General features: G+C 39.5%; 1 protein-coding gene and 1 pseudogene across 1 annotated transcript; one reads left to right on the top strand and one right to left on the bottom strand.

Annotated features, from left to right (window-relative positions):
* Nucleotides 1–25,176: 25,176 nt before the first annotated feature.
* Nucleotides 25,177–25,295, top strand: LOC126164265 (5S ribosomal RNA; annotated as a pseudogene).
* A 15,512-nt stretch (nucleotides 25,296–40,807) lies between these two features.
* Nucleotides 40,808–111,817, bottom strand: LOC126162865 (bystin). Its single transcript, XM_049919642.1, has 7 exons — nucleotides 111,572–111,817; nucleotides 109,181–109,372; nucleotides 71,736–71,877; nucleotides 70,654–70,803; nucleotides 70,326–70,552; nucleotides 49,670–49,878; nucleotides 40,808–41,145 (listed from the first exon to the last, which is right to left on the bottom strand). Exons 1-7 carry the CDS (start codon nucleotides 111,704–111,706, stop codon nucleotides 40,932–40,934), a joined length of 1,269 nt encoding a protein of 422 aa, XP_049775599.1. The 5' UTR covers nucleotides 111,707–111,817; the 3' UTR covers nucleotides 40,808–40,931.
* Between the last annotated feature and the right edge of the window lie 32,362 nt (nucleotides 111,818–144,179).

Below are 144,179 nucleotides of genomic sequence, written 5' to 3'. Positions count from 1 at the left end.
TACAAACATCTATTTGGTTCCGTTTGTACAAAGTGTGTTCAAAATGAAACCAGATTTCCGCTATAACATCTTTATTGCTTATTGCACATTTTAAGGATTGTCCTCATAAAAACAATGCCCTCTACTTGCAATACAACATTCCCATAGTTTCTTCCACTTTTCTAAAGAATCGTGGAATGTATTTTCTGGGATGGCATGCAGGTCCTGAGTCTTCCCTGTTGTTTTAAAAAGACGCCTAGGTCTGGAAAATACAATATATGGGGCACAATGGGAATGTGATTTTTTGCTAGACAGCTGTGCACAAGGAGTGTCTTGTGAGCCAGTGCATTGTCATGATGCAATATCCAAGTCTGGTTTTTGCACAATTCAGGCTGCTTCCTGCACACAGCATCCCTCAAATGTACTAAATTCCCTGAGACAAATCCTTGTTTAAGATCTAAACAGGTGGCATAAGCTTCTGATGGACAATGCTTTTAAGTCAAAAAACACAAAATCGACGAACCAAACATCATCTTGATCTTTGGCCGTCCCGTGACTGTTTTTTTTTTGTTTGGACAGATAGATCATTTGCGCACTCACTACGATGACTGACTGTGCCATAAAAAGTCTCAGTAAATGTTTTGGTATGTTTGTAGCAAAATTTTACAGACACGTTATTCTTTCAAGCTCTTTCATAGTCACTTTGGCATTAATTTGGCGCCTAAGGGTCAGATCGAAATGCTGCAAATGACAGTCTATTATCTAAGCCTGTCATTAAGTGCGCTCAGCAGCAGCAGCATGTGCCCTCCACTCGTTGTCGGGCTGTATCAAAAGATCGGTTTCTTTTTGAACATGCCTCGTATTTAATATTCTGTACCATCTTTTCTGGATAGAGTACACAGGCACACCACATGTTCTAAACAGAAGTTCAATTAGGTATGAAAATTATATACTCTGCATGTCTATGAAATATATCCGATTATTGTATACTGTGTATGTCTATGAAATATACTGGATTACTTTACTATTGCAATTGTATTGGCTGTTTGTATTTTACTATACAACATTTGTATTTACTGTTTTATTAAAGATAGATAATTTCCTCATTACAAAATAATGTAAAATCAATTTATTAAACATTACTTGCAAATACATTCTCTTGACCTGTCCAATATCGTATGTACAACCGTACAATGCTATGATTTGTATTGACTGTTTTGTTTAAGATAGATAATTTTCTCGCTACAAATATGTTAAAATCAATTTGTACAAATTGCTTGTAAATATGCTCTCTTGACCTGTCCAATATCGTATGTACAACTGTACAATACTATGATTGCCTGGATCAATACAATACAATACATTATAAACACACTTACGATAATATAATGATTTTGTTTTGTTTCTTTATAGCGTTTGGTACCATTTCTTGGCCATCACCATAGCCATACAGGTGGTGTTACATTTCTTTAGTACATACAGGTGGAAGACCTCAGATGCAACCAATTGATCTTGCTCATATTTGTAGGCAGCTGAAATGAAGTATTCTGAAATATCTTGGCTCGTGTCCTACCCCTCTAGTTCATGTTGCACAATTGACTCAAAACTCAAGGGATCGATAGATAACTGAAAAATGAGCATTTTTCATCGTAATGGTGTCTGCAAAGGCTTATTTCCCTAGAAATGAAGGAAGAAACTTTTATGACTGCTGCTTATAGACCCGCAAGGTAAACACTATACAATGGAAGCACTGATGGCATAGTGAACAAGGTATATGGCTGGGGACCAGAGGACCTGTCTTCACTTCCCAAATGCATTCTGCAGTTTTTTAAATTTATATACTTTTTTGTATCGAAACTGGTAAGGTATGTAAATCAATAAGGTATAAACACAAGGTAGAATAATAAATTTGTCAAACGATTTGAATCAGTAAAGAATTAAAATTTTAAGTTTTGTACTATGAAAACAGTTCCAAGTAAGGCTACTGTGAATTTGTCACTATGGATCACAGATTGCCGACTGTGCTAGGGTTTGTTTACAATAAGGCATGGGACAGAATGCACTCATGGACCGTTCTGTTATCCTCGTTGCCTATTCGTTGTATCGTATTTTGGTACTATGAAAAGTGATTTCCTCTCGATACAAAGACAATTTTCGTTTTGTCGTGATTTTTGTGGTTGACATCAGTTGTTTGTTGCTTGTTACTTTCGTTATTTACGATAAATTATTTCGTTTCGTTATTTCTTTTGTTAAAATTACTAATTTCGTAATAAATGACGAAAGAGTTAGTGAAGAAATGGGGCAATAGTGTGAACTGCGTGACATGAGGGTACTAAATTATTTGCCCTCTACTACATTTATAAAATTCATTTTCATACATACTGTTACCATGTTTAATATTTTGCAATGAGATGCTTTGCACTGTAGCTGCAACTTGAAGTGAAAAAAATACTTTTGATAGAATCAGATTGATTACTAAGCGGAATTTGTTTGTGGGTTGTCACACATTTGTGATGTTTCATAAAGAACTGGACAGAAACGTCCTGGCAATTAAACAGTGGCCAAACGCCTTTGTTTGTGCAGTATGCATCAACTAATGTATTAGAGTTGTTTATTGAAATATATTTTGTGGCAGGCTAATGTATTGTTTAGTAGCTCTGTGGCCTGTGTTTGAAACAGTTCTGCAAGCATCAGTGGTCAATATTTACGTCGTTTCGCTAGCTAAACCCAGTACAGGTAAGGTACTTGAACAATACGAGATCGAAGTACAAGATCGAAAAGAACCATTCATATCTTGAAGGAAAAGGTATTGTGGGAGATATGACTATTGCACAAAACTCTGTACTCGACTGGGATCTAAACTTAACCCTACACAAACCAGTTTTTCAGGGGATGTGATGACAGCTCATAACATTGTGTTCTTTATAGTAACTCTGGGTGCTATCTGGTGTAAAAAAAAAAAAAAGTCTGATGCTCTCACTTTCTAAAACACTTAAAAAAATTCATATTATCTTCCCCAAGCTCCTTGTATAGTATGTGAAATTCCCCTTCTGTACCACATAATATTTTTTTTACCCAAATTCTTTTTCTGTTATTTTGCACTTCTGTCTTTCTTCTCTAATATACAAGCTATACCTCCAAACCACACTTCACACATAGAAAGAGTTGAAAATCATCTTGTGAATATCGCAATTCTCGAGAAAAAACACTTGAGGATAGCCATAAGAGTTGAGATCACATGATCTGAATTGACTTGACGTTCCTTGACGTGACGGACAGTGTGACTGATTGGTTGATTTATTTTGGCAGGGAAGCTAAAACAGCGTTGGTCTAACCCACCACTGTGTGCACCAAAACCGAGCTTATTGTGCGGTATCTAGTAACGCCAACCAATGCCCTTAAATGGAGCAAGGAGCCCCTTTACCAGTTTTTTGTTGTACACAATTTCTTAGGGTCTAGATGGGGGAAAAAACTCCCTCCATAGGGCCAGAACCTGTCCTGACAATCACCAAGACTATGATCAAACTAGAGCTACGGAACTGGCTTAGAAAACAGCACGTAGAATACTTGACCTAGGCCTATAAACAAAAACATGGTAAGGTAATAATGCCTAAACCATGTTTTAAAAGAAGTTCTGTATTCATGGGATTGAACAGGAAAGAGATTAAACTCATGACTGGACTGATGACCAGCCATGGGAATTTAAAAAAACACCTACATACTATGGGTATAACAGAAGAAGACCCTAAATGAGGGATCTGTGATGAGAGTGAAGAAACTGTATCACACATCATCTTCGAAAGCATGGCATTGAAGAGTAAGAGATACAGAATTCTCGGGACGGACAGTGTGATTACATATCGATGTGACAATGGCGTGATGTGACAGTGCCCTGACAGCGATTGCCAGTTGGCCTTAAGTCTCAACGCAATGTTGCCATGATGGCCAATGTGAATTGGCCTATATTGTTAAAGGAGAGACAAGATACGACAAATGCCAGTCGAAAGTTAAACTGACATATGTTCGATTTGTCGAATCTCGTCCATGTAAGAAGAAGGTGACAACGAGCATGCTCCAGCAGAGGACTCCAGTTGCAGAAGTTCCATGTACATCCAATATGTATTTTATGTGTGCTACATCATTATCTTGGGCAAAAAATTTCAAATTAGGGCGTAAAATTCATCAGTGGCAATCCACGAAATACATCTTACGAAAGGGGGTAGAAATTAATGAAGATATACAGAAACTGGCTGGTAAGAAAGAAGGGACAAGACTAACAGGTCTGCCCATATTCACACTGGACGACCAGATTAAAGATAAGAATAATATAATAAATGTCGGTAGCACTATAAGTGGAAAACACGTAATTTTAAACGAATTTGGAAATGAAAACTTATTTGATGCATTATACTTAAATGAGCACTGGTGTAAAGAAATGAAATATGTTTTCATGTACTAGATGTTTCCACATAGCAAACAGCTTTAGCAGAGAGCAGCATATTCATGGGGGTATATCAATTTACATTAAGAAAGGGTTAATAAATTGTAGTAATGAACTAGATCTAGGATTTCTGTGAAGTGAGATACATTTTGAAGCTACAGGTACCATATGTATCTGGATCATTTAAATATTGGTATTGTATCTCTTTATAGATCACCAGATGGAAGTCCACTAATATTTTTAGAAAAACTTGAGACTTTACTAAATTTCTTTCTTAGTTCTCAATGGAAGAAATGTAGTATACTGATTGATGATGACATCAATGCCGCATTTGATGTAAACAAAGACGTGCACACTGTAAATGAATTTAAAAACCTGTTATGACAATTCAACTTCATTTTTACGAACTGCAAACCCACAAGACAGTCCACTTGTCTCGACAACATACAAATGTCAATAGAGATTTACTGTCTTCATATGTAGCTGTCTTCGATTTCTCAGACAATAGATCAGTTTGGTTAAAAATAGGTACAAATAGGCCTAATATGGACTATAAGGAGTTTAAAGAGCGTAAAATAGTCATCACAAGACCAATCATGCAAGAAAAATTGTCTAATTTCATCGTCTCACTCAGTAATTATGACTGGTCACATATGTTTAACAGTAATGCTCAGGGCTCTGCCAATACATTGTGAGATTTTTTTCGTTGTTACTTAAATATATTCAAGACCAACTGCCCTCAATACAAATGTAAAGTTAGCCCTAAAAGTAACAGTAACAGACATAGGGATAAGAATCCATGGTATACCGCCCAACTAGCCAATATGAAAAGGAGGTGGTTGTTGTATAGCAATTCTAACAGACTTCAGAAAACCGATATGGCTAAACAAAGGTACTCAAGAGCACAAAAGGAATATAAGTATGTTTTAAATGGGGCCTAAAAAACAACATAATCTAGTCAGCACTGAGTCATCAAACAATAAATGCAAAAAAGCATGGACTATAATAAATTCAGCCAAAAGCAAGCAGAAAGCTGAGGTAGAAATTTCAGCAGATGAATTTAATAACTACTGTATAAAATCTGCTAACCAAATTAGGGAAAGCATTGGGAGGCCGCAAGAAACTGTAGCCGATCTCATTATATATCATAATGTAGACTACAACCTGAAAGATAAATTCCTTTTAACAAAGGTCACATCAGATGTTGTTTTAACAATTGTAAATAATTTTGGGCCCTTTGATAGTGAATATATATATGGTACTTCATGTAATATGTTAAAAAAGATAATTGGGCACATAGTATATCCTCTTACTAAATATATAAACAGATCTAATTGAAGGAGTATTCCCAGATGTATTAAAATTATCCAGGGTAGTGCCCATTTACAAGAAAGGAGACAAAAATTGCCCGTCTAGCTATCGCCAAATATCTCTGACACCTCTTTTACCTAAAGTTTTGGAATCCATCATCAACTCCCAGTTGTGTGATTATCTGACACGTAATAACATTATTACTGTGGTACAATTTGGCTTTAGGAAGGGCATATCCACACTCTATGCCATTGCCTCCCTGACTAAAAAAGTGCTTAATGCTTACGAAGGAAAAAATTTTGCTCCGGCTACCTTTAGTGATCTTAGCAAAGCCTTCGATTGTGTGGAGCATATTTCTCTGCTCAACAAACTAGTTTATTACAGAATCACAAACAGTGAAGTTGACAACATTTTGGAATCTTTCTCAGCAACCGCAAACAAATTGTTTGTATTGGTAAACAGAGATCACAGCTAGCTGAAGTTAAGTGCAGTGTGCCACAAGGCTCAGTATTAGGACCTCTGCTATTTATCCTAATGACAAACGATCTACCATCTTACATAAATACTCACTCCATTCTCTATGCAGATGATACGACTTTTTCAGTATCAGCTCAGACATGGATATGCTCCAAACTGTGGCAAATGACATAATATCACAGGCATCAGTCTGGTTTCGAGCTAATGGGTTCCTGCTTAATGAGAGTAAAACGCAAAAGATTGTATTTAGTTTAAGAGATGCGCCAGTAGAAGACTTCTTAGGTATTGTTATAGACTTGGGAGCCACATATTAAATACATTAGTGCAAGGCTGTCTAGAGTGGTGGATTTGTTAAGGAATTTAAAAAACCGTGTACCTGCAGCCTATATAAGGTCAGCCTACTTTGCTTTTTTTCAAAGCATTATATCTTATGGGCTTTTAATATGGGGCAATAGCTCACACCTTCAGGATATTTTGGTACTTCAGAAGAAAGTTATTCGAATTATCACAAACAGTGATGAACTGGCCCACTGCAAACCACTGTTTATCAACTTAAAAATATTAATTGTTATAAACATGTATATTTACACTGCCCTATTGCATATAAAAAGCAACTTATCAGAATACCAGTGTAGAAGAGATGTACACTCTCGTGGAACCAGAAATAGTAGCTTTACTATAGATTATCCAAGTCACTGAACAGCTACAAAGTGGTGGGTATGAATATGTTTAACAAACTGCCACTACAATGGGAAGAAGCTCAATTTGATTTATTTAAAGACAAATTATTCAGTTGGTTAGCTGCAAATCCTTGCTACTCACTTCAGGAATTTCATGACTGTAAAATATCATAGTGGTACTGGTTTGGAGAGTGCAGCATAATTTCTTTAACTGAGTAATTTATGATGCAATGTTTTCATATTATTTCATTTTAAATATTGTATTTTATGGAAAACCAATAGTGACATATTGATGTTCAACCCATGTGTACAGAGTGAGTCGCGTAAGACGTTACACCCCAATTATACCATTGGCGATTGCACGTATTGACAAGCGGTGTTCGGCGAATCATAGCCGACTATGGGGCGCACACTTTGGTACATGCACAATAATCACAACTTTTATATTGACCGAGATAATAAGGCAAGTACATGTTTTTTAAATGGGACGCTATACTTTTTTTTACCATCATTCGAACGCTCTGGAAAAGACGCGTATAGCGATGTAACGCACGTTGCTATTGTGATTCAAACTTTGCTTAAAAGACGCTGGGAAATATTGTACGATTGAAGATCGAGGCGGTCGGAAGCGGCTGCAGACTGTAAACACGCCTCGCGCGACCCGCAGGCAGAGTTGCCGTGCTCTATGCAGCATGCACGACGTACGCTACGTAGGTAAATCCTCATCCGCCCTCTTTTAAGCAAAGTTCGAATCACAATAGCAACATGCATTAGATCACTATCCGCGTCTTTTCCATAGCGTTCGAATGATGGTAAAAAAAGTACAGTGTCCCATGTAAAAAACATGTACTGGCCTCATTATCTCGGTCAATATAAACGTTGTGATTATTGTGCATGTACCAACGTATGTGCACCATAATCCGCTACGATTCGCCGAAAACCGCATGCCGATACGTGCAATCGCCCCCAGAATAAAGGGGGTGTTACGTCTTACGCGACTCACTCTGTATATGCTGTATAACTTGTATATATGTAACTTGACTTTGTCAATTGCTGTAATAGCCAAACGACAGTAAAATTTCATTGAATTCAATTCAGTGACACAACGCTCGTAAATAGGCAAAACTTAAATAGTTTGTCATGTAGAAAGTGCCAGAAACTGGTTGTAAAAGGAATTCCGTGCGTGAAGGGGAACTTCTGGCTGCAGGAGAGGTGTGTGAAAATATCTGTAAAATTTATGACCGACGATATTCACTGGTCATGCCTTGACCGTTTCAGGACGGAAACACAAAACTAACTTCACCAGTGATTTCGCAATAAGAAATTATTAAAATGCTTCATAGCGACACTGACAGTTTAAAAGCAATCATCAGTGCAGGAGCATGAAAATTGTAACCTGAAAGATAGGAAAAAATGTTTTTGCAAAACAGCTGAGGCGAGAGTAGTTTCTGTTTACAGAGTACCAGAGAAAGCTACAAGTGAAACTTTTCCGTTGAAATTTCTTTGCCTGCTTGGAAAGCTCAACAAAGGGAAAAGCTCCAGACTTTTAATATTAAAATCATAGTTGACAGCAATGATGTGTCCAAATTCACTGACTTAATAAAAAAAACTTTGGCTTCAAAGTAACCATGCAACCCAGTAGAGTAAATGCACAGTCACCAATTTGTATTGATAATATTCTAACAAATTATACAGGGTGTTACAAAAAGGAACGGCCAAACTTTCAGGAAACATTCCTCACACACAAATAAAGAAAAGATGTTATGTGGACATGTGTCCGGAAACGCTTAATTTCCATGTTAGAGCTCATTTTAGTTTCGTCAGTATGTACTGTACTTCCTTGATTCACCGCCAGTTGGCCCAATTGAAGGAAGGTAATGTTGACTTCAGTGCTTGTGTTGACATGCGACTCATTGCTCTACAGTACTAGCATCAAACACATCAGTATGTAGCATCAACACGTTAGTGTTCATCACGAACGTGGTTTTGCAGTCAGTGCAATGTTTACAAATGCAGAGTTGGCAGATGCCCATTTGATGTATGGATTAGCACGCGGCAATAGCCGTGGCGCGGTACGTTTGTATCGAGACAGATTTCCAGAACGAAGGTGTCCCGACAGGAAGACGTTCGAAGCAATTGATCGGCGTCTTAGGGAGCACGGAACATTCCAGCCTATGACTCGCGACTTGGGAAAACCTAGAACGACGAGGACACCTGCAATGGACGAGGCAATTCTTCGTGCAGTTGACGATAACCCTAATGTCAGCGTCAGAGAAGTTGCTGCTGTACAAGGTAACGTTGACCATGTCACTGTTTGGAGAGTGCTACGGGAGAACCAATTGTTTCCGTACCACGTATAGCGTGTGCAGGCGCTATCAGCAGCTGATTGGCCTCCATGGGTACACTTCTGCGAATGGTTCATCCAACAGTGTGTCAATCCTCATTTCAGTGCAAATGTTCTCTTTATGGATGAGGCTTCATTCCAACGTGATCAAATTGTAAATTTTCACAATCAACATGTGTGGGCTGACGAGAATCCGCACGCAATTGTGCAATCACGTCATCAACACAGATTTTCTGTGAACGTTTGGGCAGGCATTGTTGGTGATGTCTTGATTTGGCCCCATGTTCTTCCACCTAAGCTCAATGGAGCACGTTATCATGATTTCATACGGGATACTCTACCTGTGCTGCTAGAACATGTGCCTTTACAAGTACGACACAAAATGTGGTTCATGCACGATGGAGCTCCTGCACATTTCAGTCGAAGTGTTCATACGCTTCTAAACAACAGATTTGGTGACCGATGGATTGGTAGAGGCGGACCAATTCCATGGCCTCCACGCTCTTCTGACCTCAACCCTCTTGACTTTCATTTATGGGGGCTTTTGAAGCTCTTGTCTACGCAACCCCGGTACCAAATGTAGGGACTCTTCGTGCTCGTATTGTGGACGGCTGTGATACAATAAGCCATTCTCCAGGGCTGCATCAGCGCATCAGGGATTCCATGTGATGGAGAGTGGATGCATGTATCCTCGCTAATGGAGGACATTTTGAACATTTCCTGTAACAAAGTGTTTGAAGTCACGCTGGTACGTTCTGTTGCTGTGTGTTTCCATTCCATGATTAATGTGATTTGAAGAGAAGTAATAAAATTAGCTCTAACATGGAAAGTAAGCGTTTCCAGACACATGTCCACACAACATATTTTCTTTCTTTGTGTGTGAGGAACGTTTCCTGAAAGTTCGGCCGTACCTTTTTGTAACATCCTGTGTATCTGAAGATGTTTATAAATCTGCATAGATTTAGGAAACTGTGACCACCTTTCATTATTCGTTGAACTATCAAAAATTAACAAAGATATTTCATGTAACTAAAGCCATATGAAAAGGAACTTCAATGAAAAAATTCAATATATTTAGAAATAAGTTAAGTGAGGTTGAATGGCTTTACAATAGCTGCATTTCAAATAATAGTTACTTTAACCATTTTTAAGTAACTTTCTTGAAATGTTTAATGAAACTTTCCCACTTAGAACCACAAGTAATAAAACAACTAATAAACTTAAATGGATAACTCATGGTATAAGAATTTTTAATGCCAGGAAGATGAAAGGCCACATTGAACTGAAATATAATGAAAACAGTATGTTCATCATTATAAAGCTATATTTAAGAAAGTAGTGAAGGCAGCCAAACAACTGGCAAACAATATGTTCATTGTAAAACATAAAAGCAAGACACAAGCATTGTGGTCGTTGTCAAATCAGAGTTAGGTGTTACAGTTAGTACTCATGAATTATCAGGGATTAAACTAGATAATAGCCTTATTGCAAACCCAGCTCAGATATTAGAGTGTTTAAATGAGTTCTTCATAAATGTGGCAAAGTCAGATGTTCACGTAGCAGAGTATCAGAGCATAGTAAATCCCTTTGGACGCCACCAAGAAGCTGAGTATCTTAGGGATTTAAAATAAGTCACAATAAAGGGTGTGGCAAATGTTATATTATCAATAAAAAATAAACACTCCGCTGTATGCGATGGGATACCCATTCAGTAATTAAAAGAGTGTTTAACATAATAGCACCTCCCCTAACTAAAATATTCGACTAGTCTTTTGAACAGGGATGCTTTCCTGATGTGTTGAAGTATGCCAAAGTCAGCCCTCTGTTCAACAAAGGATCAAGCGAAGCCATGGGGAACTATAGTCCTATTTCTATACTTCCAGTCCTGTCAAAAGTGTTAGAGAAAATAGCTGCAAACCAGATCAAAAATTTTATTGTAAAAAAATCGTATTATTATCGGTATCCAATTTGGATTCAACCAGAAAAAAACAGTCTGGATGCTGTGAATAAATTTATCAAGAAGATATGCAAATCACTGAATCAGAGGTGTGAAGTCACAGGTGTCTTCCGTGATCCAGTGTGCGAACTGTGCTTTTACCAGTGGGGGGGATGTCTTAGGGGGTTAGAATAATTATACAGGGTGAGTCACCTAACATTACCGCTGGATATATTTCGAAAACCACATCAAATACTGACAAATCGATTCCACAGACCGAACGTGAGGAGAGGGGCTAGTGTAATTGGTTAATACAAACCATAAAAAAATGCACGGAAGTATGTTTTTTAACACAAACCTACGTTTTTTTAAATGGAACCCCGTTAGTTTTGTTAGCACATCTGATCATATAAACAAATACGTAATCAGTGCCGTTTGTTGCATTGTAAAATGTTAATTACATCCGGAGATATTGTAACCTAAAGTTGACGCTTGAGTACCACTGCTCCGCTGTTCGATCGTGTGTATCGGAGAGCACCGAATTACGTAGCGATCCAAATGGAACGATGATGGACCTTAGGTACAGAAGAGACTGGAACAGCACATTACGTCCACATGCTAACACCTTTTTATTGGTCTTTTTCACTGACGCACATGTGCATTACCATGAGGGGTGAGGTACACGTACACACGTGGTTTCCGTTTCCGTGGAATAGAGTGTGTCCCGACATGTCAGGCCAATAGATGTTCAATGTGGTGGCCATCATTTGCTGCACACAATTGCAATCTCTGGCGTAATGAATGTCGTACACGTCGCAGTACATCTGGTGTAATGTCGCCACAGGCTGCCACAATACGTTGTTTCATATCCTCTGGGGTTGTAGACACATCACGGAACACATTCTCCTTTAACGTACCCCATAGAAAGAAGTCCAGAGATGTAAGATCAGGAGAACGGGCTGGCCAATTTATGCGTCCTCCACGTCCTATGAAACGCCCGTCGAACATCCTGTCAAGGGTCAGCCTAGTGTTAATTGCGGAATGTGCAGGTGCACCATCATGCTCATACCACATACGTCGACGCGTTTCCAGTGGGACATTTTCGAGCAACGTTGGCAGATCATTCTGTAGAAACGCGATGTATGTTGCAGCTGTTTGGGCCCTTGCAATGAAGTGAGGACCAATGAGGTGGTCGCCAATGATTCCGCACCATACATTTACAGTCCACGGTCGCTGTCGCTCTACCTGTCTGAGCCAGCGAGGGTTGTCCACGGACCAGTAATGCATGTTCCGTAGGTTCACTGCCCCGTGGTTTGTGAAACCCGCTTCATCGGTAAACAGGTAGAACTGCAACGCATTCTCTGTTAATGCCCATTGACAGAATTGCACTCAATGATTAAAGTCATCACCATGTAATTGCTGATGTAGCGACACATGAAACGGGTGAAAGCGGTGACGATGCAGTATGCGCATGACACTACTTTGACTCAGTCCACCGGCGCTCGCAATGTCCCGTGTACTCATGTGTGGGTTCATGTTGTTGCATACAGTTGGCGGTAGATGTTTTGCAATGTGCGGCACGTTGGACGCTCTCTGTCCGGGTACCGTTCTGCATACACCCTGCAGGCTTCAGCTGCATTTCGTCGACACTCGCCATAGATGAGTATCATCTCCGCCTTTTCAGAGTTCGAATACACCATGGTCACAGTTCCTACAACACTACACTATCACAGACATCTGGTAACACGGTGTACTACAGTTGGTCTGCGTGCGGAGACGAATGCAGAATAACAATAGCAGCAAGCGCTACATGCGGACACTGCGACAGCTAGACCAAACCACAACAGTGCACTACAGCCACACTCGTAAACACGGTCAAACACGGTCGTCATCGTAAACATGTCCCTGCAGATGATACCCGCCGACCGTGGCCTGTGTTTGTTACAACACGCAACTGAACGTCGGAGGTTTCAAGCGTCAACTTTAGGTTACAATATCTCCGGATGTAATAAACATTTTACAATGCAACAAACGGCACTGATTACGTATTTGTTTATATGCTCAGATGTGCTAACAAAACTAACGTGGTTCCATTTAAAAAAACGTAGGTTTGTGTTAAAAAACATACTTCCGTGCATTTTTGTATGGTTTGTATTAAACAATTACACTAGCCCCTCTCCTCACGTTCGGTCTGTGGAATCGGTTCGTCAGTATTTGATGTGGTTTACGAAATATATCTAGCGGTATCGTTAAGTGACTCACCCTGTATATGTTACTAGCTTGGACCGTGGCGCTACCCATGGTTAAACAGTTATTTATAAATAGATGTTAATGCCGAAACTCACTATTCACGCATATGCACTATCAGAAAAGCCATCCGTTGTTATATCTTTAAAAGTACATTATAGGTAAAGCTTATGTACAAAATCATCTACGTACAGGTATACGAGGGGAATTCAAAAAGTGATAGAAAACTGAAACATGCGATATTTTTCTACGTAATCTCCCTGCAGTTCAGTGGAGTTTTCCCGACGTTTTACGAGTTTTTTTTATTTCATCAGAAAATACGTTTATCGGTTGCATCTGTAGCCAGTTTTGCACCGCAGCAATGACGTCTTCATCAATTTCAAATCTTCTTCCCTGTAGTGCTACCGTTAAGGGTCCAAACATGTGAAAATCGCTTGCAGCCAGATCTGGACTGTATGGTGGATGTTCCAGAACCTTGAATCTCCAACTCCTTTATTGCGTCGGCTGTGCTTACAAGAAACTAATGACAAATTTGGTCTTGGGTTATAGAAGAGGTTAATCATTTAACTCATTAAAAATGTTAGTGTCAGTTGATCCAAATCTGGGAAATTGCCAAAAGCGTTTTTCAAAGCATATGTCGAGAATGTTTTAAAACTGTACATTGCTCATAAAAAGTTTGATGCTGAATTCTTGGAATGGACAAAATAATACCCTCATGTATGTTACCATTTTTATAAATGACAGACACCAACTGACTTGCGTAGTAAAGGTGAATTCACACTTGCCGGAATGTCACCATCATGTTTGTGAATGTCAATGATAAGAGGAATTCATGAGCATTCACAGTACATGACACGTCAATGTCAACAGAATGTCATGATGTTACAGGTACTTTGTAAAATAGTCACCAGAGGCGCTATCTTGTAATTTGTGGTAGATCATCATAAAATGCCGAAATTTAGTTTAAAACAGTTTGAAGTTATTGTTGTTGCATTTGATGATGAGGAACAGAGAGAAAACAGAATCTAGGATAGAAAAATGTTAAAAAATCGAGACTGTGAAGGAGAGTCTCGCACTCTTTACAAGGAGCTGCGAGAGGAGGAGTCATTGTTCTATAAATATTTCAGAATGTCTAAACGAAGGTTTTTCTTACCTATTAAGTAAGATACAAATAAAAATTAGGAAGAGAAATTCAAGGTTTAGGCATCCAGTATCACCTCAACAGAAGCTGATGATTTGCCTATGGTATTTCTTGATGGGCCATTTTAGTGTCGGAGAGGATGGGGAGCTTTAGGACACTTTTTCTTTTAATCTATTTGAGGCAATCCTTTTAACTGTTTTCAAATTTTTTATTTCAAATATTGTTCTTTATTTATTTCTAAACTAAATACGTTTTTTATTTTTGTATGAAACATTATATTAATAGTAAATACACTCCTGGAAATTGAAATAAGAACACCGTGAATTCATTGTCCCAGGAAGGGGAAACTTTATTGACACATTCCTGGGGTCAGATACATCACATGATCACACTGACGGAACCACAGGCACATAGACACAGGCAACAGAGCATGCACAATGTCAGCACTAATACAGTGTATATCCACCTTTCGCAGCAATGCAGGCTGCTATTCACCCATGGAGACGATCGTAGAGATGCTGGATGTAGTCCTGTGGAACGGCTTGCCATGCCATTTCCACCTGGCGCCTCAGTTGGACCAGCGTTCGTGCTGGACGTGCAGACCGCGTGAGACGACGCTTCATCCAGTCCCAAACATGCTCAATGGGGGACAGATCCGGAGATCTTGCTGGCCAGGGTAGTTGACTTACACCTTCTAGAGCACGTTGAGTGGCACGGGATACATGCGGACGTGCATTGTCCTGTTGGAACAGCAAGTTCCCTTGCCGGTCTAGGAATGGTAGAACGATGGGTTCGATGACGGTTTGGATGTACCATGCACTATTCAGTGTCCCATCGACGATCACCAGTGGTGTACGGCCAGTGTAGGAGATCGCTCACCACACCATGATGCCGGGTGTTGGCCCTGTGTGCCTCGGTCGTATGCAGTCCTGATTGTGGCGCTCACCTGCACGGCGCCAAACACGCATACGACCATCATTGGCACCAAGGCAGAAGCGACTCTCATCGCTGAAGACGACACGTCTCCATTCGTCCCTCCATTCACGCCTGTCGCGACACCACTGGAGGCGGGCTGCACGATGTTGGGGCGTGAGCGGAAGACGGCCTAACGGTGTGCGGGACCATAGCCCAGCTTCATGGAGACGGTTGCGAATGGTCCTCGCCGATACCCCAGGAGCAACAGTGTCCCTAATTTGCTGGGAAGTGGCGGTGCGGTCCCCTACGGCACTGCATAGGATCCTACGGTCTTGGCGTGCATCCGTGCGTCGCTGCGGTCCGGTCCCAGGTCGACGGGCACGTGCACCTTCCGCCGACCACTGGTGACAACATCGATGTACTGTGGAGACCTCACGCCCCACGTGTTGAGCAATTCGGCGGTACGTCCACCCGGCCTCCCGCATGCCCACTATACGCCCTCGCTCAAAGTCCGTCAACTGCACATACGGTTCACGTCCACGCTGTCGCGGCATGCTACCAGTGTTAAAGACTGCGATGGAGCTCCGTATGCCACGGCAAACTGGCTGACACTGACGGCGGCGGTGCACAAATGCTGCGCAGCTAGCGCCATTCAACGGCCAACACCGCGGTTCCTGGTGTGTCCGCTGTGCCGTGCGTGTGATCATTGCTTGTACAGCCCTCTCGCAGTGTCCGGAGCAAGTATGGTGGGTCTGACACACCGGTGTCAATGTGATCTTTTTTCCATTTCCAGGAGTGTACAAATAAATTTATGATACCCTGAATTCTGTCTCAAGCCTCCCCTAGAGAGGGAGACTTGGGACAGTGGGATGGAAGGGTTGGGACATGTACAAATGGACATATGAAAATATACAATAATCACTTATATATTAATGAAATAAACTGCATTGATACAAATTACAATGATCATTTTCTGAGTGAGTTCCTATCATCCATTCTGAAATCTATTCAAATTTTTTTCTGGAAAAAAACAGTTGCAGTCCTCTTCTTTCAGATTCTCCTTTTTTTTCAGTGGGTTCTGAAAGACATGAACAATATCTTCCTTGCTGACATTTGAAATGTCATCTACATCATGATACATAAATTCACAACTAGTATGTTTTCTTCTCAAAAATTTAACTTTGTTGTCATCACTGAGAATGTTCATTATGCAACCCACATAATGAATATGATTTAATTTTGTGACACATAGAACAATCACATACTTTCCTTAGATATTTCCTCTTCTTGTTCTGAATCTGAGGACATTTCAAAAGTAGTATCACTGCCGTCATCACGTAATTCATCCAGATCTTTACTATTGCTAGAATAAGTCAGCTTTCTTCTTTTAACATTTTTCTTTGCACATTTATTTGTTTTCCTCTTCAGAAGCTCTCCTTCTATGCTGATTTTTTCTAGGGTGTCTGTCAGTATGCGACTTTTCGCTCCTTTCCAATTTCTTCTCACAATTTTTCTCATTGGAGCTTTTGGAAATGGCCGTATCTGCTCAGGTAATACAAGTTCAGTGTGGTCTGAAGTGTCTGTGTCTCTTAATACTACTTGCTGTTTGCTGCTACTTGAGCTGGGAGATGGAAACTCCACAGCAGTTTCAAATGTTGATATGATGCTAAGTTCTTCATTAGGAGAGGTCAATCTGTTACACTTGAACCAAGAAAGCCTACCTCAGAAAATCTCTCAGAGTCAAAAGGACTGAAGCCACTCTTCCTAAAGCCTGACAATATGTTTCTTGGTGAAAATGCCTGAATGATTGCATTGGTTGATATTGCAGATGTGTCATATACAGAAGTGGTTATCCTGGGTTTCACAGCATCCAAGAGTCACAGCCAGTGTTATAATATTTCTTAAGGGGCTCGAATATAGATACATCTGAAGGCTGCAGTTTATGACTACAGTGAGGAGGTAGTGTGAGAATCACAATGTGGTTGTCTTTGAAAAAACTTAAGGATTCAATTGAAATGTGGCTCAAATACAAGAAGCGTTGGGTTCTCTGCATTGGAGAAGAACATTTCTTGAAATGATGCAAATAGTCTATAAAATTAGTGGCATTTATCCATCCTGAAGGATTTGCAGCACCTCAAGATCCGGGTAGAGAACCACTGAACATATGTTCTTTGAAGTGGATTATAGGAAAAATGTAATGTGGTGGAATGAACAATCTACTGGCTGAAATTGTTGCACAACCCTCCGTCATTTTCAATTGCTTCTATAGCAGATTGTATTGCATCCTTATGCTGTGGCTGTCTGACTGCTCTTTTCTTGAAGACAGGTGGCATATTGAGGATAAGCTCCCAAAATAAACTGTTAACAGTAAAGGAATACCAACTTTTATTAAGGGAGGGTTGGGACACTAGGGCCCAACCCTCCTTTGTTTACAATTTTTTTCTGTTTGATACTAAAATACTAGATTTTGTATATGTAATGACAAAAACTTTTATTACATTCAAAAGATAAACTAATGAGGAATTTATAATAATACATGCATTTCAGTAAATTTAGTTACTTCAATGTGTAGCCCATATTTTTATTTAGATAGTGAAATTCATGGTAACTTACCTGTAGCATCGAAAATCAAGTCAGGTTGTGAAATTTCAAACAGGTGAGAATCAAAGATTATAGACGTGAACTGAGCCAGAAACACCAACCACAAAGTTTTAACAGGAATGTCCCAAACACCCCCCCCCCCCCCCCCCAACCTCCCTGTCCGAACCCTTCCTGTCCTCCCTTACATGAACTATGTTTACAGATATTTCTGCTACCTGCTGTTCATCATCAGTTTATTACGAATCATATTTTAAACTTATGCATGCCACAGCATCTTTACTTCCAGTTTTTCTTTTCGCTATGCCACAGGAAAAATCGTGAGTAAAACACATTGAACGATATATGTACCGTTTATTTTGCAATGCATTCCTTCATGTATAAAATAAAATAGCTTAACATAGTATTGCCTTCCAGTACATATTAAGATCTTTTCGCAGTAGCTGTCAGTGGGGAATACTTTCTTATTAGTTCACACTATGTACTTAGTGTAACAGTTGCTCGGCAAGTAGGCTAACTATGACCCACCAAAAAGTTCTTTCCGAGAAACCTTCATGTGGCGCTGATGTGTCGATCATGTTCCGATGACGGTGTGTGTGAATGCCACCATTTGGACTACAGATGCGAATCTTTTGATGTGACAGATGTGACGCTGACATTCCATCATGTGTGAATCCATCTTAAAAGTAATATCGCCAAACTGCACACCTGGTGTCAGCCGTGGGATGGTTATTTTTATCGCCAAGTCAAAAACTTTATTTCCAGGTTTCAAAATTGCATTGTGCTTCAGGAAATCCAGCATGAATTACTCAGTCATATGGATATAATAATAAATTATAGCATAGAGCTTATCAAACAAGTCTTTGGACTGAAGAACACAACAACAACAACAACAACAACAACAATTCACGATCAACTTGCAGCCCCGACTATTCAGGCGATATTACCGTATGAATGGCATGCGTCATAATTAATTCCCGAAAAAACAATGTTTTTAAATGCACCAGCATACAAAGTCCGTTTTCCGCTGAATCTTCAGAAGGAACGATGTAGTTGGTGCGGAAACTGCATTCATTACCTTATATGCTCTTGGTGCCATATGTATATTTGCTTGAAATATTTAAATGACAAGTACTAACCAAATAGTTTTTAGAAGGAACGTGAGGAGATGTAACAGAGTGAGTGAAAGAGGCACTGTATAGCAACCAGGATTAAAATTTTTAATTATTTACTAATTGAGGTTGTTTGAGAAATTTATTCGCCTGCCCGATTATTAACTCCTCATTGATATATTTATCTTAATAATCCTCTTATTCTTACCAATTTTGATATGGAAAAAAACTTTAGAATGCATTTGGGAATTGAACATAGGTGTTCCCTACCCAGCCAGAAACCGACGTGATCGGTATAGCAAGCAGAAATCCACAGATACCAATATTCGGATGCTGATCCCTGTTTTGACCAGAACCAAGGTAAAATCTTCCTACACCTCGGTTAGGGGCCTGAAGATGGCAAAGTAAATTGCTGAAACTGGTAGCCAAATAAAACACGTCTGGAAGCTAGACAGCTGAAAGGTGTTTGATTTGACATCCTGTGTAGGACAGCCAAGTCCTGGAACCATCTCAGAAAAGATGGACATACAGAGACTCTTGCTACTTGTTCTCCTTGACTCAATTATGAGAAGAGTCACAGGGGCACGAGGTGAGTGATTCAATGGGTGAACATATGGAGGATTTGTATTTTGCAGAGGACATAATTTTATTAGCTTAAGGGCTTACAGGTATGAAAGTTAAATTAAAATCACTGAAAAAAAGGAGGAGAGATAGCTTGGCTCAAGATAAACATAGGTAAAACAAAGGGAATGAGAATAAATTCTGGGAACATGGAAGTGCTCCTGCTTGTAGGGGAGCGGCAAGTGGAGATTGTCAGTTCATTCCTGTATCTGTGTAGTGAGATGACAGGAGATGTTGGAGCTAGAGATGATGTGAAGAACCACATAAAGAAAGCAAATGCTGCCTTCATACAACTGTATCCAATATGAAGAAACACAAACATCACATGCAAAACTAAAATTTCTATTTTTAATATAAATTTGGAGGCTGTAGTTGTGTATGCCAGTGAAAGTTGGAAAGTAGATAAAAAGATAACATCACAAATATAGAATTCATAAACAGCTGTTTCCAGCACATAATGAATATCTGGTGGCCAGAAAAAAAGTATTGAGGATCTCTGGAGAAAAACAAATCAAAAACCTATAGAAGAAAAGATACATGAGAGAAAGTGAAGGTGGCTGGGTCACATATTAAGAAAGCCAGATGGAGCAGTCAAAAATAAGGCACTGAAATGGCTTCATCAAGGAACAAAGAAGACAGGCAGACCAAGAGGTACATAGAAAGGAGTGGAAGGTGAAGCAAGGAGAGCTGGCAAGACCTGGACAGAATTGAGGGAAATGGCCAAAGACAGAGATGAATGGCAAGTTTTCCTGGATGCCCTAAGCCTTCATATGGGCCAAAGGAATTAAGTCAAGTAAGTCAGTTTCCTAAAGAAGAACATCTCACACTCAATTCTACATCTCTCACACAGATGATGTCCTTCTTTATACACTTCACCATTTTGTCAACATGAATGTAGGTCCTCCTCCACGGCACACCTGTACTGTTTTTTCCATACCACATATCTCTCTCTCCCCCCCCCCCCCCCTCTTCATTTATTATTTTGAGACAAACTTATTTCCACTTTAACATAAACATGTACCTATCATCTTATGTTTATCTCATAAGTACACCTTTACACCACCTTAACAAGTAATTGTTATAACTTGTAACTAACTTACTAGTACCTTCTTATTGTTAGCAATTAATACCATTTAATTATTCATTATAGATTTATATTAGATTATCCAAAGTCATGCCAACTTGGATGCACTGGATGCTCATAATAATCTTTTAACGTAACACTGGAGAGTATATTCCAAATCAAATACGTGGCAAATACATTGCAGCAGTGCTGGCCAAACCACAGAAGACTCTGGAGACAGATGCGAACAAGGCCTGTGCTCTGAACAAAGCTTTAAAAGAAACTGAGGTCAGGGCATCATTTGCTCAGTCAGAAGCTGATCAAGAAATGTGATGAACTTGAACAATACTAGAGACACATTAATCTCAAACTGTTGGGGATTCCTGAGAACACAGAGAGAATACAGATTAATTAGTGATCATTCTCATCCGAGAAAAGCTAGGCCTGCGGGTGACACTGAATGCCATAGACAGAAATCATAGGTGTGTGTAAGATGCCAGGATCTTCAAAACCTAGACCCATAGTAGTGAAGTTCGTGTTGTACAGGAAAAGATCTGAAATCTTAAAAGCAAAGAAGAAACTCACGAAGTCAAATCAAACAATATAAAAGGATCTCATCTCCAAAAGTATAAAGATTTTGAACAGTGGCATCTCAAGATTTGAGCTACAAAACATTGGCCAAATGAAGGTAGGATAATGGTGAAGACCAAAAATTGTGGAAGATCAGTCTGAAATGCAGATGAGCTCAAATGCCTGTTCCTTAGGAGCCAAAAACATGCCAACTCTTGCTGCCTCTAGTTTGTGTTTTACTTTTATGTCTTTACTTTGAAAGGAAGCAATTTATTTTGTAATATTTTCTTAAAATAGTTTCCTGTTTAGTTTCCTGTTATTACTATTTGTTGGTTTAGGGGTACTTTTAGTACTAATTAAAATTTTTCTGTTCAATTTCCGTACTTCCAAAATCAATATAGTTCATTATTTAACTGTTACTTCACTAGTCTCGTAGGGCTCTGGTTCAGATGACTAATTTACTGTCTTCCTTCCATATCTGTTTACCGATTTATCATATCACTGTTGCTACTCATCATTAGAACCATTACTAGCACACTCTGTTTTTATTCCATTTATCTTGCTTTCAGTACTGTTCCATACAGATTATTCTACCTCTGTTTAGCTTGCTTTCTGTGACATCAGTCAGTTGTTAAACCTTCCTTCCCCTGAAGCTACCTGCCACTTTCACTTCCAGGAACCTGCACTCCCCTGTCTCAGAGCACTCAACTATGCGTTGTTCTCCCACCCTCACTGGTTCAGAGTCACTGATGTCCAGCAGCAGCAGCATCCCCATGAGCTTTGCATCCCAGTGCTCTAAGCTCCATACTGTACACATAAGTGTCCGGTCTCTGCCAGCTCATATCAACGAGTTCTGTCATATATTTCAAGACATAGATACCCACGTAATATTTCTGTTGGGGACCTGGCTCGAACCAAATATTTCCACAAATTCGATAAATCTAGATCACTACATCTTTTGAAGACATAACAAACTTAACGGAGGAAGGAGTGTTGCAGGGCGTACATATGCTCTGATTTATCTTCTGGTGTGCTACACGCACCCAACAATAATAAAGACAAACAAGTGTAATATATTTTCATACAGATCAAGTCCTTTAACGGAGGTTGCCTGATGTGTGTCCTCTTCAAATCTCCTAAGGTAGGTGTGTTTGCCTGCTTTGAAACTGTTCTTTCAAGTGTCAAACAGACATACAAGCATATAATTGTAGCTGGTGACACTAACATAAATTTTCTGTACAGTACTCCTTCCAGTGTGAAATTTAAGTGGATGCTTTCTTCTTCAAATGTATCGCTACTTCAGCTTGCTCCTACCCATCATACAAACAGTAGTCAATCTCTCATAAATATATCGGCAATGTAATCTGCAAACAAAGTAATTTTTACTTCTTAAATATCTGCACCTGGCATGTCTGCCCATGACATAATTTTCATGACATACTCACTAGAATGTCCCCGAAAGAAACCATAACTGACTGTATACTCAGACTTCAAGCACATTGGTTTTTATGAACTTGTAACTGAGGCATAAGAAATAGTGTGGGGGACGTCTTAGATTCCCTTCTCAGACACAAACAAAAAACTGCATGCATTTACCGATAAAATTACTCAACTACATGATAAATATCGCCCAGCCGAAGTGGCCGTGCGGTTCTAGGCGCTACAGTCTGGAGCCGAGCAACCGCTACGGTCGCAGGTTCGAATCCTGCCTCGGGCATGGATGTGTGTGATGTCCTTAGGTTAGTTAGGTTTAATTAGTTCTAAGTTCTAGGCGACTGATGACCTCAGAAGTTAAGTCACGTAGTGCTCAGAGCCATTTTACCATTTTTGAAAAATATCCTTCCATAAAAGATGGTTAAAATAAGAAGGAAGCCTTCACATTGGCTAACTGAAGAACTAAGACAGGTCATGAACCTCTGAGATGCTGCTCAGAGGGCATACAAACTATGTCCCATAACTGAAAATCATGTTACAAAGAAACAGAAGTGAAACAGACAGAGTCAGTCAAGTTGTGAGAAAAGCAAGACTCAGGCTGACAACAGACATAGACCACCTGTCCTATGGAAAAACATGCATGGTCTGAGTGTAGGCAAAGTAGTAGCTGCAGCTGATCCCATTGTCCCAGGTGAATAACTGAACCAGTACTTCACATTACCTACAAACACATCTGAACCATTACAACCACAACTGTATCATAGATGAAAAAGAGGCCCATTGATTATTCAAGGGGGTAAATGGCTGTAGCAACAAAAATTCTATCTAAAACATGTTACATACCGTAGAAAAAGCCATCATACATACTAGATCAATGTCTACTGGACATGATGGCATCACAATCTAAATGATGAAGTTTATCATTGACCCACTAATGCCCACTATAACAGATATCTTCAACCACTCCTTAACCACAAGTGTTTTCCCTGAGGCCTGGAAAGAGGGACTAGTTGAGCCACTACCTAAAAAGGATGTTGTACCTGCACCCTTCAGATTACCAACCTATTTGCATTGTTCCTGCACTGTACGAGGTCTCAGAACACGTACTACATGACCAGATAACAAACTATCTAACTACAAACACATTTCTTGATGGATACCAATCAGGTTTCTGTAAACATTGCAGCTCAAGATCTGCCTTGATGAAGGTAACATATGACCTGAAGCTTGCATGGATGCACAAGAAGCAACTGTCATGAGCTACTTAGACTTTAGCAAAGTGTTTGACACTGTTGACTTCTATATTTTACTTTCCAAACTTGGCAGCCTACATTTCTCACCAAGGGCACTGCAACCATTTCGCTCATACCTGATGTCTCAACAGCAGTGTATCATGCCTGGCACCATAAGGTTACAGTGGAGGCAGATAGCGTCAGGAATCCCCAGCATTCCGTATTAGGTCCTATACTATTTTCATTGTAAGTAAATGATGCGCCATTCATTTTGTCCTATTTATGCTGATGACCTCCAGTTATATATAAATGCAAAACCAATAAACCTGAAGACAGGTATCAAGAATCTCAATACCAGCTTGTGTGCACTGCAGAATGGGCACAGGATACAGGGTTAAAGTTCAACCCATCCAAAACCCAAGCTGTACTGGTTGGTCATTCTAGGCTCATTAGCCGAAAATATTGGGAATTCCTATGACATTTAATCCTAAATGGGACAAGTATCAATTACTCTTCTTTAGCAAAGGATCTAGGAGTAATAATAGATGAAAATCTAAATTGGACTGAGCATGTAACTGTAGTCTGCAAGAAGGTGTGATCATCTGTCCACGCCCTACAAAAATATAAAAAGCTCATCCCTTTTGACCAGAAAAGGAAACTTGTAAAAACACTTATACTTCCAATGATTGATTACTGCAATGTTATCCTGCAAGGCCTTTCTCAAGAAAGCCAACGGCGCCTGAAACTGGTTATGAAGCTTGTGTTCATTATATCTGTGATGTTCGACTCCTTTATCATATTTTACCATCATACGCACACCTATACTGGCTGCATGCAGACAAGTGCAGAGATTTCCATACCCTCTGTCTTCACTATTTTCTTATCAACATTCACTGTTCCTCATATCTCTACTTATCCTTAAAGCTCTTGTCTGAACAACATGGCAGAAACAACTGTTCCCATCAGAGCAAAATTCTTTTTTTTCCACTCCGTCATCCAGCACTTTCTCAGTAACAGAAACCTGACTCTGGAATAACCTCCTGCATTATATTAGAGAACCAAATAACATCTCTATGCCAATGGTCTAACCATAGTGGTAACATCAGTTCCCGTCAGATCACCGAAGTTAAGCGCTATTGGGCTTGGCTAGCACTTGGATGGGTCACCATCTGGGTCTGTCGAGTGCTGTTGGTAAGCAGGGTGCACTCAGCCCTTGTGAGGCCAATTGAGGAGCTACTTGATTGAGAAGTAGTGGCAGCAGTCACAAAAACTTACAGTAGCTGGGAGAATGGTGTGCTGACCACATGCCCCACTGCATCTGCATCTGGGACGCCTAAGGGCTGAGGATGACACAGCGGATTGTCAGTACCATTGGCACTTCAAGGCCTGTATGAATGGTGGTGGTGTTGTTGAATAACATCTCTTGCTTCAGAAGACAGTGAATGAAATATCTACTAAAATATCTACCATTGCTCCTGTAAGTGCTCGTTACTTTTGTATATCTTACTTTCCAACCAGATCTTCCTCACTTTCCAGTGTTCTTAGCTGGTGCAGTATCCTTAAATTTCTTTTCTCCAGAACTTGCTCTATCAGAAAACATTTTTTTGTACACCTATAAATTCTTTTTATATTTCCACTATCAGTACTATTTTCATCATCGTCATCGTCATCTGGTGGCAGTAGCAGCAGCAGCAGTAGTAGTAGTACTGCCAGTATTAACTTCATAATTTCATAGTCATTATTAATTACTCACATTGTCTCCATAGACACTCAAATAATTTTAATACTATCCTGTCATATTAAAATTGTTATTTCTTAGGTAACTATGATCTAAAAACGATTCTGTATGTGTGAAACCTGGTCTAACGTAAGAGAGGCCCTAATCTGCAGGTTAAATAAATAAATTCCCCAATGGCATAAGGTTAACGATATAACATTCTTTCAAGGCATAAATGGCATCAAGAAACTATTTTTAGAGGTACAAATGAATATTACTGTTCTGACTGACTCTTTTCTATTTCAGTAAGCATTGTGATGTCTGTGGGAGAAAAGGCTATTAATTGCTGTTAAATTTGAAGCAAGGCTGCATTATATTCAATGGAGTGCTGCCACTCATTCTCGAGTAAACATTTCTTTTCATGAGCTTATAATCCTGATACATCTACATGGCTGCTCTGCAATTCAAATTTAAGTGTCTGGCAGAAGGTTCATCAAACCACTTTCACACTATTTCTCGATCATTTCACTCTTCAACAGTGCAAGGGAAAAACAAAAATTTAAATCTTTCTGTGCGAACTGTGATTTATCTTATTTTATTATGATAATTATTTCTCCCTATGTAGGCGTGTGTCAACAAAATACTTTTGCTTTTGGGGGAGGAAGTTGGAAATTAAAATTTCATAAAAAGATCTTGCCTCAATGAAGAATGCCTTTGTTTTAATGATTACCACCCAAACTTGCATATAATATCTATGACATACTAACCCCTATTCTGCGGTAATACAAAACGAGCTCATTTATTTGAATAGACAACCTTTAAATTTGTGGGCTTTATCAGTTTGCACCAAAATTTAATGGATTCCTTTTGTTACTCATGTAGAGGATCTCACACTTTTCAATATTTAGAGTCAATTGTCACTTTTCACACCATACATATATTTTGTGTGATTCACTTCTCCAACAACATATATTTTTAGGAAATAAAACAGATAGAAAAAAGAAAGGTCCAGCTGTGAGTCTATAATTAGGTTGCATTGTCAACAACATAACTGAAATATGAATAACACAATGTACATTCTTTAAAGGGGTATGGATAGTGACTGAGTTCATTCATAAGGGATGAGTATAAACAAGGATACACAAATTTCTTAAAACAGAGTAGCTGTAAATAATGACAATAAATTCTAAAAAACTAAATGAAAGTAATTAAAGACACCCTAACACCCCCCCCCCACCCCAAAAAAAAAAAAAAAAACCCTCTGTCTCACCCAGGTCATTCCGTGTTGAGATGGACGTAATTTAAAAAAGTAATGAAAAAAGAAGAAAAACAACACAACACAACACACACACACACACACACACAAACTCTGCTTTGTTTGCTCCCATCATCCCACATTATCATTCCTCAAACATCTTTCCATACTTTGTGAGTACCACTTTATACATTTACATCTCCTCCGTAAGCCCACTCCTCACAATAGGACTGTCAAAGAAAATTTGATAATAAAGTAGGAGGGGAGGATCAATCCACTGAAAATGAAACTTGAATAAATATAACCATCAACTAATGTCCTTGAAGGTGTCACTCCACAAAATTCACAAAGAATGTGAATCCCTGAGGAAACATGACACACAATTATTACCACCCCATGCCAGTGGCATCAAAAAATGTATTCCATTAGCCATCTCTGCATACCCTGTCAAACCATGTACCTTAGTTTGCTTAATACAGGTGTGAGGCTGCCTAACTTCTACTTCAAATCTTCCTTTCCATTTCTCCATAGATATTTAAAATCCATCAAACTTACTTTGCAAATGAGTGTCACCCTTCCTTTTTCTCTTCATCAAATGTTTGTAATAAGCTGTGATTAAAAGATTATATAAAATTATATGCAAAACATGGAGTATCTACTTCATATGAATCTGTGTTTAGTTCGATACAATATTCATTCACTTCCTTTATAACTCCTGTTCAAGTACATCAGACTGTAGCTCCCACATTATAGTTAAGATAGTGGCTTCTATTTCTAAAAGATTTCTATTTATTTTTGGTTTTTCTTGACATGCGTCAGTAATGAGATGCTCTAATTTCTGAACCTGCTTATCTATTTTCTCATAACTCTTCATTTAAATCAGCACCATATCTTATTATTGGTTGTATGTAGCTTAGCATTCAAGTCAGTACTTGACTGCTTTACTTCACCATTGTTTTGTGCTATTTCAGCTCTCAGATCTGTATTTAACTGTCCTATCTTAGGGTATCTCAGAAATGCTTTGAATATTTCCTCCATCTTTCTGGTTACTACTGGCATACAGTTAAAAAGTAATACATTTATAACAACTTTTTCTGCTATCAATAACTGTCAAAGCGAAGCTAACTTTGTTTAAAAAGAATTAGAAAAACAAAATCATCATAGCTGTATGAATTTCTCACTTTTCTCCTCTGGAACTGGAATACTGCTGGAAGTAAGAGGCTGTAATGCAACAACAATTATTTTGAAATAAATACAATAAGTTTCTTCAGACACATTTTCCATATATTCTTCAACAACAGCACAGTTGATTCTTCCACATAAGAAATTCTTAATGCATGAACACCACAAACTATTCTCTCCAGATCTCACATAAGAATGACATCGATCAAATTTTACAATCTTCTGCTGTTTTTTCATGAATTGTTCTAGCATTCTGACACTGCAGCATTTACTTTCGTCTTACTGCATTATTCTAACCTAGGAGAATGATGCATGAAATGTGCATAAACGGGAACTATAAAATGATGTCATGACACACCACTCTTCCTCAGTGATATGCAACATCACAATCATTGATTTGAGGCAACTGAGTACCTGTATGCAGTGGATCCTCGATGAACAGCAATTGAATATATCAATGCATGTATATGTAACATTATAAATAAGGATAAATAAAGAAACAGTGGCATTAGTACTTGCAATGAATCACAGTACACAACAATTTTTTAAGGTTTGTTAATGATTTTTAGACATCACTTATACAGCCAGCCTCAGAAAGACTTTTAAACATTTAAATACAGAACAGCCTGAACCATTACAAAACAAGTTATTCATTTAATCTGAAAATTCATTGGTAAAGAATGTCCAGATGACATCAGACAATGCATTAGTATCGTAGTGTCTCTATATCTTACGGCGTGACTGAAAAAAATATGGTTAACATATTCCTCACTTCCACATTCAAATGAAGGTATGATCATGTTGAGGAGGTAGAAGAGTTGTCAGACTCTCCCATGACTGAATTGAAGTCATGCCACCGTCACTATAAAGTAGAAATTTTGGTGCCAAGGATATGATGAGAGGTTAGGTATCGTTACAGTACAGTGTTTTTCTTTCATTTCGTAAGACCAATGGAAATCTCCATTCCATCGGGCCGATAGTACTCTTTTTGATCAGGTGGCTCTTTATGGTATTTCAATGAAACAGTGTATGTACACAGCTTCCTTCTTCTACTTCTTCACTTTCCTTTATTCCATTGTGCGCCTTTACCCACAACATGATAGTCATGTTATTTAGGTAGGAAACTCTCGAAATACTTCTATGATGCAGTATACTACATAATTTTTGGTGTTGTTGACAGTGCAGCATTTTAACAGCACAAATGCTGAGTGTGAATCTGTAAATCTTTCTTGAGGATGGCCATGACGTCATATTATCATCTCAAATTTCCTCAGTGTACTGTGGATGAATGTTCAGCTTCACTAAAGTGTTTGCATAGGGTGTGCTGAGGCAGTTCAAATTTGGGGAAGTGGTGGCGTATTCATACAAAGGTCAAGCAATGAAGGAAAAATCTGTTAAGGGCGGTAGTTTCTGGTAAAATTAATATCTGTCTGCCCAGCACTTAGAAGTGAGTTCTCTATCTTTGTTAACAAACTATTGTGTAAGAAGTGGAAACATTTCAACAAGAATCTGGTGGTGTACTTCCTGTGTAGTGACTAACACTTCATTTGCTTTCACCACCATAACATAAATTGGAGTGAATCCGAATGCTCTAATCATGACTTTGAAGGCTTTAGACTGGCTCTTATCTAGTTTCTCTGTGCTATTTTTTTTTTTTTTTTTTTTTTTTTTGTTGCTGAACCTTAGCGTATGTTTCTGTAGTCCATGTAAGGTCTTATTAGAGCACGATATATATTAATGAAGGTCTTGTGTCTGCTTCTCCACAATTCTGTCACAGCATGAAGGACTTTTGTTGCACATTCATATTTTTGAATTACATGCTTAATGTAAACACATTAGCTTATGATGAATATAAAGCTCCAAGTTCTTGAACCACCCTTTTAGCCAAGAATATAAAGTGTCCTAATCTCCTGCTTTTTATTTTCTTAAGCCTATGTCTGGTACACATGCACACAGATGCTTTATAAGGCAATTTGTCGAGGTAATTTTCATTCAGCCATTCGTTAAACATTATCATAGCTGTTTAGGAGCAGATACACCTCAAACAACAAGTTGGAAGTTGTATTCAATTTGTGAAATAACAGATGATCCAGGTTTGAAAGCTGATCTTCACTGTTCAGCATCTTATCTATGCAAGTATATAATGCACAAAGTATTTTTTATAGCAAAATAGAAGATTGCTACTTACCGTAAAGATCATGTTAAGTTGCAGATAGGCACAATTAAAAGACACTTACATATAAACTTTCAGTCACAGCCTTCATCGGAAAAAGAGAAACACACACCATTCATTCACACAAGCAAGCTCACCTCATGCGCACTTGACTGGTCATATGTGTGTGGCCGAAAGTTTAATCCATCTTTTCCTATATTGTTAATATTCCTACCTCAAGTTTCCATTGTTTGACAATATAGTTTGTCTTTATAGTCAACAGTTGTCACTATTAATTCTGTCCGCCCCCAGTAGCTGAATGGTCAGCATGACGGATTGCCAATCCTCTGGGCCCAGGTTCAATTCCCGGCTGGGTCAGGGAGATTTTCTCTGCCTGGGTGTTGTGCTGTCCTCATCATCACCCTATCATCCTCATTGACTGTAGGTTACCGAAGTGGCATCAACTTGAAAGACTGGCACCTGGCGTCGGCCTGCCCGACAGGGGGCCCTAGCCATACGATTAAATAAATAATTACTAATTCTTAAAAACAAAGATGATGTGACTTACCAAATGAAAGTGCTGGCAGGTCGACAGACACACAAACGAACACAAACATACACACAAAATTCAAGCTTTCGCAACAAACTGTTGCCTCATCAGGAAAGAGGGAAGGAGAGGGAAAGACGAAAGGATGTGGGTTTTAAGGGAGAGGGTAAGGAGTCATTCCAGTCCCGGGAGCGGAAAGACTTACCTTATGGGGAAAAAAGGACGGGTATACACTCGCACACACACACATATCCATCCACACATATACAGACACAAGCAGACATATTTAAAGACCATTAAATATGTCTGCTTGTGTCTGTATATGTGTGGATGGATGTGTGTGTGTGTGCGAGTGTATACCCGTCCTTTTTTCCCCATAAGGTAAGTCTTTCCGCTCCCGGGACTGGAATGACTCCTTACCCTCTCCCTTAAAACCCACATCCTTTCGTCTTTCCCTCTTTCCTGATGAGGCAACAGTTTGTTGCGAAAGCTTGAATTTTGTGTGTATGTTTGTGTTCGTTTGTGTGTCTGTCGACCTGCCAGCACTTTCATTTGGTAAGTCACATCATCTATGTTTTTAGGTATATTTTTCCTTCATGGAATGTTTCCTTCTATTATAACCATATCATTAATTACTAATTCTAATTTAAATGATACCTTTTAAGCAAAAATGTAACACTTTACAAAGCATATGGCTGTATACAGAAGTTGTTTCGAGTTTATAATTAAGTTTCTTAGCATTTTGCTACTGCCCCCATTTTTTTTCTTTTACACAGACTTTCTGATGATCCCTACAAAGTTGAAACTGGTTACCATACCATTTATGTGACCTGATGCAGGAAAAATACAATAAAAGTATTCTGTGAATGGTAAAAACGAGAGCCAATTAATGTTAAAGGTTTCTTCATGTACAGCTGTATCACATTCAAAATATCCATCACTGGATGACTAAAACTGATTTTTATTTGAAACTTCCTGGCAGATTAAAACTGTGTGCCCGACCGAGACTCGAACTCGAACGAGTTCGAGTCTCGGTCGGGCACACAGTTTTAATCTGCCAGGTAGTTTCATATCAGCGCACACTCCGCTGCAGAGTGAAAATCTCATTCTGATTTTTATTTATTTAATCGTTTGGCTAGGGCCCCCCGTCAGGCAGACCGTTCGGCGGGTGCTGGTCTTTCAATTTGATGGCACTTAGGCAACCTGCAGTCGATGAGGATAATAGGATGATGATGACAGCACAACACCCAGTCCCTGGGCAGAGAAAATTTCCCGACCCAGCCGGAAATCGAACTCGGGCCCAGAGGATTGACAATCCGTCACGCTGACCATTCAGCTACCGGGGGCGAACACTAAAACTGATGTTTTAGTTATAGTAAAGGTCAACAGTGACAAACATCAGTGGCACTACACATTTTAGGTAAAAGTATGAAATCTTTAGTGTAAGTGATTGAAAGTAGTGTGGAGGCCGGTGCGGGGTATCATGGTAACAACACTGACTGTTGCCTCTGGATCATGGGGTCCCATGTTTCATTCCCAGCAGAGTTGGGGATTTTCTCTGCCCGGGGACAGGGTGTTTATGTTGGTCATCACCACCACCACCACCACCACCACCACCACCACCACCATCCCCCATCATCATCATCATCATCATCATCATCATCATCATCATCATCATCAACACCACCACCACCACCATCATAATCATTTGTAAGAGTGACTAGACTGGATTATGAAAAGAAAATGGACTGTGTAAAAACTGGGACTTTGTATGGGCACTGACGACCGCACAGTGGAGCACCCCACAAACCAATCATAATCATCATTAACACTGACTGTCCGCCATGCTATGTTGACATGTAGGGCATTATAACAGATGCACAAATAAGTTGTGAAGTGAGGATACCTGAGTGCAGCAGTAAACTACCCCACACAGCAAAGAACAAGGTAGTAATTCTAGCCACCTCACTCGAGCAACTCTCTCTGTCATAGGTGATGTTACTAGACACCAGATTTTTGGATAAACAAATGGAGAGTAATGGAGTATGAATGAGGCTAAATTTGAGGACTGGATGTCATTCAGTTTGGGGAGTTAGTTATTCCTGAGTAGCCACATCGTGACACTGGAGCACTACCGGATTGCGAGATGACTGGGCAGCACCAGCAGCAGCCTCCAGTTCGAGACCAGGCTGCATCTGCTGTCCACTGGGTCCTTCATGGGACTTGGTGCCACAGCCCCGCTGTGCCTGCCACTGATGACACTGAGGTCCAGGGAGGGACTTGGAATCACAACACCAGTCATATCCTCTCCGAGGGTGTTGGTTGAGACCCACACACAGCTGCCTCTGCCACTGCAGAGCGAAGAACGGCAGGGCCACTGCTTGGCATGTCATTCTGCCACAAAGTGCCACTATTGCAACTGGTTGTGGCCTTGCCTTTGCCAGAGTCCTGATGCAGCATCACTGGGTGTCATCCTAGCAACTGATGCCACCTGCACAATCCAGAGCTGATGAGGAGAGGTGTGCCTGCATCATGTGGAACTGAAGATATAATAAAGTTATATTGTTAAATTGACCACAGCGTTTTCACTAGTTTCCCACCACCTATGACATCACCACATACGTACCACCCATTACGAAACCAAATGAATCTATAGATTTGTCACAGTTTAGGAGTAATGGTAAAGATGAATGGTTAGTGCCTGCATGATGCACTGAGTGTAATTTACTCAGGCATTATGTAGCTTGTGCTGAATGAGTAGCAGAGCTCCTTTCCTTGTAACCGTTTTGGGGCACGTGGCTAGGCAATGAAGAGTGTCCAGGTGGCTCATGGTTAGAGAGAAGTTACTTAGTACAACACTATGGGACTAACTGCTCTGTGCGTATTGTTTTGTTGTAGTGCTATTTTTATCATGGGTAATGGATGTAGAGAGAAATCAGAAACACGAGGTGTCACCAATAAAGAAACACTGCAGTCATTAATGGATCAGGTGGTTCACTTGAGAGCAGATAATGTGGTTATGTTTAACCACTGCCTTATTATGTCTCCTGGATACTATCCCTAATTGTTCACAAAAAACCATGCACTGTTATGCTTCCTGTATCGTTGTTATGAACTAGCAGGAGAGAATCATGAGATAGAAATGTTGAAGTCGCAAATTCTAGGAGTGGGTCCAACTGTTGTGAAACTTGTTTCTCCTATCTCTGGCAGAGCATCTGAGGATACTTGGCATTTATCAGCCGACATAGGAGGTTTGCTAGATAAACTGTTGTTGCAGATAACAAGGTTATTTTTGTCAGGAGAAGCAAAATTATTCATAAGGTGCACAGAAGCATTATGAAAAACTGAAACTTTAGACCAGTTGAGACAGGGGATGGAACAACAATACAGGAAGCATAACAGGGCACGGTGTTTTTGGGGACAATTAGGGACAGTATCCAGAATACATAATGAGGCAGTAGAAGACTTTGAGGATAGAATTAAGAAAATGAACGTTAACATGTATGAGCTCCCATTGAATGAGGTGGTAATAAACCGGGCTGAAAGAGGCTGAGCAACGAACACTCAATGTTTTCTTAAGGGGCCTGACACCAGAAATGCCTAGGAGAGTGCGCACAGGGGCATCAAACGATCTTCATAAAGGGGTTAGATTAGCTTTGGAATACGTAGAAATCAATAGGTCGACAGGGGTAAGATAGTGGAAACAGGTATTGACATTGCATATTAAGTGTTTTAACTGCAGTCAAACAGAACATTTATGAAGACAGCTGGTGTGACAAGGGATGCCAACAGTTTGGTGGAAATGGTCGAGGGAATTAGTGGGCAGGATGCAGTGGAACCCTTCACGATGTGATTTACGGGGTTTAGAGGATAATGTTATACAACCATTGGGGGTCAGTAGTGATGAACAGTGATGTTGGGACAGCCATGTTTGGACAGTGTGTGGAAGTGGTGTCTCACATAAATGAGGGTATAGCATGGTCCTAGGGTTAGATTTTCTGAATCAACGCCATGCCATAATTGACCTTTGATAATGTGTAGTGGAACTGAGTGTAAAGTCATTCCGACTAGGGGAAACTGTTGTCAATGTTAATCTGCTGTGAGGGGTGTCTAATATACAAGACGGTCCAGTTAAACTGAGAGCAATAGCATTGAGGCTTGACTTCCATGATTGTGTGTTGAAAGGTACCACAAAATCGCTATGGGTGATGTGGAACTGAACTTACCAGTAGGAGCGATATGTTTAATAGAACAGTTGGAAGGTAGTGAAGTATCAGACACAGCAGGTAGTTTGGTGAAAAAAAGTATTGTACGTGTACAGGAAAGGGCTGGAGGAAAAATGGTACCTGTCAGTGTGGAAAGTTGTTGAAGTGAATGTTATTAGCTACACTAGAGATTCCAAATGAGGAAGATTGCTACACGGAAGGTGTGAGCTATAAGGGGGCACAGGACACTGCTAGGACTGCATTTCATGAGAAGGTGAAGCATCTGAAAAGAGCAAAAGCAGCAAAGTTGGAGGAACTGGTGCTAGAATTCGAGGATCTGATTTTTCCAAGAGGGCCATTGCCTGCTATGGCAGTAATGCAAACAGGATTCCAACTGAAAATGAAGCACCGGTATACCGAAGATCATTTGGAATGCCATGGTTGTTGCAACCAGTTTTACAAGATTACTGCCTATTGGCTTCTGTCTCGGGTTGATGATGATGATGATGATGATGACTGGTTTGTGGGGCACTCAACTGAGCAGTTGTCAGCACAAGTACAAATTCCCAACCTATGCTCAGTCCAACCTCACCGCTTTCATGAATGATGATGAAATGATGAGGACAACACAAACACCCAGTCATCTCGAGGTAGGTGAAAATCTCGGGAAGCGAGAACGTGACCACGAGCTGCGGACCCTGTCTCGGCTTCTTTGGCCAATGTTAGTCTGGTGATTTTACTGACATTTCGCCAGCATGAGTGGCGAGTTCACTACCAGCAATGGAGGGAAAAGCTTTGACAATGCCAGCCACTCGTGCTGGCGAAATGTCAGTAAAATCGTCAGATGAACGTTGGCCGAAGAACCTGAGATAGAAACCAGTAGGCAGTTTGTCAACAAGTGGTCATGAAAGCCTTAACAATTTTGTAGTTTTGGAACAATTCATAGATCAACAGTTAGCTGATGCAATAATAGAAGAAAGTAATAGTGCATGGGGGCAGGACTTATAATTGTACCTAAGAAGTCTGTGGATGGTTCACTGAAGTGTCTGTTTTGTTGCTATTATCACTACTTGAATAGCAAGACTAAAACAGATGCAATACCCTTTCCCGAATGTCACGGAGACACAGATAACCTAGGCAAAAGCAAGTATTTCTCAACATTGGACTGAAAGAGCGGATGTCATCAATTAGAACTGGCCCCTGAAGATAGATCAAAATCAGCTTTTACAGAAAATGGGGGACACTACCAATATACCAGGATGCCTTTTGGGTTGAAAAATGCGCCAGTGAAATTCCGACAGGTGTTGGATGGAGTACCGAGAGGACTGAAATCACGCCAGTGCTTAGTATATCTTGATCGTATAATCATCCTTTTAAGGAATATGCAGGAACATAGACAATGCCTAAAAGAAATATTCAGCAGACTACGGGCAGCACGCCTCACACCCAACAATGAAAAATATCACTTTGCACTGGAGGAAGTTAACTATTTGGGCCACATCATAAGTAAGGGTGGTGTAACAAACAGATCCGAGGCTGGTGCATACAGTGCAAGACTTTTCAGTACAAGCTACTATGGAGTTACAATCTTTCCTTGGTCTTGCGAATTACTATAGGAGGTGTGTGAAGGGATTTGCAGATATTGCAACACTGTTTACGCAATTTTTGAAGAAAGTGGTTAACTTTGTGTGGTGGAAGGAGTGTCATGGAGCATTTGATGAGTCAAAGAAGGTGTTGACATCCAGTCCAGTTTTGGTGTTTTCTGACTTTCAGAAAGAATTTATATTGACATGTGGTGTGTCAAACTATGCTCTTGGCTGCATTTTGAGCCTGGAGGTCGATTGGCAAGAACATCCTGTTGCCTTTGCATCAAGACAATTGAATGAAACAGGAAAAAATTACTCTACAATGGAGAGAGAGAGAGAGAGAGAGAGAGAGAGATGCTTAGTCTGGCATACGGAATAACGTATTTTCGATGTTAATTGTACGGGAGGAAAGTTAAGCTTTAAAGTGGTTACTATGCTTGAGGGAACCGTCTAGTAGATTAATGCGATGGGCATTGAAACTCAGTGAATTTGGGTAATCCACAAGCCAGGAATGAAACACAGAAATGCAGATGGGCCAAGCAGAAAGACAGCTGTAATACAAGCACTGGGTCACGATCTTGCGGAATGGTGACCAGTACAGAACACTGACAAGGAATGTAGGCAGTATAAGAAACAGCAGCAGTTTGGTATGGATGACGGATTATTGTGCAGATAGACAAAATTAGGACTGTGAGTGGCAGTTTCTGTCCTGTTAAAATTGGAAGCGTTATGTGAGATGAGTGATCACATTTTGTCAGGCCATGGTCGATGCAGGGTGATGAACAGAAGGGTGCCAGAGAAGTATTGGTGAAAAGGAAGGAAGGATGGTGTGGATTGATACATCAAGAATTGTGTGGATGGTGCATAGAGGGCCAATTTGAGTTGGAAGCAGATACTGCTATAAAGATTGCCAGAAGCAGTTGAACCTTTTAGTTTCATTGGATTGGATGTGTTAGGACCATTCAACTGAACACCAGTGGGTAATGCCTTTGTGCTGACCACAAGACATCATTTTTCCTGTTATGTCAAGATGGTGCCAATGCTGGACTAACAGGCAATCACAGTCACACAGGTGTTAGTTAATAGGTGGACACTGAAGTTCGAAGTGCCACAGACAATAATTATGTACCAGGGGACGAACTTCATGTCAGAGCTGATTAAAGACTTGTGAAGAAATTGAGAACTAGCCCACTACATCTGCAAGCTAATGGAAGGACAGAGGGAGCTGATAGAACAATTGGGAAAATGCTTTGTTACTAAATAGATTCAAATCATTGAAACAGTGATATTTGTCGTAAATGCACATTTCTCTAAAGTACATACTAGCAGTGGGTTATCACCATTCGAGGTAGTGTATGGCAAAAAGATGCCATAACCTTTCGACACAATTGACCAGAAGAGTGGAAAAAAGAGATGCAGTCCATGATTTTTGAAGAAAAGTGAAGGTGGTGTGGAACAGGGTACAAAGAGAAAATATGAAGGTTTGGAGAAAAGGGAAGAGGCAGTGAGGCCTGTGGGGCATTTAATGCAGCACAAGGTGGGCCAATGGGTGACTTTGTCGAGTCCATATACGGCGAAGGTACAGTGTTTTTAACACGGTACCAGGGCCTGTACCAAACAGTTGAAACTACATCAACGGTGAATGTGAAGCTGCAGTCACCAACAAGGATGACAATTGTGTATGTGGGACGTCTGTGACCATTCAAGGGCACGCTAGAGGTGTGCTAGAGAAATGCAAATAAAGCAAGGAAGGATATTAAGAGGAAAAAGCAAAATGATGAGCGCAAGAGATGGAAGTCTGGATGCCTCAATCTCGTTAATGTCAAGAGAGTAGTTATGCGCATCAATTTTGTGCAGTTTATTTGTATGTATAATGTAGGACATAATGTGGATAGTAGTACGTGTAGACCTATACATTTATTTGTGGTAGTCTTATCAGTAGAACAATACGATGATCACTGTTCAGAGACATCAGGCTTCTTGGGGGAGGGGAGGGGGGGGGGAGGAGGAGTTGATATGGATCTCTGTCCTCAGGTTGCCAGATGGAGGAGAAGAACAACAATAGTTTTGGCAGTACCGTACCTCCTTGGCAGGGGCTCAAGAATGGAACTGCAACTGCATCACCTAGACAGTGAAGTGTGTTTTCCAGACAGCCAGATGTGTCACTTTCTAGCCATAAATGGTCTTTAAGTTTAGTATTTAATTAAGGGAGTTACACTATTTAATGTGGCACAGCCAAAGCTGTAGTGGCCAGCCGAACAACTTGAGATCTTATGCAAACAGAATCTTACCTTTCCGAACGAAACTTGTGAGCCATGTCTAGACCACTCCTTAAGCGAAATGATGGCAGCCCAAGAAGGGCAGATAAGTGTGGCACAAACACTATATTGTGTAGGGCAGTATTGGAACAGGAAATGTCAAGTAATAGTAACATTACGTGTCACAATTCCTAGCACCATGGTTATTCTCATTTTGATCCACATAGGATTTTTAAATTTGAGGCAATGTGGTATGAGGAAACCCAATCCATTATATTGGATTTCCACAGCAAGAGATGACAGATAGATTGACTTATTTGATATAGTACTTATGTAATAGTTAGGAACAGACAATCTGGGGTAATTGTACAGATAAAAAGTTTAGTGGTAATCAAAGTATAGCAAATGGTTGGAATAAGACCCAAAGGACCGGGTCATGGAGGGAGGCAGTGTAGTGGCACTACCCAGAATTTTAGATAAAAATTTTACATATTTAATGTAAGTGTCGGAAAGTAGCACGGAGATCACTGTGGAGTACTGCAATAACAGTGCTGGCTGTCAGCCACACTACGTCAACATGTAGGACACAAACAGAAGTGAAAGTGAGTTGCCAAATGAGGATAGCTAAGCGCAGTGGTAAACTGCCCCGCACAGCAAAGAAAGATGTAGTAAGCGGTTGACTGCCAACACACTCGAGCAAGTCTCTTTGTTATCGGTGACATGACTAGACACCAGGTTTTAGAGAAAGGAATGGGCAGTAACAGAATGTAAAAGAGGCTGAAATTGAAGACAGAATGCCATTTGATTCAGGGACTTAGTCATTGCTGAGCAGCTGCACTACGAGATGAGAGCACTGTCAGACCTTGAGATGACTGGGCAACACCAGCAGCAGCCTTCAGTTTGAGACCGGCTGTGTCTGCTGCTGCACTGGGTCCTTCACGGGACTTGGTTCCATAGTGCCACCAGCTTGCTGTCAGTGCTTGCTGCCGCTGATGCTGAGGCCCTGGGGGGAACTTGGCGTCATAATGCCAGCTGCCGTCCGCCGCCTGTCTGAGGGACGAGGGTTGAGACCCACCCACAGCCGCCTCCGCCACTGTGAAGTGAAAAGCAGTGGAGGCGCCGCCTGGCGTGTTGCTCCGCCGGGAAGTGCCGCTTTCACAACCAGCCGTGGCCTTGCCTTTGCTGCCGGGCCAAAGTCCTGACACAGCATCGCCGGGTGCTGTCCTAACAGCAGACGCCAGCTGTACCGTCCAGAGCTCACAAGGAGGTGTGTGCTGTCTCATGTAGAATTGATGATATAATAAACTTGTATCGTTAAGTTATCCACAGTGTTTCCATTTGTTACCCACCACCTACAGCATCACCACACACACACATTACCCCTTACAGAGGTCGCCACTACAGGGTGGTCCATACAGTGTCATCCATTGACAGTTATTTTATAACATGACAGAATTCTACATCAAGAAAACTTTTATACTAAAAGAACTTGGTTTACAAGATAGTTACTGTGCTGGCATTTGGCAGTATGCCTAATCTATGTAAAACTGTTTGTAGCAGTTTACACAAAAAATCTTCAAGATTTCAACCTGGGACACACTGCATTTGTTCAACCTTATAATTCTTAAAGAAAAAATGTTACACTAAGCAGCTACATGTACATACAGATTATGCATCAACTTTTTGCAATAAAACTGTTTTTCTCTTTTAATTCCAGTACTGTGTCTAATTCTTGTATTTTTAGAATTAAGAAACTTGATCGTTTGGTGACTACAGACAAAAATATTAATAAATAACAAAAATATTTCACTGATTTGGCATTTTGGAAAAAATGCCCCATTTAATGAGAAAACTTATGTACAATGTATACAGTTGTATTATAATTCCGTAACTTATACAGCAAACAACCGTAGTTGTGAAGTCCAGTTCTACATCATAGGTTCTGCCACCTCTTCATCACGGCAGCGGGCAGCTTGAAGTTCCCGCCGCACTTCAGGAGTGATACTCTGATGACTTTGATGTCGTAGCAGCCCAAGAAGAGCTGCTTTTTGTTCTGAGCTTATGTCTCCTTTATAGCGCTGAACAAAGGTTAGCAGAGCTTGATGCCATAGGACTGGCAGCTCACGGCGATCACGTTCAAACCTAAAAAAGCGGAAAGGAAGGAATTTTTTGATGAGAAGTACCAGTTGTTTGGAACCCATGACATACAAGAAACAAATTTTATGCTAAACAGCGCCCCATAACAGTCAAGGGTCTGGGGATACAAGTGTCAAGAGGGCAAGGGTCAATAACAGTCTAAAATGGGAAATGAAAGACAACTCAGACTGGAAGAAAATATATTGAACAGAACTGCCAAACATTTTGTAACCAGTGGGTTTACACACTGCGATTTGTGTTGGCCTTGCAGTGGAGGTGTGTATGCTCTTATTTACAGACAGCTGTGAAACTGTCAATCTGCAAGGCCTCATCTGTTACTTGAGACATCTTGATGATTCAGGAAAACCAAATTAACAGATGATTAGGTTCTTAGTATGGAACAATCTCTAGATGTCCAGAAAAAATCAAAATGGTATTTGGCATGAGTAGCTAATCTTGACTGTTTTGTGTATATATCAATAAATGGATTCGGAAAACGATATTGAACTGTGTAGTGATACTGAATGCACAAGTCATCATCGATTAAGTTGTAGATCCCAACAGTTGAAACCATAATGGTAACAAAAATAGTTGAGTAATATCCAATTTGAAGATATGTTTCTGTTGCACAAATCTGAATACAAGTATAATGTCTGCAGCAAATGAAAATTTAAAAATAATATGACAGAAGTTAATAGGAAACACATAATGCAAACAAATCTTTTATATCCATTTGGAACAAAACAGAGTTTCAAAAGTATTTAAAAAATTTCTGCATAAATTTCCAAATGAGGTCTCAATGAAGAAATAAAATAAATCATGTCTGAGCAAATGTCTAAGTAACGCCGGACAGTGTTAAGAATCTTAATTACTATTTTTATTGTAAAATTTTGGTTAAACTAAATAGATGACACTTGAGTACCAGCAATGCAGTATTTTATTTACATGTTCACATGAGATTAATTCTTCCACAAACAAAAACTCCTCTACAATGCAGCTGCATTCTAGCAGAACAGGCATATAACTGAATGCATAAACATAACACCTCTGCTCAGATTTAACCTTATAATAATACAGATTATATGGAATAACAGCAGAAAAAAAGATTGATATATCTGGCACTGGTACATAACATGATAACAAAATCATTCTTGAAGTATGCCATGGAAAAGAAACTAAAAAGTTAAAACCAAGAGGTTAAAAAAGATCATAACACAAACAAGAGGAGGCAGCGAGTGTAAATACTTTTACCACAAATGTGTTAAAACAAAGAGATATGAAGTGATTAAAAGTCAATATAACCGCAGTCTGGTTTCAGTACAAGGTTTGAATAACATGTACAAATGGTAAATAACCTTTGGCTCCCTGTATTTGTCTGACCAGGAGTTAACTTCAACCTAAGCATTTCCCTCTGTAAGTTCTCTAACTTCCCTAACCAATTAAGTGATTTAACATTCCACGCTTTGGCCTGGGAAATGCCAGTTTTGTTTTTTCTGATGACAACATCCTCCTGAGTAGTTCCCACCCAGATATTGAAATGGGAGACTTTCTGCCTATGGAATATTTTACCCAAGAGGATGCCATCATAATTAAACCATACAGTAGAGCTGCATATCCTAATAGTGAACAAAAAATTAATGGCATCTTTCATCATTGCTTTCTGCTGTTCACAGTTGCAACAAAGCAATGCCAATTTGTTTAACTTTACAACAAGGCCAGATCAGTCAATCATCCAGACTGTTGTCCCTGCAACTAGTGAAAAGGCTGCTGCCCCTCTTCAGGAATAGTAGGTTTGTCACGCCTCTCCACTTATACCTTTCCTGTGTTGTGCAACTATACTACGGCTATCTATCTCACTGAGGCACATAAGCCACCCAAACTCAGAAAGGTTCACGATGTGTCGTGAATTTACTTGACATAAAAAATTAAGAATTGCACCTAGATTGAAACAGCTAAATTAAGTAGAGTTTGTGTATGAATCAAGTATAGGTTGTGTATGAGAAATTTTAGGCACTCAGCTGTTATGACTGCAAGGATAGTAGAAGAAAAACTGCAAAAGTGAATGAGTGACAGTGATTTTACTTTACATGGCATAAGCAAAAGGAATCTGAGGTGGATTTAAAACGATTTTGTGAATGGATAGACAGGTTTGGTTCAATCCAAAGGCCTGAAGACCAACTGTTCTTTCAGCACCTCTGGCTCAATGTTTCATACCTAACAGGGATTTCCTAATGTTTATCTTTGACAATTTTGTAATTTGAAGTTTTACTACTCATCTTCATGTAGAAGTCATAAATATGAATATCCACACAGGGACATTTGGACTAGAAGCTATACTTATGCCTGAGTGGATATTTGTATCTGATACAAAAACCATAATTCTGCCATTTGGAGGCACTTTCTGGTGATGATGACACTAACATGATTATGTAACTAATCAGTTACAAACTATTAACTGATAACTGGCAAGTGAATGATTTTTTGTGCAAAATCTAGAGATTTAACTTTTTTGACAAAAGTAATGTTTCCCATGACAAGACTTTCAGCTTATCACTGACCCACAAAATAAAAACACAAAACTTCCAATTACAATGCATGTTACTGTTTTGTGCGGTACTATATCAAACAGCAACATAGCATCAATTTTAATAAATTGCCCAAGAAAAGTATAGCACAACCTGCATACCTGTGAATATATGTGGGCTTAGACAAGAGGCAAGCAGGAAATGAAGGAGAAGCCTAACGGGGGAAAAATACTGTGAAACAAAAACAAAATAAAAGGCAGTCTATGGGAAAGTGGACATCTTTGCATATTTGTGAAACTAAAATATGCTGCTGGGTAATGTTCAATAACATGTTGGTCCACCCCACACAATGTAATGTGCTCATATCCTCCTTGGCACACTATTTACACGGTGTTTAAGCCTTTTCCACTCTCTGGTAGCAGCTCTGTGGTCATTCCGGGCACAGTAAAGTTCCTGTAATGATACACCCATAGTCTAGGAGTAGCGTCTTCCATTGCTAATCAAAACGTCCTCGGTCACAGGTTCAAAACCTGCCACTGCTTAAATTTTGATTAATAATCAGTAAGACTTCCAGCATAAGAAGTCAACCTCATTCTGCTAACAGCCTTGTCAAAGATGGCGGAGGAGTGGACAGAGGTTCATGGCACTCTCTTGTACTTGGGGTGGGAAACTGCTCCTAAAAACAGAAGAATCATCAATGATAAATGGCATGAGGATGCAGAAGGCAAACAGAAACTACTACATTAAAGACACACAACTTGTATCCACAAGACATGTGGCCTGTAATGTAAAAAGTATCATGATGACCTCTACATTGGCAAAAGATTCCAGAACAGTCCTCCATTTGGATCTCTGCAAGTGGACTGCCACAAGGGAGGTGACCATTAGAGAAAGCATGAGTAACCAACGAAAGGATAATGTTCTACGAGTCAGAGCGTGGAACATCAGAACCTTGAATGTGGACTGGGAAGCTACAAAATTTGAAAAGTGAAATCCAAAGGTCACTCTAGATATAGTAGTGGTCAGTGAAGTGAAATGGAAGAAGACAAGGATTTCTGGTCAGATGAGTATAGGGTAATATCAAGAGCAGTGGAAAATGGTATAACGGAAGTAGGATTTGCAATGAGTAGGAAGATAGGGCAGAGTGTGTTAATATTAACAGTTCAGTGATATAGTTAATCTTACCTGAATCAACAGCAAACCAACAGCGACAAAGATAGTTCAGGTACACTAGCTGACGTCGCAAGCTGACGATGAGGAGACAGAGAGAGTTTACAAGGATATTAAAAGAGTAATACAATATATGAAGGGAGATGAAAATCTAATAGTCATGGGGAACTGGGATGCAGTTGTACGGGAAGCAGTAGAAGAAAAGGTTGCAGGATAATAAGGGATTGGGACAAGGAATGAGAGAGGAGAAAGACTAATGGAGTTCTGTAATAAAAAAAATTCCAGCTAGTAATAGCAACTACTCTGTTCAAGAATCACAAGAGGAGGAGTTATACTTGGAAGAGACTGGCTGATACCAGAAGATTTCAGTCAGATTACATCATGGTCAGGCAGAGATTCTGAAATCTGATACTTGATTATAAGGCATTCCCAGAAGCAGATACAGACTCGGATCACAATGTAGTAGTGATGAAGAGTAGGCTGAAGTTTAAGAGATTGGTTGGGAAGAATCAACGGGCAAAGAAGTGGGATACAGAAGTACTAAGTGGTGAGGAGATTTGCTTGAGGTTCTCAAAGGCCATAGATACAGCAATAAGGAATAGCCCAGTAGACAGTACAGTTGAAGAGGAATGGATGTCTCTAAAAAGGGCAGTCACAAAAATTGGAAAGAAAACATAGGTACAAAGAAATTAACTGTGAAGAGGCCATGGGTAACAGAAGAAGTACTTCACTTGATCGATGAAAGAAGGAAGTACAAAAATGTTCAGGGAACTTCAGGAATACAGAAATACAAGTTGCAGAGGAACAAAATAAATAAGAAGTGCAGGTAAGCTAAGACAAAATGGCTGCATGAAAAATGTGAAGAAATCGAAAAAGAAATGATTGTCGGAAGGCCTGACTTCTTGACTAAGCGTATAGGAAAATCAAAACAATCTTTGATGAAATTAAAAGCAAGAGTGCAATGCGTATTCCACTTGAGAAGGCAGGGGAGAGGGCGGATGGGTGGAAAGGGTATATTGAAGGCCTCCAAGAGGAGGAAAATTTGTCTGATGTGATAGAAGAAGAAACAGGAGGCAATTTAGAAGAGAGAGAGGATCCAGAGAATCAAAATTTACAAGAGCTTTGAAGGACTTAGGTTCAAATAAGGCAGAAGGGATAGATAACATTCCATCAGAATTTCTAAAATCATAGGAGGGAGTGGCAACAAAACAACTATTCAAGTTGTTGTATAGAATTTATGAGTCTGGCGACATACCATCTGACTTTTGGAAAAATATCCACACGATTCTGAAGACCGCAAGAGCTGACAAGTGCGAGAATTATCGCATAGGCAACTTAACAGCTCGTGCATCCAAGTTGCTGACAAGAATAATATACTAAAGAGTGGAAACGAAAACTGAGGATGTGTTAGATGATAATCAATTTGGCTTTAAGAAAAGGTAAAGGCACCAGAGAAGCAATTCTGACATTGCAATTGATAAGGGAAGCAAAACTAAAGAAAAATCAAGACACGTTCATAGGATTTGTTGACCTGGAAAAAGTGTTCGACAATGTAAAACGGTGTAAGATGTTCAAAATTCTGAGAAAAATAGGGGTAAGCTATAGGGAGAGATAGGTAAAATACAATATGTACAAGAGCCAAGAGGGAATAATAAGACTGGATGACCAAGAATGAAGTGCTAGGATTAAAAAGGTTGTAAGACAGGGATGTAGTCTTTTGGCCTCTACTGTTTAATCTGTACATTGAAGATGCAATGATGGAAATAAGTCTTTCGCCCCCACTGTTCAATCTGTACATTGAAGGTGCAATTATGGAAATAAAAGAAAGATTCAGGAGAGGAATTAAAATTCAACGTGAAAGGATATCCCAATGATACGATTCGCTGATGACATTGCTATCCTGAGTGAAAGTGAAGAAGAATTACAGGAATTGCTGAACGGAATGAAAAGTCTAATGAGTACAGAATATGAATTGCCAATAAATCGAAGAAAGATGAAAATAATGAGAAGTAGCGAAAATGAGAACAGCAAGAAACTTAACATCAGGATTGATGGTCATGAAGTAGATGAAGTTATGGAAATCTGCTACTAGGCAGCAACATAACCAATGACGGACAGAGCAAGGAGGAGATCAATAGCAGACTAGCATTAGCAAAAATGGCATTTCTGGCCAAGAAGTCTACTAGTATCAAACATAGGCCTTAATTTGAGGAAGAAATTTCTGAGAATGTACAACTGAAGCACAGCATTGTATGGTAGTGAAACATGGACTGTGAGAAAATCTGAACAGAAAAGAATCGAAACTTTTGAGATGTGGTGCTATAGACAAATGTTGAAAATTAGGTGGACTGATAAGGTGACGGATGAGGAGGTTCTGCGCAGAATCAGAGAGGAAAGGAATAGATGGAAAACACTGACGAGGAGAAGGGACAGGATGACAGGACATCTGTTGACACATCAGGGAATGGCTTCCTTGGTACTGGAGAGTACGGTAGAAGGAAGAAACTGTAGAGGAAGACAGAGATTGGAATACATCCAGCAAAGAATTGAGGACATGAGTTGCAAGTGCTACTCTGGGATGAAGAGGTTGGCACAAGAGAGGAATTCGTGGTGGGCCACTCAAAAACGCTCAGAAGACTGATGATAAAAAAAAGACACACTACAGTCTCAACTGGTCCCAACCACACTCAGCTGAGTTTACATCAGCAAGTACCTCTGGCTGTTGCATTTGGTTGAGTCCTGCATCCTGGAGAAAGATGTCCATAAGGGGGTCACAGGATGCTCGTGTATTATCATTACAAGAGATAAAACCATCATATAAATGTTGACTGCAGGCCTTGACAACAGATTATATTATCATGAAAGGATATGCTAATGTCTCAAAATTACCATCAATAGTGATGAGGGGTGTCTGAGATCTGCACGATACCAATCCAAAGCATGACGGGACCAAATCCCTTGTGAATCCATTGGACTGTGTACCTGAGAAGGACACTGGGCCCTCTAATACTTGGTGAAGAGAAGCTGATGTCAGGTTAACCCAGGCTTCATTCTAGGTGTTCCCTTACCCACTTCCTTTATGTATGACAATGCTGGGGGATGTGTACCAATACTTGTAACAGACATCTGACACCCAAACCGAACAAGACGAGACTGTTGCATACTGTTTGGGTCATCACAGCCCTCCCTACAGCCTCCTAGTGGGCAGTGGACAGTTCTGTTGCAGTTTCCTCAGAGTACCTAACAACTATAATTTGCAGGTTGTGGTAACACACTGTTGTGATTATCTGCAGGTAACCATTATCAGACATGCATTTTGTCTCTTATGAAGAGGTTTAATGTCTTACAGGTTTAATGTTCAAATGCCATTGCTGACAGTCAAATAGGGCATAAAGTAACAACGCACACACAATGTAAGCATCAGATGATTCTTAAAGACACATTGATGAACTGAACAGTGAACACAAGCTGTAATGTACTGCTCACAATTGGATACACAGTGCTCTATAATGAAATGCATTAAAACACACGTTTGCATTTACAGCCATTACAAAGGTTGCTGTACACAGCGAATGTCTGTAGTCATATCCTCTCAGACAAAATAATACATTTTACAGCAGTTCAAACTGGAGATAAGATAATATTAAAGCAATCCTTAGCAAAATGATTACCAAATGTGCCTGATATAATTTTACGTCCTCATGTCCATTCAAGATCTACAACTTCACTGTATTGACATCACTCACATATGCCACATGCAGCAGACTTTTCAGCCATATACCTTAATTGTCAAAAGATTGAGATCCCAACAACACCATAAATAGTATTTCCAAACATGGTACATAACAAAATAAGTAAAGAAACCATAGGATTCACACACTGCTGAAGTAGCTCTCCAGTTGTTAGTTACAGTATGGGCTGTTTCACAATGTTTCTATGATTTCAAATCTGAACAATGTGCACTAAAAACCAGATGCACTGACGGAGGCACCGTCAAGTTTCATCCTGTATACAGGTCAGTAGTCATGTTGTACTGGTCAAAGCAACAGCGGGCGTTTGTGGTGGAATGCTATTTATGGCGCTTGTTACAAAAATGTTCCAACAAGATGGCACAAACATGCTGCACACACAACAAGACCTTGCAAAGCTGTCCATGAAGCGTTTCGTGACCACATGATTTCCAAATGTGCTTGTATCAAATGACCGTCTTGCTCACCTGAGTTAAACATGCCAAACTTAATATGGGGTTATCTGATGGAAAGAGAGTACTCTGATCAGCTGAGAAGCTTACAATACTGAAAAGATCAAATTCACTATGAATCCAGACTTCCTCCAGCAGTTATGAAAGATGTGTTCAAAAATTGGGTTAAAAGCCTGAAGTGTAGTGTAGCTGCTAATGGTTATCTTTTGGCCAATGTAATGTTTTATAAGCAAACTCAAATAAATGTTGTGCCCTGTGTAAAACATTCAACTTTTTTCGTGATTAGTTTGTTTGTTATCGAAATATGAATTCGTCAAAACATTTTGAAACACCCTGTGCAAGCATTTGTATACTAAATACATAGTTATCTAGAAATTACTTCAGTTATAGCTTTAGATGTTCTTAATGGCATATATTTACAACTGGTGACTAACTGGAATCATAAAAATTACAAAAGTCTCATAGCATCAATATGAACATGCTCATTTTCACTGATTTAATAAATGTGTTTAAACACTACAAACGATTTCTCAATAATAATGCAAAAAAATCATTATCTGGATGCTTTACAGTGCATACCGTTACTGTGCAAAGACAGATTTGGAGAGCATATTAATAAACTAAGAATACATACCTTAGGAAGTGAAATACAACAGCATCAACAACTCTATATGGTAGAGCGTACTTTTTATCCAAAAATATTCTTAAAAATATGGAATTGGCACCATTGTAATCCATTTCTGCAATCTTAAGAATAGCTGCTGAAGAATGCAGTATAGGTATCGAATTACGAGCTATGACAGAGCCAAATATTATAGCTTCCCTCAAGGTGCACGTTCCACTCTGCAATATAGAAAACTCGTGTTAAAATTTCTTTTTTAAAACATGGAAATAAAGTGATACAAATCAATAACAAAGAACTATACTGCCAATGTTGAGTAGCATTTTAGGTACAAGCCAAGCAGAATAGACCAGTATTTATTATAATCCATAGTGTATTTATTCACAGCCAGGTACATATAAATGCAACCATAGTCAAGCTACGATAAAGGCTACTGCTCTTTAACACAATCAACAAAACAATTACTTAATATCTCACTCTGTTGTGAAAAACATTCTACGCTAACAGAACGAGAGGTTGAAAAGAAAGTTAATCACGAGCAGCAGGCACTGTATTTGGATGTTTATTACGTTTTTATATAATCTAAAATAGCAGTAAGATAGTAAGCCCATTTTCTACAATATGTGTAGTTTACAAAGGTAGCTATATACAGCGGAGATTATAAACTTCCATGTCACTGGCTATTACAGTGTACGTCTGAAAGCTATGAATGAAATGCAGTACGTCAGTTTTTCAGTCTATGTTGGGGACACATGAAAAATTATGCAGCACACCTAGGCATATACAAAAAAGACAAATCAACTTCCCTGCAAATACAATGACATCTTACTATTAACACATATAGCGAACAGTGACGAAAATGAAACCATTTATTGATGGAGTCTAAAGCTAAATGTCATCATCAAGAAAAACAAAACTGGCACTATATGTGTAGCAGCATGGAATGGTAAATCCTTTCATCAGGTAGATACGTTAGAGAGTTTAAGAAAGGTGGTAATGGAAAGTTCTGGTAGAATTTAGGAGTAAAGGAACAGTACAAGTGTTGACCCTTCCCCAACACGCAAATAAACAAGCCAAATCCTTTTTTGTGCTAGAGTATATATAAATACAGACGCAAACATGATCAGTGTGTTCAGTGCATGATGACATGGATGAATGAATTAGGAGGAATTAGGATGGAACAGAGGAAAGAGAGACCATGGGAAGCGGATGTGGTTGCAGAATGAGTGTAGTTAAGGTCCAAGGACAGTGGACAGTGTGGAGATGGGTACAGGGCAGAAGGCTAGTTGAAGCTGAAAGGATAACTCCTATCTTTGTAGTTTAGAGAAGCAGGTGTTTGGGAAAGGGGGGGGGCAGGGGAGGGGGAGGGGCAATCGAAGTGGCATGTGTTGTGAAGCAGAAACTAAGTTCAAGCATGTTGTGCTTAGCAGTGTATTCTGCCATTGGGAAGTCAACTCTGCCATTTGGCCACAGTTTGGTGGTGACTGTTCATTAAGGTGAACACGTTGAAGTAAAATGATGTGCAGAAATTGCAGAGAGCTCACGTACGACTGCTTTCACAGATAGCCAGTGAAGGGACATGAGTAGGATGTGCTGGTTGGGGGTATTGGACAGGTCTTGCACCTGGGACTACCACAGGGATATGATCTGTGGGGCAAGGGGACAGGAGTGCATGTGGCATAAGGATAGGCTACAATTTTGCACAGATTAGATGGGTGATGGAGTACGACTCTGGGAGGAGTGGGAATGATTGTGGGTAGGATGTTCGTAATTTCTGGGCACAATGATAAATAGTCGAAGCCCTGGTGAAGGTCAGTTCTGTTGTTCTACTGCGGGATGATACTAGGTGATAAGGGGGAAAGTACTCCTTTGCAGGTAGTTCTTGGGAAGGTGGTGGCAGGATTAGGGTTCAAATGGCTCTGAGCACTATGGGACTCAACATCTTAGGTCATAAGTCCCCTAGAACTTAGAACTACTTAAACCTAACTAACCTAAGGACATCACACACACCCATGCCCGAGGCAGGATTCGAACCTGCGACCGTAGCAGTCCCGCGGTTCCGGACTGCAGCGCCAGAACCGCTAGACCACCGCGGCCGGCGGCAGGATTAGGGGTGTGTGATGATATGGTAAAAGAAATCTGTCTGTGGACTAGGTTTGGGGGGAGGGAGGGGGGTAGTTCCTACCTGTACATGAGAATTGAATTATTGGCAGTGTAAATTTGCTGTCCATGTGTGGCTAGACTATATGGGAGAGATTTTCTGGTGCTGATGAAAAGTAAGCTATCGAAATGCAGCCTCCGTTGTTAGTTAGTTGTCTTGAAATGGACAAAGGTATGGATGGAGCCATCAGAGAGGTGGAGGTTAACATCCATGAAGATGACATGAACTAGGCAATGGGTTTGGTGCTCTGAGTGGCTAGGAGGGTTTCCTCTAGGTGGCTCACAAACAGGTTGACATAGGAGGTTGCCCCGTACATGCCCATCACTGCACAGTGGATTTGTTGTATATCTTTCCCTCAAAGTAGAAATTGCTACATGTAATGACATAATCAGTCGAATGATAAGGAATGAGCAGGTAGGTTTCACCTGCAAAGCACACTTACAAACTGGTGCTTTCCTTACCAAATGTGGATCCAGTACAAATATATGGACCACAATGTATCCTCTTCAAACCCAAATACATCTGAACACCATCCTGCATTGGTCTTATGATTGATAATGTGGACCTGGATCTCTTCCTGTGGATTTTGAATGCTTCGTAGTATTGATCTACAAATTGATGCTATCCAGTACACTCGCATTATAATTTTTGTGAGGAATTAATCTATTTCTGCAAGACCATTCTCCATTGCACATACAAGCAATGATGCAGAGCATATTTTGCAGAACTCTTATGCACCATGTAGTCATGTGACTCTCCAGTGCTGATGTAAATCATCACAGTGAACTGGTGTGTATTTCCCCATTGGTTGAATGAATCAGTGCACCAAGATGGGTCAATGTGGAGATACGGCAGAAATAAGCTATTGTGTTTGGAAGTGCCCATGATTGCTTCATAAATGAAGTCATTCCATTTGCTGATGTATCAATGCAGATGGTCCAACGGATATACAAGGAATGACATACTTGCAGCCATCTAACATGATGCAACAACAGTGCTCGTAAAAGAATCTAATTGAGAGATATCGAGGAGGCCCTGCCAGCAGCTATCACGTGCACTGGGTGCAACCGGCTGCGAGTAGCTGCACATGTTGACACGAATATGCCTGCCGCATGGGTTCTGAGGCCATCCTTGGCTCCTTTTTGGTGGATGGCTGATTTGGTGAGGGCAACTAGCACTGCACGTGGGATGCAAGCTAAGCTCACTATCTGTTGTATCATATTCATGGTTGATCGTGGTACTCTGCTTTGGAGCAGAGTGAAAGGTGTATACCAGAGGCTCAGATGACGCCACGATGGTATCCGAAGCGAATTTCTCACCCTCCACTATTGGTGCAGTATCGTAGGGTTCTAATTTATATGTCAAGTGTGAATTTTCTGTAGGAAGTGCTTACTATGGTAGCGGAGTCATTGTGGCATGCACATGGACATTTTTTACATTAGAGAAACCTCCCTTGGGATCAAACACGAATTGCCTGCCGAAATAAAATCCTCATCCTCACAGACTGGATGTAGATAAGGTTAACATGATATTTGTAAACTGCAGGAACATCCAAGAGAAGGTTCCAGAATTAGTATTGCTTACTGTAGCCCATATACAAGGTGCTATCCAAAATTTTTGGGATTGGTCCTGCCATCTGTTGAAAACCTTACCTTTGGACTAATGGTCACCATCACCCTCGAAGTAGTTCTCATCCGTATGTACACACTCGTCCAGTGCATCTGCCACTGGTCAAACGTTTTCTGGAAGTCCTGTTCTTTGAAGGTGTTTATCATCACCAGCAATGCTTCTTGAATCCTCTCTAGAGTGTCAAACCGACGGCCTATGAACTTGAGTTTTAGTTTTGGGAATAGCATGAAGTAGCAAGGTGCCAAATCTGGCAAGTACGGTGGATGTTGTACAATCACCATGTTGTTTTTTTGCCAAAAACGTCCTGGTGAGCAAGGACGTGTGACAGGGCATGTTGTCGTGATGCCAAAGTTCTGGCCGTCGTCGCTGCACGTTTTCACGGAGCTGTCGCAAAATGTCACAGTGGTACGTGGAATTCACTGTTTGGTTGGGTAGGATGAATTCTTTGCGCACAATTCCCTTGGTATCAAAGAAAACAATGATCATGCTCTTCAACTGTCTTGCTTTTTTGGGTTCTGGAAAGCCACTCAAATACACGCGTACAGCTCATGCTCTGTCACCCAAACACTTGTTGAATAATTGCAAGGGACTCTTTAGCAATTTTCCCGAGATTCGCGCAGAATTTGATACAGACATGCTGTTCTGTTCGCAGATCCATCGTAAAATCACCACACACCAAACACACAGTATTATGGAAATCACTGTGGACACACAACCTGTCCTCCCAGCTGAATGCCACTCTGCGCACTGACTCACCAGATATGCAGCTCTTGCCACTTAGCAGTGCAAATATCTACTATTCCTACATTCCAGATGGCAGCACCAGTCCCAGAAATTTTAGATCCCACCTCGTAGTACTAGGAACAGAAAGTTGATTTAAACTGGAAGTGAATAGCAACAATATGCTAACTTCAGACTGGAATATTTATTGTAAGGATAGGTTAATTGCCAATAGTGGTAGCATATTTTCTGCAGTTTTTTTATTTTTTTAGTCATCAGTCATCTGATTTGCTTGATGTTGCCCACCACAAATTCTTCACCTGTGCCAACTGCTTCAGCTCAGAGTAGCACTCGCAACCTATGCCATCAATTATTTGCTGGATGTATTCCATTTTCTATCTTCCTCTATTGTTTTTGCCCTCTACAGTACCATTTAGTACCACGGAAGACATTCCCTGATGTCTTAACAGAAGTCCTCTCATTAAGTCCCCTCTCGTTGTCAAGGATTTTCACATATCCCTTTCCTCTCCAATTCTGCACAGAACCTCCTCATTCCTCACCACCCAATTTTCAACAATTGTCTGTAGCACCACATCGCAAATGCTTTGATTCTCTTCTGTTCTGGTTTTTCCACAGTCCATGTTCAATTACCATACAATGCTGTGCTTCAAACATACACTTTCAGTAATTTCTTTCTCAGATTAAGGCCTATGTTTGACACTAGTAGACTTCTCTTGGCCAGGAATGCCCTTTTTGCCAGTGCCAGTCTGCTTTTGATGTCGCTCCATCCATCACTGATTATTTTGCTGCCTAGGTAGCAGAATTCCTACCTGACGTTAAGTTTCTCACTGTTCTTATTTCTGTTACTTCTCATTACTTTTGTCTTTCATTGGTTTACTCTCAATCCATATTCCATACTCATCAGATTGTTCATTCCATTCAGCAGGTCATATAACTATTCTTCACTTTCACTCAGGATATCAATATCATCAGCGAATCGTATCATTCAGCAGGTCATATAACTATTCTTCACTTTCACTCAGGATATCAATATCATCAGCGAATCGTATCATTGGGATATCCTTTCACCTTCAATTTTAATTCCATCTTTCACCTTCAATTTTAATTCCACGCATGAATCTTTCTTTTATTCCCATCATTGCTTCTTCAATGAACAGTACGGGTGAAAGACTACATCCCTGTCTTACAATCTTTTTAATCCTAGCATTTCATTCTTGGTCATCCACTCTTATTATTTTTCCCTCTTGGCTCTTGTACACATTGCATATTACCCGTCTCTCCCTACAGGTTACCCCTATTTTTCTCAGAATTTTGAACATCTGGCACCATTTTACATTGTTGAATGCTTTTTCCAGGTCAACAAATCTATGAACATGTCTTGATTTTTCTTTAGTTATGCATCCCTTATCAACTGCAATGTCAGAATTGCCTCTCTGGCGTCTTTACCTTTCCTAAAGCCAAATTGATCATCATCTAACACACCCTCAATTTTTGTTGCCACTCTTTTGTACATTATCCTTGTCAGCAACTTGGATGCATGAGCTGTTAAAATGCCTGTGCGATAATCCTTGCACTTGTCAGCTCTTGTGGTCTTCAGAATTGTGTGGATGATATTTTCCCGAAAGGCATATGGTATGTCTCCAGACTCATACATTCTACACAACAACGTGAATTGTAGTTTTGCTGCCACTTCCCCAATGATTTTAGAAATTCTGATTGAATGTTATCCATCCCTTCAGCCTTATTTGAAATTAAGTCCTCCAAAGCTCTCGTAAATTATGATCCTAATACTGGATCCCCTGTCTCTTCTAAATTTACTCGTGTTTCTTCTTCTATAATATAAGACAAATCTTCCCCCTCATAGAGGCCTTCAATATACTCTTTCCACCCATCTGCCCTTTCCTCTGCATTCAACTCTGGAATTCCCATTGCACTCTTAATGTTACCACCCTTGCTATTAATTTCACTGAAAGTTGTTTTAACTTTCCTGTATGCTAAGTCAAGAAGTCAGTCCTTCCAACAATTATTTCTTTTTCAACTTCTTCACATTTTCCATGCAGCCATTTTTATCTTAGCTTACCTGCACTTCTTATTTATTTTGTTCCTCAGCGACTTGTATTTCTGCATTCCTGAATTTCCCTGAACATTTTTGTACTTCCTCCTTTCATTGATCAAGTGAAGTATTTCTTCTGTTACCCATGGTTTCTTCACAGTTACCTTCTTTGTACCTGTTTTCTTTCCAACTTCTGTGAAACTGGACTGTCTACTGAGCTATTCCTTATTGCTGTATCTATAGCCTTAGAGAACTTCTCCTCACTCCTTAGTACTTCCGTATTCCACTTCTTTGCCCACTGATTCTTCCCAACTAATCTCTTAAACTTCAGTTTACCCTTCATCACAACTACATTGTGGTTCAAATGACAACTATATTGTGGTTCAAATGGCTCTGAGCACTATGGGACTTAACATCTGAGGTCATCAGTCCCCTAGAACTTAGAACTACTTAAACCTAACTAACCTAAGTACATCACACACATCCATGCCCGAGGCAGGATTCGAACCTGCAACTGTAGCAGTCTCGCGGTTCCGGACTGAAGCGCCTAGAACCGCACGGCCACCGCAGCCGGCACTACATTGTGATCTGAGTCTGTATCTGCTCCTGGGTACACCTTACAATCAAGTATCTGATTTCAGAATCTCTGCCTGACCAAGATGTAATCTAACTGAAATCTTCTCGTATCCTCCAGTCTTTTCCACATATACTTCTTCCTCTTGTGATTCTTGAATAGTCTTTTCCTCTCTCATTCCTTGTCCCAATCCCTTATTATCCTGCAACCTTTTCTTCTACTCCTTCCTCTACAACTGCATTCTAGTCCCCCTGGACTATTACACTTTCATCTCTCTTTACATACTGTATTACCCTTTCAATATCCTCATATACTTTCTCTATCTCCTCATTGTCAGCTTGCAATGTCAACTAGTATACCTGAACTATCACTGTCACTGTTGGTTTCCTGTTGATTCTGGTAAGAACAACTCTATTGCTGAACTATTCAAAGTAACACACTCTCTCTGCCCTACCTTCCTATTCACAATGAATCCTACTCTCATTATACCATTTTCTGTTCTTTTTGATATTACTCTACACTCATCTCATCAGAAATCCTAGTCTTCTTTCCATTTCACGTCACTGACCCCTACTAGATTTAGAACGCAGGGTAAAGAACTCAATAATATCTTCGAGATTGTCACGGATTCTGAATGTGAAATTAATCTGTGTGAAGGTAAGCTCCGTAGGTTGATCAAATATGGTAATCGGATGCTTTTATAGAAAGCGCAGGTCAGAAGTTGTAGTGTAAAGCACTTCACACAGAATTTGCAGAATGCTGTTAATAATTCTTCCAGTCACGGTGTGGTATTGGGCGTGACTTCAACTAGCCAGCTATAGATTGGGGAAGTCATGGCACCAAAACTGGTGCCAGAGACAAGGAATTAAAGTAATATCACGGAACTCCTAGCAACAAACAGACCTGAATTATCAAATCACTTAATACACAGGAAAGTATCAGTGATCATAAGGCTGTAATACCAACAATGACTAAGGGTTTTATGAGGAATGTTAAGTTGGAGGGTAGGAAGATATTTTTGCTTAGCAAGAGTGAAAGGATACAGACTGCAGAGTATTTGAGATGTCATCATCAAATTTCAAAGACGATGATGAAGACGTGGAGTACAAACTCAAAACCATTGTTCAATATGCCTTAGACAGGTATGTGCCAACCAAGATCTTAAGGGACATGGAAGACCCACTGTGGTTTAATAGGTTTGTTAGAAAACTGCTATGTAAACAAACAGAGATTCACCTCAGATTCCAAAGAAGTCAAAATCTTGCTGACAAACAAAAGCTGATTGTAAGGAGAGCAATGAAAAAAGTGTTTTGAAACTAAAATGCTGTCAACCAATCTGAGAAAAAACCAAGTCTTATGTAAAATTAGTAAGCAATTCAAAACCCTCCATTCATTCACTCAGTGATAGTTCTGGTACCAAAATGGAAGGTAACAGAGAGGAGTCTGAAATAGGTCTTCTGAAATTGTTTCATCGCATAAAATTGTAACATGGCCCCTCCTTTCAATCATCGTACAATGTCGAAATGACAGATACTGAGAGAGCCAATCGTGGAATAGAAAAGCAACTACAATTGTCTGATATTGAAAAGGCATCAGGACCAGATGAGATACCTAAAAGATTCTATGAAGATTATGCAAAAGAACTTGCTCCCCTACTAGCAGCAGTTTATCATAGAACATTGGAGCAATGAAGGTTACCTAGTCACTGCAAAAACAGTGCAGATCATTTTCAAGAAGGGCTGTAGGAAAGATGCACATAATTATAGACTTATATGTTGATGTCAATCTGTTGTACAATTATGGAACATGTTTTATGCTACAGAATTAGGACTTTTTGGAGAATGAAATTCTCCTCTATAAAAATCAACATGGATTCTGCAAACAGAGATCTTGTGAAACTTAACTTGCTCTTTGCCTCTATGAGGCCCTCAGAACTGGGGACAAGGTGCTCAGGTCGATGATCCTTGACTTTAGGAACACATTTGACACCGCCCTGCACTGCAAATTAGGGGGGAAAAAAGTAAGAGATTATCAAGTATCACTCCAAATTAGCATCTGGATTCAAGACTTCCTTGCAGACAGGACTCAACACATCTCCCTTAAGGGGACACAGTCGAAAAAAAAAAAAACACACGTGTTTTTTTTCTTTTTTTTAAGTCTTAATCTATTCTCCAATTATTTGGCTACAAAATGCCGTTTGTTTCATACAAACCTGATTATTACATTCGGAGTTATTAATTTGTTCGTGAAGCATGGTAACTAGTGCCACGTCCATTTTTGCTGTGTCTTGCACAGTAGTCAGCACTGACTATAGTACAACAATCATTTATGTTCCAAATACTATTTATTTGGGTTGCAATAGAGAATTGTTATTCTGATGTTTGCCAGCCTGTCTGAATTGTCGACTATCGTTTGTCAGTTTCTTCATCCTAGTTGTTTACGTTTTGGTGATACAAATGTAATGACTTTGTGAAATGTTATAACACAATGGGTAGAATAAGGAAGTTTGGATATAAGCCTAAGTTTCATGGAAATAAATATGTAAAAATAAACCGCAAAACTGTTAGTTTTGAACAGAGGGCAGAAAATAATATTGAAAGTGAAGTCAGTGTGACTGTCAGTGCTTCAAGCAAGAAGCTTCTAGGTGCTGCCAGTTTTCCAAGTGCCTCTCAAATGTGTGACAATGCAATATGTGGTGTGAACAGTGTTTCTGTTGTTATTGACACAAACATTATGATCTCCATGAGGTTATTACGTGAACTTATCGAAAAACACACAAATTGTAAAAACTGTGGTGGAAACGTTACTTTGCACGAAGATGTGGTGAAAACCAAGGGAATTGTTTGTAATTTAGTTTTGACATGTTTGGAATGTAGCTGTACTGCCAATACAATGTCATCCCACGTAACAAGAAGCAGATTGTATGAAAACAATATAAGATTAGTGTATGCACTTAGATCTATTGGAAAAGGGCGAAGTGCAGGTGCTGTTCTTTGTGCAGTGATGAACGTTCCTCCACCTCCAAGAAAGTTTGATGTTTACAACAAGACTATTGGTGCAGTTGTAGCTGAGGTAAGTGAATCTACAATGTTGAAAGTAGCCATAGAAGCAGTTCAGTTGAATGATACGAAATCTGACCCAAGGCAAATTTCTGCTGGTTTTGATGGCAGTTGGCAGAAACGTGGGCATACGTCCCTAAATGGCATTGTGTCAGCAACTTCTTTTGATACTGGGACGGTTCTGGATACTGAAATTATTACTAAGTTCTGTGACATCTGTAGCAAAAATCCCACTATACAACATGTGTGCAAAAAGGACTATGATGGTTCTAGTGGAGGCATGGAAGTGGCTGGTGTTGCTAACATTTCCAAAAGGTCTGTGCAGTCAAGAGGTATCCTCTATACAGACTATTTTGGGAACAGGGACAGTAAGGCTTATCAGAAAGTGGTAGAAGATAAACCTTATGGGCCTAGAGTCAAAATTAATAAACTGGAATGTATAGGACATGTACAGAAAAGAATGGGATCACGACTTCTAAATATATGTAAGGAAAAAAAAGTTAGGTGGTAAAGGGGGCCTGACAAAGGTTGAAATAGACAGGATCCAGACTTATTATGGTATGGCCATTAGAAATAACTGCAACAATGTAGAAGCAATGAGGAGAGCCATCTGGGCTATATTCTTTCATAAAATTTCAGCAGATGAGGAACCACAACATAACCTTTGCCCACGGGGACCTGACAGCTGGTACAAATTCAACAACCCAGCTACATCTTCCAGCTATAAGCACAAACATTCAATCCCAGAAAAAAATCCTGCTGGCTGTGAAACCCATTTTCAGAGCCCTTAGCCAACAAGCGCTCTTGAAAAAGTGTCTCCATGGAAAACCTCAAAACCCAAATGAAAGTTTGAATTTTGTCATTTGGACAAGGATACCAAAAACTGTTTTTGTTAGAAAAGAAACACAAATTTGGTGTTCATGATGCAGTGATGTGCTTCAATGTTGGTGTGTCAAAGAAAACTGATGTATTAAGACTCTTGGGAACACAGGATGGTATCAATACTGAAAGGGGACTGAAAAAGATTGACATGGACCGTAGCCGTTATGCTGACATTTCTGCAGGAAATGCTACCAAGGAGGCCAGGACAGCCAGAAGATCAAAGAAAAGAAGACCAAGAAGCTGAGCCACAGTATAGCCCTGGAATGTTTAAAAATGTGTCTGTATGACACTGTACATTACTTTCTTGCGTGTAAAGCTTTAATACCATTTTTCTCAAAACTTAATTTTTTTACCTTTTGGTACACTTTTCTCAAAAACTATGACTGCTACAGATATCAGACTTACAGTATCTCTTGTTAATACAACGGTGATTAATTAGATAAAAAAATAGACCAGTAGTGATAAAAAGAACAGATTTACAAGCTCCAAGGTGTTTAGAAAAGTTTTAATTTTTTGTCTTATAGAACAAAAAATGATTACTCATGAAATATATAAAATACATTAACCATTTTTATGTGATTTGGGAATGACGTTTCAGCTGTACACTGTAAAAGTTTCAGGTCTTTATATCCATTAGTTACTTCAGAAAGTGTACCTGACGTTTGCTCGTTTTAGCATTGATTCCTTATGGGAGTTCCCTCGTGACTGTGTCCCGTTAACAGAATAAAGTTGACAGATGTAAAGGTAATTTCTAGGTAAATGATCTAGCAGAAAGTGTTGGAAGCTCTTTAATACTGTTCGCAGATGATGTGGTTGTCTACAAGAAAGCAGCAATGCCAGAACACAGTATCAATTTGCAGAATGACCTACAAAGGAATGACGTGTTGTAGGCTCTGGTAATTGACTCTGAATATGAGTAAATGTAACATCCTGCATGTACATAAGAAAAAGTGTGTGTGTGTGTGTGTGTGTGTGTGTGTGTGTGTGTGTGTGTGTGTGGTTTGAGTTTTCGGGCAATAAACAGCGTGGTCATCAGCACCCAAACGCATAGAAACAGGAACACATGCGATGAAGGGACGAAGACGGACAGCGAACAAGGAGAACGGCTAAAAGACACAGACCTGACGCAGTTCCAAAACCTCACATACAGAGGCAAAACAAGAGGGGAAGAAACAACTTAAAAAAGGAAAGGAAACACTAGGAAAAGAGAACAGAAATCGAAGTGAAACAAGTAGGTAATCGTGACTGGCGAACCTCTTACCTAAAACCTGGGTGAGCCAGTCACCCAGCAGCACATTAAAATCCTCTCCCTAAAATCCGAGGCAACAAATTGGACAGAACACAAAACCGTAAGACCTTAACCACAGTTGTTGCGTCATCTTGCAAAATAGAGGGCAAATCCGGTGGCAAGGAAACCACTGCCCTCTGGTCAGAGAATAAAAGACAGTCAAGTAAAATGTGGCGGACAGTAATCTGGACGCCACAAGCACTTGCAGATTAGGGGGGTCCTCCCACCGGAGTAAAAAACCATGTGTTAAGGGACTGTGCCCGATGCGGAGGCGAGTGAGGAGAACCTCATCCTGCCTGCATGACTGGTAGGATGTATGCCACAGCCGCGTGGTGGCCTTGACCAGACGCGGCTTATTTTCACCGACTGCCAGCCACTCCTCTTCCCATTGACGCATAACACAAAAACGCAAAAGGGAGGTAACAGCATGGAGGGGGACGGCACATTCAACAACGTGAGGGAGGGAACATGCATCTTTGGCAGCCAGTTCGTTTCCCCTAATACCCACGTGTCCCGGCACCCAGCAGAAAGAAACATCCTTCCCCTGCTGTTGCAGGTGGAGTAGGGCATCATGGATGTTCTGGACGACCGTATCTGCTGGGTACAAGTGTTGCATGGTCTGAAGGGCACTCAGGGAGTCAGAACAGATGAGAAACTTAAACTGGGAACACATCTCATCTGCTCCAATGCCCGCAAGATCACAAACCATTTGGCATCAAAGATGGTAAACGCTGCAGGAAGCCGTAACTTGACGACTCGATCAGGGAAAACAACAGCACAACCAACAGAGTCCCCCTGTTTAGAGCCATCCATAAATACTGGTACATGATCGGGACACCGGTTTAAAATACTGTAAAATAAGGAGCTAAAAACAAATGCAGGAGTGCGGCTTCTCCGGTACTCTGACAAGTCTAAAAGGATGTTGGGCCTCTGGAGCAACCAGGGAGGCAGGCGGGTAAAGCCCTGGAGTTGGGCGTGCCACACGCTCCACACCAAGGGACTCAAGCAAATTCTTGGCACGAATCCCAAATGGCCTCACTGCCCTGGGACGACTGGAAAAGAGACGTTCCATAGGCGGTCGGGCAACGGTAGGGTACGCAGTGGAGGTAGAACAGGTAAGGAATTGACACACCCGTCGCACCATGAGGAGTTTCCTCCAGATGGCGAGCGGCGGTTCCCCTGCCTCAGCGCACAGGCTGGGGATGGGACTGGTACGGAAGGCACCAGTGGCCAGCCTGATACCCTCATCGTGTACTGCGTCAAGAATCTTCAGATACGAAGGCCTCACTGACCCATGGTGCATCCATAGTCAAGACGCGACCAGACAAAAGCCCTATAAAACTGCAGCAGACGTGCCCGATCTGCTCCCCAGGACCGATGGCTAAGACACTTCAAAATATTCAGTGCCTTCAGGGCCCGCACCTTGAGGTCTTTAAGGTGCGGCAACCATGACAACTTGGAATCAAAAGTGAGCACCAGGAACCTCATAGTGTTGCTACAAGGAAGAATGGTGTCCCTCAGACGCAATTCAGGGGAGGTAAAAAGACGCCGAGAATGATTAAAATGAACACACACACATTTGTCTGCAGAAAAGGTAAAACCCGTCTTCGCAGTCCATGCCTCTAATCACTTTATCGTAAGCTGCAACTACCGACTAGCAGTGAAAAGACCGGAGGAAGAACAGAAAACAGCAAAATCGTCCACAAACAAGGAGCACTTGGCAGGGATTTGGATAGAGGACGTGATACTGTTAATGGCGACGGCAAAGAGGGTGACACTTAAAACGCCTCCCTGAGGAACACCATTCTCCTGCACGTACAAATCAGATAGCACATTACCAACCCAATATCGAAAGAGGCGGTGGGAAACAAAGGACCAAATGAAGATGAGGAGATGGAGTTGATTGAGGATAAGGTTGCGCCAAGTAGTGTCATACGCCTTATTAATGTCAAAGAATACACCTAGACAATGCTGGCTACGTAGGAAGGCCTGCTGATGGCCGCCTCAAGCAGGGTCAAGTTGTCTATAGTTGAACAACATCTCCGAAAGCCACACTGAGAATGGCTAAGGAGCTGCCTGGTCTCTAGCAGCCAAACCACGCGATGATTGACCATGCGTTCCAACGTCTTCCCAACACAGCTCATCAAAGCAATACTCCGATAACAACTGGGATGCATTCGGTCCTTCCCCGGTTTGAGGAGGGGAATCAAAATCGCCTCCCTCCATGGGTCAGGGAACGTGCCGGATAACCATATCATATTAAAACAATTCAGGAGAACTTCCCTGGATGGCAGCAACAAGTGCTGCAGCATGCTGTACCGGATTTGATCATGACTGGGCGCAGTATCATGAGCCACAGACAGCGCCGAATCCAGTTCCCACATTGTGAAGGGCAGTTGTAGGGTTCAGATTTGGAGACCGGAAGTCCAAGTGACCCCTCTCAATGGCAGTGCAGTAGCGGCAGAAATCTGGATCACAGTTAATAGTGGCGGTAGATTCCGCAAAATGCATGATACAAGTGTCTGGCCACTGTCTCTCGGCGCCGTGAGGAGACATCCCTGATGCAGCAATGCCGTGACAGGTAGTTGGCTGCGTTTCCCAGAAATCCTCCTGATGGCTTCCCATACTTTCGTAGAACTAGTGGAGCGGGAGATGGAGTTCAAGAACAATTGCCATGACCACCGTTTGCTCTCTTTGATCACTCGCTGCGCCTTGGCCCTTGCCACCCGAAAGGCTGCAAGATTGTCAGCTGAGGGACAGCACTTGAAGCAGAGCAGAGCTGCATGGCAGGCTCAGATGGCTGAGCGGTACTCAGTGGTCCACCAAGGGACAGGATGCCTCTTGGGATGACCTGAGGACCGTGGGATCGACAATTCAGCAGCATGGGAGATCACGGCTGTAACATGGTTGACCCATTTGTGGACGCTGGCATGGTGTTCCAAAACAGCCAAATGGCTCTAAAGTGTCCAGTCAGCTCTGCAGAGGTGCCACCTGGGCGGCACTGGTAATGCCACAGCCTCATCTAGGAGGCGAATCCAAAGGGGGAAGTGGTCACTAGAATGGAGGTCAGCAGCAACCTCCCACAGAGCAGAAGCCATGAGTGCTGGAGAGCAAAAGGAAAGGTCAATAGCTGACGACGACCCAGAAGCAGTACAGAAATGAGTGGGAGCACCAGAGTTGAGGATGCACAGTTCTTCGGACGTCATGAGGCTTTCCAGAACGCGACCCCTGGGGCAAGTAGTCGTAGAGCCCCATAAGACATTATGAGCATTGAAGTCCCCCAGAAGCAGAAATGGGCGGGGGAGTTGGCTAATAAGGTTTGTGAGAGCCTCAGAGTCTATTGCATCCTGAGGCGGTAAGTAAACGCAACAGATTGTGAGCCTCTGCCCCACAAGAAGGTCAACTGCAACTGCTTGCAAGTCCGTAACGAGAGGGAGCTCAGATGAGTGGTGCATGTCATGAACAAAAACCGCAACACCATCCTTTGCCCTTTTCCCCCATCAGATCATCTTTTCGATACACAGTATAGCCGTGTAAAGAAGGAGCATCAGTGGCTCGAAAATGTGTCTCTTGGAGACATAAGCACAAGGGGCACTCTCGTACAAGGAGTTGTAATTCGGCCACATGCGTCCTGAACCCATTCAGGTTCCACTGTAATATGGGAGCCGCTGATCAGGGTGGCTGAACTTTCACCCTGCCTCTGTGCTTTGGAGGAGAGCCCTTACTGGCCGGAGATTTATTCCTGGGGCGAGAAGATCGCCCCCGGTCGACATCAATGTCCATCAGCTCCGATGGCGACCCAAGGGAGATGTCAGACAGTACGATGGCCTCGTCATCGGACTGACCCTGACTAGTCTCCTCAGGTGGCAAAACCTTCACCTTCGGCGTCTTTGTCTTGGGGGGCTTAGAATGCAGAACCCTGTCAACAGTTGGAGCTTTACTCGCCTGGGCAGAAGGCGCCATATGGGGAGGGGCAGGAAGTACCCCAATGTCAGCAACCACGGCCTTGTCCGACGTTGTGGGGAGAGCTGCAGGTTGCAAAACAACTGCAGCAGCACAAGTGCACTGGCAAATGCAGGTATTAGTGCTGACACCAACAACCTCCATTTGTGTAGCAACAGTGGCCAACTGTACCGGTTTCTGCAGAGCGGAAGCGAAAGATGTTGTAAACACAGGAGGCTGCATGGCCTTAAAGAGCTTCTTGGCCTCACCATAGGGGATGCACTTAGATGTTTAAACCTCCTGTATCTTCCGTTCCTTGAGATAGATGGGACAGACCCGACTCCAGACAGGGTGACTCCCAGAGCAATTCACGCACTTCACAGGCGATGAACAATCGGCTCCTTCATGGGCAGGCTGACCACATTTACAAGTGGCTATCCCATTGCACCCCAACGTAGTATGCCCAAAGCGCTGACATTTAAAACAGTGCATTGGGTTGGGGAAATATGGCCGTACTGGCAAACGTAAGAAACCCACTTTAACATGCTCTGTGAGTCTCGGGCAATTGAACGTGAGAATAAACGAGTCGGATTTGACTAGGTCCCCATCGACTCGTTTCATAATATGCTGCACGTCAACGATACCTTCGTCAGCCCACTCAGATTTCAACTCGTCTTTGGGGATATCCACCAAGTCCCTACAATGTCACAACACCCTTACTATAGTTCAAAGTGGAGTGGAGCTCGGTCTCGATAGCGTACTCTTCGAGACAGGTTGCTTTCCGAAGAGAAGCGACTTGAGAGGAACTAGAAGTCTCAACTAACAGAGTCCCATTGCGCAGTCGATTCACAGATTTCTGTGTTCCTGCAATTCCCTCAAGACCCTTGTGGATGTAAAAGGGAGAAACCCTCTCAAAGCTACCCTCCTTCCGTTTGACAATCAAAAACACATTCTGGTTATCAGCATGTGCTCTGTTACGACAGTCTGATAACACCAGGCGCTGGAGGACTCGCAGCACGAAGTCGCTTTTTCGATGGGGTGTGTTTTCCTACCAGTGGCCCACCCAATCCACTGGTAGGGGGAAATGTAGAGGTCGAAGGGTCCATTGCGGTCCCAAGAGCAGCTAGGGAACTAAAGGTCCGCTCAGACAGAGCCCCGCGTGCCTGAGTAAGCCTTATATAAGTGGGGCGCGGCAGGTGCCCCAGAGGTTGCCCGCTTGTGACTGTTCCACCCCAACAGCCATGCATCTTAAAGGGGCGCAGCACACCGTAAGATTGAGGGGTTTTTATAGAGGTTGACCTTTCTTGCAATCCAGGCGGTCAAGCCAAGATTACCATTCCCCGCAGCACACAACATTCCACCGCCGCGCCATACGGTGGTTGCTGAAGCATGTCCGGGCATTACGGTGACAGGAGACTGGCGGTGCTGACCAGTCCCCAGCTCAGGACCCCGGGGTCGCCCAGCCCGTACTCAGCAAATGAATGCTGAGCCCCTGGGGGGCATAAGAAAAAGAAGTCCCCCACTGTACAACTACACTACTGAGAGCAAACTGCTCGAAACAGAACCTACCATAAAATACCTGGGAGTGACTATACAGAACAACATCAAGTCAAATGACCACATATAACAAACAGCATGAAAAGCAAATGCCACACTGAGATTTGTAGAAAGAATCTTATTGAAATGTAATGCATCCACAAAGGAAGTGGCCAATAAGATAACTGTTTGACCGATTCGTGAGTACTGTTCATTAATAAGAGATCCTTAACAAGCAGGACTGATAGGGGTGTGTGTGTGTGTGTGTGTGTGTGTGTGTGTGTGTGTGTGTGTGAGAGAGAGAGAGAGAGAGAGAGAGAGAGAGAGAGAGAGATAAGATCCAACAAAGAGCAGCATGCTTCATCATGGGATCATTTAGTCAGTGTGAGAGTATTACAGTGATACTCAACAAACTCCAAGGGCAGGTGTTACAAGAGAGGCACTGTGGATCATGGAGAGGTTCACTACTGAAATTCCAAGAGGGCATTTTCCGGGAAGAGTCAGATGGCATATTACTTCCTCTGAAATACTTCTTATGAAATGGACGACAATGAGAAAATCTGAGAAATTGCAGCCAATGCAGAGGCTTACAGACAATAATTCTTCCCACACCCCATTCAGGAGTGAAACAGAATAGAGGGGATTAGTTAGTGGTACCAGAAGTATTCTCTGCTACACATCATTAGGTGGCTTACAGAGTATGATGCAGATGTATGCAGGTGCTGGATATGAGTCAATGTCAATCAGTTTAAAATCTGCAAGGAATTGTTGCTGTCAGTGATTGCAGATTCATCTCAACCAGTTTCCAAGTAAACAGTGTGAACTGAACTGTATGCTATGGACACTTTGAGCCAGGTATCCCACAAAAGAGGCCACCTCTACACTTGAGGGGGTCAGCATAGATGGCTGCCATGCAGAAGAGTCTGCAAAGTGGCTGAAAGAGCAGTATGCTGACCACATGCCCTCCATACTGCTCCCGCATGATGCTGCAAGGCACAGGATGACACAGCGGTCAGTAGACATCCCTTGGGCCCTTACAACCTGTATGAGGAGCTTGTTTTTTATCTCACAAACGGCTACTGCTGACAGTGGTACAACTTCAATGGTCCCAACAACACAAAAACTGGAAAGTAGGTAACAGGAGGCATGTAGTGTGGTTCAATGTGTCATGATTTGGCCTCTCTTCAAATGATGCAAAGCTTTGAGTGCACCGAGGACCCAATAAGGCATTTAACATGGACAGTGTAGGTCAGGACATAATTTATTCTGCTATGCTTCAGGGGTGTTTTTTGTACCTTAATTAGGGTCAACTTATTTTGGGTACCATGACAAACAATCAGGATGTTTATTTCAACTGTCTCGGTGACCATTTATTTCTATTTATTCACAGCTTCATGATGAGTATGTTTTCTACACTTGCTTTTTCCAAGGTGACAACAGCCATGTGCACAATGTAGCATGTATACTTTCCTGGTTTCACAAACACTCGGGCAACCTTTCACACTTTGACAAGCTTATTAAATCCCCTGATTTTAATCCCATGGCGGATACCTGGGATTTTCTGGAACAGCTGGCGAAATATAGCAATAAACATCCCTGCAATTTGGTTGTTCTAATCATTTTGAATTCTTCCTCACCAAACTGAGGACAGCATCAAGGTGGTGGTGTTACACAGTATTAGTGAGATGTCTTCCAGATTGACTTTTTTTTTTAGTGCCCTTATGTAATAACAGAAATTACATGGTTTCTTTATGTATTTATAGAAAGCACTTCTACAATCACAGTGAGAAGAAACTAGAACCTTTTTTGTCCTGTGTGGTGTAGGTAGTGTTGATTGTCACTTGCTCCAGTGGCTACACCAAACCACAGGGAAATGAACATGCATTCCTTTAAGTCCGCAGTAGACTTAGTTCACGAAATGAACAATGCACTAACAAGTCTGGGACATAGTGGAGTCAGTGTAGAAACACAACAGTTTCAAATTAGTACCACTCAGGACTGGAAAACAAACTGAGTCACCTTTGCTATGCAATGGGGAGGTACAAACAGCTACAAAGTACAAAAATGCTGTGAGCCCGGGCCACAGGCTCAGTGGCAAGCAATCACCACCAGGTAGTGTCATATGATGTGCATATCTAGGCAGTGGATCCCCTTATGATGGCAGCCGTAGCCACCGCTCACAGCCTCAGCACATCTGACACGTCCACATCCATGCTAGGCAGGGAACCCAAATCACTATGGGATACCAAACAACCCAACCGATCACACTGTTAAGTGAGTGACTCCTGCATAACTTGATGGGAAAGTAAAAATCAGCACTGACCATTTCTTCTGTTATCAAGTATATTTGAGAAACAAGTGTGTTCTGTCATTCTTCTGGAATTACGGTGAATGTGACAGTTACAGGTAGTTCACTCTCCAATGCTGTACTCTATACAATTTAATCTTCTTACAAACAAAAAAGTGAAATTCTACATGACTATGCATCTGTACTAATTTTTTTGTCAAGCACACTATAGCACTTTGGAAGCCAAATGCCTCCAACACTTTTCAGTGCATGACATTCTATATAATTACCGTTCTGTTTCAAGAAGTTGTTGATGAAATGATTTCTATTTGCCTTAAGACACTTTCTTGGTTCATAAATACATTATGATGAAACGTTGCATTAAAGCAAAATGTTTTACAATATCTGAATCACTCTATACTACAGTACGACCTAATTACAGAGAGAGAGAGAGAGAGAGAGAGAGAGAGAGACTAATCTCACACAAAAGCAAAGAGCAAAGATAGATATACTAACCTCACACAAAGGCAAAAGCATGCCTTTCATAAAAGCTCCAGGTTTAAATAAGGCCTTTCTCAAAGCTTGATATAAATGGAAATTCAACCGTTTGTATTCACATATGTCATCACGAATGCGAGGTAGCAAGACCAAATTGTAGAAACGTTGTGCCATTTTCTCCTTCAAATTCGAAGCAAATATTCGAGTTGCTTGGTACATGGCTGCAGCACTCCACTTTGGTGGATCTGACAAATTGTAAAATGGGTAAATGAACGTTAAAAAGAAAAGTTTGCTATTGTTATAATTAACTTATACATTAATAAAATATCGATGAAAACAACATTACCTGTTATATAAAGTATTTGTTCCCAGTTCCGAAGATGAGGTATTATCTTGAATGCTTTGGGGAGCTTGCCAGAACGATATTTGGAAAGCACATCCCTTACACCTTCATACATCTGTTTGAGTCTTGGGTCTAGATCTTGCATAAGAATACCTATAAGAAAATTCACATTAGGAATAATCAAACAGCTGATATGTAATTTTATATATAAGTTTCTTTATTATGGAACCTGCAGCATATGTTATGTCACAGTAGGACATATGCACAGAATTAGTAGACAGTAAGGTGCTTGACATTTTATTTTTGTAAATAAGCTTATTTTGGTTTTATTGGCTTCATCAGTACATCTGCAAACAATTGCATTTTACTTAATTCATAATTTATAAAAGTTTTTTTACAATAGATGTTGTACTCATGTCCTGACATCTGGTAACTTTTAGTAAACAATTGCTGCTGTCCGTAGTTGCTGGAGGTAATACTTTTTCAGTAATGTTTTGAAGTTGTTCGATGATTTGATGTTGCACATATATTATAATACAATTTTTTATTATTTTGATAGTCGTATAAATTCAAGTTTGACAGCTAGTTGTTTATTCAAAGATATTTATGTTGTTGTGGGTTGTGTACTATGGAACTGTTACTGGTGTGTTACAAACACATCAGATGTGCTGATGAAGGCAATAAAGTCAAAATAAGCTTATATACAAAAATAAAATATCAAGTAGCATACTGTCTACTAATTCTCTGCACTTGTATATACACAATAACAAGTTAGGTATTGTACAACACAGTGTCATTTATTAAAGTGATGAAGAGGTCACATCGTATTAATTATGCATTGTTTCATATCAAGTGACAAAAGAAGTGAGATGTTAACACAACTAAATGGAAGCTATTTAATTATGTTACATCATGATTTTCAAGGTGCAGATAGGAGCTTTCTTCTTTATAGTACGAAATAGAGCAGTAAGGTATGATGGAGTGTGAAGGAATCCCCCAGCCCACAGAAGGTATTGCAGAGAAAAAAGGAATGATTACAAAAGAAACATATAACTTCTTTAAATATACATAATAACTGCACTCACTTCCTGCATCTGAAAACTGGGTCTGCAGCTCAGTTTGCTTCTGAGCTATTGTTTCTGCAATTACATCACCTAGTGTGCGTTGTGGCTCTGGATTTTTGTTCATAAATCTCTCGTAATCTTCAACATCATTTTCATCCACTTTCTGCAAAAGAAGGTACAATAATGATATCACAAAACAATATTTACACACTGTTACATACACAAAAGCATGTGGACATTAAGACACTGTTTCATTTTTCAAACAGATCAAATATCTAACTGAATAGTCATACTGGCAGATGGCATAAGCAAAGGGAAAAAAAGGATATATTGGACTAAAATCAGTTCTGGTTTAGAACAGCGACAGGTACCAAATATACAATGCTGAATGCGATCTTAGTAACAGACTGAATTTTCTCATTTTGAAAGAGCTGAATGGCTATCTGTTTAACTGTTAAAAAGCATTCAACAGCCAAGATTGCATAACATATTTTTTGATTTAACACAACCGGTTTTAACAGAGTATGTCTTAAAATAGTTTTGTTGTAAAACATGTCAGTGTAAAATGAACATGTGATTCTTACCCTTACAGTATTTCTTTCCAGATTGTAAATAATATTGATAACAAATTTGATTAAAACATTTCAGGGAATTAGGATGAGCTTTTTACCCATGGCTTTGCCAGCATACACGCAAGACAAATGTATTTCACACATATTTAACCTGTGTCTAACGAATTTTACCCTGCAGTTTCATTTCCACAAAGCTCAATGTTTATGATAACGAATCTTCTGAACTATACGCTGTATGATGATATAATTTTGCAGGCAGATCCAGTGGTATGCGTGGCTACTGTCTGCAAAATGTGTTGTGTGGATCCGGTGGTTTGCGTGGCTACTGTATGCAAAATGTGTTGTGAATAGAATTAATAATAAGGTAGTAATAAATTAAAATGTCTGCATGATGCAGCAGTTCCTCACACATCTCAGTGTTTATGATGTCATATCTCCTGAACTAAGTGTTGTACAATTATGTAAATTTTCTGGTACATTCAGTGGCATAGTTGAATACTGTCTGCAAAATGTGTCATGGATACAGTTATAAGTAAAGAAGTAATAAACTAAAATGTCATACTTCATGTGGCAGTTTTACTGCATGATCAGCAAAAATGTAGTAAGCGATAAACTTTTTATTGATTGGCGACTCCATAGTGTGCTGCATGCGCAACGACCATGTGATAAATAAAATTAGAAGGAAGGACAGCATTGGCCGTAATTTTGATGAAATATTAACAGCAAAATCGATTTTCGATCATGTAATGATCATCTTCAGTGCTGGAAGTTAAAGATTTCACATAGTGATCAGTGAATAAGAAACACAAGACCACAAATACACCTGAGTATAAACCAACTATTGGTAAGAACATACCTTTAGCATACAAATTAAAGCTCGTAGGCACTGGTGTCTAGTTATTAACAGTAACAGAAGCTATGAAACGATCACAGTAACTGAAGCCGCTGTTTACATTCACCTCTACAGCAGATCTCGATGTGACAGGGGCTTGGGACGCCCTCTATGTGACATGTCATGTGAAGATTTAAAATTACTTTATTTGGCAAGTGATTACCACAAAATACCAAAAATGCACTTGCAAATCATTAATTGAATATCTCAGATTTAAGATTGTACATTAAAAATACATAGCAAAATGGAAGGGGTGGGGGTGGGGAATGCACATCTTGCCAACATACACTGGCGTGTTATTTTCAAAACAACTTAAAAAAGAAACATGCAAGAATAAAAATCCACAGGTAAATTATGAAGTATTAGATTAGTAAAAAAGAAAAATATACAAATAACATGACATCAGATATAACAGAATTTGTTATAACACAGTAACCGCCATCTTGGGTGGGAAGTCAGAGGTGCAAAGTTCTTAATTTATGTACAATACTACGTTGAAACTAAGAAGTCAAATACATAAATAATTGTGATTGTGCAATATATGCCACAATTTAACATGTCAAAATGTCATGGACACAATATTCTTTATACATTTTTTTAGGGTGCAGACTAACACTTTTTTATCGTATTTAACGACATGATGACACACACATCTCATTCATCCCATTTGGACATGTTAACACATCATAACTGTTTCTGAGGCTTAATTACAAAAAATTGTAATTATGAAAAGCAGAATGATATAAAAGCACATTGTGGATGCAGAGATCATTTAGTGCACTCATCAGTAAGAACTACTGTTCCAAACTGCAAAAAATTAGTGATATATTGGCTAGAGACACAAGTGTACAAAACATGCTAGCCTAGTAGAAACCTCCACACCTATTATATATAGAAAAAATTTCCTCATATGATACAAACAGAACTTGGGTATAGGGAAACAGTGTTCTCTTTAAAGTATCAAAATTTGTCCCAAAAGTACATCGTACTCTGGTTATACACTTTTGCACTAGTACAGGGTCAGAACTCATCATACATACATTTGCAGTTGATACAACAGAAATGAAACTGTCAAGAAAACGGTTTTGAATCCTCACATCAAGGAGATAATTTTATTACCTGTCTTATAGCAGCAGTGGGCCCCTTACAACATAGAAGCTGATTTTGAAAATACCCATATATCCAAAGTAGGCCATAAAAATTAATCTAAAATGCAAGTTGTGGATAAATAGTCATATACATTGTACATCCAGAAAAAACGTCATACGTTAGCCAAGGTAACAGTACAAATTATTCCCAAGATATACATCGTACTGTAGACAAATTAGAACCAGATTATACACACTTTTCCACAATTACTTGCTAAAGCAATTAAAATGTAGTGACAAACCAGCAACACGAAATAAACACACGTTTTCCCAGTAGACCAGAAATTTAAATTGTCATCACTTTCATGTGTTTTCCCAGTAGACCAGAAATTTAAATCGTCATCACTTTCATGTGTTTATTTCATGTTGCTGGTTTGTCACTACATTTTAATTGCTTTAGTAAGTAATTGTGGAAAAATGTGTATAATCTGGTTCTAATTTGTCTACAGTAAGATGTATATTTTGGAAATAATTTGTACTGTTACCTTTCCTAACTTATGACGTTTTTTCTGGATGTATAATGTATATGACTACCTATCCACACCTTGCATTTTATATTAATTTTTATGGCCTACTTTGGATATATGGGTATTTTAAAAATCAGCTTTTATGTTATAAGGGGTCCCACTGCTGCTATAAGATGTAATAATATTATCTCGTTCATATGAGTATTCAAAACCGTTTGTTTGACAGCTTCATTTCTGTTGTATCAACTGCAAATGTATGAATGATGGTTCTGACCCACTATGCAAAAGTGTATAACCAGAGTGCGATGAATTTTTTGGGACAAAGCTTTTATACTTTAAAGAGAACACTGTTTCCTTATACCCAAGTTCTGTTTGTATCATATGAGGAAATTTTTTCTATAAATAATAGGTGTGGTTGTGGAGGTTTCTACTAGGCTAGCGTATTACGTACACTTGTGTCTCTAGGCAACATATCACTATTTTTTTTGCAATTTGTAACGGTAGTTCTTACTGATGAGTGTGCATCCACAGTGTGCTTTTATATCATTCTCCTTTCATAATTATGATTTTTTGTAATTAAGCCTCAGAAACAGTTACAATGTGTTAACATTTTCAACCGGGATGAATGAGATGTGTGTATCATCAAGTCATTAAATACGATAAAAAATTGTTAGTCTGCACTCTAAAAAAATTTATATAGAATATTGTGTTTCATGACATTTTAACCTGTTAAATCATGGCATATATTGCACAATCACAATTATTTATGTATCTGACTTCTTAGTTTCAACATAATACTTTACATAAATTAAGAACTTCGCACCTCTGACTTCCCACGCCAGATGGCGGTTACTGTGTTATAACAAATTCTGTTATAACTGATGTCATGTTATTTGTATATTTTTCTTTTTTACTAGTCCTGTAATCTGACACCTTATAATTTACGTGTGGATTTTTATTCTTGCATGTTTCTTTTTTAAGCTGTTTTGAAAATAACACACCATTGTATGTTGGAAAGATGTGCATCCCCCCCCCCCCCTTCCTTTTTGCTATGCATTTTTAATGTAAAAAAAAAAAAATTAAATCTGAGATATTCAATTAATGATTTGCAAGTGCACTTTTGGTATTTTGTGGTAATCACTTGCCAAATAAAGTAATTTTAAGTAATCACATGACATGTCACATAGAGGGCATTCCAGGCCCCTGTCACACCGAGATCTGCTGTAGAGGTGAATGTAAACAGCGGCTTCAGTTACTGTGATCGTTTCATAGCTTCTGTTACTGTTAATAACTACACACCAGTGCCTACGAGCTTTAATTTGTACGCTAAAGCTATGTTCTTACCAATAGTTGGTTTATACTCGGGTGTATTTGTGGTCTTGTGTTTCTTATTCACTGATCACTATGTGAAATGTTTAACTTCCAGCACTGAAGATGGTCATTACGTGATCGAAAATCGATTTTGCTGTTAATATTTCATCAAAATTATGGCCAATGTTGACCTTCCTTCTAATTTTATTGATAAACGTTTTTCCTTTCATCATTTTGTTAAGCTTTGAAATTTTGTGTAAAGTTTGTTGTGCTCTCTTTCACAAATACTAGATGACTAAAGTATGGATATTCTTGCATTGTCGGCTACACTGTTTATTCACCCCAACCCTCACTCCTTTGATGGGTGGCTCAGTCTTACCCCTACAGTGAAACTTTCCACACAGCAAATGATATGTGTACTTGTGTACTGAGTTTGACTGAAATCAGTCCAGTGGTTTCAGAAATGTGGAACACACATACATACAGGTATACATACATCCATTTTTATAATTTGTATGGATTGTGCTATATAAGTAACACAACTGTCGTAGACAGTGACAGACAGGACTGTGGTCACTTATAACAAATAATAGAAATTAATATTAATTCTCAATTACAGCTTTTTTTTTAACTGTGTGCCTGTGCCCACCAATTTTTTTTTTATCTTCGTACATCCATATTTAAATTGGATGGTGGTGGGACATCAGCTGGTATAATTTTTTTTATTGAAAATGAAACTCCTCCAGCTATAATTAAGATTTCATATTTATTTGGCTACTAGTTTCGACATTGCGTCATCATCTTCGGGCCCATACACTTTGACGACATCAAAGTGTACAGGCCTGAATATGACGTTGACGCAATGTCGAAACTAGTAGCCAAATAAATATGAAATCTTAAATACAGCTGGATGAGTTTCATTTTCAATAAAAACAAAAATACAAAAATGAATAACTTGTTTGAAGACTTTGTTCTCCAATGCTAAAAATATGTGTATAACGTTTTGTTGACTACACCAATGTAAACAATTATTTTCCTTTTGTTGTTTAAATTACAGGTGAACTATTAAAGCCTGGGGCAAACACTAACTCTTAAGTTTTCATTATTTCCCGAAGGAAATAAAAACCTTTCTCTCCAAATATGTTGGTTTAAGAGATATGAGTGGTTTCTACACAATAAAACTGCTGGTGGTGGCTTACCGTATGCAAGGTGCACATTATTTTTGTGCATCCTACAAATGATGTGAAATTGAAAAAGTTAGTGGCAGAAGCACACACATTATATAAGAAATGTGTTAAAATTCACACATGCCATGAGAGTACCAAATACCAAAAGGCAAGTGGGGTAGCCTCTCTCAATTTTTGATGAAGGAAGAGGGGAAGTCAATAGATACTACTGCCCAAATGAGATCCCAGGAGAGCAAAATTAAAGAAGAGAACTGTAAAAAAAACTTATGCCCATTATAAAAATGATTATATTATGTCGAATGCAGAACATTACATTAAGAGGAAAAGTGGATGACAGTGATTTGGAATTGGCAAGTTCTGCTTGAGAAGGCAACTTCAGAGCTTTGCTGAAGTTCTGAATAAATGCTGGAGATGAGATACTACTTGACCACAGGAAAAAGTGCACTAAAAATGCTTCCTTTATTCATAAATTGATGTAAAATGTATTGAGAATTGTGGGTAATTAATTTAAAGAAATGAAAATTTCTCTATCTTAACTGTTGGACTACAGTTGTTTCTATTAGTGAGCAATTATCCATTCATATTCACTATTTCGATGTGGATACAAATGAAGTCAAAGAAGATTTCCTCAAGTCTGTCCAGACTGTGGCTCTTACTGGTGAAAATACAGTTTGCAATATACTGTGAGAATTAAAACACCTGAACTTACACATTTCGCAGTGCTGGTGACAAGCATACTATAGGGGTCAATATGAGCAGTAAAATAAAAGGTGTCCAGGTCTGCATATCCAATATTCAACCTGTAGCATTTTATACTCACTGTGGACGCCATCGACTTAACTTACCCATCAGTACTGCCTGCACTATACCTACATAAACAAATCCTGTGGGAGTTATTTCAGGTGCAGCAACCATTCTCTGAGAGTCAGCTGGAAGAACACATCTCTTCAACGAAGAAATTCATTCAAAATATACTAAAAAAAATACAAGATAGGCGTAAAGACATGAAGCGATTTTGCATTTTTATATGTCTTCCCGTGGTTCATGGTGTGGGTTCCTGTAGTCATGTCCTAGTTCATGAATCACGGGCAACGTATGAGTGGCCAAGTAAGTGGTCCCGACAGTCGGGATACCAGTTACTTTGGAATAAGGCTGGGCATCTCGGACATATTCCGAGTCGTGGTCACCTTTGTGCTCATACGGCAAATACTACCAAATCCACCGGTTAGTCCCTCAGCCGTTAGGGGTAAAACCCAATGGGACTCAGGGCAAGTAAGGCTAGCAACCTGCTTCCCTGGTACTTTAAATATGATGCTGGCAACAATCAGAGCAAAATGCCTCGGACCTTTGGAGGTGACGGAGTCCCACCTCTAACTGACAAACCAGGACTCCTAAGATACGACTTGGCAAACAAATGGTAATGAGATGGGGAGCTATTAATATCAATGGGGGCTACTCTGGGAAGAAGGTAGAGCTGGCAGAGGCTGCAAGTAAGATGGGGCTGGACGTTTTAGCTGTTAGTGACATTCGGGTAAGGGGTGAGAAAGAAGAGGAAGTGGGAGAATACAAGGTCTACCTGTCAGGAGTCAAAGCAGGAATAGCACAATGGGGTGTAGAGCTTTACATCAGGAAAGAAATGGAACCCAGTGTAGTTGCAATAAGGTATGTAAACGAACGACTGATGTGGATAGATTTGACAGTGTCTAGCAAGAAAATTAGGATTGTGTCAGTATATTCGCATTGTGAAGGGACAGATCAAGATAAGATGGATAGTTTTTATGAGGCACTCAGTGATGTAGTTGTTAGAGTAAAGGAGAAGGACAGTGTTCTGCTCATGGGTGATTTTAACGCCAGGATTGGAAATTGAACAGAAGGGTATGAAAAGGTTATGGGTAAATTTGGAGAGGATATGGAGGCCAACAGGAACGGGAAACAACTCTTGGATTTCTGTGCCAGTATGGGCTTAGTAATCACAAACTCCTTTTTTAAACATAAGAACATTCACCGGTATACTTGGGAAGGCAGGGGAACCAGGTCTGTCATTGACTATATAATAACAGATCAGGAATTCAGGAAGGCTGTGAGGGACACACGTGTATTCAGGGGATTCTTTGATGACACTAATCATTATTTAATCTGCAGTGAAATTGGGATTGTGAGGCCGAAAGTGCAGGAGGTCAGGTCCATATGTAGGAGGATAAGAGTGGAGAAACTTCAGGATAAGGAAATCAGGCACAAGTACATAACAGCGATCTCAGAAAGGTACCAGTTAGTTGAATGTAGTCAATTACAGTCATTGGAACAGGAATGGACAAGGTACAGGGACACAGTACTAGAAGTGGCTAGAGAATGTCTTGGAACAGTAGTGTGTAAAAGTAGGATGAAGCAAACAGCTTGGTGGAATGATACAGTCAAGGCAGCCTGTAAAAGGAAAAAGAAGGCGTATCAAAAATGGCTACATACCAGAACCCAGGTAGACAGAGAAAGTTATGTTGAAGAACGAAACAAAGCCAAACAGATAATTGCAGCATCCAAGAAGAAATCGTGGGAAGACTTTGGAAACAGGTTGGAGACTTTGGGTCAAGCTGCTGGAAAACCATTCTGGAGTGTAATTAGCAGTCTTCGAAAGGGAGGTAAGAAGGAAATGACAAGTATTTTGGACAGGTCAGGAAAACTGCTGGTGAATCCTGTGGATGCCTTGGGCAGATGAAGGGAATATTTTGAAGAGTTGCTCAATGTAGGTGAAAATGCGATCAGTAATGTTTCAGATTTCGAGGTAGAATGGGATAGGAATGATGATGGAAATAGGATCACATTTGAGGAAGTGGAAAAAATGGTCAATAGATTGCAGTGCAATAAAGCGGCTGGGGTGGATGAAATTAAGTCGGAACTCATCAAATACAGTGGAATGTCAGGTCTTAAATGGCTACACAGGATAATTGAAATGGCCTGGGAGTCGGGACAGGTTCCATCAGACTGGACAAAAGCAGTAATCACACCAATCTTTAAACATGGAAACAGAAAAGATTGTAACAACTACAGAGGTATCTCTTTAATCAGCGTTGTGGGTAAAATCTTCTCAGGTATTGTTGAAAGGAAAGTGCGAGTATTAGTTGAGGACCAATTGGATGAAAATCAGTGTGGGTTTAGGCCTCTTAGAGGTTGTCAGGACCAGATCTTTAGCTTACGGCAAATAATGGAGAAGTGTTATGAGTGGAACAGGGAATTGTATCTATGCTTTATAGATCTAGAAAAGGCATATGACCGGGTTCCTAGGAGGAAGTTATTGTCTGTTCTACAAGATTATGGAATAGGAGGCAAACTTTTGCAAGCAATTAAAGGTCTTTACATGGATAGTCAGGCAGCAGTTAGAGTTGACGGTAAATTGAGTTCATGGTTCAGAGTAGTTTCAGGGGTAAGACAAGGCTGCAACCTGTCTCCACTGTTGTTCATATTATTTATGGATCATATGTTGAAAACAATAGACTGGCTGGGTGAGATTAAGATATGTGAACACAAAATAAGCAGTCTTGCATATGCGGATGACTTAGTTGTGATGGCAGATTCGATTGAAAGTTTGTAAAGTAATATTTCAGAGCTAGATCAGAAATGTAAGGACTATGGTATGAAGATTAGCATCTCCAAAACGAAAGTAATGTCAGTGGGAAAGAAATATAAACGGATTGAGTGCCAAATAGGAGGAACAAAGTTAGAACAGGTGGACGGTTTCAAGTACTTAGGATGCATATTCTCACAGGATGGCAACATAGTGAAAGAACTGGAAGCGAGGTGTAGCAAAGCTAATGCAGTGAGCGCTCAGCTACGATCTACTCTCTTCTGCAAGAAGGAAGTCAGTACCAAGACTAAGTTATCTGTGCACCGTTCAATCTTTCGACCAACTTTGTTGTATGGGAGCGAAAGCTGGGTGGATTCAGGTTACCTTATCAACAAGGTTGAGGTTACGGATATGAAAGTAGCTAGGATGATTGCAAGTACTAGTAGATGGGAACAATGGCAGGAGGGTGTCCACAATGAGGAAATCAAAGAAAAACTAGGAATGAACTCTATAGATGTAGCAGTCAGGGCGAACAGGCTTAGATGGTGGGGTCATGTTACACGCATGGGAGAAGCAAGGTTACCCAAGAGACTCATGGATTCAGCAGTAGAGGGTAGGAGGAGTCGGGGCAGACCAAGGAGAAGGTACCTGGATTCGGTTAAGAATGATTTTGAAGTAATATGTTTAACATCAGAAGAGGCACCAATGTTAGCACTGAATAGGGGATCATGGAGGAACTGTATAAGGGGGGCTATGCTCCAGACTGAACGCTGAAAGGCATATTCAGTCTTAAATGATGATGATGATGATGATGATGATGATGATGATATGTCTTCCCATGTCTCCCTCTAATGTTTGCAAAAAACTTGCTTATAAAGGAGACAAACATGCTCATCTGCATTTCTGCTGCTCCAAGCTACAATCTTGTCAGAATTCGGTGTGAGCTTTATCATCCTCATTGACATTCTGGGAGTAACCCTTCATCTTGATCTTTACAGGCCATTGAAACTGATACTCTTTCGGCAATGAAGCTTGTCACCAGCCAAAAAGTCTTCAAAAGCAATGTAAAATTAGCACAGACACATTTAAAATGATTTTCAATGGGGCTAACAGACTATTAGATGAGATTGGCACAGAAATCACAGTCCTCAGGCTAACAAACAGTCAAACCACTGTACTCAATTTTCAGACACAGTTGGAAGAAGAGTATTACTGCCTGTCGGTGTTTATTCCTTTTTTTTGATCATCTGTTAAATGAAATGTCGTAAAGATTCCCTAGAACCCAGCTGCAAAGAATTGGACATCTACAAGAATTGCTGTCGCAGAACTTTTAGTGATAAAGACATGGAGCATTTTGTAAAGTGCTGAAGCACACAATTCCCTCGTTTTGTAGATTTGAAGGGAGAGCTACAACTTTAGCACAAATGGACGAAAATATGCCAAAGTCTCCAGAAGAAGCCTATCAAAGGGCAACGGCACTGACACGTATTACAGTCTTGTGTTATTGCTGTGCACATTTCCTGTAACAAACAGCACTGCGGAGAGATCTTTCTCAACCTTGCCATGTCTGAAGACATATCTTTGCAGCAGGATGACAGACAATCGTTATATACAAAGACATCTGAGTGATTCAAACCTCACTGCCTCAATAAATGAGATTTCACAACGTATTGAATGAGTATAGCTAGGTGCATCTACTAGTGAAGTTGTCTGTTGATTTTCCAACAGATTCTGCAGTAATGTGTGTGTGTGTTTTAGCATTTCAATTAATGGTAACAGAATTTTCACTAGGACAATCTGACAACTGTACTTAAATCAGTAAATGGAATGGACAATGTGCTTCATTTGATAATCATCAGCCATTTGACAACTATAGCTGGATAAAAGCTTTCTCCAGACTTTCCACTTTCTTTACTGAAATACATCCACGCTGCTGCTCAGCCATAAACTGTACCTAGAGTGTTATACCATATGTGATTTTAACCTTGTGAGAGTCTACCTTAACAATGGTTCCAGTTGTAATATGAATTTGCACACAGAAGTACTAGGCCAAGTAGTGTACTACATGTACAATATGTCCAACATACTAGAAACAAAAACAAAAACTAATGACTGTTCAGCAAGTATCCATGTTTACAAATTATGTGAGGTGAATGTAAAAGGACTCATTCAACACCATTATGATTTATCATGCAAGATGTTCCCTGGAACATGAAACTATCTAACCAGTACGGTAATACTGTCAATCACAGATTGTGAATATGAAACAGCCAACGAATGGTACTTTAAAATGGCATAGGGTCTAAGGTCAAAATTATGCTATAGTGCAAAAATGAAAGGTAACAGTTACAGGTGGGGTGGAGTCATTTCAGAACGTGTTATTTTGTGTTTCTTCTCTTCTTTATTAACTGGTATCCCAAGGAGAAGCCTAATAATGTCGTATCATAGTCTACTGGTGACATAGTAATATTCTCTTTGTTGGAAGTCTAGCATCGCTGACATATGCTACTTTGTTAAAGAATGGATTTGAAACTAATGGCATATTCACTTATGTAGACAATCTACAGAGGTTCAACATACTATGGGGATGATGAAACAGTAGCAAAAATTTTCAGTAAAAAAATTACAACCCGTCAAGGTTGAAATTAAAGGCATGAAATTAACTAGTGTTTATGAACAACACACAATCAGAATAATAATTAATAATAATAAAATATGTTGAAGCAAAATTACTTAAGACATGGAAATAAAATGACTCAGTCAAATGTGAAAAACAAACAATGGAATGTCCAGAGCAGACTCATCTCCTGAAGTAACTGAAAACTAGAGAAAACCTCAGTTAACTTGTACATAAGCTCCCCAAATCATATTGTAATCATCGGTGCAGAGTTTATTCATCCAACAATTAACGGGTAAAATTACAGTTTTGATAGCAGTGGGTGTGATAAGACATCCAGTGAAACTTTACTAAATGCCTTCTCTGAAAACTACCTAGAACAGACAGTTACGAATCCCACTCATTATGGAAATATATTGGATCTAATGGCAACAGACCGACCTTACCTCTTTGAGGATTTCGACATCGAAACTGGTATCAGTGACCATGATGTGGCTGAAGCAACGACTACCAAAGTATAAAGGACAAGTAAAGCAAGCAGAATATAAATGTTCAGGAAACTAGATAAAACATCAGTAGTGTCATATCTCAATGAGGAACTTGAATTTTTCAGCAAAGGGCAGGAGCCTGTGGAGGAACTATGACTCAAGTTTAAAAGAATAGTTGACCATGCACTGGCTAGATATGTACCCAGTAGAACAGTTCATAATGGGAGGGAACCTCTGTGGTATAAAGTCACTGTACAGAAACTTCTAAAGAAACTGAGATTACTTCATAACAAGTGTAAAACAAAGTGTAGGGTTATAGATAGATAGATGTCGAATAAACGTGTTTGGCTGTTAAGAGAGCAATGAGTGATGTATTCAACGATTACCATAGCATAATATTGTCAAGTGATCTTCCACAGAACACAAAGAAATTCTGGCCGTATGTAAAGGCTGTTAATGGCACCAAAGTTAGTGTCCAGTCCCTAGTGAATGAGACATGAACTAAAATTGCGGGTAGCAAAGCAAAAGCTGAGAAGCTTAACTTTCTTTTGAAATGTTCCTTTACAAAGGAAAACCCAGGGGAATTGTCCCAATTTAATCCTTGTACCACTGAAAAGATTAATGAAATAAGTATTAGTGTCGGTGTTGTTGAGAAACAGCTGAAATCATTAAAACTGAACAATGCTCCAGGGCCCAATGGAATTTCTGCCAGATTCTAAATGCGTTTGTGGCTGAGTTAGCCTCTCTTCTAACTATAATTTATCGATGATCCCTCGAACACAAAACTGTGCCCTGTTCTTGGAAAAAGGCACCGTTCACACATGTTTACAAGAAGGGTAGTAGAAGTGATCCACAAAACTACCATCCAATATCCTCGACTTCAATTTGTTGTAGAATCTTAGAACATATTCTGAGCTCAAACATAATGAAGTATATTAAACAGAATGGCTTTCTCAATGCCAAAGATCATGGATTTCGAAATCATCGATCATGTGAAGCCCAACTTGCACTTTTCTCAAATTGCATACCGAAAGCTTTGGATCAAGGCAACCAGGTAGATGCAATGTTTCTTGATTTTCGAGAATCATTTGACTCAGTACCGCACCTATGCTTATTGTCAAAATTGTGATCATATGTGGCATCAAGTGAAATTTGTGACTGGATTGAGGACTTTTTGGTAGAGAGGATGCCACATGTTGTCTTGGATGGGGAGTCGTCATCAGATGTAGTAGTAACTTTGTGTGTGCCCCAGGGAAGTGTGTTGGGACCCTTGCTATTCATGTTGAATATTAATGGCCTTACAGACAATGTTAATAGTAACCTCACACTTTTTGCAGATAATGTAGCTATCTATAATGAAGTACTATCTGAAAGAAGCTGCAATAAATATTCAGTCAGATCTTGATAAGATTTCAAAACGGTGCAGAGCTTGGCAACTTGCTTTAAATGTTCAGAAATGTAAAATTTTGAACTTCACAAAACGAAAAAACATAGTATCCTATGACTATGAGTCACTGTTGGAATCGGCCAACTCATACAAATACCTGGGTGTAACACTTTGTAGGGATATAGAATGGAACGATCCCATATGGTGCGGCAAAAAAAATTTCATTTTTTAAAAGCTAGATATTTTCAAACTACTTACCAAACAACTTTATCCCCTTCAACATAATCTCCAGTACAACTAATACATCTGTCCCAATAGGGTCTCCACTGTTCGAAACATTTTTTGTAGTCATCTTTAAAAATGGGTGATATCTCCTCCCTCAATTTTTTCTTGACTTCTTCAATGTCGTCAAATTGGTGTCCTTTCATGCCCCTTTTCCATGCGTGGAAATAAGAAAAGGTTACATGGAGCCAGGTCTGGTGAGTAAGGTGTGAGGAGGAGTGAAGCCATGCCATTTTAAGCCAAAAACTGTCTAACAGAAATGATTTCCAAATGTGTGTGCAAGAGTGTTGTCGTTGTGGAAGAAAGTCTCCTGTCTTCCACAAATCGAGTCTGTTTAGATGAACACTGTTGCACAATCTTCTTAAAACTTCCAAATAAAAGATCTGACTTGTGGGAACTAACTCAGAATCAACCATACCCTTGGCATCAAAAAAGCAAATTAGCATTGTTTTGATGTTTGATTTGATTTGACAACATTTTTTTGGATGGGCTTGACTATTACTTTGTTTCTGGGTTGTAACCATAGCACCATGACTCATCACCAGTAATGACGTTTGATAGAAAATGTGGATCAGTTTCAAGCTGGTTTCAAAGCACGACATGTTTCAACTAGATGTATCTTTTGAGTGTCAGCCAGAACCTGAGGAACAAATTTGACAGCAATCCTTTTCATTCCTAAATCTTCCATTAAAATTCACTGAACAGAACTCCAAGATAACCCACTAATCTCTGACAGTTGATCAACTGTCTGTCGATGGTCTGTGAGAACAGGCTCTCAAATTTTTTTCAATATTTTCATCAATTCGGGCAGTTGTTGGATGTCCAGAACAAGGTTTATCATCAATCGACATGTCGCCATTTTTAAATCAAGCAAACCACAGGTACACTTGAGTTTTTCCCATAGCATCATCTTGGTAAGTTGTTTTCAACATTAAAACAGTTTCAGCATCATTTTTACCAAGTAAAAATAAGAAATTTCACAGCTGCACATTGTTGATTTAAACATGCTATCATAAAAAATGAAACAAGAACAAAACAGTGCTAGCAAAAACAATCACTGCAGATGGACCGAATAAGCCAGGTCAACAACACAGGCGGCACTGAACTGGCAATGAGTTGTGCTATATGTGCCTAGTGGCAGAAATGCGTACTAAACAAGCTCTGCCCACGGCAATGTTATTCCGGATTTTTTTGGGTACCCCCTCGTAGGTTCAGTCGTGGGTAAAGAAGATGTTACACATTGATTTATTACTAAAACACTGGGGAAGTGCAGTCAATCTACAAAGGAGATTGCTTACAAATGACTCGTACAACCTGTTCTAGAATATTGCTCAAGTGTGTGGGACCTGCACCAGATAGGCCTAACAGGAGATACTGAATGTATACAGAGAAGGGCAGCACAAATTGTCACAGGTTTGTCTAATCTGTGGGAGGGTGTCACTGAAGTGGAAGGCTCTTGAAGATAGACAAAATGTCCCCAGAAAGTCTGTTAAAATTTCAAGAACCGGCTTTAAATGATTACTCTGGGAAGTATATTGCAACACCCTATGTATCACTCACATAAGGACCATGAGGATACGATTAGAATAACTACTGCACACACAGAGGCACTCAAACAATCATTCTTCCTGCACTCCATACATTAATGGAACAGGAAGGTACCATAATAACTGGTACAATAGGGTGTACCCTCTGCTTGCATCTCATGGTGATTTGCAGAGTATAGACATAGATACAGAATAACAACAATATGGAAAGGACTGATTACTACTCACCACTTACAGCAGGAGCTGAGTTGCTGACAGACACAAAGAAAAAGCATACTAGAGATATTTAAACTTTCGCCGAAGTCCTTCCTCAGAAGTAGAACTCTCACTCTTTCACACAACAATAACTCTCAATATACTGGTGCAATCTCTGGGTGCTAAGGCCCAACTTCAGGCCTGCAGTTGTGCTTTAGCAACCAGACACAGTATTCATTTGCATGTGAGTTGTTCTTGTTATGTGAATGTGTTCTGCTTCTGAGGAAAAACTTTTTGCAGAAGATTAAATATTGCTAGTATTCTTTTTCTTTGTGCCTGTATGTACTCAACACCTCCTTTAAATGTGAAAAAATGTATTTATGCAGGAAGAAACAGCCAAAGAGGATCTGAAGCATGTGTACTGATGGTTAAGAGACGAAAGAAATATTGTTTATCACATAAAAATCACAAACATGTTACAAGGGGTGCACAAATAAACCTGTTTGTATAAAAAATATGTTGCATATTAATTAAAATACCTTTATTTGTTCATCAATGTCAACTTTGTCCCGTTCTAAGTAGTCCCCCTCAGATATAATACACTTGTGCCAGAGCTTTTTCTAATCTTGGGAGCACTTCTGGAACTTATTTTTCATTACAGTGTTCAGCTCCTTCAACAATTCTGTTTTGACCTCATCAGTGTTCATAAAATAACATCCTTTCATAGTTCTCTTCAGCCTAGGGGAATAGAAAGAAGTCACAGGGGGCCATGTCCGGTGAATATGATGGCTGAGGCAACATTACGTTTTTTTCTTTTTTTTTGCCAAAAAATCATGAACAAGCACTGAGGTGGACCAGGAGCATTATTGTAATGCAACTTTGGCACATTTCTTATTGACTGTACAACCATAAGGCAGGAACTCACGATGCACTATCCCACTGTAATCAAAGAAAACAGTGAGAAGAACCTTCACATGTGATCAACCTTGTCGAATTTTTTCACAGCAACCTCTCTGATGGTGATTCAGTGACTTTCAAGAAGAATATTCTTTACTTCTTCCGCACTGTTGTTTGTAATTGATGCGCTAGGGCATCCAGGGGGTCATCACCTTCACCAGCTTCTCAACCCTCTTTGAAAAATTTTATACCACTCATAAACTCTTGTCTTATTCATAGTAGATTTGCTGAAAGCCACAGTCAACATTTAGAATGTGGTACAGCACTTTTTCCATTTTTTTCAATCAAAATTTAATAAAAATTCTTTGATCCATATTTTTTGTAGTTAAAAATTCACCGATTACTCAAAAACACTTACAACTTTTCCAAATGACAACAATAAACTAAATATCCACAACAGCTGAAAATGCAAATATACATCAGGAACACGTCTACCAAGCAGGTTAAAAAAACACAGTTTTGAAAATTGGATGCATAAAGCCGATCAATTAAAAAATTCCCGTTACTTTTTGATCACATCTTTGTTATACGACACCACAGCAGTGGATGACTCTTCTCCACAAACGAGATTTGGTTTCTCTCAATGTAAATCTTGCAGGCCCTTCCAGTAAGGAGGCGTAAGGCCATCACATTGCATGGAGATTGTGTTGAAGAAAAGGGTTTTGTAAACAAAAGAGCAGGGAATAATATGATGTATGGAAATCCTGAATAAAACCAAGCTGCCTTCAGAAAAAAAATTGTGTTGCATTACCTATTGTATGCCCCTAGTATAAATTCTGTCTACAGCCATTATATCATTTTTATTATACCAAAGTACAATTCGCAATCAAGCTTTGTCATCTGTGCTGATAATGAAGCTGTAACTTTGAGATGTATGCTGGCATAATAAAAAAGCTATAAAGGCAATAGACAGTAGTTATGCATTACTAGTTTCTATATATGATTATCACCAGGCAATGTAAACATTGTTACTACAGTAATAGGATCAAGAAAGATTTGTTTTATTTTACAGCCAAATTTGGTGTAACTTTTTGCCAATTTTGGAGCTACTTTTTTTGCCAAATTCACTGCTGTTTTGACTGCAAAAGTCTCTTCTTTGTCAGTTTCCGTGTTTGCGTTTTTTTTACCAATTTTGGTGTAATCTTTGTGCTATTTTTTCCAAATTTGATGTTTTTCCGCCAGATTCAGTGTTATTTTTTTCTGGATTCAGTGTCTTTTTTCCAGATTCGTTGTTACTTTTTAACAGATTCAGTGCTTCTTTTGCCAAACTTGCAATAACTTTTTGCCAAATTTTACTGCCTTTTTTTGACAATTTCCATGTGTTTACTGCCAGTTTAGATGTGTGTTTTTTTGTTGTTGTTGTTGTTGCCAATTTTGGTGGTATTTTTGATGTCACATTATAGACTGTTATGTTGGAAATGAACTGTCATTTTAAGATTATACGCCCTTCTACCAACTGGCGTTGAGAAACGAAGTGCGTTGTAAGTTTGTAACAACTATAACTTTTTTTATTTATGAATCAATTTTATTCAATTTGGTGTCACTGGAAAGTAAAAGAATAGATCTATAATATAAAAATTATTAAAGTGCTGTGTCTAAGGAAAATTTGTAATTAATGTAATTTATCACCAATCTTTTTTGCTAATTTCAGGAATTTTTTTCAGCAGAATTACAAGTTTCACCATCTGATTTTTTTTTTCAAAATAGTTCCTACTGCCATACTTTTCAACATAAAAAAAATCAGAAGAGTGTTTGTCCTCTATTGTTAGATCTTATACTTTTTCAATAATGCTGTAATAATTAATTCCTTCAAATAGCTAATTAACAATACATGAAACAATAATGAAAAATTCAGTCTAGCAGCAACACTCACAAGCAACACAGGCTGTGTGTGTTACGTTTTTGTGTGTCTGTGCACTTTATATATCTGAAGGACTTTTTTGTCTTGAATTTGTGCTTCATACATAAGCAGCCATTCTGTCTGGTAAGTTATCTGAAAGTACAGTTGAACCCCTCAATATGATAATGTTCGATAAATAGAGCCCCTCAATATGAGATAGTGAAAAGGAACGACTGAATTTAAAAAGAGAAAGAATTCGTCCAATCCATCCATAGCTGCATAGTAACGTATAACCAGGGAGACTTAATTTAACTTCCATAAGTGCAATGGGTTGCATTTTTTCAACGTATTACAGTGCCCTCTGATGTTGTCTAATTTTTATGAAGCAACGCTAGACCACCCAATCACATTATAACCTACAAACGGTTGTTGCAGTATATGCTTTGTTTAATTGTGGCTTGTTATCAGATGTTTTAGCGAATTTTATTTATCAAATATTATAATGAGTGAAAAAAGATCATGTATTTTATTTAACATTGTTTTTTTTTCATATGCTTTTTTATAACAATTATCATTATAAATAATGTTATATTCATATTAATATTATTATTATTTATTAATAATAAATAATTTTGTGTCATACAAAATTATATTATGATCAATGATAATTCATTTAAAAACACATTAAATTAACACATTGACTGCCATGGTATAGTCGGGCCCTTGAAGCCATTTACTTTTTTTCAATATCCTGTTTTAGTTTGCTCCAAGTAACCTAGTTAAGTGCAAATAAAGTGAAAATATGGCATTTTAGTACCTTTTTTTAAAATTTTTTTGTGTGAGTTACATATGATTCACATGGCCTCAGAGTAAATATACCAGGTGTGTCATTTGCTATGACTCTAATTATTTTACGTTTGTACTCCTGTCAGTTTTTCATTCCACAGCATTATTTGTGTACAGTTCCATTATCGCTTTCCTGCATTGTTGCTACAGTCTTTATTCAGTGCTGTTTCCTCCGTAACAGAGTGATATTGCGGCAGAAGAAAATGTCTCATAGAAGTTATGAAGGTGAACAAAGGCATGTACAGCAGCTTTTAGGTGAAGTTATGGACATAAGTGATGCAGATTCTGTGTCTTTATTTGGTGATAGCTCAGGCGAATTTTTACTAGAGGAGACCGGAAGTGAAACCAGAAGTTCTGATAATGGAATAACATCAGTGAAGGTAGGAAGAAGAGTTTTATGTCCACATTCAGTCAAAGAACCACACTTCACAGCTGTAAAAACCAGGCAACAAAACACTTCTAACTGTGTTAGTACCATAACTACTGCAGTTGATTCAGGTTCAACGGAAGTAAGTGTAATATCAGAAAGCTCTGAACATGAAGATGACACACTTAGAACAAATTCTAATGAGATTGTGTGGGGGCCAGTTACAGGTAAAAATATGAAAAACTTTACATTTATTCATTCCAGTCCTGGTGTAAATGCTTCTGTTGCATTAACTCTCACAGGCAAGACACCATACAATTTCTTCAAATATTTTGTAACTGATGAAATTTTGGAATATGTGACTCAACAAACTAATTTGTACGCATAATAAGTCTTAGAAAATCATTCAGTAACTGTTAATTCATGACTGAAAAAGTGGACTGATGTCAGCAAAATTGAAATTGAGCAATTTTTTGGATTTTTGTTATGGATGTCACTAAATGTAAAACCGAGGATTCCAAATTATTGGTCAAGAAATATGATCTATCACAACAATGTGAAAAATGTTATATTACACAATCGTTTTGAACTGCTTTTACATATGTAGCATTTTTCCGATAACCAGTGCTCCACCAGGAAACCGCTTATTCAAAATTCAACCTCTTATTGATAAATAACTGCGAGATTTCAAAGTGCAGTTGTGCCAGGGAAAGAAGTTTGAATTGATGAAACACTTGTGCCATTTCGAGCAAGACCAAGTTTCATTCAGTATATAAAGAATAAGCGCCATATATTCAGAATTAAATTGTTCAAACTTTGTCTAAAGGGTGGCTACACCTGGAATATGAAAGTTTACTATGGGAAGAATGCAAATCCTTGTGTTCCTCTTGCCACTTCTGATGGTATGAGCCTTATAAGTGGATTACTAAACGAGGGCAGAATCTTATACACAGAAAATTTTTACGCAAGTTTTCATCTAGTACACCAGCTTTCTGAACAATCAACACAATCAGTTGGTACTCTAAATTCAAACAGAAAACTGAATCCTCAAGGTGTTGTACAGGCAAAACTGAAGAAGGGGAAACACAAAGAAAAGGAAAGTACTGCAGGTGTAGCAGTACTGAAATGGAAAGATAACAGGGATGTTCTGATACTGAGTACTGTTCATGGAGAATAAGAAGCAGAGGTTCAAACTAGGAAGGGCACAAAGAAAAAAAAAAAAAAAAAAAAAAAAAAAACCAGCAATGATAACTGACTATAATCAGTCAAAATCTTTCATAGATCTTTCTGACCAAATGAAGTCGTACTCTCATTGTCTAAGGTGGGGTGTGAAATAGCACTGAAAGCTTGCAATTGAATTGTTGACAGGGTCAGCACAGGTAAATGCTCATTTGATTTACCGACACATCAACAACAAGAAGATCTCAATCACAGAACTCAAAGAGGAAGTGACTTTGAGACTACTCCATACAGAAGATGCCGATGAGCCTCGCCAAAGCCACCGCATTACCTGCAGATTGTGCACTTGTGGACGTGGGAGCAGCCAGATGAAGGTGTACAGTGTGCTACGAAAAAATGAAGAGAGTATTTGGACGAGAGCAAGCTGTCAAGAAATTCAAACAAACTGCATAGAAATGTAAGAATTGTGACTTATATTTTTGCATAGTGTGTTTTTTCATAAAGCACAGTGCATACGGGTGTTAGAGAAACAAAGTGAAATGAACCAACTTTTTCCATTTCATTGTTGTTGCAATTGAAGAATGTAAATGCAGTAGAAGAATGTAAATAAAACTGCATGTGATTTGCGATCTACTGTGTAAGTAATATGTCAAACTAAATAATAAAAAGAAGAAAAGTCCAATACGACTGAGCCATGTGAGTTATATATAACTCACAAATTCAAATGTCAATAACTACTCTTGAGCTCTTGAAAACCATAGGCCACGAACATGATTTGTTACTGGGGCCATAACCTACAAAACAACAACAAGTCACAACATGCTCCTGTGAGTTACAACTGCACCACAAAGCTTTAAACGGAAAAATGTCCGTGAGTTGTATTTACCTCGTGTGGCTCGAAGAGAACACTTCCTGTGAGTTATGTCTAACTCACGTGGCAGTCAATGTGTTAAAATTTAGTCATATTGATAACTCCACTCTGAAGTTTTTTTTATAATTAGTTATCACTCTTTAAATTATTATTTATTCACTATATAATATCATCAGTTCACTTATAAATTAAAAAAATAAAAATAAAAAATAAAAATAAAATAAAATTGAGATTTGTATATTAATTTATTTACTAAACATAATTTATATACTTGCAATATTTAGTACCTTCAAACCAACCATTAATCCACACAATTTTAACAATATATAACCAAGTAATAAATAAATAATTATTAATTATTTTTGTCATTGATTTTGTTATTGACAGTTGAAAGTTAATTTTTAGGTATTTCATTTTAAAGGCCGTTAAGACATTATCAATACTACATTTTTAAGGTTATGAGTGTTTTACATACACTCCTGGAAATTGAAATAAGAACACCGTGAATTCATTGTCCCAGGAAGGGGAAACTTTATTGACACATTCCTGGGGTCAGATACATCACATGATCACACTGACAGAACCACAGGCACATAGACACAGGCAACAGAGCATGCACAATGTCGGCACTAGTACAGTGTATATCCACCTTTCGCAGCAATGCAGGCTGCTATTCTCCCATGGAGAAGATCGTAGAGATGCTGGATGTAGTCCTGTGGAACGGCTTGCCATGCCATTTCCACCTGGCGCCTCAGTTGGACCAGCGTTCGTGCTGGACGTGCAGACCGCGTGAGACGACGCTTCATCCAGTCCCAAACATGCTCAATGGGGGACAGATCCGGAGATCTTGCTGGCCAGGGTAGTTGACTTACACCTTCTAGAGCACGTTGGGTGGCACGGGATACATGCGGACGTGCACTGTCCTGTTGGAACAGCAAGTTCCCTTGCCGGTCTAGGAATGGTAGAACGATGGGTTCGATGACGGTTTGGATGTACCGTGCACTATTCAGTGTCCCATCGACGATCACCAGTGGTGTACGGCCAGTGTAGGAGATCGCTCACCACACCATGATGCCGGGTGTTGGCCCTGTGTGCCTCGGTCGTATGCAGTTCTGATTGTGGCGCTCACCTGCACGGAGCCAAACACGCATACGACCATCATTGGCACCAAGGCAGAAGCGACTCTCATCGCTGAAGACGACACGTCTCCATTCGTCCCTCCATTCACGCCTGTCGCGACACCACTGGAGGCGGGCTGCACGATGTTGGGGCGTGAGCGGAAGACGGCCTAACAGTGTGCGGGACCGTAGCCCAGCTTCATGGAGACGGTTGCGAATGGTCCTCGCCGATACCCCAGGAGCAACAGTGTGCCTAATTTGCTGGGAAGTGGCGGTGCGGTCCCCTACGGCACTGCGTAGGATCCTACGGTCTTGGTGTGCATCCGTGCGTCGCTGCGGTCCGGTCCCAGGTCGACGGGCACGTGCACCTTCCGCCGACCACTGGCGACAACATCGATGTACTGTGGAGACCTCACGCCCCACGTGTTGAGCAATTCGGCGGTACGTCCACCCGGCCTCCCGCATGCCCACTATACGCCCTCGCTCAAAGTCCGTCAACTGCACATACGGTTCACGTCCACGCTGTCGCGGCATGCTACCAGTGTTAAAGACTGCGATGGAGCTCCGTATGCCACGGCAAACTGGCTGACACTGACGGCGGCGGTGCACAAATGCTGCGCAGCTAGCGCCATTCGACGGCGAACACCGCGGTTCCTGGTGTGTCCGCTGTGCCGTGCGTGTGATCATTGCTTGTACAGCCCTCTCGCAGTGTCCGGAGAAAGTATGGTGGGTCTGACACACAGGTGTCAATGTGTTCTTTTTTCCATTTCCAGGAGTGTATTTTCACAGAATTTAAACAAAAGATATTTTTTTATGTATGTAAAATTTATTACTTACATATGATAATTCAAATGAAATAAATAAACCAAATTAAAATAAACGTGATTCAATTCCACAATCGGAGGCTTTATGTATTATGAATCTTACTACACTCCTATAGTAGCATCTGATTGATTCATAAAATGGGGAGGCTTGCGTGCCTCAACGATACAGATAGCCGTACCGTAGGTGCAACCGCAACGGAGGGGTATCTGTTGAGAGGCCAGACAAACGTGTGGTTCCTGAAGAGGGGCAGCAGCCTTTTCAGTAGTTGTGGGGGCAACAGTCTGGATGATTGACTGACCTGGCCTTGTAACACTAACCAAAACGACCTTGCTGTGCTGGTACTGTGAACGGCTGAAAGCAGGGGAAACTACAGCTGTAATTTTTCCCGAGGGCATGCAGCTTTACTGTATGATTAAATGATGATGGTGTCCTCTTGCGTAAAATATGTCGGAGGTAAAATAGTCCCCCATTTGGATCTCCGGGCGAGGACTAAAGAGGATGTCGTTATCAGGAGAAAGAAAACTGGTGTTCTACGGATTGGAGCATGGAATGTCAGATCCCTTAATCGGGCAGGTAGGTTAGAAAATTTAAAAAGGGAAATGGATAGGTTAAATTTAGATACTGTGGGAATTAGTGAAGTTCGGTGGCACCAGAAACAAGACTTTTGGTCAGGTGAATATCGGGTTATAAATACAAAATCAAATAGGGGTAATGCAGGAGTAGGTTTAATAATGAATAAAAAATAGGAGTGCGGGTAAGCTACTACAAACAGCATAGTGAACGCATTATTGTGGCCAAGATAGACACAAAGCCCATGGCTACTACAGTAATACAAGTTTATATGCCAACTAGCTCTGCAGATGATGAAGAAATTGATGAAATGTATGATGAGATAAAAGAAATTATTCAGGTAGTGAAGGGAGACGAAAATTTAATAGTCATGGGTGACTGGAAATCGACTGTAGGAAGAGGAAGAGAAGGGAACGGAGTAGGTGAATATGGATTGGGGCTAAGAAATGCAAGAGGAAGCCACCTGGTAGAATTTTGCACAGAGCATAACTTAATCACAGCTAACACCTGGTTCAAGAAGCATGAAAGAAGGTTGTATACATGGAAGAACCTTGGAGATACTAGAAGGTTTCAGATAGATAATATAATGGTAAGACAGAGATTTAGAAACCAGATTTTAAATGGCAAGACATTTCCAGGGGCAGATGTGGACTCTGACCACAATCTATTGGTTATGAACTGTAGATTAAAACTGAAGAAACTGCAAAAAGGTGGGAATTTATGGAGATGGGACCTGGATAAACTGAAAGAACCAGAGGTTGTACAGAGTTTCAGGGAGAGCATAAGGGAACGATTGTCAGGATTGGGGAAAGAAATACAGTAGAAGAAGAATGGGTAGCTTTGAGGAATGAAATAGTGAAGGCAGCAGAGCATCAAGTAGGTAAAAAGATGAGGGCTAGTAGAAATCCTTGGGTAACAGAAGAGATACTGAATTTAATTGATGAAAGGAGAAAATACAAAAATGCAGTAAGAGAAGCAGGCAAAAAGGAACACAAACGTCTCAAAAATGAGACCGACAGGAAGTGCAAAATGGCTAAGCAGGGATGGCTAGAGGACAAATGTAAGGATGTAGTGGCTTATCTCACGAGGGGTAAGATAGACACTGCCTGCAGGAAAATAAGAGAGACCTTTGGAAAAAAAGAGAACCACTTGCATGAATATCAAGAGCTCAGAAGGAAACCCAGTTCTAAGCAAAGAAGGGAAAACAGTAAGGTGGAAGGAGTATATAGAGGGAGTAGACAACATTCCATTAGAACTACTGGCAGCCTTGGGAGAGCCAGTCCTGACAAAACTCTACCATCTAGTGAGCAAGATGTACGAGAGAGGCGAAATACCCTCAGACTTCAAGAAGAATATAATAATTCCAATCCCAAAGAAAGCAGGTGTTGACAGATGTGAAAATTACCGAACTATCAGTTTAATAAATCACAGCCGCAAAATACTAACACGAATTCTTTACAGACGAATGGAAAAACTGGTAGAAGCCGACCTCGGGGAAGATCAGTTTGGATTCTGTAGAAATGTTGGAACACGTGAGGCAATACTGACCCTACGACTTATCTTAGAAGAAAGATTAAGGAAAGGCAAACCTACATCTCTAGCATTTGTAGACCTAGAGAAAGCTTTTGACAATGTTGACTGGAATACTCTCTTTCAAATTCTGAAGGTGGTGATGATGTTTGGTTTGTGGGGCACTCAACTGCGTGGTTATCAGCGCCCGTACAGTTACCCAATCTTTGCTCAGTCCAAATTCGCCACTTTCCTGGATGATGATGAAACGATGGGGACAACACAAACACCCAGTCATCTCGAGGCAGGTGAAAATCCCTGACCCCGCCGGGAATCGAACCTGGGACCCCGTGCTCGGGAAGCGAGAACGCTACCGCGAGACCACGAGCGGCGGACAAAATTCTGAAGGTGGCAGGGGTAAAATACAGGGAGCGAAAGGCTATTTACAATTTGTACAGAAACCATATGGCAGTTATAAGAGTCGAGGGACATGAAAGGGAAGCAGTGGTTGGGAAGGGAGTGAGACAGGGTTGCAGCCTATCCCCGATGTTGTTCAATCTGTATATTGAGCAAGCAGTAAAGGAAACAAAAGAAAAGTTCGGAGTAGGTCTTAAAATCTATGGAAAAGAAATAAAAACTTTTGAGGTTCGCCGATGACACTGTAATTCTGTCAGAGACAGCAAAGGACTTGGAAGAGCAGTGGAACGGAATTGACAGTGCCTTGAAAGGAGGATATAAGATGAACATCAACAAAAGCAAAATAGAGGATAATGGAATGTAGTCGAATTAAGTCGGGTGATGCTGAGGGAATTAGATTAGGAAATGAGACACTTAAAGTAGTAAAGGAGTTTTGCTACTTGGGGAGCAAAATAACTGATGATGGTCGAAGTGGAGAGGATATAAAATGTAGACTGGCAAAGGCAAGGAGAGTGTTTCTGAAGAAGAAAAATTTGTTAACATCGAGTATAGAATTTAAGTGTCAGGAAGTCGTTTCTGAAAGTATTTGTATGGAGTGTAGCCATGTATGGAAGTGAAACGCGGACGATAAATAGTTTAGACAAGAAGAGAATAGAAGCTTTCAAAATGTGGTGCTACAGAAGAATGCTGCAGATTAGATGGGTAGATCACATAACTAATGAGGAGGTACTGAATAGAATTGGGGAGAAGAGGAGTCTGTGGCACAATTTGATCAGAAGAAGGGATCAGTTGGTAGGACATGTTCTGAGGCATCAAGGGATCATCAATTTAGTACTGGAGGGCAGCGTGGAGGGTAAAAATCATTGGGGGATACCAAAAGATGAATACACTAAGCAGAGTCAGAAGAATGTAGGCTGCAGTAGGTACTGGGAGATGAAGCTTGCACAGGATAGAGTAGCATGGAGCGCTGCATCAAACCAGTCTCAGGACTGAAGACCACCACCACCACCACCACCACCACCACCACCACCACTGCCACCACCACAACAAGAACAACAACAACAACAACAACAACAACAACTTCAAGTTGAGGTGTTTTAGATTATATTGAGGGATTTTACATATCGGGGGGTTCCACATTGAGGAGTCCGACTGTAATACAAAGTTGTTCCATAATGTGCATATATTAGAGATCACTTAATAAAGTGGTCATTAACTCTTTCTCATTTCCCCCTTACAGATTCTTCATAGTAAATTCTTGATTAATTAGAGAAATGAGAAAATTTTCAAACCATCCATTTCTTTTCTGCAACATACACAGTTGATTAAAAATTACAATGGAAAACAAATGTCCTTTAGGTTTTGTGTCAGCAGTTGTGTGTCAGAAGAAAAGTATTAGCAGCAAAGAGCTTGATTTAATAGATATGCCAAGCCTGAATCAAGCCGATATTGAATTATTGAAGCTATGAAGCACCTGTGAAAATATTGAGACTGTTTGTTCTTCTCACAAAAGGCTCTACCGTATTTTCTCGAATCTAAGCTGGACTTGAATCTAAGCCGCACCTGAAAAATGAGACTCGAAATCAAGGAAAAAAAAAATTTCCCAAATCTAAGCCGCACCTGAAATTTGAGACTCGAAATTCAAGGGGAGAGAAAAGTTTTAGGCCGCACCTCCAAATCTAAACAAAGTTGGTCCATTGTAATATGAGACACAATTTAGGTCGAATGAATGACGATACAGCTACAGTAGTTTGGTTCGAGTCGTAAGCTTAGTAGTTAAGCTTTACCAGGTAGCCACTGCTATGCGTCAGACGCTCCGTCCGTATTTATACGGATACCCTTCCGTTTTCACCGATTATTGCGTATTTTTCTTTGATCGGATAAGTGCCGTTCCCTTTCTTATAGGTGTTTACGCCACTCTAAGCTGAAAATGCATTACTGTACTGTGTCATGCATTGTTTGTCGCATTCTGATAATGAGTGTTTATGACCTGTTGCCGCTCGCAGCATGGCTTGCTTTTGTGCGCGCCATCACCACTTCCAACTTTAAAAAAAAAAAAACAGAGCAATCGTCTCATTAGCGAAACAATGGCAACAGACTGCTATTTGTTGTTACTTACACTGTTGCTTTATTTGATAATGATCAACAAGAACCAAATAATATACTGCGTATGATAGAAGTTCTGAACGAGAGTTTAGCGAAAATTTTTCTCCGTTTGAAAATCTTTGCAGATGCCTCTTTAGTACATAACATTCTGCACAGAAATTAGAGTCATCTTAGATTTAAAAATCTAGTCAATTGCCGTGCTTCATTTCTGACTGTATCACTATTAGGCATAAGAATAATACGAATATAAGCATGACATGATATGTATATTCTTCCGCATTTGCTGTTGTCTCACTCTAGTTTCGTAGTTTATTAGGCAGACAGGATTTAAATGAGATACCAGCAAAACACGAAACAATACATGACAAAATGTTTATATTCGTATTATTTTTATGGTGAAGAGAATACTGCATGTGATTCACATTTCATAAAAGTTCCTATTAGCAACCATCTCTTCTCACAGGTAGGAAAAAACTGAGAACGAAGAGTTGGCCATATTGACAAACATCCCAAACAGTCTTGCCAGTCGGATTTTCGTAGTACATTGAAAGGCTGCTATATTCGTAGATGAACAATACGGAATTTGTAATTACTTCGTTGGATAATGTATGAAAATGCAGTGGTGGAAACTCGGAGCAGGGAAAAAAAACTCGTCTTCCACCTTAATTTATTTACTGACACAGAGGTTTTGGCGCCAGTATTTATCTTTGTGCCTGCAAAGCATGCCTGTATAGTGCTACATATATTCAATGGCAGAAGTTAATTGTGGCGGCACCTACCAACATTTTACAGAACTTCCGCTTACTTTGCACTCGATTCTAAGCCGCAGGCAGCTTTTTGGATTACAAAAACTGGAAAAAAAGTGTGGCTTAGATTCGAGTAAATACGGTATTTGGGAACATTTGAAGGCAGACAAAGAATTTGCTGTGACCCTTTTAAGAAGCACAATAAAAAAGACTGCTAAGAAATCTTTGAAACCTATTTCTTTAACCATGGAAAGGAAATATAAAACCATTGGACTTATCCCAGGTACCAAGCTGTCCGTAACATGCTGTAAGGACATTTTATCTCCTATGGGGGATAACCTTCCAGGGATGGATGAATGTGAAGTTTAAGATCACGAATATATACCAGATCCATCTACGGCCCTTCAAAAACTTAATGAAAGTTGTGAATTACTTGAAATTTCACCATTTAAGGTTACCAAGAGAGCACAAGACAGGTGTCCAGAATACATTCGATCCAAGTAACGTAGCTTAGCTTTAAATTTCCAGCAAACAGCATAGAAGTGCTACATGTTCCAGTGAAAAATGTATCTGAAGGAACTGGCAGTGCTGAGTGTACAGACTGTAATATTTTAATGCAAAAACTTAAAGAGAAATTCAGCAGAAGTTCTGTTAAAGAAAAACTACAAATACTTGCCTTAGCACAAGCTTCATGGAGTAAAGAAAAAATCCAAGTGTTTTTAAACACTACCAAATACATGGTAAAGAAATTGAGGGTATTGCTAAAAGAAGATGGTATTTTGTCAAAAGGGAGTTATAAAAAGGGAAGCAGAGTAGGTAAGGATGTGGAAAAATGTGTCCAGAATTTTTACTGTGAAGATGATGTAAGTCGCATTTCTGCTAATAAAAAAGACTGTCTGTCTGTCCCTTCAGAAAATGGCAAAAGAGTGTGTAAGACAAAAAGACTAATTTTACATAATCTGAAAGATGTATACTTAGCTTACAGAGAAACATACCCAGAAGATAAAATTGGTATTACTAAATTTTGTGAACTTCGGCCAAAAGAATGTGTTACTGTAAACAGTCGTGGAATGCATAACATATGTGAATGCACGTATCACCAAATGTGAAATAACCGTATACTGAACTTCTACAAAAACTTGGGTGCAATCTGGAAAACGAGGAGTGCATGCTGCATTGCTGTTCTCGGTGTCCTGACAAATATGAACTGCGCAACTTTTTAATGTAGCTGGAGCTCTTACAAGATTGTGAAAATATTGTATTCAAACAATAGATGCAAAATGATCGACCTACACCGGAGACATTGATGAAGACGACTGATGAATTTGTTGAGTATCACATGCAAAAACTTAAAAACTTAACACAAAATCATTATGTATCAAAATCTCAGAGTCACTACTTCCAATCAAGCAAAGAAACCCTCCCTGATATTACATGCATCATCACAGTGGATTTTGCAGATAACTATACCTGTTTGCTTCAAGGTGCTGCACAAGGATTTCACTGGCAGAACATTCAAGTCACCCTTCATCCTTTTGTGGTGTATTTTAAAACAGATGAATGCATTAAGTTAATGTCACTGTGTTGTATAAGTGACTGTTTGCAGCATGATACAAACACATTCTATGTTTTCCAGAAAACTGCTCTCACTTATATACTGGAACAATTACCACACATCCAGCATGTTATGTACTTCAGTTATGGCACTATATAAAAACTTAAAGTACTTTTTAAATTTGTGCCATCACAAGCAAGATCACGGAGTAACTGAAGAATGGAATTTTTTTGCCACAGTCATGGCACAAAATGCATGTGACGGAGTTGGTGGTACTATTAAATGTTTAGCAACAAGAGCAAGTATACAGCGTCCATATGACAGTCACATTTTAAGTCCAAAAGATCTGTTTACATTTGGCAGAACTCATTTTCCAGGAACAGAAACCTTTTATGTTAGAACAGAGGAGATAACAAATTTCACAAACATGTTACAAAAATGATATGAGACTGGTTCTACCATTCCTGGGACAATTTTTTCAAATAACTGAATGAAAACAAGTCGCTGATAAAGCGTGTTTCATCATCTACTAAATTCATTCAAGTCCCTCTTGGAATTCAAAACACTGCCTATAACACAATTAAAGAAGAAACATGCCACAGCTATCTATAATAACCAGTGGTGGCTTGGAAAAATTCTAGAGATAAGTGAAGTACACAGAGATGCAAAACTCAAGCTCATGAGTCCAACTTATTCATGGCCACTTCACACTGATGTTTGCTGGATACCTTATGAAAACATTCTAATGACTTTGCCTGCTCCTAGTGCAAGCATAAGACTTTTGAATCAGACATAATATTGTCAATTGAAAACTTTTTAGAATTTTATGAATGTGTCTTATGTGAACTGATCATCATTTGTGACCACTAGGTAAGAGTCACAAAATGAAATGTGATTATTATTATTTATGTTCTTCCTGTTTTAAAAGATTAACAGAACAAAGGCCCTTCTGATTTTTTTATGTTGAAATGTATGACAATAGGAAATCTTTGAGACAAAATTTAAAATGGTGAAAGTTGCGATTTTGACAAAAAAATTCATGAAGTATGCAAGATTTTTTTTGAAAACTGACTTTAATTATACATTTGCACCTATTTATATGCACAGTTGCAGCATTTTTATAGTTGGTCCTTTTATCTTTCTAATGACACCAAATTGAATACAACTGATTTATAAATAAGGGAGTTATAGTAATTAAAACACTTTCAACCTACCTTTCATACTGACGCCAGATGGAGAAAATGCTAGACATTTCGATATGGCCCCCTGACTACAGTTTTGATCTAAAAATTCTGAAAAATTGTTTTATCACTTTCTATTTATGTACTTTTCACAAATATCTGTGACATGATGGCAACAAGTTTTCTTTATTTTGGATGATTTTAAATGAAATGAGCCTTAGAGGTGAATGACGAGAGGAGGAAAATCATGGCAGAAGAAAGAAATTACAGGTCAAAATGTGGGAAACAATGTAGTTTCATAATGACTCTTGTGTCTGAAGAAGCACAAGAGGTTAAATATCTGAGGGTTGTAGTAAACAACAGAAATGATAAGAAACAAGAAATAGAACTGAGGATCAAAATGACATCCAGAACATCTTATTCACTCAACAAAATGCTGTCATTCAATTTTTTTCAAGAGGAACCAAAATAAGGATACATGAAACTATAATCAGTACAGTATAACTATATGAGACAGAAAAAATGGAGAATACGCAAGTATATAGAGAGGAAGCTAAACATTTCTGAAAATAAAATCATGAGGAAGATATTTGGACCAATTTGTGAGGAGAGAGAATGACGAAGAAGAAAAAACAAGGAGTTTATGGAGATATAAAGAGGTAATATACATAATTTATTCATTTTCAAAGCTCTCTATTTTCTAAAGTATTACTTCTCCAAATATGTCTGAGGCATGAAACAGAACCATAAGCTCACCAAGTTTGTATTTTGCATTCTACAGAAGTTCTACGAGTGCTCCGTGGTCACATGACAGATGTCCAAGAGGTAGTCACATTCATTCAATATTTTATGTAGCACGATCTTGTCAATAGTCATCACAGCAGCAATGATGAATTCTCTGAGCTGTTCCAGAGTTCTTGGTTGTGGGGAAAGGTAAGCATGGTCTTTAATGTACCCCCCTGGAAAAAAGTCACAAGACATTATTACATCAGGCGACCTTGGGGACCAGAGGATCAGAGCCACATCTCAGTGATGGGGAAGTCTGTCATTTAGGTAGTGACGAAACTCATGCTCCACTGATGGTATACCCCATCTTGTTGGAAGATGAAATTCTTGGAATCAGCACTCAGTTGTGGAAACAACCACAACTTTTAACACATCAAGGTAGTCTTCTCACAGAAGAAAAGTGGCCCATACAACTTAGTGAATAACATTGCATAGAAAACATTACCTTTGATGAATCTCAAGAGAATTTTCAGCACTCCACACTGTCACATTGTGATGATTGACCTTTTGAAATAAATGTAAGATAGCTTGATCACTGAATATCAGTTTGGAGATGAAGAAACTCTCTTCCTGCTTTGTTGCCATTTTGTGAAGACCCTGCACTCTTAATGCCAACTGGTGGGCACAATACAAACAGGGCAAGTTTACGGTTTTAGTCATGTATCAATCATATTCATATGATTCACTTTAAGAAAAAAAAAAGAGACATTTGAAAACAAATGAATCATTTCCTGTAGCCCTGTACAATAAACCAGACGTTGTCGTGGAAACCAAGACAAGGAGATTGAGATGGGCCAGTCACATCTATAGGAAAGAGGAGGGATCACGACAGAGAGAAGTTTCAGTGAAGAAATCTGGACAACAACCTTTAGACAGACCGAAAATATGACACGGAGACAGGCGGCCAAGGATCTTCAGATATTTGGAGCAATGGAAATAGATGACAAGGACAGAATGTCGTAGAGGGGGCTACTTGATGAGACCCTGCAGTTTGTGGGGCCAGTGACGATGATCAGTCAGATTGAAAAGGAAGGTATATCAATTAGTAGCAATGACTTTCACTGACTATTTCTGAGGTTCCAGGCAATGTGTGCATAAAATATAGTAAATTTTGCTTATGAGAACTTGCTCTGCAGTATTGCCTTGCCTGCAGACTCAAATTATACAATTCTCTCACATTGTACTTTAATTCTCATTGTCCGCCTCTTTAGCATAGTGGTAGCGTTTCCGCTTATCATGCAGGGGGGCCTGGTTCGATTCCCGGCAGGGGACTGGATTTGTGTGTCCATCATCACTGACCCGCAAGTCACCGAAGTCGCGTCAACTAAAAAGGACTTGCAATGTGGTGGCCAAACTCCCCCACATGGGGCCTCCTGACCAACAATGCCATATGCTCATTTCATTTTTTACTTCTCATTCACTTTCTCTCACATTTTCTCTTTTCTATCAACTATCTTCACCACATCTTCTCTTACAATTGATTGCATACTTGCTTTCTTTTTCCTTCAACCTCCCTTTTCACATTTCTCCACTTTTTGGTAAGTTTTCACCTTACATATTTTATGTTTAATTTCTTTTGCCAAATCTACTGTCCTAAATTTCTTATTATGTTTCTGTTTACTGTTTTCCATCCATTGTTACTTCTGCGCTCCCTTCACCATTGCATCCGCCATTCGTTGGATACAATGGTTCCCATCCAGTCACTGAAGTTAAGCATCACAGGGCCCGGTTGGTACTTGGAAGGGTGACCATCTGAATACATGACACCAAAGTGATGTCCAATTGGAAGACTTGTGGCAGGCCATTGAGCCAAACAAAATAATTATATAGTATAGTGGTGCATCTAACTTCTCAGTTTTTTAATTTCAAACATTATATTAGTATTTCATATAATGGAGCCATACTTCAAATGGGAAGCAGGAATCTACTGTCAAATCAAGTGATAAGTTTTTACTCAAGTTTCTGGAGGAAAGTACTTTCACTCCTTCATTACTGTGCCGAGATGTCACTGTCAAAGATTTCTACTTGGTGCCCTCTCTCAAGGATTGTGATCTGAATTAGAAAGACATCTCTTTGGTTATCATTTATCTGATAATCTCACAACTGTAGTTCCCCCACAGGTTTAAACAGCCCATCAATAATGAGATGGCTTGCTGTGAGAAACATTTAAGAAATGTCTATAGCTTCAAAATGTTTAGTTGAAATGATATATGAATCCCCCCCCCCCCCCCCCACCCAACACACACACACATCCTGAAACTAAAAGGAGTAAAATAACTGAAGTGAAAGAGAGTAAGTTGTTTCTGCATACATACTGACTAGAGATGGGGGATCCGCTCCTGAACTGATTCATAGAATTGAATCTTTCAAAGGAGTGAACAATCAGTGATTCAGAAAAAAAAGAACGGTAGCTCCAAACGTTTCCCACGGCAGAGGGCAGAGAGAGAGAGAGAGAGAGAGAGAGAGAGAGAGACGGAGCATATCATCGGCGCCTCTGCTGGTCAGAGCACAGTGCACGCCACACAACACAGCCGGCGCCGGCCTCTGCCCTGCTTCTACCTTGGCTGCCTGCATTGTGCAGTGCCCCATTGGATTTTGTGTTTCCCATATGCCGGGCCGTCTCTGTGCGTCCTCTGCCGCGTGCAGTGTCTGGCGCACCTTAACTTAGCATCGCACTCTGTCGGCGATCGTTTCAGTCCCACGTCCTGCCCTCTGGGCAGTTGATGCGAGCAACAGAACAGAGAGCCTCCTAGCGGAGAACATAAGAACTACTTGCAACAACCTGCTCGCAAGAGAACGGACAATTTGTCTCGGAGCGGGTGACTGGTGGCCGTTCACCGCTCCCCCCACCCTCGGAACTCGCCCGCTTAACGCTCACCCCACCGTTCTCGACTCTAGCCAGAGCGTTGAGCAAAGCAACTCAGGTGTCACTCTGGTCTCTGCGGTCTTAGCTCACGCAGTAATACAGCTCGCGGCTCAACCTGCTTCTGCATCGGAGTTCGTCTCTACTGGATATTGTTCTTCACAGTAATACCGCTATGTATATTACATTATTATGTTATGTATACATCATTTGTTTTTATTTTATTTTTATTTGTTTAAACTGATCAGATTAGGTTCCTGACGACTCCTCTTACTATAGGATTTTTATTATGGACACTCGAATTTACGCTTTAATTACGAGCGAACCGATAAACATATCGCAAAATGTGATACACCAATATTTTCCTTGTTTTATTCTGCGTAAGGCTATATGCAGCACTTTAGTCTTACAGTCAAATTTATATTTTTTTTCTTATTCTGGTACAGATTTTGCGATTTTAGGCATCTTTGGAAGGAAACGTTCACTTTAAAAATATATGGCTTGCGATGTATTTGTATGAGGTTAATGAAATTTTAATACATTATAGCCAAATATATTGTTAATGTAAATCTCAAGTTACAACATTTTCCGATCACCCAAAAAACCACGATAGTGCAAAATAAATCAATAATCAAAAACTTTGTCATATTGTGGAAATTTCAATAAACAATACAGAATTCTTAATCATTATCTGTGTTACTTCAAAATAGGACCAAATAAGATCAAAATACAGGTATAGTACTGGAATAAACCAAGTTTAAAGGGCAATGTGCCTTCCATTTATTTTCTATTGTGAATGAGTGGTGAGTCATGAAAAAGAGCTAGTTCATTTCAGGGAGTGAACAGTTCTGATCTGATCTCTGAAAAGAACAGTTTTGCCCATCTCTAACACTGACCATGCAATACTGAAATAATGCTGTGTAATAATTTAAAATATAGTGTGATGAAGTATAGCAATATTAATTTTTAATGTTGCAGTCACCCACTCTCTTGAGCAATGTTTCCTAAACTGTGTTCTGAGGAACCCTCAAGTCCCATGGAGGTCACAAACGTTCTGTGAAATCTGCACAACTTGTTTTTTATAATATTTAACAAAGCAACTCAAAAAAGAAATTAAAGACATCTACAAAGGTAAAAAACTGAACAACTAAACCTTGCTTCCACTTACAAATATGGGAAGTCAGTATGTGTGTGACAGAGAGAGTGAATAAGGCTGTATTTAACATAGGCCAATCAGCAGCATTGCAGACAGAAAACTCTACAATGAAGGAATGGCTGCACAAGGCATGATTATACTAAAACCATCACAGTCATCCATCTCACAGTACACCCGCACCACAGCAACCTGTATCACGCAGTCCTCTATCACCAGAAAGGTCTGCCACATGATGCTCGGTAACCTTTATAACTTTAATCTATATATACAAAGAAGACTGATCATATGTTAGTTATAGAAATCTACAGTTATTTAGGTAGCTTGACAAAATTTCGTGTATTTGACAATAAAAAAAAGAACATTAATTTATCAATGTCTGGCTCCATGGCTGGTAATTTTAGTATAGTTTTAATTATATCTTATCAATATAATTAATCATTTATTTAGCCTTAAGAGGTAGTTGCCACTGCAATTTCTGTCTCATAATCCTTCCCAATATTTGGTTGCAGGATAGAGAGCTGGTTCAAAAAAGGGATCACGATGCAGTCTCCTGCAGAACTTGACTATTATGTTTGACAACCAATACCTAGTTCTTTTGGTAGAAGTGAATAAATATTTTAAAATAATTGTCATTTTTGCTGGAAACAACTCATTTACAGGAGGACACATTAAAACATACTACATAAGCAAACCAGTGAGTCTACAATAATAGTCAACATTAAAAAGGGTTCCACTTCTCAAGAAGTAAGGACTGCTGGTCTAGAGTATAATGGAGTTTTTCAAATTGGAGCATAATTTTAAAAATTGTTTCACTTTCCAAAAAGTAAGGAACACTGGTGTTATGCATAACGGATGTTTGCAAATTTGAGCAGTCTGTGGATAGTTCAGGAAACTTAACAAGTGTGCACTTTTAATGGAAACTTACTATCTCTGAATAATCTGCCACAGACAAGTCATCATCAGAGTCAATTTCATCAGCTGATTCTCCTGTTGCATCATTTCCAAGTTTTGGCAAAATAGGATTTTTCTTTGATGCAGTCCCAGCATCTTCTTCAAGCTCTTGTTGCTGTTCTCGGGCTTGTTGAAGAATTTTCTGTGACAGATTAGCTTCAACAAACTGAAAAAAAATAAACAAGAAAAAGTTGTATTTTACTATTCAGAAGTAGTTAATACTACATGGAGGAAATCCGGAAGGTGCAAATCCCATAATGAAACCTAAAAATCTCATATTGGAAGTTTCTTTAACTTCTATAAATGCTAACAATTCATTAGAAAATATAATTAAACATTAAAATCTGACCTTAAATAAAAATTTTCAAACTGTGTTTAATCTGAATGATCAGAACTAAATGATGGTACTATTCGCGTTTTGCAAGAATGCAATATTGGATCTCGCCTGAAATCTTGGCTGCAGTGCCAGATTGATCTGCACATAGCTCAAGATCTACGTTAGGTTGAAAGGTAAAAATTTAGTTTACACCTGGTAAATGCAATGAATATGAATGCCAAATAAAGTTTGTGGCAGATGACTGGCATGCAGCACAGCCTAATGTTTACGTTTATGTCATACATTAATGAACTATTCGTCACAAAAACTAAAATTGCAAGAAACCATATATCAGATAATGGAGAGATCTCTGATAAGTATCTCAAAGCACATTATGTACATATACCACACATACACAATGAAAAATGCAAAGGAACTTTTACCTATGTTTTTCAAAGATCCGTACAATTTTACATACACACACATGAAAAAGGTCGCGTCTCCATGACGACACTGTGATAACACAGTTTTGCTCTACCATGCAAAGTGGTTCTGTTTAACAAATGACAAAAGGGTGTGACTTTCCAGACAATGTAAAAATAAATCCATTAAAGTGCAGTGCAATTCCACAACTGGTCAGTGGCACTTAAAGAAACAGATTCACACAACAAGCTGGTGTCAAATTTAAATAAAATCTATTGACATCCTCAGAGCATCATTTGAAAGCCTGGATAAATATTCTGATATAAAGAACCTAGTATAGTGTTACAAACAAATAAGAGTGTACAAGGGTTGAACATGTGAACTGTCCCTCAGTGTGTGATAAATGGACTATGTTCGACTCGAATAAAATTCATTCAACTATTTGTCACCTATGAACAGACACATGAATGACAAGACAACACTACAGAACAAAGAGTATACAAAGCTAAATACAAAAATGTGGCAAAATTTGTGGAAGTCATTCTAGTTAGAACAGTTGCACCACATTAAGATTTTCTGACACGTTCCACATCATTACAAAGTGTCGTATTCATGATCTATGGAACAAGTATTAATCTAATCTATTACCACATAAAAATGCTCAAAAGATATGAATTTATGTTTTTCAGTGTATACAACATCCAGCATTCAAAATGAACACTGAAGCAGGATCTTGTGGACATATAAAATAAATTTCACCCTTTGACAATATGGACATGAATACAGAGTGACATTTACATAGCACATAAAATCAGCCACTTCCTTCTCAGTCAACACTAGAATTCGACAACGCAAATTATGGGCAATACATTTCATAATATTTTTAGTTCACAATACACTGTACGACAACTATCAGAGTATGTGTACTGTTAAACATTCTGAAATACTGTAAGGTTTAATTCATTGTATTTGTGATTGCTTCTGAGTGGAGAGCTGTCATCTCACTGACAGCCATTTCTAATTTCTACATGCTCACTGTCTTGCATCCGCTGTAAATAATAATGCGACTTTGAGACCATGTTCTGAATACTGTTCGCCATATTCCCAAATAACAAGCCTAAAGTTATTTCAATTCTTTGATGCTCCCATTCCTTTCGAGACGGGCACGTAATGCGTGCCATACTTCGCACTCATGAAATTAGGCCTAATGGAATATTTCGTTCAGAAGATTATTATTTTAGTTTGAGACATTATAGAATTGTAACATGTCAAAATTTTCCGTAAAACATGCAACAGAATTCTTTTTCCTCTTAGGCACAAATGGAATTAAGATTGAACCCAATAAACAAAAATGCTGCACATACAACACTCCCTGTGAAATTATTTTCAGCCATACATATGCCGCACTACTTCTGCTACACATCCTGTTTTCGCTTTGTTGCTATGACATTTTACATCGTAAATGTGTGTGAATGTGGACATATACACATAACTTTCAGCACAAAATACAGGAAAACAAAAATGCGGATCGCAAGTCAGCTTACACTGGAGCCTGAGAACAATATTTTGTTTTGTTTAAACTACGCAAATATTGACAAAAATTGGTAAATATTATTGGATTCTCACATTTTCGTCTTCGTCCTTCCGAATCCTAGTTTTCGTACGATTACTTGGTTTCGCAAACTGGTCCTCTTCAATTTGCTTGTCTAAAGCTACCTTCGGAGCTCTTCTCCCAAGTTTTATTTTCTTGGCTTTACCCATACTATTATGTTTATTCCAACAACACACGCTTCCTTATTCCACAATCCACATGGATCACAACACACACGTTGTTTACTCTGTCGGTGTCAAACATCATTAGAAAACAGAAAAACAAACCACTAGTCATATCTATATTAATATATATCTTTGCAGAGCACACAATGTCATTCTACAACAACTGTCGACTTGGCAGTGCAGTTGGCTGTGTCACAACGCAAAAATATCACAGGAAAATATATAAGTGACAGTTAGGTATTATGAGCTTTCCTAGGAATATTGCCTCTTTTAGAGGCAATTCATGATTATTTCGTCTTTCGTGTCACTTCTAATGAAAAACTCATTTCGTTTGTAAAAGATCATACTTGTAAAGTAATACTACTTATCATATAAATTATTGTTTAAAATGATGTAGTCGAGACCTTTCCGGACAAACTCGGCAGAATAATACTATCAAATTGGGTTAATTGTAAGTAGCGGTAATAAAACATTGAGTAGGTATCGCAAACCTGTGTCAATCATTAGATATGCTTTACGACGACACGAAAAGTTAATTTTTGATACGTGTTTGCAGCAATCACGTGTTCTGAACTGAGATATAATGTTCGAATAGCAATTTCTCGTTTCTGATAATGACAGAAAAAACTTGTTTAGTTTTAACTATCCTGGTTGCAAGAAATATGATAATACCTGCACTGTATCGAGCAAAGATACATGCTACAGCAAATACCACGTTCTCTTTCCATGTCGTTTATGCTTCGCTCTTTATATTTGATTGCGAAATTCCACTCCTCTACACTGATATTCTTAAGATGTTCATTATTCTTAGAACGAGTTAATTTTTTTGTTGTAAAATCTTTGATCATATATAGTACACAACTACCAAAATTTTGAGTATTGAACATGTAGCAAGTCTCGGAAAATTCCTCTCCCTATCTAAATTATAGTAACTAAAAATCTTGGTTCTACATAAATCAAAACGGATGCTGGATATAGTAAATCACGAAGTCTATTATAATGCTGTAAGATTTAGCGTTCCATCTGATTGACAACTTAAGTGGCAGGTAAGGGAATATATTAAAAGCAATTCAGTGATTGTTTAGTGTGAACTCTATGGAGAAATGTAGATAATATTTTGGTGCCTATACTGTACGCACATATATCTGATTATTTAGAGTGTAGATGTTAACAACTAGAATAATATGTTATATAAGGTAACTGGACAAAATACTAGTCACCCGTTAAAAGAGCATACTGGTGGATTTGGAGGGACATAGATGATGTAGAACTGGCATCAGTCTGTCATGTGACCATCCATTGTTGATATGAGTCATGCCAATGAAGTGCAGTGTACTAACTAGTAGGTTGTATCTTGTATGCATTCAGCAGCGAGAGATGGTCGATGTGGTGACGTGACAGAATGGTAAAGAGGATCTAACTTGTTAGGACGTGCCCATGATCACTCTGCAAATGAACTTGCCCGATTTGTTGGTGTAGGTCTATAACCCTGATCGTCTGATATGTGTTCAAGGAACATTATACTGCTAGCAGTTATCTGACGAGGAGTAAGAATAGTGGTTGTAAAAATATCTCAAAGACAAGAGAATTAGACGAGTATCACGAATTGTCAGTGACAGTTAGTTTCAAACATGACAGGAATTTCTGCTGCCGGTGAATGCAGGCCCATCTCAGCCAATTTTTAAGCGAACAGTACTGAGGATATTGCAATGGATATTTGGAGTACGGTGTTTCACAAAAGGCCATTGCTCACAGAAGTTCGAAAAGCTGCATGTCTTCATTACACCACATTGAATTAGACATTCCATCGATACCATGGAAATGGTTTCTGGTATGTCAAAAGAAGTCAAAGATGCTCATTTCATTTAAGGGTAATACAGTGGGAAGGACGTTACATTGCTGCATTAGTATACTGCTTCTAATTATAGTTTTATCTAGAACATTAAATTATAAATTTTCTATAAAAATTCTCTTAAATGGAGTAGAAGGAGATGCCCAACAGAAAGTTCTTTAATTCAGTTATAAACTCCACTACGTTATCTGCATGATACTTAATATGCCATGCCAAGTCTTTAAACATATGTGTATCCATTTAAATATCTGACACCTTTCCATATTAATGTTAACCTTTTGAGGTGTTTGAAGAGGTTTTGTTTTTTGGTTCTAGTCTTATTTACAGTATTTTTTGTGAAAAGAGAAAAATTGATAGACTTGGGACATAAATAAATATGTGTATTGTGACATAGTTGTCCAAACCCCCAATTTTTTGAAGAGGTCTATGCAAGATGTTCTAGAATTAAAACCAGATATAATTCTTATTACAGGCTTCTGTATTCTGAAAATACTATTCCTGTAACTTGCATTTCTCCAGAAAATTACCTATAGCTACTTAGTGAATGGAAAAATGCAGAATAAACTAGCATCTTCATTTTTAAATCGTCGATGCCATCATGCTTACTGTAGTCACAAATGAACTTAATCGCTTCATTAATTTAACGCAGTGGATTATTTAATTGATGTTGTAGTCTATCTGAATTCCTAAAAATGTTACACTTTTTGCTTCTTGTATTTTATTGTTTGAGAGACGTATTTTTATACCTCAAGGAGATTTATGAGAAGCTCTGAATTGTGTATCCTGAGTCTTGTAGAAATTCGATGACAAACCATTTTCCTGAAACCAATTTGGCGTTCATGAATATTTTATTAACTGCGCTTTCAGTAAGGGGATAAGACTTATTTCTGTTCATATACTTGTAGCATCTGCACAAAATTCCAGATTTCTGTCTTAAGAAACAGCAAGTGGAAGATAATTTATGTCAGAAAAAACAGAGGACCCAATATCGACCTTTTGGTACACCACACCCGATTCCATCATGTGTTGAGTACCTGTTGTTATGTGATTGCATACATTGGTTTCTGTCAATCAAATAAGGTGAAAACCATGCACCTATTGTGATCATTATTCTGCAATATACGAGGGTTGGAACTTAAATAGTGGCAACTATTTATTCACAGCCGATACAAAAGAGTTACATGTTTGCACATGTTACTGTCCTTCAAAGTAGCCACTAGCGTTGTGTAGAACCCATTGCCCATGATGTGGAAGACATAGACTACCGTTAGCAGAGCCTGTTCTGTTGATGGTGCAAATGGAGTGGTCTAAAGTGATGGTGATTCTCGTGGACGACTGCGATTGTGTTATCCTAATGCATTACGATTCTCCACGGCAGACCGTCAATTCACAGTATTACTGTTAGATTTTGGAGCATCACCTGCGACCAGCCTTGCGAAAGCAGTGGCGACACTTTCTGTGGAACTCACCCATCATTTTGCACGACAATGTGCGAGCGCATACAGAGCAAGCTGTGGCTGCCCTGTTCGATTGATGGGACTGGGAAGAACTGTGCCATCCACCATACTCCCCAGACTTAAGTTCTTGTGTCTTTTATTTGATTCCGAAGATGAAGGAACCACTTCATGCCATTCACTTCAGAACTGTTCCAGAGATTTGACAGGCAGTAGATAGCTCCATTCACACCATCAACAGGGCAGTTGAATTTAGGGAAACTAAACTTCTAATTGTTGTTGTTTATAAGTCCCCTAAATCTGACTTCAGAGCATTTCTGCTCAATCTAAAGAGGGTTCTTTGTTCACTTTATAGGAAGTACCAGAAATTAGTTATATTAGGTGACTTCAAGATTAATTTTGTATGCAACTGTGCAGGAAAAGGATGATGGTAGATCTCCTAAACTCATGATTGATGCAGATTGTGTTTTTTCCAATTAGGGTGCAGGGGAACATTATCACGGCCATAGACAATATTTTCATTCATTCTTTATTACTAGATAGGCATTCTGTTAGTAAAAGTGTGAATGACCTTTCAGACCATGATGCACAAATTTTAACACTGAAATCACAAACTACGTAGGAGACCTAATACAATGGCAATAGAGAGTTTTTTTAAACCTTATTAAGGAACAAGATTGGCAGGATGTCTATAGTGCCAGTAATATAGATGACAAATATTATGATTTCCTTAACACATTCCTCATCTTATTTGAGAGTGGCTTTCCATTAGAACATTTCTAAGCAAGGTACTCACACAAAAAGGCAGCTTGGGTGGCTGACTAGTGGGATAAGGATATCATGTAGAACGAAGTGGGAATTACATCAAAATGTTAGAAGTAGTCACAATCTAGCTGCATTAGCCCATTACAAACAGTGTTGTAAGGTGCTTAAAAATGTTATCAGGAAGGCAAAGAGCATGTGGCATGCAAATAGAATAGCTAATTCACAGGATGAAATTAAAATCATATGGTCAGTTGTGAAGGAAGAGAAGCTCAGAAATGGGCTCTTCGGGCAATAAGTGGTGTAAGTTCGCAAACTTCTTGTCGACCCTTGTTCATTAGTCTGGGTATTTGACATTGCCGTTTCAATATATATATTCTTTACTGTCTTTTCTTGTTAACAATATCAGCTTATTCCCAAGAAGTAGCAGCTTTCATTTAGTTAATGCTCAGCAGATATCCAATCTCCATTTGGATTGCTCTTCCTTAACTCTTGTGCAGAAAGATGAGCAGTATACTGCTGCATCCATTTTCAATAAGCTACCACAAGAACCAAAATCTTAGCAGTAATCCACTCGCTTTCAAATCTAAACTGAAGAGTTTCCTCATGGGTCATTCCTTCTGTTCTGTTGAGGATTTCCTTGAAACATTACGCTGTTTCTTACATTACATTGTTGATTGCCTTTACTTAAACTTATGGTTTGACTTTTTTGGATTCATAAACATTTTATTTTAGCTGTTATTACTTATATGATGTAATTTCATGTACTAACACATTCCATGACCTTGGAGAATTACTCCCCAATTTCATCCTACAGAACTAGACACATAAATAAATAAAAATAACTGAGTGCACCAATGGCCCAATGAAGTCTTTAACACACAATGTGCAGAGAATGTACTTCAAATGAGTTCTCTGATGTTTTGGGGATGTTTTCTTGTACCATCTCTTGGGATCACTCATTCGAGTCTCATGAACATGCACCAGGATGTTTATGTCAACAGTTTCGATGACCAAGTGTTGCCTTTTCTTCTACAGTTTCATGATGAGAATGTTGTGGCCACTCCCATCTTCCAAGGCAGCAACAGTTGTTTTTTCAGGTCAGCATGCGTATGTTACTTGTTTGACAAACACTGAGGCATCGTATTACACCTTGACTCCCCATTAAATCACCTGATCTTAACCCCATAGAAAATGTCTGAGGCTATTTGGAATACTAGGTGAAATATAGCAATCAACATCACCACAATTTGTTAACACTATGAGATCTAATCTTCAATGAATACCAATAGATCAGCTGGATGTGGCATACCCGAAGAAACTTGTGTACTTTCTTCTCACTGAATTGAGACTGTTATCAAGGCTAGAGGCGATGAGACATGATATTAGTGTCGTGTCTCATGGGGGTGACTATTTTTTTTTGCTTTTATGAATAAGTTGAAGATATTCAAATAACTTATGGGTTTGCTGCCGGGTGACATCGTCGACCACCGCCGATATTTCGAGAGGAGCACACCCTGCCACTCTCAAGGCAAAACTGCAAGGAGGAAGCAATGCCCAAGGGAATTTAATACCTCGGTTCACAGAGGAGAAACAAGGAAGATACCACACACAGAACAAGTAACCATAGAGTCACCACACAACCAAAGATAACGAACATCAGAAATATCGATAGTGACTATTAATCAACAGATGAGGTAGCACTAATTCTGTCCATCTGTTTTGCCAGGAAAAGTTAAGGTCCCACAAGTTGAAGATATATTGTCAGAGATAATCCAAACAGGACTGAATTTCCTTCACATTCAGTATAACAACGCTAATACCCCTGGTATGCAAAACACTTTCAAATGTCTAAGAAATATGATAGTAGTTCAGTGCTAGAACTAAATGATTTTGTGAAGTGGGTAAATTTCAGTTCCCAGTTCACCTATCAAAGTTTAAGTTTCTGTGGGGTGAATGCCAGTATGATGTATTTAGCAAGACCACAGCTGATGATCTCATCCATTCTTGACCACCATCTGAACGACTATATTTCTAATGGGATCACTGTCTACAGAACATGGAAGCTTCATTTTCTTTCCTTAAGTACAGAGAAACAGCAATGGGGTAAAGTCAAGTCTGCAGTAAAAACTGTTGGTGTTTATCACTGACATTGTCAACATTATGACTTCAATATCATATTTCCACACACAATCGGAGGTGTAGACAATGGATTGTATTTTTAACGTAACTGTTTACATCTTTACTTTGCAAACCACAGTGAAGTCTCCAGCTGTCGCTTGGTACATACCTGCAGAGCGGCAAATTACGTATTAGCTGCTCCTGCTTTGCCTTAGTAGTGTATTTCTTAAACTTAGTTGTGTTTTTTCTATTTCAGAGGTTCAATATTACGTTTTGTTGCTGCAAATGTAAATTCAGCTATGTGTAGCGCACTGGTTATTCATTTGTTTGTTTTGAAGAGCCAGGGACCGTTAGTTTCAGGCCAGTAAACCAGTCAGTCAAGCTCCAAATGTCGTCTGTTAGACATCTGCAGAGCGGAAAGTTAAGTATTAACTTCTTCTGTGTTTTCTTAGCGGTATATTTCTTAAATTTCTGCGTGTTTTTCTTTTTAAGAGGATTAATTTCGTGATTTTGTAACTGTAGAGTGTAGAGACAAGGAGTCTGTAATACAGTCATTTCTTGTGAACAGGTAGCTATACAGTTCGTAAGACATCAGCCTCCTTTGGTGACCCATCAGCAGTGTAGCAAATTACATAATTAGGTGTCTGTCTGTGCTTTTATGGTCAGTTCTCAAGTTAGTGATACTAGGATGGATAGGATGTGTGCAGATGTAGGAGAAACTGTCTGCAGTTCTCAAACAGCTGAATGTGCTTTTGGCGATGGTCAGACATCTGGGCCTTTGGGTGTAGCAGTGGTGGAGAAAATGGCATGTCACATGGGACACTTCGTTTATTTTGTCCATGGGCTCTGCTACCGCGGTACTTCCTAGCATATCAGATGTGGTGGATCGGACCTCACAGTGAGATGAGTGGTCCGATGGTAAGGCATCTGTGTCACTCAGGGCCGATGGCCAATGTGGAGGCTGGCCACCTGGCCTTGCCCATTCACCCTGTAATTGGACAGATGGCTGTTCCTTTAGCAGAGTCTGACAAGGGACATGGGAGCAGGGGTCTGCTTGTTATCAGGAGCTCCAACATTGTGTTTGTTATGGAACCCCTTAGGAAAATAGCATTCAGGGCCAGAAAGAATGGCAAAGTGCACTCAGTATCTCAAGCAGATGGCCTAATTCAAGATGTGGAAGAGCCTGTGGCTATCGAGCATGCAGGGTGCAGTTGTCTGCAAGTTGTGGCTCATGTTGGCACCAATGACGCCTGTCGCTTGGGTTCTGAGGCCATCCTCAGTTAATACAGGTGTCTGGTCGAGATGGTGAACGCTGCTTGCTTTTTATGTGGTCTGCAAGTAGAGCTCAAAATTTGCAGCATTGTTCCCATAGCTGATCAGGGTCCTTTGGTTTGCATGTGAGTGGAGGGTCTCAATCAAAGGCTTTATCGACTCTGTGATGGTACTGACTGCAAATTCCTGTACTTATGTTATCGAGTGGGAAATTGTAGGGCTCCCTGGATGGGTCACAGTGCACTACACAAGGGAAGCGACTACTTGGGTAGCAGAGTAATTGTGGTGTGCACATCAAGTTTTTTAGGCTTGGCTGTAGTTTGCATCCTTCTAATGAACACTCCGCCGGACGCCTCACAGATAGTGAAATCAGACTTTGTTCGGAGTAATGACACTTCAAATGTTAAAATTTATCAGTAAATTGTAGAAGTATCCATAACAAAATTCCCGAATTACTGTCCTCCAAGAAATTCCTTGTGCTCAAATTATTCTCAGGACCGAGAGCTAGCTGAAACCATAAGTAGAAAGCTCTCAGATATTGGAATGTATGTCGAAAAGATAGATTAGACACCATATGAAGGGGAGTGTTCATTGCAGTTGACAAAAATATTGTCTCTATTGAGATCTAATCTGGGAGAGACAGTGAGGTTGTCTGTTCTTGTATAAGAGGTCGAGGTGAAATCAAATTAATTATTGGAGGTTTTTACCAGGTACCCGATACTGCTGTGACACTTTTAATGTCAAGGAAAGCGTTCAGTCAGTAGTGCAGAAATACTCAGATCATGCAGTATTAATTTGAGTCAGCTTTAACCTACTGAGAGTGGACTGATTCGCCTGTGGATTCATTGCAGGGAGTACAGACAGACAATCTTGTGAAATACTTCCGAACACGTTTTCCGAACGCTGTATTGAATAACTTGTTAGACAGCCCATGCACTGGAAATATTTTAGACCCTGTAAATGCAAACAGACCTGATCTTATCGACGGCATCAGTAAAGAGACAGGGATTAGTGACCATGATGTCTCCATAACGACTATGGTTACTGAAGTTAATATATCAGTCAAGAAGGCCAGGAGAATATTTCTGCTAGAAAGAGCAGATAAGTCGTTGTTAATTGTCAATTCGTTGTCTATCGATAATGTTAGACAATGAACTGACAGCATTTAGTTCCAGTATGATGGATACAGGGCAATTATGGACATTGTTTAAATGGATTGTAAACAGTGCTTTGGAGAAGTATGTGCCGAGTAAGTGGATTAAGGACAGGGAAGACCTAACGAGAACAGCAACGAAATTCAGAAGATGCTGAGGAAGCAAAGACTATTGCATTCTGTGTTCAAAAGAGAATGCGCAAACAGCGACAGGCAAAAGTCTTTAAAATGATCGATACTCGAAGCAAACAGCTACCATTATCATGCCTTAGCAAAAGCTCTTGCTCAGAACCCGAGAAAATTTTGCTCCTATGTAAAATCACTGAGCACGTCTAAGGCTTCTATCCAGTCACTGGTTGACCAGTCTGTTGTGGCACTAGAGGATAACAAAAGCAAGGCCAAAGTTTCATTTGAGCATCGAAAAAATTCCCATATGGACGACATAGTAATAAGCATTTATCGTGAATCTCAAACCTAATGCATAGTTCCAAGTGACTGGAAAAAAGCACAGGTGATTTCTGCATAAAAGAAGGGTAAAAGAACAAATCCACAGTATTACAGACCAATACCCTTAACATCAGTTTACTGCAGAATTCTTGAACGTATTTTCCGTTCGAATATAATACATTTCCTTGAGGTGGAAATGACCATGAATCAGCACTGTTTTGGAAAGCATCGTGCAAAAATCATCTTGCTCTTTTCTCACATGATATCTTATGAAGTATGGATAAAGGACAACAGGCGGATTCCATGTTCCTAAATTTTTGAAAAGCATTTGACACTGTGCTCCACTGCAGACTGTTAACGAAGATACCAGAATACAGAATAGGTTGCTGGATACATGAGTGGCGCGAAGACGTCTTACATAACGGAACCCAGTATGTTTTCCTCTATGGTGAATGTTCATCAGAGACAGGGGTATCGTCACAAATGCCCTAGGGGAGTGTGATAGGATCGCCGTTACTTTCTATTTACATATATGATTTGTCGGATAGGGTTAGCAGTAATTCGCAGATGTATACTGTGATGCTGTGGTGTAGCGCTGTTGCTACGGTCGCAGGTTCGAATCCTGCCTCGGGCATGGGTGTATGTGATGTCCTTAGGTTAGTTAGGTTTAAGTAGTTCTAAGTTCTAGGGGACTGATGACCACAGCAGTTGGGTCCCATAGTGCTCAGAGCCATTTTTTGCTGTGGTGTATGGGAAGGTGTTATTGTTGAATGACTATAGGAGGGTACAAGATCTGTTAGACAAAATTTTTAATTGATGTGATGAATGGCAAGTAACTCTAAATGTAGAGAAATGTAAGTTAATGTGGATGGGTAGGAAAAACGAACAGGTTATGTTCGAATACAGCATTGGCTGTGTTCTGCTTGACAAGGTTATGTCGATTAAATAGCTAGGCAGAATGTTGCAAATAGGTATGAAGTATAACGAGCGTATAAGGACTGCAGTCGAAAGTGCGAGTGGTCGACTTCGGCTTATTGGGAGAAGTTAAGGGAAGTATGGGCATCTGTAAAGGAGATGGCATATAGGACACAAGTGTGACTCATTCTTGAATATTGCTCGAGTGTTTGGAATCCCCTCTAGGTTTGATTAAAGTAAGATATCGAAACAATTCAGGCGTGGACAGACAGATTTGTTACCAGCCGGTTCGAGCAGTAAGCAAGTATAACAGAAATCCTTCAGGAACTCAAATGGAAATCCCTGAATTGAAGGCGACGTTCTTTTCGAGGAACATTATTGCGAAAATTTAGAGAACAGGCATTTGAAGCTGACTGCAAAAGATTCCACTGCCACCAACATACAGTTCGTGTAATGACCATGAAGAAAGAGAAACTGGGACTTGTTTGGAGGCATATAGATAGTCGTTTTCATAGTACAGGCCACCTGCCACCACGCACTGTACAGTGGCTCACGGAGTATGTATGTAGATGTAGATGGGCATGTCAGATGGTACTTCTTATTGTACCAGTCACAGGACTTCTTCTCATTCCATTCACATATGTTATTTGGGAAATATGATTACTTAAATACCTCCGTACTCACTGAATGTTTTCCATTGTGAAGCATGTAGGAGCAATACAATTGAGTTTGTAGTATATTCCTATATTCCTCACTTAAAGTTGGTTCTTCTACATTTTAAGCAGGCTTTCATGGGATAGTTTATGTCAGATGTGTAGCAGTTCAGTTTTCCAGTATCTCTGTAAAGCTCTCCAGTATATCAAACCAGAGACAATTTCTGTTGGCCTTCTTCAAATACGTTCAGAATACGTTGTTAATTCTACTTGTTATTGGTCCCACACCCCTGAGCAATATTCTAGGTCAGGTCGCACAATTGTTTTGTAAGCAATCTCCTTTGTAAACCTATTGCTTTTTTTTCATATTATCCTACTGATGAACTCTTCAATTATTCAAAATGACAGTCACAATCGCATTATTTATTTTGGCGCCAACCGGTTTCAACCTGCGATGGGGTCATCTTCAGGGCAATTTACACCATTTGGTCACTCGCTAGGGTCGTCACCCTGCCTGTGCACGGTTAACTGTAGTTACCAACCGTGGACAGGCAGGGTGACAACTCCAGCGAGCGACCAAATGGTGTATATTGTGCACGGTTGGTAACTATAGATAGCTTGTAACTGTAGTTACCAACCATGCACAGGCAGGGTGACGACTCCAGCGAACGACTAAATGGTGTAAATTGCCCTGAAGATGACCCCATCGCTGATTGAAACCGGTTGGCGGCAAAATAAATAATGCGATTGTGTCTGTCATTTTGAATAATTGATTATAAGTAAACCAATCGCTGTTATCTCCACATAACTATGTTGTCTAAAAATTGATGAGCTGTTGTCTGTCACCTGCTTTACCTACCTTTTCATATCTGTACAGATTCTTCCACACAGGTATTTATGAGAGTTTACCAGTCCAATTGTGACTCAGTGATATTGCAGGCATCAGGTACTATGCTTTTTGTTTTATGAAGTGAACGGTTTTACATTTCTAAATATGTAAAACAAGGTGTGAATCTATGCACCACTTGGAAATATTATTAAAATCTGACTGAATATTTGTGCAGCTTCATTCAGATAGTACTTCCTTAAAGATACCTGCATCATTCGCAAATCGTCTGAGGTAAGTATTAATGTTGCCTTCAACAAGGTCTTTAATATACAGCATAAATAACATGGGCTTCACTGGGGAAACAAGTGAAGTTACTTCCACTTCTGTCGGCGATTCTCCATCCAAGATAACATTCTGGATCGTTCCTACCAAGAAATCCTCAATCGAGACACAAATTGGGTTTGATGTTCTATACTATCATACTTCTGATAGTAAGTGTAGGTGTGATACAGAGTTGAAAGCTTTTCAGAAGCCTTGAAATATTGAATATACCTAAATGCTGTGCTTCATAGTTTTCTTGATGTAATGTAAGAGAAGCACATGCTGAGTTTCTCATGAGTGATGTTTTCAGAATACATGCTGATAGGCATGGGGAAGGTCATTCTGTTCCATGTATCGCATAGTGTTTGGACTCAGAATATGTTCTAAGATTCTACAATAGATTGGTGTCAGGGATACTGGACAGTAGTTTTGTAGATCACTTCTGCTACCTGCCTTGTAGACAGATGTGATCTGTGCATTTTCCTACTACTGGGCATGGTTTTTTTATTTGAGGGATCTACAGTGTATTACGGTTAAAAGAGAGCTACCTCATTTGAAAATTTTCCATACAATCTGATTGGGATTCTATTGAGCTCCGGAATTATGTTTAGTTTTCGCAATTTCAACTTTCTCAACGCCGCTGACACCATAATCTATTTCAGAATTAAGTTGGGACAAAACTTCTGGATTTTTATTTGTAAATGAAAATGGGGTTCAGCATTTTTTTGCTTTTGCTTTGCCACCTTCAAATTAAATTCCTGCATCATCTGTGAGTATCTGTACTCTTTCATACTACTGACAATCTTTCCATGTAACCAAGATTTCTTTGAGCTATGTGAGAAATCTTCATGTAATATTCTGCTGCTGTTGTAATTAAAAGCTTCATACACTGCACCTTTAACAGTGAAATACAGTTTACTCAGTATCTTTTGTTCTATAGCCTTATGCTTTGTTTTTCATGTGTTATGCAGTAATGAGTTCCCTTAGCAGTTTCTTTGTAGTGACAGTAAAATGTGTAATGGCCCACTCATTATGAATTGTTCTACTAGGTACTTATCTATCCAGCAGATAGTGCACTGTGCTTTTAAACTTGATCCACAGTTTGAAATGGTGTGAAAGTCTACTCTTTTCTTAAATGTCATCTAATTTTATTATATCTTATTACAAATGGCTGATCGTTCCTGCTGAACTATGTAACCTGCCAACAATTTTGAATGGGTATTGTAGCATCTAACTCTCAACCAGTGAAGATTAATAAAATGTACACTTCTAGAACTATTTTTACTCAAACTGAAAGTAAAACGTCGTGATATAACTTATGAAGTTCACAATAGTGTGCTTACCTACCACCTAAGTGTCATCACTACTGGTGATATAGCAGACTTAGTTGTCACGACATCAAAAACGCTGCCATACGCAAGTATCAACAGCCAACAAAATATTAAGTGAATGATGGTATGCAAAGAACATGTGAGGAATACTCATAAAATATCAAGAGGGCATACGTTATTTACCAAAACAAAAACTAAAGAGATATGACTTGGTATCCCTTACATCAATTAATAGATGGGCAAATACTAGAGTGGAACAAACAAGGACCTCAAATCCATATTAACTAGGGACAGGCCTCCAAAGTCTCAATTCACAATGTAATTACTATTTCCTTGTGAATACAAGGTACAATACTATCAACCTACACATAAAATGAAGAACCCATCCAAATTGGAACTGACACATAGCAAACTGTATCGCAGTAGGTTGTGTGGGGATGGAACAAGTTAAAAGTAAGGTAGCTGTGTAAGTCTAACAAGACAGCAAAATATAAATCCAATAATTAAGGAACACACTGATCCAAAAAAGAGCAACAAATGTGAGTAAAAGGAGTTGTTAAATGGCCTCATACTACAAACTAATCACACAATGAAACAATACTAAATCAAAACCTTCTATCTAATGAGTAAAACCAAGACAATACAACAAACAATGTAGTAGCACAAGCCTGCAATGGCAGGAGTCTCAACCCACTCATTAAAGCTTGTGACTCACTGCAGTAGCACATAACAAACTCAAACTTCACAGCTATCACTAGACTGACATCAATCCAAAATGCACAAAAATAATAAAATACGAGTATATGGTAAGAACCTCATAAAATTCCCTATAAGGTGTGTGGTGAAGTAAAGGTCACAAAGCTAGAACTATGCTAAACCAGCCAAACAAAACTCAAGATGCAGTGTAGAAACACTGAAAATCCTCATGTGACCTGGGGGATATGTCAATTTATGTCTAAAAATGTAAGCAGCTAAAAATGGTATACAAACAAGTTGATTACAACAAATCAAACCACAAAGAAACAGCAACAACCTCCCTGTCTAAATATCAAGGAGATTTCACTATCATAAGGAAAATCCCATCATAGATGTGTATAAGTTAACAAAAGACCAAAATATGATCATTAATAAAATCATGCTACATACCAATAGTTGTTATTGTTGTTGTGGTCTTCATTCCTGAGACTGGTTTGATGCAGCTCTCTATGCTACTCTATCCTGTGCAAGTTTCTTCATCTCCCAGTACTTACTGCAACCTACATCCTTCTGAATCTGCTTAGTGTATTCATCTCTTGGTCTTCCTCTACGATTTTTACCCTCCACACTGCCCTCCAATACTAGATTTGTGATCCCTTGATGCCTCAGAACATGTCCTACCAACCGATCCCCTCTTCTAGTCAAGTTGTGCCACAAACTCCTCTTCTCCCCAATCATATTCAGTACCTCCTCATTAGTTATGTGATCTACCCATCTAATCTTCAGCATTCTTGATGCCTCAGAACATGTCCTACCAACCGATCCCCTCTTCTAGTCAAGTTGTGCCACAAACTCCTCTTCTCCCCAATTCTATTCAATACTTCCTCATTAGTTATGTGATCTACCCATCTAATCTTCAGCATTCTTCTGTAGCACCACATTTCGAAAGCTTCTATTCTCTTCTTATCCAAACTATTCATCGTCCATGTTTCATTTCCATACATGGCTACACTCCATACAGAATGTGACATCCTCCCCTGGATCTACACCCCTGCCACTGGGCACAGAGGAACACTTTCAGTGAGGTATCTGATCTGTGAAGGAATGGTTGCCCATGCTTCTTCAAAAAATGAAATCGGAGAATGTAGCAATGTTGGGCGCTGGTGTCTGGAGCAGGGCTCAGGTCGTGTCGCTGGGCAGGCCATTCCATTTTAGGAATGCTATTGTCCACAAACAATAGCCTCACAGATGCTGCTTTATGACAGAGTGTATTATTAGGCTGATACAAACAGTCATCATCTCTGAATTGTCCTTCTGCTGTACACGGTACTTAGTTCTGTAAAATGTGTTCATATCCTTCCTTTTCTTAACCAGGAAGAACACACCCATACTGTAACATCATCTTCTCTGTACCTCGTCGTTGGCACAAACTATCACAGTAGGTAACGTTCTCCAGGCATTCGCCAAACCCACACCATTCCATTGGATTTCCAAATCACGAGTTTCCAACCACCCACTGTCCAATGACGTTTCTGTGTACACCATCCCAAGTGTCACTTAGCATTGAGTAGAGAAATGTGTGGCTTATGAGGAGCTGCTGGACCACTACATCCCATTCTTTTTAACTCCCTGTGCAGTCACTGTGCTAGCTAGATTACTGGTAACACATTGGAACTGATTCCTTCCTGATTTCATGATTCTTTCCACAACCATTCTCTGCAATGCTAGACGGTCCCTGTCCGTCAGTACATGAAGTCTTGGTTTGGCGGTGGCAATTCCTTCACGTTTCCACTTCACAGTCACATCACCAGCTGACGACCTGAGATGGTTTAGAATGTTTGAATAATCCCTGATGGATCTGTTACTCATGTGGCATCCAGTGACTATTCCACATTCGAAATCCCTCTCTCCTGACCGACCCATTCTGTTGTTACCGCTTCTTACTGACAACACAATACTCTATACCTCCTTTTATAACGACGAGTCCACCTCTCGCAACATCTAGTAATCAAATCCGCATTACATAAGGACTCCAGATACTTTTGATCAAATAATGTATAACGTTTTCCGAAATTCCTTCATAAAAGAAGACGAAGTAAGTACTGCACAATTCGAATCAAGAACAACTGCCAACTTGAGTAACTTATAAATAGATATTCTCGGTGTAGCGAAGCAGCTTAAAACATTTCTGAAAGGCAAGGCTTCTGGTCCAGATTGCATACCAGTCAAGCTGTGCTCAGAGTATGCTGATACAATAGCTCTATACTTAGCTACCATATATAACTGCTCGCTCGAAGGAAGAAAGATCTGTACCCAAAGACTGGAAAGTTGCACAGGTCACACCAATACTCAACAAAGAAAATAGGAGTAATCCGCTCAATTGCAGGCCCATATCACTAACGGCGACTTGCAGTAGGATTCTGTAACATAAACTGTGCTCGAACATTATGAACCACCTCGAAGAAAGCAATTTGTTGACAAATAACCAACACGGATTCAGAAAATATCGTTCTTGTTAAACACAAATAGCTTTTTATACTCATGAAGTAATGAGTGCAATCGACAGGGGATGTCAAATTGATTCCGTATTTTTAGATTTCCAGAAGGCTTTTGACACTTTTTCTCACTAGCAACTATAAATTAAATTGTGTGCCTAAGGAGTATCGTCACTGTTGTGTGTCAGAATTCGTGATTTCCTGCCAGAAAGGTCACAATTCGTAATAACTGACGGAAAATCGTCGAATAAAACAGAAGTAATACCTGGCATTTCCCACGGAAGTGTTGTAGGCACTCTGTTGTTCCTGATTTACATAAACGATTTAGGACACAATCTGAGCAGCCCTCTTAGATTGTTTGCAGACAATGCTGTCATTTACCATCACATAAACGTACTGATAGTAATTTTGTGACTTCTTAATATAAAGCTATTCAATAACAATGTGTACAGAGATGTAATTTGATATAATTTATTACAGTTTTGCTGATATAAGAGGAAATCGTTACAACTTTTTCTGTAACATGGAGGGGGAGGTAATTTGTTATAGTACGAAGGCAGTTTCTTACTGTTTCGTGGAATTTGTTACAGTCTGAACAATCTGTTACAGTTTGGGTCAATGTGTTACAGTTGTCACAGTTTGGGTTAATTTGTTGCAGTTTCAGGGCATTTTGTTACAGCTTGAGAGCATTTTGTTACAATTTTTGCAGTAACCTTTCCGTGTGCTGGTGTATTATTATGCAGACTCCAACTGTATTAATAGTTCCATATAATCTGTTAACAAGTGCTTTGCAGTGTTGGAATAGTCCACTATTATTTCTCATTATACATAAATGTGACAAAATAGTGCAAATAGGCCAAGATTTGTGATTTGATTGCAAGTACAATCAAATTTAGAAGGTGTGACTGGAAGTGAGGACATGATCCAGTGACCTGAAGTGTCACTGTCCTGGATATTTAGAATATGTAAGGTGACCTGATAGACTCAATTGATCAGCCCACTAGGGTTGCAGGAAATGTCAATATGGCTTCCTGTAATGTGTTAAACATCCCTCAGTTGTTAGGGAGCCATATGAGACCAGCTGACTTTGGTGTATAGTATTTATTGGAGAACCGGGATAATGTCTTTACTGACATCACTAATGTAAATTATACCAAAACATTCCTTAGTAAGAAGAATTGAAATGTCCTTGCACCTATTAAAAACCATTTTGTGACAATATTATTGTGGTTAAAATCTTATCAAGTGGAATGTCAAGAACAACTGGATCATGGGCAGCATATAATGTTAAAGAAGGAAGTTTGGGGTGCATTTAACAACCATCTAAGTGATAAATTCTCCAAGTTTATCTCCGCAAGCCTGGTGCCAAGGTGAAGCTACTGTTTCTCCTACATAGGGACAGCTCTGTGGTATCTAGAGAAGTATTGCAAAAACATTTGCAATGAAGCACTGGACACCATTTCCATAACATATAAAAATCCTGTGGGTATTGTTACATGGCAGTTTGTCTCCATACTATAATGCAACGTACCCTATAATGTGATGTGCACATCTGAATAGTCAGTGTATTCAGCTCTTTAATGATGCACTATAACTGTGGACTGTATTTTATACTGCCAAAGATTACTCAGCTAGTTATTTCTTTTTTTCATCTCCTTTTATTATAGTGAGAGGAGACTTGTTTCTTGCAGCCTTGAGAGCTCTTCCTAACTGGTTTGTGCAATGTAGAAGTTTATTTAAAATGACCAGAGAGGGTAATAAACGCGTGTGGAGCTGAAAACAGTCTACCTGATCTGGTAGGAGATGAAGAATTTGCTACATTCGATCTCAGCACAGCAGGCGACTTGGGGCAGCCTATCTGCCATAAAACTCTATTGTGCAAGATACCTGAAGAAATTATTTCGGAAAGATAACATGTGAAGCCTGGTGTATCTGCCAGAATAGGAGAGGTATGAGACCAGCTGTATCTTTGTCATAATTCTGTGAAAGAATGCAGTTTTGAAATTTTAGTAACAGTGACTACGGTTGACTCACAAGAATTAATTCTGCAGGCATGCTTTCCTACTCATCTCTATGTGTAAGCCCTTCTTTTGGTCGAGGTTCGAAATGTTTCGTGGATTGGGAAAGATTTCTGCCTTTCTCCCATTGCCAGACAATTATTGGTTAACCATGACAAAGTCCACAAGAATAGGAGTTCGTTTAACTCATTTACAAAATTATTATTTGTCAGTCCTGACAAGGCCTGCTGCAATTGGTTGGCGAGATGCCTACACTCATACAAGCAGTAGAATCGCGCTCTCATGTGTTTACACCCCTGCGACAATGTTACATTTCTTAATTACAATCCTGTGTCCACTTATTAAATGTTTAGATATTTATCTTAGTGATTAATTCATTTATTCGTTGTTTTATGGCAAAAAAACAAATTGTTATAGTGACTACTAGTTTTTTTGGTAGTTAGACGAGCCCCTTCATTAATATATCGAAGTGTGGTGTGATACCTATTCTTTCATGCTTGATTGGGTCACCCCTAGTAACTTTCCTTCGATAAGACGTTTCCATTGCCTGACATTGTCTCTCTTAAATTTGCATTACCCTATGGAGAACTTCCCTTCCCTGTAGATCGCCAGAGATTGAACTTATAGCGTCAAAGAACATGATAAACAGATTAACCTGCACCACACACTATACTGCATAAAACAGAACTGGCTGGCGTCAAAACGGATAGTCTCATCGATCAGCTGCCTGAAATATTGTAGGAGCTTCGTGCAGATGGCTAGAAACTTTCAGACATGGATGTAACAAGAGTTTGCAGGTATTTTTAACAAAATGGAGATATGATTATCTAACACTGAACATTGAACCTCAAGAACACTGCTGGGAAAACAGAAAAGTGATTGTAAACAATGACAGGACAGCCAGAATAGATTGTTTAACGTGGCTAAAGGTTATGATATTACCAGACTGAAGCCAAACTTTATAGTTCTGCAACAGACAGCGTGTACAACGTTCTGCAAGCCTATTTAACTGTATTAAAATTTAATTTAATGTAATTTAATTTGACATTTAATATCAATGAACAGTGTTTGCAATGTGTGCTGCAGTACTCTGTGCCAAATATTTCCATGCCAAATAAGTACTTCACTCAGAAAGCCAATATGGACTGAATTGTACAAATTCTCAGCTAACACTAAGTCTCTGTTCTTAGAACCACAGCAGTGGATTGTTAGCATGGGAAGGAAGACCTACCATTTTTCTGCCATTCTTCTGCCACAGTGACGTCATAGCCAGCAGTCTTACGAGCCATCTTGTGATATCATAGTCCGACATCTTGGCAGCAATCTTAGTAACATTGTAGTTCGACCTTTCGTCCTTGAGAGAGGAGGGCAGTTGTTATTACGTCTCTCTCGATCTCGGGCAAGGGCAGAAGTGTGTGCAGGATTTTCCACAATTGATGTTACACACTTCTAGAGGTGGCAGAGGTGACATACTAGATTACATAGGAACCCGTGTCCAGAAACATCATCCAACGACTCTACAGACTGTCAAAGTTATAGGCGCTGGCACATATGAATGTAAATATATAAAGGGTGACTCCGTGATGATGACAAATTTTCTAGGAAGGTAGGGAAGAATGAACCATCAGTTTGAAGAAAGAGTCCCTGTACTGGAAATGAACAGGTCGGAAGTCATAAGTGAAAACCATTCAGATACCTCTGACAGTGGAACACATGTGCCGGTACTGTTGTTGCTAAGATTACAAGGTAGACAAACCTGCGCAGTTGGCCATGCGGTGTAACGCACAGCTTTCCGGGCAGGAAGGAGCGCCGGTCCCCGGCACGAATCCGCCCAATGGATTTGTGTCGAGGTCCGGTGAACCGGCCAGTCTGTGGATGGTTTTTAGGCGGTTTTCCATCTGCCTGGGCAATTGTGGACTGGTTCCCCTTCTTCCGCCTCAGCTACACTATGTCGGCGATTGCTACGCAAACAAGTTCTCCACGTACGCGTACACCACCATTACTCTACCACGCAGATATAGGGGTTATACTCGTCTGGCGTGAGACGTTCCCTGGGGGGCCACCGGGGTCCGAACCGCACAGTAACCCTGAGTTCGGTATGGGGTGGCGGAGGGGTGAAGTGGACTGCGCTAGTCGTCATGGGGTTGTGGACCACTGTGGCTGCGGTGGGGACGGAGCCTCTCCGTCGTTTCTAGGTCCCTGGTTAACATAACATAACATAACATAACAGGATAGACAATTTTCTGTGGTTGTCGTATACACCAAAACAAGAAAAACTCGCCAGTAAACATAGGCTCTAAAATGCTTACCTTAAGAGCTATGAGCACTTGCTCAATATAGGAGATGTGTTTCTCACTAGCGAAAATGAAGAAGTTCTCATAGCTCCTCTGGTATGCATTGTAGAGCCTATATTTACAAGATATTTTGTCTTGTCTTGGTCCATTGTACTACCTCTGGAAGTTGCATACCCTACATTCTTAGCAAAAACAGTACCAATGGATGTATTTCACTGTCAGAGGTATTAGAATGGTTTTCGCTTGTAACATTCGAGTCACTTGTTTGAAAATCAAGTATCCTTACCTCAGGTTGGTACATTTATCGTTCTCCATCAAAGTCTGTAACATCATCGTGGAATCACCATGTATATATGTACTTCTACTGGCACTAGCAACTATAACTTTGACGCACTGTAGCGTTATTGTATGACGTTTACAGACATGGGTTCCCATTTAAAATTTGATCTACTAAATCTCCTCTACCACCTTTAGAAGTGTGAAACATGAATTATGAAACACGCTGTATATTTAACTTGGCTGTGGTGCACCGCCCCTTGCAGTAAACATGTAAGTCTGACATGTTACGTGTCTGAGGTGTATACGATCACACATATATTCAAATATTTACTGCTGAGGCATCAGTGTATTATGAAACATCCGTAAATTTTTCTGTCCAGTGTACACGATACTGCAGAATTACTGTCGCATATAGTCTTGTGAGATATAGAAAAATTTCCAGATTACATCTGTGTAAATCTGGCTGTTCGACAAATGTTCCTATGCCTTGTATCTATGCAAGAGGGCTACAGGTTACCCCAGGGACCGATTTTTTGCTTTGTGCAGGAGGGACCCGCTTGTGAGAAAGGCGTGCATTAATGTGGCAAGAAGGGCAAGATGAGGATACAGTGTGCTGCTGAGAGCCAAGTGGGGAGAGTGGCAGAGTGTATTCAGCTGGCACCTGCCTTCTGCAGCTCACTGGCACGTGCTGGTGGCGTATGTAAGGGTACATTGGTTCACAGAGACAACTAGCGGCCGAACACACGATGCAATGAGTGCGCTGTTAACAACATCAAATGCTCCTTAAACAAATGCACCATGCAATAAGCGTATTAATCTTTTAAAACACATCTTGGAGTCCTTAAAAGCTGCAAGTGTTATGTTGACTTTCACAAAGCACTCTGTTTGAGCAGCGTAATTACTATATAACTATAGTGAACCATGATGTTAATGTGTGTAATAGTATATATGGTATATGTGTTTTTTTGGTGTCGTAGTGGTGTGAGATATTATGTATGTCAATTGAACCTGCTAGAAACAGTGCAACTGCAGTCATACACATGGACTCAACCACAATCATAAGCCACAGTGATTGGGTAGTAAAAACATCTGAACTCACTAGTTGTACTTTCTGCACCTTTATACTGATGTGGTATTTCAGTTGACTCAACTTTCCCAACAGAATGAGTAGAACTTGCTAGGTCAGCTATTTAGTCACACTCAATCATCCATAGCATTACTGAACTGAGCCATTATTATTAGCCACAGTAGCTGGGTAATTATAAGTAGGATATTGCCACAAACTCACATTTTCTTATTATTCTATCTGGACATTTAACTGTGGTGAACAGAACACAAGTGATGGTGACAGACTGGTCAAGCCAGTTTCCTGTGAGTAGGGGTGGGGAACAGGGTGGGCGAGAGGGTTACCTTGACCTTGATATCGGCAGCCATCTTGGATAAATTTGGCAACACTACAGGAAGACAGTAGGGAAGGGGATGGAGGTGGCTGAAACATAAAATCTGGCAGTATTGTAGAGTGTACTGAAACTAGTTTTGCTCTGCTACTCTTCTGTACCCTTTCGCACCTTGAAGTCGCTCCATGGTGGTGCGGTTTGCTCAGTTGCTCGTAATCGACGACTGGAGGTCGATTCGATTGTGTTAAGACAGCTGCATACTCGCTGGATCGACGCAGCCCTCCCAGAACCCGCCCCTCCAAAAGAAAAAAGGGCAGCACACTGTTTTTCCTTTTTTTGCCATGGATTCAAATTTCTCTAAGTGTCATCCTCATTCCTTAACTACTGCTCAAATTTATCAATAGTGCCTTGCATTTCAATTCGTGTGAGAGTATCCATGTTCCTTAACCTTACAACTTAACCTACAAACTGTTCTCATCAAAAAGCTAGATGCCCTAAGTACTAAGAACATCCATCATCCAGGAGAGATGTTAGCAGCTATTTGGTTCATAGGGTATGTAACACTGCTGATGAGAGAAGTCTGCAGGATGAGCTATTACACTTAAAATGAGTTTTTGAAACAAGTGGGTGCTCTCCACTACAGACACTCAAGGCACTACAAATAAAACCTAAGGTAGACTTGAAATGAAGAACATGTAATACAGAGCTTTAAATCCACAGATTTTCTGCCATATGTCCGAAACAGGTTGGATCCTCGCAAAACATAAAATTAAAGCGAGTTTTGCTCCACTTCAAAGAAAGCAGGTCGTTTGTATTCCACCAAGTTAGATAGCTGCTTAACTAGTTACGTGTTCAATAGATAATTTGAACAATGCCTCCAGCAAAATGAAGTAGAACGAGTCAGTTTACAGGATATGTATACATAATTCACGTTACCATTAATGAACACATTTTTTGTCCTATTAATGCAACTACACTTAAAAACAAGGATTTTTTAACTGGCTATCAGTTTTAAGTAGAAATTCGTCATTGGAATAAAAGGAGTTGTCCAGGGGAAATGATTTTAAGTTAGATTTAAAACTTGCTTTTCTACCTGTGAAACATTTTAATGATAAAAAATATTATTGCTGCATGTTGAACTGATTTCTGAGCCACTGACAGCTTTAATAATGGTCAATGAAGATTATTTTTCCCTATAGTTTTGTAGGTATGGACATCACTGTTCTTCTCAAGTTGTGATGGATTATTTTTAACGAATTTCATTATTGAATATATGTACTGTGGTGGCGCAGTCAAAATGCCTAGCTCCTTGTGAAGGTACCTACATGACATCTGTGGGTGAACACCACATATTATTCTTACTACTCTTTTTCGTGCAATCAGTTCTTAATTACTGAGTGATGAGTTACACAAGAAAATTATTCTGTAAGACATTATTGAGTGCAAAATACGCAAAGTATATCAAGAGGTTAGTTCATTTGTTTCCAGGATCAGCAATTGTATGAAGAGAAAAAATTGCTAAACTTAAGTTTTTGACAAGCTCAGTAATATGCTCCTTCCAGTTCAAATTTGGATTTACTGTAAAAGAGTAACATGATCTACAGAATCAAACGCATTGGAAAGACCACAAAACATACCAGTTGGCGATATTTTATTATTTAAGGTTTGCAACCCTTCTGGAATCCAGAGTGTGACACGCTAAGGAAATCGTTTCCACTTAAGTGTGAGACTAATCTTGAGTACATTACTACCTCGAATATTTTGAAAAAAAAAAATGTCGATAAGGAAACTGGACTACCTTGTAACCTTTCTTGTGAAGAGATTAAGCAACTGTATATTTTAGCCTGTCTGGAAAACTTCCCTGTAAAAGTGATGTATTGTATATATCATTGAAGGTACTACTTTTTAAGTTGGGAATTCTGTTTGAAATTCCATCAACACCACATGAGCTTTTGCTTTTTAGAATTTTTAGAATTCTGTTAATTTCAGTGAATGGAAATTCAGGATGAGGTGATGCTCTTCATGCTGGGATCTATAAGATACCATGCAAGTATGGGTTTTCATACAACAGGCAGATCATGCATGTAGTCCATGGCGGATGCATGAAACACTGAAGGGAACCCGCCGCTTACAGCCCAATAAATCGGCTACAGCAGAGCACAGCAACGACTCAAACAATTCTGTACGCAGTATTTCAGTGACGAAACTCCAGCGTTTACTTCAACATCTGGTGCTCGGTGACGAAGGAAGTAGCGGGAATTCGTTTGACGAAGTATATAATTAATAGAGATAGCGGTTTATGTCTGGATAAAGCATGGAATCCAGCACATTCTGTGATCAACTCGCAAAGACGTCACTACAGTGCAGTTCCTATTGATGGACTGATGACACAGCATGGAACGAGAGAATAACCGCAGCCAGTTCATGCGGAGTTCTACGCCGCCAAACAACATCCCTCGCCCTTGTGTATACGTTGGCCTGTGCAGTGGAGCAGCTCTTGTACTTCAAAGGACTGATGCAAGATTTACTCTGTCAATCCAAACAGTTGCGAGACTGGATTAATACAAAATAGAAAAAGGTTAAGGTGATGGTTTTAACGCTTAGGGTGTTCTAAATAATCTCTCTCCCCCCCCCCCTCTTCACTTGAGTACGATTCACAGAACTTTCATACAGCTATGTGAAACAGTAAAGTCCTTCATTTGGATGCTGTTTAAATCGGGTATTACATTTGCACCTTCTTCAGCCTTAACGAACCATCAGAGACCTATTCTGCATTTTGTCGTTTTGTGCTACCAAGTATCGTCATGTTGTTGTTGTTGTTGTGGTCTTCAGTCCTGAGACTGGTTTGATGCAGCTCTCCACGCTACTCTATCCTGTGCAAGCTTCTTCATCTCACAGTACCTACTACAACCTACATCCTTTTGAATCTGCTTAGTGTATTCATCTCTTGGTCTCCCTCTACGATTTTTACCCTCCACGCTGCCCTACAATACTAGATTTGTGATCCCTTGATGCCTCAGAACATGTCCTACCAACCGATCCCCTCTTCTAGTCAAGTTGTGCCACAAACTCCTCTTCTTCCCAATCATATTCAGTACCTCCTCATTAGTTATGTGATCTACCCATCTAATCTTCAGCATTCTTCTGTAGCACCACATTTCGAAAGCTTCTATTCTCTTCTTGTCCAAACTATTTATCGTCCATGTTTCACTTCCATACATGGCTACACTCCATACATATACTTTCAGAAACGACTTTCTGACACTTAAATCTATACTCGATGTTAACAAATTTCTCTTCTTCAGAAACGCTTTCTCTGCCATTGCCAGTCTACATTTTATATCCTCTCTACTTCGGCCATCATCAGTTATTTTTCTCCCCAAATAGCAACACTCCTTTACTACTTTAAGTGTCTCATTTCCTAATCTAATCCCCCAGCATCACCTGACTTAATTCGACTACATTCCATTATCCTCGTTTTGCTTTTGTTGATGCTCATCTTATATCCTTTTAAGACGATGTCCATTCCGTTCAACTGCTCTTCCAAGTCCTTTGCTGTCTCTGACAGAATTACAATGTCATCGGCGAACCTTAAAGTTTTTATTTCTTCTCCATGGATTTTAATACCTACTCCGAATTTTTCTTTTGTTTCCTTTACTGCTTGCTCAATATACAGGTTGAATAACATCGGGGAGAGGCTATAACCCTGTCTCACTCCCTTCCCCACCACTGCTTCCCTTTCATGTCCCTCGACTCTTATAACTGCTATCTGGCTTCTGCACAAATTGTAAATAGCCTTTCGCTACCTGTGTTTTACTCCTGCCACCTTCAGAATTTGAAAGAGAGTATTCCAGTCAACATTGCCAAAAGTTTTCTCTAAGTCTACAAAAGCTAGAAATGTAGGTTTGCCTTTTCTTAATCTAGCTTCTAAAATAAGTCGTAGGGTCAGTATAGTCTCACGTGTCCCCATATTTCTACGGAATCCAAACTGATCTTCCCCAAGGTCGGCTTCTACAAGTTTTTCCATTCGTCTGTAAAGAATTCGCGTTAGTATTTTGCAGCCATGACTTATTAAACTGATAGTTCGGTAATTTTCACATCTGTCAACGCCTGATTTCTTTGGGATTGGAATTATTATATTCTTCTTGAAGTCTGAGGGTATTTCGCCTGTCTCATACATTTTGCTCACCAGATGGTAGAGTTTTGTCAGGACTGGCTCTCCCAAGGCTGTCAGTAGTTCTAATGGAATGTTGTCTACTCCTGGGGCCTTATTTCGACTCAGGTCTCGTCATATGGGACGATATTTACACAAAAGAACTGTCCGCATTTTTCATAAGTCATGACTGGTGTCCATTCACCATCGTTTCTTGTTTGGGAGTCAATGTTCGGGGAGGGGGTGACATACTTTGCACTCTGTTTTCCATTCTTCAAAAACATTCTTGAGAATGGCTTGAACACGTGGTTTAAAGATGTTCAGTTTGTTGTTTCATTGCCATCTGCGATAGAACAATGTTGACACATTACTATCACACATGCACTACTTAACACTGTGTGGTCACCAGGGAATTGTCGAATGCATATTTATTTTCAGTAGCTACTGCACTGACATCACTTACAAGTCAGGAATAAAATCATTCTCAGGACTTTTTGGACAGACAATGTATATCTTCCAGGGTCCAAATTTCATCTTTCAATCTAGAACCAACCCATCCATCTGACTAAAACAGAGAAGTATTTGGATTAACCCTTGACAAAAACTAATGTCGTGTGCATGTTTCCTTATCACGCAACAGAAAGCCCAAAACCGACTAGAACTAATAAGTTCTCTGGTCTACATCATTCTACCATTATTATCACTTCTAAATCCGTCATCCACCTCGTCCTGACATGTCCCAACATTGTCTCATTGTCTGGATCTCTGCCTTACCTAAATTCTACAAGTTCCTTGAAATACTGAAAAAATGTGCACTCTACCTCACCTTCTGCATTTAACTATCTTCCCCAACTTACATCCTATACCAACTCATATATTTATGCTCTTCTTGGAGCATCTTTGGACCCAATATGTTAAATGCAAAACTCAGTCATGGTACCGAAAATCATATCCACTAATCACCAATCCAGGCACCCTGCTACATCCATGTTCGAACTTCCATTCACCTGCACACATCTTTCCTCTCCTGCAAGAACTTCAACCAGTCCATCCCGAGATACACACTTCTTTCCAGCACTCACCTCAGAGCTTTATGTTCCATTTTCTTCCATTCTCCTATCTCCCCTTCAGTGACTTGTTGTCTCTAGTTGCAGTTTCACAAGGCCCTATAGTCATATTCATCATCACACCTTCATCACGAACATGATATTTTTCATGGACCACCAGCAACACCACTATACCATGACAACTTTAACAAGATTATCACTGATTGTATTTTAACTGTAATATAAAATCATTTGAAGTTCTAAAGAATCATAAAAACTATCTTTCAAAATATATTTTAAAAATATTTTTTATTTTGTATGTATTCTAAAATTAATATTAGATATGTAAAACTGTTGGCTGAAAAGCTGTTTTCTCCGCTGCCAACCCACAACTTTGAGGGAAACTGATATAATAATAACAGTGGAAGATGTCACCTGAGCTGAAATACAAGCTGAAGAAATAAGACACATATTGGTTTACAATGTTTCTGTTTTACAGTGTCTATATATCATTATAAACACTGCTGAGCATCCAAAGCTGTGTTAAACATTAAGAAATCGATTTGCGAAGGCTGAAATAAATTTGATGCCAGCTGTACTATTTATTACTGACACATGAAAATTTGTATCAGACTGGGACCCACATGTCTTTGTTATCAGGAGCAGTCGCCTCAACTACGTTGGCTATCCATATGCACCCTCCAGACTGCTTCAGACTTTCATATACAACACTATCCACAACCCCTAATGCTCACACAGTATGTGATTCCTGGAACAGGATGAGACAAAGTTGCTATCCTGACTTGTATGTCTAAAAGAACAGACCTTGTTGACAAACTACATCTGTATGTAATAATTCAAAAATTATTTATTGACCGCGAATTCTTTAAGATCAGCTGTATTAAATACAGTTGTACTACCTATTATGACACATGAAAACTTGTGCTGAACCGAGGACTCCAGCTCAGATTTCTTGATGATTGTGAGATTGTGAGTGGTTGCCTCAACCTGTTCAGCTATCCATGCAGGGTCCATGGATCCTCCCAATTCCCCCTGTGTCACGATGACTACATTCTTGTGCTCTAGCCCACTACCTAATGCTCGCCAATGTTATTAACTGGATTCCCATATCAGGGGAATAAGATTGTGAGGAATTGAGACCATGTTTTTATTGCCATATGCCCATCTAGGGTTGTAATACTTATTTGGATGTCTAAAAGAACAGAAATTGTTGACTATCAACAGTGTAGGTTATAATTCGAAATTTTGTATACTGATTGTGAATTCTTCGACATCAGCTATATTAAGTACAGATGTACTACCTATTAGTGGCGTTATGGGGCATGCACTAATAGCCGAAAAAAAATTGGTGAAGGCGACCACTCGCGATAAGTGGGAAATCTGTATTCGAGTCTCCGTCTGGCACAAATTTTTATATCTCACTAATAGGTAGTACCAAAGAATTCGCAGTCAGCAAATAAATTTCGAATTATTTCCTACAACTGTTGATCGTCAACAAGGTCTGTTCTTTGAGACATGCAAGTAAGGATTACAACATTGTCTCTGCCTGTTGCGGAAATCATATTCTCTGTGGGCAAAAGGGAATGTAGTTAGCGTGGCACGTGGCATATGGAGGTTTTTATCGGTTCAGGGCTGCATGCACGGATAGCCGATATAGCTAAGGCCGCTTAATAAGTAGTACAACTGACATCAAATTGATTTCTCAGTACATAAATTAATTTTATGATAGAGAAGAAATAAGAGTTTCTCCACCTACGCACCTGAAATCTAACAGATCAGTCAATACAAAGCAAAAACATGAGGATGCATAGAATTAATTTAATTTGTACTTTATTTTATTTCACAAGAAACTGCATTAGAGGCTTATTCTCTCATTCGCTGATTCAAGTTCACATTTGCAGATATTCAGGCGGTAAGCAAAAGGTTTTTTGTGGCCTTTATGTGAAAATAAGTTGTCATGTTATAAGGACAGTCCACATAAATCCCATGAATTGCATGAGGCTTATGCATGTACAATGTGACGACCCATGGCTTAGCAGAGAGTCATGAGGGCCCTATTGTCAATCTTTTGGCTAAGAAGATGGCTCAACATTTCACAGTCGACATATCAGAAGAATAAAAGAAATGGCTTATTGGATAGAATGCTCACTCAGAAAATTAAAAACTGTGTCGCCTATACAAATAAGAAAGGACCCAGGCTTCTTTCTCGACAACATACATGTAAAATATTCTAGTTAAAACTGATGTTCCACACATTTTCTCTTACTACCAAAAAAACCAACTTGGGTATCTCTGAATCTAAATCTAGCATGATTTCAACTGGTTTACAAGGTCATATAAAAACAAATATCAAGGATATTATGAATATTAAAATGATCAAAAATGGGGCATTTGATTCAGAACATTATGTTTCTCAGTTTAAAATACGATTCCTCCTATATAAAATAAAAAAGAAACCCAGAAAGTAATCACATACAATGGCAGTAGGGCCAGTATTACAGAAGATAATATAGAAAAATGAAGACAGTAGAAACTTTTACCAAACTTTACATATATCTAAAGGGTGTCAAGCCCAAAGTGTTTGGTTCAAAGATGAAAATGGCAAATTACTATCAAATTACAAGCAAAATTGTGAAATGTTAACAAAGTTTTTTGGCTGCCTCTCGAGTTGAAGAAGCTTTAGACAAACAACTGGGATGACTTCTGCATAGGAAGATCCTACACAAAACAGATTTAAAACCAATAATTTGCTGTAGGATATTAACCAGCAAACCTCTAATAGTATCATTTATTTATTTCAAGAAAGTATTTGATTCTATAGACAGAGAAACCAAGGAGCAAAAATTATTACATAATGTGGTGTGGAAGAAAAAACAATAAAAATATTTTGTGTAACTCTAAAAAGTACGACATTTCAAGTTAAATTTATGGGAAAGTATCTCAGCCATTCGAAATAAAAACTGCCATTAAACTAAAGGATACCTCATTACCTTTACTACTTAACTTTAACACAGATTATGAGGATTTGGAATTTGTAGCTAAAAAATCGCAAAATTGAACCAATATCTCTGGAAAGGAAATCAAAGGGAATTAAGACGAACTGCCTGGCTTTTGAAAAACGATTTTGCAATACTTCCAGAAAATCTGGCAGATACTGTTACTCAGGTAAATCTTTTGAAAAAATAGGAAATATAACTGGTTGTAAAATTTAAACTGAAGAAACAACATTCATGAAAAATGTAAAAAATTCGCCAAAACACTTAGAAACACAAACAGATGAAAGAAAGCGATTTAGGAAATTTAATAACCTTGGAGGATCTATACAGCAGGATGGACTAGAAAAACTTCCAGTAGATGTGAGAGTTAATAAAATGGAAACAGCACATGGTTTGAGAAAAAATATCTACAGTGAGAAATATATACCTAAAAACCGATACTAAAAGACCATACCACAGAGGATAGACCAGAATGTTTGTATACATGTAAATGCTTAAGGACGAACTCGAAGGTGGTAGAGAAAAGGCACTTAAAAGATGGATTATTAGAAAAAATAATGGGTGCGAACTACAGTTGCAAGGAAATGAAGAGATATGTGAAAGTACAAAAAATAGTGGGAGTAATACCAAAGCAAAGATTAGTCTTCCTCGGACACCTCTGCTGAACGAATGAGAACAGACTAAAGATACAAATATTTTTGTCACAAAATAATTACAGACAATGGCTGCGAGTTGGCATTGACTGAACTCAGTGGGGAAGGTGCTGGACCAGTATACAAACCTGGGTCTTCTTCAAAAAACAATTACAGACCATGGCTGTGAATTGGCATTGATTGAAATAAATAAGGAAGGTGCTGGACCACTATTCGAACCTTCGTCTTCTGCTTACTAGGCTGATGCCCTGACCACTGAGCCATCCACATCAGACACATCTGAAAAAAATAGTTCAAATGGCTGTGAGCACTATGGGACTTCTGAGGTCATCAGTCCCCTAGAACTCAGAACTACTTAAACCTGACTAACCTAAAGACATCACACACATCCACCATCGAACCTGCGACCGTAGCAGTCGCGCGGTTCCAGACTGTAGCACCTAGAACCGCTCGGCCACTCCGGCCGGCACACATCTGAAAGAACAGATAGAACTCATGTATAATTAAGGGGAGGACAGCTGATGATATCTTTAGTGCGGATGCACACCAAGCTTGAACTCTCTGGGGAATCGGCAAAATGTCGCGAGTAATGAGGATAATGAGCAAGGGGCCCTACATTCGTACTGTGGGGATAGGTTGAGAATTTGGGTCTGACTGAGGGCGTGCTAGGGTAGTCTATGCAGTTGTGATGACCAATGTGTCTGGATGGCGCAGCGATCAGAGCGATTTTCGACCTTTGCCATTGGTTTCAGTCAGTTCCCATCCACAGCCAATGTCTATAATTCCTTTATGTCTTAATTCATAATGGCTGATGGATCAGAATTGTGTCTATTCTTTGAGAGACATTCGAAAGAGCAGAAACCGCATAAATATTCCTGTGATTTTGGAAAAAAAATCGACAGTAAATTGGATTGCAGGAATAAGAAAAAGATAGGAAATAAGCAACATCAAAGAATTAGAAATAAAGGAAAGAAACCTTTGTAAGAATAAAGTATTAAAGGGGCTTTAAAGACAGAAGACCCTTGTGACGTCACGTCGCGTCGTTGACGTCATCAATGACCTCGAACATATGAACTATCAAGATGGATGATGGCGAGAATTTGAAATAGGTAAACATGACAAGACGGCGAATAATTTTAAAAATTGAAGATGGCAGATGATGGGAAATATTTTTGAGCCAGTCACAGTGCGTCATATTCAAAATTATCCACAGCGCTATTTACCGAAAATTTTCATAAGAACCCCCTACCCCAAACCACACACACACACACACACACACACACACACACACACACACACA

This window comes from Schistocerca cancellata, chromosome 2, assembly GCF_023864275.1.
Source record: "Schistocerca cancellata isolate TAMUIC-IGC-003103 chromosome 2, iqSchCanc2.1, whole genome shotgun sequence".
Taxonomy (NCBI): Eukaryota; Metazoa; Arthropoda; class Insecta; order Orthoptera; family Acrididae; genus Schistocerca; species Schistocerca cancellata.
Note: the sequence above shows the minus strand (reverse complement) of the source record. Positions and strands in the feature narration are given on the sequence as shown.

What these genes read in the sequence shown, in the direction of transcription:
- LOC126162865 (XM_049919642.1), bottom strand. Translation starts at nt 111,706, where the DNA reads ATGGGTAAAGCCAAGAAAATAAAACTTGGGAGAAGAGCTCCGAAGGTA. An exon ending in TGGCAGATTATTCAGAGATA is followed by an intron (nt 71,878 to 109,180) that starts GTAAGTTTCCAT and finishes CTTCTTTTGCAG; the next exon opens with AAAGTGGATGAAAATGATGT. An exon ending in ACAAATACTTTATATAACAG is followed by an intron (nt 70,553 to 70,653) that starts GTAATGTTGTTT and finishes ACAATTTGTCAG; the next exon opens with ATCCACCAAAGTGGAGTGCT.